Source organism: Chlorocebus sabaeus, chromosome 2 (genome assembly GCF_047675955.1).
Source record: "Chlorocebus sabaeus isolate Y175 chromosome 2, mChlSab1.0.hap1, whole genome shotgun sequence".
Taxonomy (NCBI): Eukaryota; Metazoa; Chordata; class Mammalia; order Primates; family Cercopithecidae; genus Chlorocebus; species Chlorocebus sabaeus.
Window position 1 is genome coordinate 61,541,161 of NC_132905.1, and position 121,896 is coordinate 61,663,056.

At 44.9% G+C, this 121,896-nt stretch overlaps 1 protein-coding gene, 1 non-coding gene and 1 pseudogene across 4 annotated transcripts; 1 reads left to right on the forward strand and 2 right to left on the reverse strand.

The window, feature by feature from the left end:
- Window positions 1-4,172: 4,172 nt before the first annotated feature.
- Window positions 4,173-47,756, reverse strand: LOC119621454 (putative ankyrin repeat domain-containing protein 20A2; annotated as a pseudogene).
- Window positions 35,893-35,999, reverse strand: LOC119622645 (U6 spliceosomal RNA). Its single transcript, XR_005239251.2, has one exon. It is a non-coding gene; the product is annotated as a U6 spliceosomal RNA (small nuclear RNA).
- Window positions 47,757-62,416: 14,660 nt separating the features above from the next.
- On the forward strand, window positions 62,417-115,833 carry LOC119622619 (acetyl-coenzyme A synthetase 2-like, mitochondrial). 3 transcript variants are annotated; one of them, XM_073008679.1, is made up of 14 exons: window positions 62,435-63,482; window positions 73,042-73,138; window positions 90,986-91,185; window positions 98,378-98,553; window positions 98,925-99,077; window positions 100,450-100,597; window positions 101,833-101,970; window positions 106,799-106,891; window positions 107,964-108,076; window positions 108,373-108,499; window positions 109,208-109,335; window positions 109,483-109,546; window positions 112,737-112,855; window positions 114,128-115,833. In XM_073008679.1, exons 1-14 carry the CDS (start codon window positions 63,152-63,154, stop codon window positions 114,305-114,307), a joined length of 2,067 nt encoding a protein of 688 aa, XP_072864780.1. In that variant the 5' UTR covers window positions 62,435-63,151; the 3' UTR covers window positions 114,308-115,833. The 3 variants fall into 3 exon arrangements, with proteins under 3 accessions (XP_072864782.1, XP_072864780.1, XP_072864783.1); XM_073008682.1 differs by lacking the exons at window positions 62,435-63,482; window positions 73,042-73,138 and adding an exon at window positions 89,523-89,608; XM_073008681.1 differs by lacking the exons at window positions 109,483-109,546; window positions 112,737-112,855 and having other exon boundaries at window positions 62,417-63,482; window positions 109,208-109,294; window positions 115,138-115,833.
- The last annotated feature ends 6,063 nt before the right edge of the window (window positions 115,834-121,896 follow it).

Sequence of the window (121,896 nt, forward strand, 5' to 3'; positions counted from 1 at the left end):
TCAGCAGCAACTGTGAGCAGTGACCAAACGCTCCCTGTGCTCCTCTGACCCCAATTCATTTCTAAATGCAGCAACCTGTGTTGTTCAGCTCTACTCCTTTCTGGTTTTTGTTTTGTTTAGTTTTTGTTTTTTGTTTTGAGATGGACTCTCCCACTGTCACCCAGGCTGGAGTGCAGTGGCATGATCTCGGTTCACTGCAGCCTCCACCTCCTGGGTTCAAGTGATTCTCCTGCCTCAGCCTCCCTAGTAGCTAGGATTACAGGCATGTGCTACCATACCTGGCTAATTTTTTGTATTTTTAGTAGAGACGAGATTTCACTATGTTGGCTAGACTGGTCTTGAACTCCCGACCTCATTATCTGCCTGCCTTGGCCTCCCAAAGTGCTGTGATTAAAGGCATGAGACACCACACCCGGAGGCTATTTCACTTTTTAAATTCTCTTGGGACTCTGAAAAACCTCAAAACTTTGACCTAGATTCCCTAATCTACATTTCCAGCTCTGACCTTTCTCTTGAGACTTCTTCCTTCTAGTACACATATTATAGACCATATTCTCAACCACACACTCATATGTTGCTTCTTGGTGCAGATGACTTTTGTAGGTAGTGAATCTTGTCTATTTTACATTGGTTCTTATTGATGCTACTTTGAGTATACTGTTATTTTCTAATCTGAAAGATGGACTATCTCACTGTTACGATACTGACCAGTATACTTTGTCCTTTTTTTCTTTCTTTCTTCTTTTTTGGACCACTATACACTGTTTTTCTTTGTTTTTCATTTTTTGTTGACATGAAGTCACACTGTGTCATCCAGGCTGGAGTGCAGTGGTGCCATCTTGGCTTTCTGCAACTTCCACCTCCTGAGTCCAAGTGATTCTCCTGCCTCAGCCTCCCAAGCAGCTGGGACTACAGGTGCACACCACCACACCTGGCTGATTTTTGTATTTTCAGTAGAGACAGGGTTTCACCATGTTGGCCAGGCTGTTTTTGAACTCTTGACCTCAGGTAACCCACCCACCTTAGCCTCCCAAAGTGTTGGGATTACAGACATGAACCATGGCACCCAGTCCTCGTTTTCTTTTATAACGAAAACTTTCCCATGAGAATCAGATTATCAATTGTTTGCCTTTGTTTTCTTTTAAAGAATTTCCTTTTCCATAGAGATGTGGCATGATGAAAGTCTTGTTCTAAAGTTTCTTTCAGGGGGACACTCAACTATATCATTGGCAGCTCCAGTCAAGTAGAGGTCTTCCTGCTTCCCAATTGAGATTCCTCATCTCAAAATGGTATCCACCAAATGTCTTAATCCAGGTAGCCTCTCGCTTAGAAATTCATGAAATAAGAACCTTCTTGAGAAGTTAGAGGCTATTGATGGAGATGGTTTAAAGCTGCCCCTTATTACATGTTTTACACTCAAGGCAGACATCAAGTGGCTAATAATTCTATGCCTGATGTCTAACTCAATTCTATGGGAATCTATACAGAACGTTTTACTTATGAGACAGAGTCTTGCTCTGTTACCCAGGCTGGAGTGCAGAGGCTTGATCACCACTCACTGCAGTCCCAATATTCCAAGTTCAAGTGACCCTCCTACCACAACCTCCCATTGTAGCTGGGACTACAGGCGTGCACCACCATGCCTCAGTAAGTGTTTAAATTTTTTTTTTTTTTTTTTTTTGAGTCAGGGTCTCACTATATTGCTCTGGCTGGTCTCAAACTCCTGGGCTCAAGCGATCCTCCTGCCTCAGCCTTCTAAAATGCTAGGATTATTGGCATGAGTCACCTCCCTCAACCAGGTGTTTAAGTGGGGACTAACATGAAGCCCTTAGAAGAGTACGTGGAACATAGTGAGCTACATAAAATATTTGCTATTAGTATAATAATTCTATCTGTATATCTTAACAAAATTGTGTATGTTAGGCAGGCGGCATGCCAATGGAAGTAGTCTCCAATAGCTGCACTCAATCATTCTTCTCACCACTGAGAGCTGTAGCAAATGGGGGGCATAAAATTTATAACTGACTTTTCTATCTGTATGACTCAGTAGGCAATGACTATGTATGTAGTACCATGTAAATAGCGCCTCCTGGAATGAATAGTATGTAACTGACATGACCAGCAGAGACAGGCTAAAGACACTGAGCTGGAAAACCCTAGGCTCTATTGCTAAATCGAGGTTCCTGAATCAGTTCCCTCTGAGCAACTGTTGCTGTGGTGCTGCCTTCACAAGCCGTCTGCTGAGCACTCAGATTGAGGGGCTGTGCTATCGTTCCTCAGACAAGCTGCAGCCAGAACTGGTCAGCTGACAAACTGGTAGCAGTCCAGAAATACAGTTCTGGCTGCGGAGTGAAAAAAGGCCAATTTAGATTCCCTTTCATAGTGAGAAAAACATAAACATGGATTTCAACGATTCTCCTCTATTAGACTCATTGGTTTAGATTTGATATTTAATGGCTAAAAATACATTTAGAATATAAACCTTACTGTGTCAAAGTCTCAAAGAAGAAATAATTGGTATGGTATAAAGTACTTCATTGTATGCTAAAATCTTCTAAGCTAAAATGTTTTCAATTTATGCAAGGATAGGTGGCATACATATTATATATTATTCCCCCATTAAGCACATTTATAATGAGACAAAATTATCTACCATAAAAAAGCCATGTAAAATTAAGGACTAAGTTTTTCTGCACAGACTAGACAACAATTGCTAACACATAAGGTCAATGAGAGTCAGAACAGTCATAGAAAGCTTCATGAAACAAAAAATCGTCTGCCAGGTCTGATGAATGAGGCTAGATGAACAGAAACTGAAAAGGCAGAAAGGATAGCATGAGCAAGACAAGTGCTGAAATCTGCCCAATTACCTCTGAGGATAAAGTTCAATGGCAGGAAAATAAAAACACATGTCCACATAATAACCTGTAAGTGAATGTTCGCAGCAGCATTTTTCATAATCGCTAAAAAGTGGAAACGAACCTAAAGATCCATCAACTGACGAATGAATGGAAAACCAGTATAGTCATGCAATAGAATATCATTTAACTATAAGAAGAAATAAACTACCAATGTGTGCCAAAACGTGCATGACTTCTGAAAATATTATGCTAAGTGAAAAAGCCAGTCACAAAGGACTACAGATTGTATAACTCTATATATATGAAATACACAGAACAGGCCAACCTGTGGAGACAAAAGTAGATGGTGGTTGCCTATAACAGGGGTAGGTGAAGAGACATGGAGGAAGGTTGCAGTCATGCTTGGGAGATGTGGGGTTGCTTTTCAGGGTGATGAAAATGTTGTGAATATACTAATATTACTGAGTTGCACATTTTAAATGGTTGAACCGTCTGATATGTGAATTATATCAGTGAAACTGTTTTTAAAATCCAATGGCAGGACCAAGATAATTTTATCTCAATTTTTGATGTACATACTATATCAAATCTAAATATTTCTACAGTTTTATAGTATATTTTAAATAAAAGATAAAGAAAATGCCTAACTTTTCAAATAGTTTGTAAATTAACCTAAAATAGTACATTTCAAAGAATAGTATAGTGGCCTTTCTGTACAAGTTAACCTAGAATCTGTGAAATAAATAGACACAGATTCTGTGTTCATTCACAAAAGTGAAGAAATAAGATAATTTTCTGGAACATTCCATTAAACATTCTCCTCTGATTTAATCTGGCGTGCCTCATCAGAGCAACACAAAAATTACTTAAAAATACTGTTTAACAGGAGAAAAGTCAATTTTCTGTGAGGAATGATGTATAATTCTCAACCTTTCCAAGGGCATGTGTTGCAAGAGAAAAGGTATATAATGGTTTTTCAAAATGCTAGAATGAAAGTCACAATATAAAAGAAAAGTACATTATAAACATAGTAAAATGGAAATAATTAATTATGATTAAAACACAAAAGCTTCTGCCAAAATTAGTATCCTAAAACATGTTATATAATTCAATCAGCTGCAGAAAAACTGTCGACATGTTAAATTTCATACATACTTGACTTTCCACTTGAAATAATTTCTTCTTTGAGGCCTGTGTCTCATCCAAATTAATGTGACAATGTGATGTACCTTCCAGTGGAGACTCTAACATAGTTAATTTTTTAAGGGAATCAGCTACTTCTCGTTGAAGTTGTCTCACAACCACCTGATAAAATATTTTTGTTACTGATTTTATTAATTGCCTTATTATTAAATTATGTTAATACTATTGAACTCTAACGTACCTACTTTGAAAATTATCACCACACACATTAATTCACCTTCTTTTCATCACATGTACACACTTTTATTTATTACTGAATTCAGTGAGGAATGCAGAATGTGTTATCTTCCTGCCTAATTCGTATTCTTACTTACGCAACAGACTCATCCCACCATTCAATCATCTTAGAAGCTCAAATCAACCTCAAAGTTCCTAACATATTCAATCACCTGTTCAAATCCTTCTAACAGATTCCTATCTCAGAATAAAAGTAAAATTCCAATGACCTTTGAGGCCCTACGTAAACAGGTCTCTACCTCCCTCTCTGACTTCAAGCTCCTACAACTCCCTCTGTAATTACTCCATTCCCACTGTATGTGAAGCCTGCCACCCCTCTTTCATTTGAAAATGGGGATCTAATGCCTAACTCATAAATCACAGGCAGCTATAGTATCTTTGTACTGGACAAAGTTATATTCAAATGATAGTCATTGAGCTTTGAAATAAAAATTATGAGATAATTATTAATAAAAATATTCAAAGTAAACTCTAAATACCAATGGGAAGACTAAACCAAATACGGTTTTGCTAAAATTTACCACATATCCTAAATTATGATTTTATAACAAGTAGGTGCCCTTAAAACATTATGTGGTCATAAAAATATGTAATTTGATGTATTTTCAGATTTGTTAATACGAATAATAACAAAGCTATACCAACTAAAATATATTAAAAGCTACTTAAAGCAAGGTATGACAAGACACAGCAATGTACTACAGTTCATCTGGGAAATCTAGAATTAAGTGTCAAAGAAAATCACTTAATTAAATTGTAATTTGAAAAAGACTCATTTCAGGTGTAAACATTTCCATTTATACCTTCATCATGGGCTTAACATGTGGCAACATAAAGACATTAAAATTATTATTTAACCAGTACAGGACTATCTACCTGAAAATATAACTCTGTGCCTAATACAATTTTGCAGGTGACACAATGTCTTTTCTCAAAGTAAATCATCTCTCACCTCTACCTTTTATTTCCTAGAAACAAGGTATATTTCTAAGCTGATGGAGTAAACACATTTTGCCTTTTTTGTTTTCTTATTAAAACAGCTTTGTTGAAATATCATTTACATACTATATCTGTTTTAACTTAAGTTAAACGAGTTTTAGTACATTTACTAAGTTGTGCAGCCATCTCTACAATCCAACTTTAGAGCATTTCCATCACTACAAGATCCCTCACGCCCTTTAGCGGTCATTACCAGCTTCCAGCCCCAGCCCTTCGCAAACATTAATCTACTTTATGTCCCTATACGTTTCTCTTTTTTGGATGCTTCACGTAAATGGAATTATACAATATGGTAAACACACTTTTCATCTATTGATTTTTATATTCAACTAGGTTCAACATGTATCCAGAACCAAATGTTTAAATTTTCTTTCTAGAAGTTTGAAAATATTTCTCTTCCTTGATACTTACTACTCTTTCTGCTTTCTCTCTCTCATATCGAAAGAGACTTTCTTTTAAATGATCACAGTCATTCATTAGCTTCTTATTTTTCTCTTCGAGCAGGAGGTCTTTCTTTCCACTCTCAATAGAACCTCTTTGGATATTAATTACTATCTCTTTATGATCCTCTTTCTGATGAACATCATCTAGTAGCTGTTCAAGCCACAGATTTTCACGCTGGAGTTGACATATCCTTTCTTCCACACAGTTCCACTCTCCAGTGGAATTACTCACTTTAGCTTCTGCATTTTGATACATCTCTTTACGGAACTTATCTTCTAAGGTATTGAATTTAATTCGCATTTGAGAAAGTTGTTCAGTGAGAAACTCATTCTTATCTTCAACTTCGGAGATATCAGAACTCATTTTTTCTTGCACAGAAATGTCTTGTGTGTTCTGTAAAGCAAGTTTTAGATTTCTTTCTGTTTTCACACTTTCACTATGCTTACTTATAACAGCAGCCAGTCCAGACTGATAAGATTCAATTTCAGCTTCCAGTCTTGCCTTGCTTTCTTTTTTCTTCAGCAGTTCGGAATTGAGCCTTTTATTCTTAGCTTTGAGATCATTCAGCTCTTGTGGATCCTGGAATGCTGTTTTTGCTCTTTCCTCAGTGAGTTTTATACTCTTTTCAAGGGCAGCATTTCTTTCTTTAACAATTTTAATGTCCTTAAGATATTCATTTTCTTTTTCCAAGTTGTCATTTTTCATTGTATTTCCTGCCTGAGTATAGCAATTTCTGTCTTCAAAATGCAATTTTCAGCCATCAGATCTTCCGTTTCTTCATGAGTATGAAAATCCTAAATAAAATAAAAGACAGTTTTAGCTAGTACTCCATAAAATAACATATCATGATTACCTCTGAAGCTAAACAATAACCTGCACAACCGTACATTAAAAAGTTTACTGTCAGTGGATATCCAACAGGAGAAAAAGTTGAAGCAAAACTTTGAACCTTGTAGAGCGTAAATTCCAAAAAGTTCAGAAATTTATTTAAAGTCAATGAATTTATAAAAGTAAACACACACACACGCACACATGCACACCAGAGAATTTGTAAGAATATCAGAATTGGAAAAGGCTTTGCCTGAATTACAACAAACCCAAAAGCATAAATTAAAGCATTAACAAATTTGACTAAATTAAAATATATCAAAAAATGCATTTACACTTTGATATCTAACCCTTACACGACCCTATAGTAAGAACCTTAGTTCACACGTATTTGGACAGATAAAATTTCCCAAAGTTATTACAGTTCTGCTTCCCAGATAATATTCTACTGCAATTTGACTCTTTTAACACTTCTATAGTCAGTTCTAAGAATTACATTTACTAAATCATAAATCTAGACATTATACTAGTCACTCCTATATACATTCATTGATGAACTCCTCTAGTTACTATAATTTTGAAAAAGAAAGGTTAAAAATATAAGCAAGCTACAGGATTTTCCCCAGGACTTCTGAGTCTATTTCTAGTTCTCCAACAGATCACAGTTACTTCTGTGGTATAATTATATCAATACAAAATAAAACTTTTATTTTAAAACACCAACGGTAAATAAGATAAAATTTATAGAGCTCTTCTTAGAATATCATGAGATTATTTGTGATTGCAATAATTTCTGTTTCTTCTTTATTTTATTTTAGGTACAGAAATCAATATGAAATAGGGAAGTACAAGGAACAATTTTACTGGGAACAACATTTTTATCAATAGGTTATCACTAAGTATACATTATGGCATGTTATTGTTTGCAAAAGCACTTGGTAATAAAATAATATCCTATGTGGATGCCAAGACTTATAATAAATATTAATAATTGTACCTGTAAGTGTCACCATTCATTTTTAAAAGTGAGATAACACTTCTGATTTGTTTTAGACCTATTATAGTATATATTAAATCAAGTGGACATTAAATCAAGTAAAATTGATAAATAATGTTTAAAATATAGAATTTTTACCAAAGATTGATTTACCTGATTTGGAGTATTTCTTGCAGTTTTTGGTTTCATCTCTAGTGACTGAACAGTCAGTTCAGGTTGTTTTGCTTCAACTTCTTTCTTATGTTTTTTCTCTTTCCTTTCTAATTCTTCTCTATTTTTTTTTGTACAGCATATTAACATTTATTTTTTCTTCATTTTCCTGTTTTAAGGTGCATCTGCAGATAAAGACATTTCTCTTAAAATGCATTTTGTTAAAAAATAAAGAGCTCATCTTGTTATCTACCTTTGCAGATGTTGTTTATCATCCTAATAAAACTTCCATGTTCTGGATTATTTTTCCTTTGCAGCTCTCAGATATTTAATTTCTCACTTCAACATCTTCAAAAGAATGCATATACTTGAAAAGTAGTAAGGAAAGGATATTCCACTAAAGTTTCTGTTACTAGTCACTCTAGTATATATTATAAAAAAGGATACTGGAGATTATTCAGTAAAGTTACAAGTTCAAAGTTACCTTTTTAAATCACACGATCATAATTACTCCCTTATCAGAAAAGATTGTTTACGATCAACTACATTTTTAAAGTTACTATTTATTGACAAGTGTATAAGTTCACTAGAAATAAATTTTCATCTTTATGAAATATTGCAGGTACCTCTCCAAATGATTGACAGAGTAAGATGGCACCTTCAGCTGTCCCTCATACAAACTATATCTGCAGATGACTGTCAGCCAAAACTAGGCTAAAGAGTCTAACATCTGTTACCCCATATTTTTTATATTACTTTCTAAATACTTTCAATTCACCTTGTTATTACATAGATTTTATATATTTATTAACCTATTGTTCATTATGTGTAATATATAATTAATGTCCTTAATAAGTGTGTGTATGTTTACACAAGTTATGTTTTCCTGTGAAATCTAGTCCCAGAAATGGAGTTGTTGAGTTAAAGGGATGTCAGGTTATTTGAATTTTTGATACAAAGCACTAAGTTGCCCTTCGGAAATAATTTACCAATTTCATATACCAACGGTGTATGAGAATGCATTTTTCCTCACATACGCCAACACTGGTAATTACTTTTTAAATATCAGCATGACTTTTAAAAATATATCTTATTTTATGTTAATTTGCATTTTTCTGATTACCAGGGAGGACTAAATATCCCTGGTAAAAATATAAAACTTGTTAATCATAAGGAATATTAGTCCAAGTTTGCATTAGTTTATAGCACAATGACAATTACCTCCTGTTAAATACTGCTATAGGCAGCCAGGCACGGTGGCTCACTCCTGTAAACCCAGCATTTTGGGAGGCCGAGGTGGGCAGAATATCTGAGGTCAGGAGTTCGAGACCAGCCTGGCTAACAGGGTGAAACCCCAGTTCTACTAAAAATATAAAAAATTAGCCAGGCATGGAGGCACATGCCTGTAATCCCAGCTACTAGGGAGGCTGAGGCAGCAGAATTGCTTGAACTTGGGAGGCAGAGGTTGCAGTGAGCCGAGATCACACCATTGTACTCCAGCTTGGGAAAGAAGAGAGAAACTCCATCAAAAAAAGAAAAAGAGAAAGAAAAAAACATCCGTGTCCTAGGCTTACCTATCACGCTCTTCTTTCAGCTTCTTGGGAAACTGCTGAGGATGCATTTCCCCAGTCTTTCTTTGTTGGGGTAATCTGTCAGCAGCAGCTGTGCAATCACATAGATTTTCTGATACTGGTATTTTTTCACTTTTGTTTGTATTATTTCCTTCTTTGACCTTTAATAAAAGTAATATGAATAATAATTGTTATTATTTTATTCAATAAAAATAACTTTTTTCCTGATTTTTTCACTTGATTCAGGTTAAATGTCACCATTTTTATCATAAAAGTATTTTGTGTTTACTTTAATCTTATCATTGTACATAATGATTATAGCTATAAGGTACTCATCATTTTATCATTGAAATTTTTGCCAAGTCTGCTTATTTCTGTTTGAGTGAACAGAAAAATTTTACAAAATTTCAAAAAAGGCTCTTCTCCATTTTGTGCTTTTATTCCCATCCACTCTTTGCTGCCTGATATAAATTTTTATACTATCTGACTGGCAGAAACAGAGAAATAAAAAGACACAGGCGTAACATATGTCTTCTGTCTTTACCACCTGGATTTTACATGAAATAGCCAGATGAAGAGGATGTGACCTTGTGGGGCTTCAGGAACAGTAAAGAAGTTTCCCTTTTCTGCACTAAGCTATTCTTTTCCCCACTGCCTTTTATCTCTCTTTTTTTTTTTTTTCATTTGAATCCTGGGATATCAAAAAAGTAAACGTGCTCCCTGAAGGATGGGAACCAAAGTTTGCCACAACACAAGAAGCAGAGTGAAACTGCTGAGTTTCTAGTGCAGAATTCTGGAAAATGCGATGCTTCCCAGATTTCACATTCGATTACCACAAAAGTTGATAGGTGGAAAGCATATGGTCCAGTTACCAACTTTAGCCCCATTATCTACTGATAATGGGAGTCAAACCAACCAAGACATATTAAATGTTTCATCCACATCTCCTAAGGTGGCATTCACTAGCATTTCATGGCACCAAATAACATGATACAATTCCATATTGCTGAATTACATAAAAAATCAATTTATCAAATTAGTCAGATATATTAAAAGTCTAACTTGAACAAAGCAATTTAATGCCTCACAGGGTGCAAAAAGCCTCATGGGCTTTTACTTTGAAAGAATAAAATCTCTATCTTTAGAACACAATGTACAGAACTCAACTTCCTACTTAAGAGTCAAAGGTTAAATTTTTGACTGATAAATTATGCTTCTTATATGATCAAAATCATACATGCCAAAACTTACTATACTTTATTAAACAACATAAGGTCTGATTCAGCAGAAAAATTGGAAAGTGGTGATTTTTAAAAATATGTGGAAGTATATATCTGTTTTCAAAAGTATTTGAAATAACCATGATGGGACTATAAGTTCAAACAGTTTGAGCTAAGCAGATAAACTTTCATGCATGAAAACACATTAAACAGACTCATTTGGCTGGGAATATTCATTGCAACTCTCAAGGTGAGATGTGTTTTTGTGGCTCATCTCAGTCATTGCTTCCCTCCCATTGTATTCCCATTCTATTAATAAATAAACGTAGTTCATCTCTAAATGAATACAGAAAAAAGAATCTAGAATCTAGAGCTTATTTCTTTACCAATTTCTTTATGTTTATCTGGTTCAGAAGGTCTCTTGGTATATGGATGAATTAGTTTCCCAGCCCATATGCCACTTGGAAGACTGAGAGTGAGACTTAGGTTGATTAATGAACAAACATTATGAGAACATTCTCCAGAACCATTATTTAGATAGCAGAACTAATCTACTTTGACACATAATTACATATTTAGATAACCCCACTGTAACTGTACGCATGAGATTTTCTTGAATAGAAAATTTGACTAAATCAAATAATTGATAAAGAGAAAAAAGAGAAGCAGCAAGTGAACCTCTGTCTTTTTGAAGTTGGACTTTCTCTTTCTCCAAAGCCCGGAACTCTACTTGTAACATGCCTATCTCATTCTTAAACCTTGGAATATCTTGCTGTAAGTCTCCTAGCTATATTTTTGGTGTTTTTTTCACTATGTGGCAGAGAATAACTCACATTTTATAATTCAAGATTCCTGCTTTTGTAGTTGTTAGCACTGGGATTGTCATATGGTGGCTTCTGGAACAAGCACTGTATTGGTTTTCTGTTTTTAGAAGTATCTGTAGCAGCAGAAATACTGTAGCTTTCTATCTGAATCATAAGCTTCATTTCTTTGGGGTGGGTAAACCACAAATCAAAAAGACTCTCAGGATCTCTAGATTGAGGCCAATACCTAATGTCTAATTTCCAAATAGTGGTATTCGGGTTTATATTTTTTGCTATTTGCATGTCAAACACTTAATCATCTTTCATTTCAATCATAATTACTAGGTTCCTTAATTTTTTGGTTTCTGTATCATTAAATATTTTTTCTTCATCTTTTTTAGAAGCAAGCTATGTGTCTGGTTTGTTATCATTTTTATAGTCTGATTTATTTTCATTTAAATGAAACTTAGAAGATGACTGGCAAGTATATTTCAGGGACCTGGAGTGGGAATGGAATGAAAGACATTTTTCATGGGCTTCCTCTGTTCAGGCGCCGCCTGGAGTGTCACAGAGTTAGACCCTCCAGATATATCTTCCTCCTCACAATCATGGACATGACTCATCAGATCAGAGGGCACTCCTTTTTTGTTCATCCCTCTTTAGAGTTACTATGTAGAAGCTCTGCCTCAGGGCAAGCAATACTTTTGGAGTTTTCAAAACTTTCACCAATATTCAGCTTGAACTTGTTTGCAATGAATATTAAAGAAAGTCCTGAATATACAGATAGATTCCCGTTATCACAATTCTCACCCAGTTCTGGTTCTTGAGATCTTTTTTTTTGGCAAGTGCAAAATGGAAAACAAATTTGCTTGTTTTGTTTCTCAGTTACTGTCTTTTCTGTTGGAGTGCATGTTTTAAAATTGGCTTTAATCAAGTACAAACAAAGAAATGTTCAAAAATAATTAAAATTTAACTGATACTTAATCTATGTGTCGCTACTTTTATATGATGGGATTGTAACTAAAATATGAAAAATAATGTGCCTTGGCTTAACATAGGAGAGAAACATGAACTGGCAAGCTGAACTCTCTGTGTTTGTTTGGACTCAACTTAATTCATTATGTGTTAAATCTACCAGAAATGAATTCAAAGATATGTAGTATTATAAAAGATTCCTCTCTTACAAAGATTTTACCTCAGCATACCAGAAAGAGTGAGCCCCTACAGTGCATGTATATTTCTGAAGATTAACTAGAGACTAGGCAAACACTCAATTATTAAGAGCCAAACTGAACACCACTAACAAAGAGAAGCAAAATTTTAAATTCCAATTCAAATGATATACTATGATAGTGTTATGTATCTAGATAGATTTTCTGCTTATATCCACTTCTAATATATCTTAAGTTCCACTAGTGATAGTGGATGGATTTTTTAAATTGTAGGAATATTTTCTATGTATTTATGTTGAAATAAAGTTATTGTTTGTACCCTGACACCAAAGGTCCCATTCTGCAAGGTAGGATTCTCTTAATAGGCAACTGGGTTGACTTTTATGACCCCATTCACTTCCTGAACACAGACACTGAAGTCAACTGGTGACCACAAAACAGAATAAATCTTTAAACTGGACACTGGTGACCAGCAATATAAAACTGCAACATTTGAACCACTGGCAATGATGACTCCTTTAGCGCTAGTTTAGCTCAGTGGCCATCATGGTTAAATTGTTCATAATTTCGATTTCTTAGTAATGAGACTCAATATTTCATGTTACCTTCTGTATTAAGAGTAAGGTTATAAAAATAAAAGAGCAAGAGAATTCTGAAGATTTCTTGCCTCAATTCCAAGAGCAAAGACAGCTATGAGTTACTAGAGATAGTAAGAATATCTTAAGTTTTGTAACAGGTTAAAATGTTTTAAAAATTGAATATAAAATTATGATCCATTGGATTCTAAAGGTATAGCCTAAAAGGTCATGTCATTTGGTCTATGCTTTGTTACTAAAGCAAAAAAAAAAAAAAAAGAAAACAATGTTAAACAAGAAACTTAAATTTTTATATACCTGTGGTTGCTTCTTTTCGCTTCTTTCACACCTTTCTTGCTCTTCCTCTGAAGCCACTAGTAAGGCTTGTTCTGTTGACAAATTCATTGGTTTAGTTCAAATGAACTAAGAACAGTTAGATAAAGACTATAATCTTTATAAAAATAGAGAATAAAATTTCTTTGTATTATATATTTTGAGAGTTTAAATGAAGCTTAATGTTGACTGAAATATTTACTTCTTTCTTTAAGAAATACTTCTCATTATCCAAAACTTCAACAAACCCCTTGGGGAGACACTAGGTATCACCAGGTTCAAGCCATACAAAATCTCAGGGTCACTTACAAATTGTTCCACCCAATATAAATAAACAAAGCTGTCGCAAACAAAACAAATTTTGAAATACAGTCAAAATATACAATGTAACACTTTACTATAATTCATAACAGTATCTTTTTAACAACACACTGAGTTGGCAGTTATTAATAATTTGCAAAATTATCATTGTTTACACCTTAATTAGTGTGCACCCCATTTTTTACATCACAAATGTTTTCTCCTGCTATTCTGAAAAATTTATTTTCATCTTTTAAGACTCTGAATGTAGGCTGGCCATAATAGCTCACATCTGTAATCCCAGCACTTTGGAAGGCCACAATGGGAGAACTGCTCAAGGCCAAGAGTTTTAAGGCCAGCCTGGGAACCATAGATAACCTTGACTCTACAAAAAATTAGACAGGTATGTTGATATGTGCCTGCAGTCCCAGCTACTCAAGAAGTTCAGGTGAGAAGATCCCTTGAGCCCGGGAGTTTGAGGTTGCAGTGAGTCTCGATCACGTCATTGCACTCCACCCTGGGGCATAGAGTAAGAACTTGTCTCCAACAACAGAAAAAGAAAAAGAAAAAAGGCTCAGAATCCTGTGTGAAGTCTTCCTTCATTCTAGCTGTCTTTCTCCACACACATGTGTCTGTTTCATGGGCCTCCCTTAGTACTTTGGCAATTTTTCCAGTGTCACTTTACCACCTAAACTGCACATCATGTCTTTACATATTGATCCCCTTTGCTGCTAGGTTGTAGAGGACAATCTTTTGAATCATCTTTGTATAAACAGTCTTAACTTTGCTAAATAATTATTGAGTTCCTGCTATGTGTTAAGCACTGGGGTATAAGGAAGGAAAATAAAAGCTGTCAGCGATGGCTTTCCTAAAGATCATGCATGAGCTGCGACTTAGAGAGTGAGGTTAGCCAGATTAAGTGAGGCAGAGGGCAGGAAAGGGTGAGCACATGCCAGGAAGCAACGAGAAAGGGAGAGAAGCCTCCAAGAGTGTATGTATTTCTCTGCAAAAGAGGAATGGTGAGGGACCATTGCCAGCAGCTCAGTAATTCCAGAGAAAAAGGCAGATGGGGAACGGGCTATGGATGAAGATTTGGGCATAAATCAGTTTTCTTTTCTTTCCTTTTTTTGAGACAAGGTCTTACTCTGTCTCCCAGACTGGAGTGCAGTGGAATGATCCTGGCTCACTGCAACCCGGCTTCCCAGGTTCAAGCAGTTCTCCTGCCTTAGGCTCCCAAGTAGCTGAGATTGCAGGTGCATGCCACTACCGCCTGCTAATTTTTGTATTTTTATTAGAGATGGGGTTTTACCTGTTTGACCAGGATCATCTTGAACTCCTGACCTCAAATGATCTACCTGCTTCAGCCTCCCAAAGTGCGGGGATTACAGACATGAGCCACCATGCCCAACCCAGAAGTCAGTTTCTGAAATCCTTATATATCTTTAAGATGCTTGGATATTAGGTATTCAGGAGTGGTTCATGGATCTATTTGCATTAGAGATAATTAACTCTAAATACTGTGAGGAGCATAAAATTCTGAGACACATAAACAAATGAACAAAAATAAAACATAAGGCAATGTTGCAAAGATGATGCAGGCCTGAGATGTTTTCAGAAATATTTAGGATATAAGTATCAGTGGTCATTATAAGAATGGATTTTTACTGCATGAATAAATGTATATATCTGGGTCCCTGGAGCAATACACTCTGCTCATTACTTTACAAACTTTATCAAATGAGAAGTAAATTAATCTACATAAACTGTTTCAGTTACTTCTATTTACTTTACACTTTTTCTGTTTCAGTTTTACCATGTGCAGGAAATGCATTTGGGTTTTGTGGTGGTTGTTGTTGTTGTGTGAAATGGAGTTTTGCTCTTGCTGTCCAGGCTGGAGTGCAGTGGTGCTATCTCAGCTCACTGCAACCTCTGCCTCCCAGGTTCAAGAGATTCTCCTGCCTCAGCCTCCCAAGTTGCTGGAATTACAGGCATGTGCCATCATGCCCAGCTAATTTTGTGTTTTTAGTAGAGATGGGTTTCTCTATGTTGGTCAGGCTGGTCTCAAACTCCCAACCTCAGGTTATCTGCCTGCCTCAGACTCTGAAAATGCTGGAATTACACCCACGAGCCACGGCGCCCAGCCACATTTGGGAATTTTCTTTTAAAAGTTCTGCTTCCTGGATTTACCAAGCTCATGAGAAAATAGAAGCAAATAAGCCATTTGCATAGTTCAGAAACTTTGGATTTATAACTTGTCATCACTACTCTAGAAGACTATCATCATGTTTTGTAAAACAAAATGTTAATTCTAGACATAAGGGGAAAAAGAAATTAAAACTATAAGGGTGAAAATATATTGCATAATTTATTACTCTTGACATGACCATATGACTGATTAAGAGCACTGAATTTCACTTGTATGTAAAGTAGACCCCATATTAGCCGCAGTTAGTCAATAGACTTGGTGTTCTAGCAGAATTAAATTGGATGCTCCTGTGTTATCTTTAAACGATACAGCTCTTCTGAACACCCATACTCCTAGTGCATGACTATCCATTAAGACAAGGTGAAGGAATGTGTAAGTACAGCTGAGGAGACACCATAAGGCAAATGCTCAATGGTTCCCATTAATATTGGGAAAATCAACACTATAATACAGAAAGCTATAGGCATTATTTAATATTTGGCTTGGGAAGGTATTTTTAGTGACATTGCATACAGTTGTAACTAATAATTGCACAATTAGAGATGTAAAAATAAATCAAAGCCACATTGTCTTTGAGTAGGAAATCTGTAGACGTCTGCAGCAGCCCCCAATTTTTCCAATCCAGCCCCAAAATTCTAAATATAATCATGGTACCACTCTCAAATGTATGTTAAATACTAAACTCAATGAAATTACTCTTTCTCCTTATTCTCTTTGTTATTTGTATGTTGCTTTCCTTAAAGGAAGAATACAAATGCCTTGCTAAGAAGCATTCTGTTTGGGTGTAGCCTGCACAAGGGGAGGAAACACAAAGGACTTTTGGCCACAAAATGACTTCTGAAAAGTCAGAACTGTGGGAGCATGAAGCCAGCCAAAGGAATCGAGAATAACATGTTCTATGCTTCCTTCCCTTCTTTGTTCTCTTCCTACTCTAATAGCTGCGACTCACACAGGTAATGAAGAATATAATTCCCTGATAGTAACACAGCTCCAAGATTAATCCTTTCTTTAACTATGAAGTTTGTGTGTCCAAAGTCTGTAGTTGCTGTCTGATTTTTCATCACTGATGGTGATAGACATTTATCATCAACTCACAACTTCCCAAATCTTTGAAAAGTCTTACTATTGATGATTCAACTAGTAGAAACATAATCTAAAATATCTGAAAATTATGTTTTTATTTATTAGAATGTAAATAGTAATACAAATTGTAATAAAGTGTAAAGATTCTTTCTTCCCTGAAGCAGTACCATGTTGTCATTTACCCCACAAACACACTACTCCCTCGTGGTCTAATGTATTTTACAAGTCCTGTAATTGCTATTAACTCAAACAAGTTTATTTAACTTGTTTTAAGCTTCTGTGATTTACTACAATTTACTTTGAATCACTCAACGATCTCTATTATATATGTTGTTTTCCATGAGGAATTTGTTTATTAATAATTAAGATTCTTCAGTGATAAGAAAATATTTGAATAAATAAGTTTGAGAATAAACACATGATATTATTGTGTGTTTTTGTGTTCTAGAGACAAAAACTTCAAAAAAATTATAATGAATATACATTAAATTAAAAACTGCCTTCATTTAACCAAGATGATCTTCCCTCAATGCATGAATACCTTCAGAATTCACATGTGAAGCCTTAAATATAGACCAAAGATTTATATAAAATACAATAGCCTTAACAATCTTATCTGTAGCCAACACAGTGGATCCCGCCTATAATCCCAGCACATTGGAAAGCTGAGGTGGGCAGATCACCTGAGGTCAGGAGTTCGAGAGCAGCCTGGCCAACATGGAGAAACACCATCTCTGCTAAAATAGAAAAATTAGCAGGATGTGGTAGCACGTGGATGTAATATCAGCTAATTGAGGGGCTGAGGCAGGAGAATTGCTTGAACCCAAGAGGCAGAGGTTGTAATGAGCCAACACTTAGCCACTGCACTCCAGCCTTGGCGATAGAGCAAGACTTTGTCTCAAAAACACCAACAGGACCGAATATTTCCATTATAAAAATAAGTCTATGTTCACACGAGATCTGAAGAGTACACAACGCTGTGAGATAGGACAGAAATATATTTTAAAAGTTATATTCCCGGTTTCTGTATCAACAAAACTGTTGAATTTTAGCTTTTAAGACAAGTCAAGGAAAAGAGCAAAAAATGCAGAAGTGAAACTTGAAAGGTCACTTGGCCATCAAGGGTTCATGATCACTGAACTTACACAAACTACATATATTTTTCAAAACATTATTTCTGAATTTTGATCTGAGCATCCCTGGAGTTTCAGATTCATTCAAGGATGTCCACGAGGTCAAATAAGACAATGTCACTTGCTATTTTCAATTTTCTTTTCTGAGAACAGTGCAGCATTCTTCCTCAGAGAAATGAATTGTCCTAACTTCATAGGCTAAAGGCTCACGAGTCATAGTTCTAAGAGTATGTATAAAATATGGTGGTGCATGCTTGTATTCTGAACCTTTCAGCTTTAAACTTTCATATAGTAAATATTAATAGACACAAACTGATTTTAAAAAGCCCTTTTAATCTGACATTATTTCTATTTTTCTTTCTTTCTTCATTTATCAGCAACAGGAGAGTCTAACTGAAACTGGTAAAGTGGTAAAAGGGAATACAATGAAAAGTGTAAAATGAGTTAAACCAGAGATAATCATATCAATGTGGATGCATCTGGAAAATACGATACACCAAAGAAAGTGGCAGAAAAGTATGTAAAGTGTAGAACCACTCATATACCATTTTAGGACACAAATAAAACATTCTGCATATTACTTCGGAGCATCACTATATAGTCAAAGATTTCAAAAGGGCATTGAAATGAAAACTAATTTACGATGTCGGTAGCCTCTATGCAATCATGTTTTAAAAACCTTAACACCAAAAAGTCTCAAAATAACCCTTTTAAAAGACTGTCTACCAGTTATAAATGAATCGTTACTTTCCTCATTTTTAATAATCAAAGACACCAAAACTCACACATACACACACCTGTGCATACACCTACACGCACAGTCTGCTCATTGGAACATCTGATTGGTTTCAGATCATCAGTGTAATAACACTAGCAACAAGTATCTAGAGTTAACACAGAAACTGACACGTTAATAAGTAAAGCCTTCCTCTAGGTAAAGATCAGAACTCCAACTAGCACATAACTCACTGGAAATATCTTAGAGTCTCAAAATTCACTGCTTTGAATCCCTGACAAGAACAAAAATGTTATATTGAAAACTTTATGCTATTCAAAATATTAAAAGAGAAACATCTGAGTCAAACTTTACATTTTAAAAATATTTTTATGGCTTCTAAATTTGTTTTTATTCAAATATGAATACCAACAATGACATTTATGTCAATGCCTTCCATTCAATTATGAACAAATAGGATTAGCAGTAAGAATAATGTGAGCACTTCCATCATTTAATGTACTTATTTCCAGCATTCCATTTGTATTGATAACATACCTGCTCTCAAGGTCTGTACTTTCTTTCTTTGTGCTGCCCCTTTCACAGCAGGATCTTCCATTTTAGTGCTAGGCTGAATGGGTTTTAAAAGAAAATGATTCACAAATCATATATATTTTATACAATATGGAATTAGTGCTTCAAAAATATGCATAATTAATTACCTTCAAGGAAGGATGTTGTGCAGGAGGCCCTACAAAGCAAAGGGGATATGTCATCAATTATATGTAAGTATGACAGGGCCAACCAAATATTCAGGCAGTGTTACTATCAAGCTGAGTTCTCAGGTCTGACTATAAAAATAATTACTTAAGGTTTTGAGGGTAATTCTTGGCTGCTTCTTTTCCTTGTGTAGGACAGCAACATGACAGAAATATAGTGAGGAAAATAGGAATATAGGATTCCTAAAACTCAGTTTACATTTCAATAGTGAGATTATGTTTCAAATGCCTATACCTAAAACAGAAAAGCAAGGATATCACTGTAAACACGTGGGCTGATGAGGAGAAAAGAGACCATTAAACAGATGAGGAAATCAAACCTGAGGGTATCAATGTCAAGGCTGAGGGTGAAGGTACAGAGTATTTTCACTCAACACATCAGAGGCATTGCTGCCAGCACACCACAGATAAATTCCCCATGTCCTGTCGCTGAGGAAATACACAGTTGAGATGACAGTTCAGGTGAACGTGCAATTCACCTCTCATCAAAGACAGTGTTTTAAATTGATCAGCTGGGATACACACTTATGAAATCACAGCTAAATAAAATATTCATTTTTCCCATGACCACATGGGCTATTGCAGCACCTACATTTCTCCTATCCCCTCGTTTGGCCTTGAATTAGAGCTCCTTGATCCACTCATACAAGGCGGTCCATAAAATACATCAAATAAACTATGTAGAATCAGTTTCCAATATCAAAATATTTATCAAAAAAGAAAACACTGAAATACCACAGACTTGCTGGATATGAATACATTTTATATTGCAAAATCAGTGCAGTATTTATTGAAAATGAGAAATTTGATATTCACAGAATGAATTTTAAAATATAATTGCATCTAAAATTAACTAAATTTGGTATATTACCTTACACTGTAAAGGACATTTATAAAACAGCTATCATATCAAATAACTGGCTGTCTCAAAAAAAATTAGCCAAAGTATCTATATGCAATTTAATCACATCTTATTCACTCATGTCAGTGAAACTTCTCTCTCTGAGGCCTGACAGTTATGAAATGAAATGAGCTGCTGCAGTTTACCCCAAGTCTAGCACTCCCTCCTGCCTCCAGTACTCTCCACAGCAATAACCTCTCTTGTGAGACTGGCCATAGGCCAAAGCAACCGGAAGTGACTCATCTCAAGTTTACTTGGCTTTAACTCCCAAGAACACAGCAAATATCTTTCTTTCCTCCCTCCTTGTCGTTTCACAATCCCTCTTCCTTTGAAAAAGTGATTTTTAGATCTGTCATCCTGATGCTTCCCTTCCTAGCTGCTTTTTATGGATCATTGCGATCACGGTTGTCATCTGTGTTCAGGAGTAGTATACACCTGTAATCTCTCTTTTCATCTCATTCTCCTTCCCCTGTGGCTAGAATCATGCTCAGAAATAAAAGGAAATTAATGCTCTCCCTGGATTCTGTTATTTTTTAAATTGCTCTTCAATGGTTCTTTTTCCAGATTTCTCTAAAGGAAGGCTATTGCCTTGTTATTCAGGGCTGTGTCCACGGACCAGCACCAACATCACCTGAGTACTCATGAGAAATACAGAATCCCATACCTGCTGAACCACAATGTGCACTTTCCAGAAGCTCCTCAACTAATTCATGACAATTTGAATGCCCTTTTCTACACTGATGTGCTTGCATATCGGTTTACCCTAATTGCCCTGTTTGGCCTAGTGTCAATTTCTTCCCTACTATGTCCCTGAATTTAATACTACATTGTAAGTCATAATGTTTCTAGAGAACTTTTAATCAGGCAACACCTTCTTTACTTAATTTCTTCTCCATAAATCACCCAACACTGTTCTTTTCAACTATGTTAATTTGGCCTATATGATACTATCCCATGAATTTACACCATTTTCTATAAAACTAAATTATAGCCATACATGGCTGACCATTTACGGTGATATTCATCTATGGTAGATAAAACACAGGTCTGTGTGGTAAGTACTTCAATCCTTAATGCCTCCCCAGTAGTGAGGATAACAGCAAGAGTAGGAAAATGTTACTCTAATTTGCTGACACATTTTCGTACTGCCCGCATATGTTTTTTTTATGTATTATATGTACACTCTGCCCTCTTCATTCTTTCTTTCTCTTTATTCATTTCCTCTTCCCTCTCTCCTGAGTTGCCTCAGGTCTTAGAGAATCTTAAAATGGAGCTCACATTCAGCTCCTTTAGTAGTGTTCCCAATAGAATCAACTACTGACCCTTGGTTAGAGACACAACTTATCAGCATTTGACTTCTTCTTTACTTATTATAGTTAATAGCACATTTTCTTTAGCTAGGAGACTATATTAGTGCTCATGTTTTAAAAGAAACATTCCATCAAATGACTTTTTAAATAAAATACACTTCTCACCTTCTCCTTTTCCATTGACTATTCTGTTGCCTCCTTCATGGGAAGGTCCAGGTAAAGGCTGTGACAATGTCTCGGGGACACACTGCTAAGGAAATATCAAGAATTAGTTTCCATTTAAAAAATTATAATGAGTTACATCAAGAGTTTCTTATCATTCTCTTTTTATGAAACCGGATCTCATTCTGTCAACCCAGGGCTAGAATGCAGTGGCATCATTATGGCTCACTGTGGTCTCAACCTCCCGACCTCAGGCAATCTTCCCACCTCAACTTCCTGAATAGCTGGAACTACAGGTGCATACCATCATGACAGGCTAATGTATTTATTGGTAGTTTTGTAGAGACAAGGCCTCATTATACTGCCCAGGCTGGTCTCAACCTCCTAGGCTCAAGTAAACCTTCCACTTCTGCCTCCCAAACTGTTGAGATAACCAGTGTGCACCAGCACACACAGCCCTAACCAGTTCCTTTAAATAAACCTCAATGTTGCCCAGATATGGTGGCTCACACCTATAATCCCAGCCCTTTGCAAGGCCAAGGTGGGTGGATTGCTTGAGTTCAAGAGTTTGAGACCAGCCTGGGCAACATAATGAGAACACATCTCTACACAAAAGTACAAAAAGGAGTCAGGCATGATGGTGTGTGCCTGTATCCCAGCTGCTCGGGAGGCTGATGTGGGAGGATCACTTGAGCCTGAGAGGTGGAGACTGTAGTGAACCAAGATCATGCCACTACACTCCAGCCTGGGAAACAGAGCAAGACCCTGACTCCCCCAAAATTTCTATTTAAAATGTGAGAGTAAAGAGATATACAAGTGAAAAACAAGCCTAATTGGTCAATGAAATATGAGCTTAAGTCAAGAAAGAAAAGAAACAACATGAAGTGCAATAAAGTATATGGAGAAATAAATCTGTAACAGAGCCTTTTGTTCTTTCATATCCCTAATAATACTAATTAATATTTATGCAGCAATTAGTTTTTAGTAAGTACTTCTGTGATAAAGTTCATTACTCTAAAACTTTCAATTAGCTAAATATGGTCATCTACCACTACCTGAAAGAACATATTATAAAAGAGAGAAACCTGGAACTTTCCATCAACTTTCCACCCAGAAAAAGAATTTGTCACCAGAACTCTAAAGGGTAATGTATAGCTTGAAATGGTATATTTAATAGAACATGAGTTGGGGCTAATAAAACATTTAAGAAATGTTAATCTAAAATCACAATGTTAAGATTCCAGTTGAATGATACTAGAAAATATATTGTAACCCTCTTTGCTACTGATTACCTATTTCTAATTTATTTCCTTGTTATTTATGGCATAATTCCTCAACATAACACATCAAAAGTTATATAACTTTAAATATTAACAAGAACACAAATGTAAGCAATATTTTAAATACAATATTCAATTATTAGATACATTAGGTATATTACTTATAACATTCTATTATTTAAAAATTCACTTGTCTCTTTATTCAGACTAAACAAATATTGAGGCTGAACGTCTCATATCCGTAACATCAGCACTATGAGAGGCTGAGGTGGGCAGAACACTTGAGCCCAATGGTTAAAGACCAGCCTGGGTAACAAGGCAAAACCCTGTCTTTTGAAAACTCAGCCAAGCATGGTGACACAGATCTATAATTTCAACTGCTTGGATGTCTGAGGTGTGAGGATCACCTGAGCCCAGGAAAGAGAGATCGAAGTGAGACAAGATCTCAAAAGTGCCCTCCAGCCTGGGGGACAGAGTGAAACCCCATCTCAAAAAACAAGAGTTAAAATGCTTCTTACATAGAAGACTGTATTTTAGGCCCTCCAGGATACACACAAGTATGTTTATTGATCTCCAGGAGTTCATGGTATGCAGAAGCTTCCAATGATTATTTATAAGGACTTTGAGTGGTTATTTTATTTTATTTTATCTTATTTTATTTTATTTTTTTAAGATGTAGTCAAGCTCTGTCAGCCAGGCTGGAGTGCAATGGTGTGATCTTGTTTCACTGCAACATCCGCCTCCTGGGTTCAAGTGATCCTCCTGCCTCTGCCTCCTTAGCAGCTGGAAACACAGGCATGTGCCATCATGCCCGGCTAATTTTTCTGTGTGTTTTTATTTAGAGACAAGGTTTCACCACGTTGGCCAGGCTGATCTTGAACTTCTGACCTCAGGTGATCTATCCACCTCAGCCTCCCAAAGTGCTGAGCTTGCAGGCATGAGCCACTGAATCCGGACAAGTAAATATTTTAAATAAACTACGATGATAAAATTATGATGTTAAAGTCTTACTATAGTGGTATTAAGAGTCTCTGCTTCTAGAACTGGTTATTTGCAGCAAAATACATGTTATTCAATTAGATGAAATTAGACGAAATGTTTTATATAAACTCTTCATGGATATCTCATAAAACACACAAAAAAAATCCCTTTGCGATACAAATCTTGAGAATATAAATTTAAATTTCTACATTACACAATTTATATTTTTAAATCAGATACATTCTTGTTATGTTGCCCAGGCCGTTCTCAAACTCCTGGGCTCAAGCAATCTTCGTGCTTCAAACTCCCTAGCAGCAGGGACCACAGGTACTCACCACCACACTCAGCCATTTTTCTACAATTTTTAATATTATTTTAGTCTCACTACAGAATAATATAGGTAGAGAAACAATCTCCCCTAGAAACTATATGATATCAAAATAATAAGTTTCCAAGAAAAAGCTCTATGCTATGTCCTGGACATTTTCACCACCAAAAAGTACCAGAGGGGGTCCATGATTACTGCAAATTATTTGAACACTGAAGATTTATAGAGGTATAAATAGTATGAAAGTCACACTTGTATGATTAAAAAGTCAAAGTGTTACTATTTATCCAAATAAACCTTAACCAAATTTCATATTTCCGTTATTGGGGAAAGCATTTACTAATGCAACTTTCCTGTCACTACTTATTTTCCAGTTCACAGCTCCCACCCTGTCACAGTACTTGTCAATTTTTGTTAGTTACCAAAGATAAACAAATTTTTTGAATCAACTAGCCATATGTATGTTTTTCTCTGACCAACTTTCCATTATCATCATAAAACAATGACAGGCAAACCACTGCTGAATCTGAAAAGTAAATACTGTGCAAAACTAGATTCAGAGTGAGAAAATTAATTTTACAAGAGGCCACTTTACCTTAGTAGCAACACTCACGTCTTTGTCATCCGATGTAGGCAACGAATCCACATCCAGTTCATGGAAAACGCTTGAGACCAAAAACACACAATGAAAATGGGCAAGTTGATTTCTTTACAATTTTTATAATTGCCAGTTTATAGCCAGCTTCCCCCTCAAACAAAAGACATAATCTGGGGAAAGGTCGGTGATCCATATATTAAATAATGATTCTTGATACAATTAAAATATGGCCTCTGTTCTAAAAATAGATTTTAGTTACCTATTTCTGCCTCCATCTGTCTAAATCTATAAAATATTCAATGAAAACTGACCTTGAGCTTTATATAACAAATAGTGACAGTCAATATATTGGCAGAGTCTGACAGTAATTTACACACACAAATTATCTTTCCTGAAGCTGAGCTTAAAATTCAATTAATGGATGACATAAATGTTGTTACCTAAACTGGAAGAAAGCTTATGACTTCAAACAAGGTAGAAAGATCCACTGTACCTTTTCCTTGATCTATCTCTCCTTAAAAGACTAATCTGCTTCACTTCAAAATGGCAGTCTTGATTCCTCAGCATGGAACCCACTGAGGAAGGTCCTATTGCTGTCCTTTGCCCTAAATCAGTATAGGGAATCCCCTGCAATATTTGAAATGTATGAAAGCTAAATATACAAAAGTCAAATAACAAAGCTGTATGTTCTTATTGAGAATACTTTTCCCAGAAAGATTAAAACACTAATAATTATAAAATCCCATTATTTTCACTCTATAGGTACTATCTTATTCAGGTCCACATAAGCTAATAAGCCATTAAAAATTTTCATAGGCACTCAGACATCCAAGGAGAGAGATTGCAGGAAATACAGAGTCCTGGTAGTTGTACCTCTATTTCTCTAACTACTATCTAAATATCTTTCTTCCTATGGGCATCCACTTTCAGATTCCACTACTGCAGGGCTCCATAGAAGTCTTCAATCTTCAACTCTTTAGTCTATGAAAGCACAGATTCCGGAAAGGATGGCCTCAAATGACCAGGAGTAACAGATCTCTATATCCCTCATCCTAAAAAGCAAGCCAACTGGAGTCTCCGTCACCTTCCCCCAGCACAGACACATTGCCAACTACCCAACCGAACTCCATGACTGATTTACCAGACAATCATGCCCCTGACCCAGCCTACTTGGACGTGGGAAGGACATCAGTGAATTGGGAACAGAGGCAGAGATAAGGAGGCACCTGCCCTGTACCACGATCTATGTAGTTCAGCAGTCTCCAGCCTCTTAGTACTCCAGGGTCTCTAAGCCACCCCTCTGTAAGTCAGGATGGAAGTAGATAATACCACATTTCTGTCTGCTGCAGACACTCCTGCCAGTGTCTCAAAATGTTTTAGCATATTTCAGTAAAAATCGTCGTTTGTCAATCCTTGATAAAAAGAAAGCAAACTTTTTATAGCTCTCTTGAACCTTCTATTGTAATGTGCCTTTGTACATAATTCCCAAATTTCTTGTGTCTTTCATCTTTATAATGTATCTTTATCAAACTTGTCATAAACCCCAATATTTTCATCTCTTAGTGAAGACTTCATACTCTTACACAATCCAGTGTTGTTTGTCTTCAAACGTGGCTTTCCCCTGCTCATTCCATTATTACCTACTTCCATTGGGTTCACCAGCTAATTCCATTCTCATTCTATCCACTGTGTGCACCAGACTCACTCCTGTTTGTACTGGGCTTTAAAATGAGTTCAAATCTCATTTCTGCCAATTGCTATGTCTAAAAAAGCATACTAATCTCTTTGAGCCTCACATTCTCTATCTACAGAATCACTTGACCGGAATATTCAACACAGGTAAAAATACTGGGAGGTATTTTAATTCATTCTAAGATTCCTTAACATTCTGTAATTCTATGTCCTCTTGATTCCGTCTATAGGAAAACTGGGAGTACATAGCCAACAGAATTTGAAAAAATAATAGAACAAAAGAAACACAAAAAAAGCAGAGGGGAAAGCATTAAAAATCAAGACAAGATATAGAAAAGTCATGGAAAAAGAAACAAGACTTAAAAAAGTATTATGGAAGTCAACAGAACTCCAGACCTAAATGGAAAACCAAACTTGGAAGTCAAATCATTTCTCTCTAAGACTTGCCTAAACTTATTTTTGTAAAACTTCCAGTCCTATGGCCAAAGCTAAGTAAGTTCTGCCCTAAAGTCTTTGATGGTAAAAATAAGATACCGGTTACCACTGAAATTGTCAAATTTATTAGGAAAAACTCTTGGACTAACCACATGCTAACAATAACTTTCAATGAGAGTTTAAAGTATTTAAACTGAATTAATGAATCTGATTAAACTGATTCAGACCTATACCTTGATCCAATGGCTGCACAGATGTCTATCAATCTATGCTGAGGAGCAAGAGAAGGGATTTGGAAGGCAGGCAGGCTGACGGTCAAGTTGTGGGCCAGCTACTTTGTTAACTATGGGATCATGAGGCAATGAATCGACTGCACTAAACCATAGTTGTTAATTGAATAAATAGTAGGTTATAGGAACACAGATGTTGTGATGGCTTTATGAGATGGTAAATGCATAGAACATAGCAGGATGTCTAGCCCAGAATACAACACTCAACAGATATTAGTTTCTTCCATCTCTATTTCCTTAGTTAACATAAATGTTTACATCTATAAAATCCTACCTGACTGTAGATTCATCAGAACTTCCAGCATCTATTAAAGAAAAAGGAAAAATGCATTTTAAATCAATAATAAATATACAGAATATTAAAAGCATAAGAATGCACAGGCCTGCAGGCCTGTACTCTAAAGTATTTGGGAGGATGAGGCAGGAGGATCACTTGAGGAACCCAGAAGTTTGAGACCAACTCAGGAAACATAGTAAGACTCTACCATCATAAAAAAATTGGGCACAATTTTGTGTATGCTTTAGATGCTGTTTTTGTTGTTGTTGTATTTGTTTTGGTTTGGTTTGGTTTTTTTAAAGCATAAGACTGATGCTTTCTTACAAAGCATTCCTTTGGGAGCATGCCTGGGACCTTACTAGAATTAACATTAATTATACCTATTGGTAAGTAATTAATGCAGTAAGAACTCTTCCCTTTGTATTTATTAGATGCAAAGAAGAATAAATTTATAAAAACGTAGTATCTACAAGTGAATTGTAGTATACAAGTCATTTTAGCCAAACCCTATGAGATTGAGCAAAAATGGTATTGTTAGCAGAACAGATGTGATGAGTCAACAGTGTCAAAGGGCGTGATTTCTGGACCAAAATATGAGAGGCCATTAAAACAGAATATATAGTATTACCTTTTATCCACTATATGTGCAAAAAGACATACTCGACAGGGTTTTCTCTGCACTCACACCACAGCAACAATCATCAACAAAGAAGGCTTCCATGACCAAATGTGTGGAGAGATTTCCCCCCAATGAGCAAGAATCATTCCTGCTGATGACACCATTCAATTCTCACACCCTATCTGCTGACACAATCAGATTTAATTTAATTTATAAATTAAACTTTATCATAGATAGGTATGCATAGGAAAAAACAGTTGTGATTCAGTACTATTCGCGGTTCCATGCATCCACTGGGAGTCTTGGAATGTATTTCCCACAGTTAAGGGGGAACTACTGCACTTATTTTGTTATAGCACAACACAGCCTCTCTAGCTCTTCAGCTCAAACTGTTCAGTTTAAAATAAAACACCCTATATCACCAGAAGCCAGCAAAACATAGGAATCAGACCAGAAACAGGAATCCTTGCAAAGACCTTCCAGCCGCCAGTGGAGAAGAGCTGAAGAGAGATCGATGTGTTACTCTGGCTAATACTCTTCTGGGGAAGGTGCTGGATGGTTTCCTTAGTTGTAGCTATTTGTTCTGCCCTATGTATAACAAGGCCCAAATTCACCTGCCATTTTACCTCCCACAGAAAGAACCACTGGAAACATCACTCCTTTAAGAGCTTATCCATACTCAGAGAGAAGCTTAAGAAACACTGGGGAGGTGTGGCAGGCTGCCCGTCAGTATTATCTGATGTGAAAAATATATAGAAAGAAAACTGTCAATACCCTTTTACTACTAGAATGTTCCAAAGCTTGCTCTTCTCCCAAGTAGGAGAAAAAAATTCTTTTTCACCTCACATCAAGCAAAACTCCCTTACCATCCCTCATGACAGAATCTAGTTGTAGATGAGTCATGTCATCATACTACAGGCTGTTGTCAACCTCATCCCTCAAAGGAAGAGGATCAGTGAGGAACACATGTATTTACCTATAGCATTCACTGCCTGGTCTTAATTCCAACCGAATGTAAGTATGACAGACTTAGTGATTCCACTTTTATAAAGTCCAACCCCTTGCGCTTGTCCCCGTCCATTGCTAGAGAGTCTATCTGGACCCACATCATAGAGCAAGATACTCCGGTTTGTGCCGTGTGGCACGGCATGGTGTCCTTTCCCTCAACCCTTTCTATTGTGTCCCAAATAACTAAACAAATCATGTTTTCTGAGTATGTAAAGCACATCTCATCAGCATATATCATTCTTTACAGTGATAAAGAAGCAAAAGAAAAACAAAAAGGACAAGGAACATCTTAAATGACTACATTCAATTACCATGGAGCTTTAATTTTTTAACTATTCTAAAAGATATCCACTGTACTCTTCTGAAAATAATAAAACTATGAAGATAAAGATCAATGGTTGCCAGGAGTTGCTAGGGAGAAAATGAGAGAACAGGCATAGTATAGAGAATTTTTAGGGTAGTGAAACTGTTCTGTTGATAATATTACAGTAATAGATACATGTCATATCATTATACAGTTGTCCAGGTTCACAGAATGTACAGCATCAAGAGTGAAGCCTGATGTAAATATGAACTTTGAGTGATTATAATGTGTCAATGTAAGTTCATCAGTTGTAACAAATGTACCACTCTGGTGGAAAATGCTAATCATGGGGGAGGCTATGCATGTGGCAGGCAAGGAATATATGAGAAATCTCTGTACCTTCCTCTCAATTTTGCTGTGAACCTAAAACTGCTCTAAGAAATAAAGCTGTTGATTTAAAAAAGATATTCACAACTGGGCTCAGTGGCTCATGCCTGTAATCTCAGCACTTTGGGTGGCAAAGGTGGGGGGGATCACCTGAGGTCATGAGTTCAAGATCAGCCTGAGGTAATGAGTTCAAGACCAGTCTGACCAACACGGCAAAACCTCGTCTCTACTAAAAATATAAAAATTAGCTGGGCATGATGGCAAGCACCTGTAATTTCAGCTACTCAGGAGGCTGAGGCAGGAGAATCGCTTGAGCCTGGAAGGCGGTGGTTTCAGTTAACTGAGATCACACCACTGCACTCCAGCCTGGAAGACAGAGTGATACTCCATCTCAAAAAAAATTAAAAATAAAATAAAAAAGATATTCACTGTCTATGCATCCCAGGATCTCCAGAACAAAAATTAAAATAAATAAATAAATAAAAAGATGGCCAGGGTCAGTGGCTCATGCCTGCAATCCCAGCACTTTGGGAGGCCGAGGTGGGTGGATCACTTGAGGTCAGGAGTTCAAGACCACCCTGACCAACATGGTGAAATCCCATTTCTACTAAACACAAAAAATTAGCTAGGCATGGTGGTGCATGCCTGTAGTCCCAGGTAATTAGGATCCTGAGGCAGGAGAATTGCTTGAACTTGGGAGGTCGAGGTTGCAGTGAGCTGAGATTGTGTCATTGCACGGCAGCCTGGGTAGCAAGAGCAAACCTGTGTCTCAAAAAAAAAATAAATCAATAATAAAAAATGAAAAATATTCACTGAACCTGTTATTATGATATATTTAAGCAAGACTTAGTGACCCTAAAAATTAGAGATCATTGAAGATCAAAATAACAACACGTGGTCATTATTTCTCAAAGTGAAGTATATAAAGTATATAAAATAAGTTAATTGCATGCTTAGACAAGACGATATTGATTAAAATGATTGACTATTTTATCTCCTTTCGTACTTCTAAACAGGGATTTAGCACAATATGAAAACTAGATTATCCATGTCATCCAGAAAGAAGACAATTTTATTCTAATTTTAACTCAGAAATTATTATGCTTATTTAATTTCACAATTTTACTGAAAGGCTAATAAGATAAAAAGGACAGATTATCATTACCTAACACTGCTATGGTAACTTATATACAAATACTTGTTTGTCACCAAAAGTCAAAAAAGTAACCAGCATTGCAACTTAAGATGGATCATACAAAAGAAATTACTACCAATTTACCTTATCTTATAATATTATGTGTTATTAAAATGAAAATGTAAAACAACACCAAAAGTTAAGTTGGGGCTATAAGTGTTGTGCAGAAAAGATTTCATATAGCAGGCAAGAGACTGCCATCTTTAGAAAGGCCTGCATGCAAGGCTGGCCCCTGACTGGTGTTTAGGAAATTGGAATTGGGAGAGTTTCCACCATTCCCTAAGGAGAGTGGCTCACTGTGTCTAAAGTATTTATAGAAACAGTGTGGTTACTCTGAACAGCTGCTTTCCTTCTAGGAGTCTGGAATTTAGGTACATGTCACAGAGAGTAACCTCCATAGAAACACTCGGGTACTTAGTCTCTAATGAGACTCTGGTACTGGTAGATATCACTGCACATACGTTGTCAAAATGTGAGCCTGGGAGAATTAAGCAGATCCTGGGAACTCCACAGGAGAGAACTCCTGGAAGCTTGTGCCTGGTTTCCTCCAGACTTGACACATGCAACTTTTTCCTCTACTAATTCTGCTTGTCCCCTTTCTTGTAATCAAGTAAAGATCTGAGTATGACTATTTGCTGAGTCCTGTGAGTCTTTCTAGTGAACCACTAAACCTGGGGGCAGTCTTGGGAAACCTTGATACAAATGCATTGTGTAAGACTTTTATGAAGTTGATATGATATATGTAACTATAATCAGGTGGTTATTTCACAGAATAGCTTTCCCTAATCTGTTTTCCTTTTCTTTTTTTCCCTTGATATTTGATATTTGGAAAGTCTTATATTTCTATATCTATACAATTCAATAAAGCCATAAAAGGAATAAATGAAACGATAATGTCAGAAAATAATGTGAAATAAGCAGCAATCCTATTTTAACTGAATAAAAAATAGAGAATCTAGGTGACTGACAATATGTTCTACAATATGAATGTTTCTAGAAAAAAATGAAAAGGTGGTCAATTTTCTGCAACTCAACTGGGCTTAATTCCTTTTTATAATAATTGTGCAGGCCAGGTGCAGTGGCTCACACTTGTAAATCCCAGCATTTTGGGAGGCTGAGGCAGGAGGATCACTTGAGTCCAGAAGTTCCAGACCAGCCTGGGCAATAGAGTGAGACCTCATCTATTAAACAAATAAACAAACAACAACAACAAAGAACCTTAAAAAGAAATTTAGCCAAGTGTGGTGGTACATGCCTGTAGTCCCAGCTACTTGGGAGGCTAAGGTAAAAGGTGAAAGGATCACTAAAGGCCATGAAGCAGAAGTTGCAGTGAGCCAAGATGGCACCACTGCACTCCAGTACTGGCAACAGAGGGAGACCATGTATCATAAATAAATAAATAAATAAATAATTGTGTATCAGGCCAGATGTAACCACAAAAATCTGTAGTCCCAGCTACTCAGGAGGATGACGTAGGAGGACTTGTTGAGCCCAGGAGTTCAAGGCTACAGTGAGCTATGAATGCACCAATGAATAGACACGGTATTCTAGCCAAGGTAACATAGAGAGACCCCATCTCCTATAATAATAATAATAATTGATTAATTGTGCATCATTCAAGTAAATTCTATAACTGGAGAAAAACATAGTACTATTGAGAATGTACTATAATAGTCTACTACTGATCATACAGTTCCTGTTTACTTGCTTCTCATCTTTTTCTGTGTTTCTCCTAAAACCGAAAACATGAATCATCTATTAAAAGCAGTTCATCACAAAACAAGTCAAAAAGTCAAAAGAATTGCATCCAAACTGTAGGATGTGTTATCCACTGCTCCCTGTGAACAGTTGGATTTGGTCATTAAGAATTAGCAGGACTAACTTTGTGTTTGTGTGCACACGTGTGAACGTGTGTGTGTATGTGCTTATAAACTGTGTGTGTGTAAACTATGACAGATAAAACCATTTTGCTTGTGTAAGAATATGTAATATAATTTGTACTTCTCATGAAGGAATTGCTTTTCTGTCTTCTGTGCACAGTAGCTGTCTTCAAAAAATAGTCTCCTATTTGTATGGGTGCGCACGCTGGTTCAGTTCTATAGTTCTTTTTTTTTTTTTTTTTTTTTTTTTTTTTTTGAGAGGGAGTCTCGCTCTGTCACCCAGGCTGGAGTGCAGTGGCGCGATCTTGGCTCACTGCAAGCTCCGCCTCCAGGGTTCATGCCATTCTCCTGCCTCAGCCTCCTGAGTAGCTGGGACTACAGGCGCTCGCCTGTTTTATCATTAGCCCGGCTAATTTTTTGTATTTTTAGTAGAGATGGGGTTTCACCGTGGTCTCGATCTCCTGACCTTGTGATCCGCCCACATCGGCCTCCCAAAGTGCTGGGATTACAGGCCTGAGCCACCGTGCCTGGCAGTTCTACAGTTCTTATTGCCATTTATTTATGGTACCAGAAAGAGATTGCTGAGTTCCTGGTTCTAAAGATAGTTACTTTCTTAGTGACACACATCAATATGTAATACAGTTTGCCCTTGAACAGCGGGGATTCACTTATATGCAGATTTTCTTCTGCCTCTGCAACCCAGAGACAGCAAGATCCACCTCTCCTCTTCCACCTCAGGCTAATCAACCTGAAGATCATGAAGACCGTTGTCAGCATCTACTTATGCTTTATGAAAAGTCAATATATCTTTCCTGATGATTTTCTTTCTAACAGCTTCAATTATCTGGCTTACTTTATTGTCTGAACACAGAATATAATAATGTGGCAAAAACAAAATAGGTGTTCATCAACTGTTTTATGTTATCAGGAAGGCTTCCAGCCACTAGTGGGCTATTAGTAGCTAAGTTGAAGTAATCAAAAGTTATACTCAGATTTTCAACTGCAGAGGGATCAGAGTCCCTCACCCCTACATTATTCATGGGTCAACTGTAATTCTTTACTAAATATAAACAATTTCTTATAAAACTGAAATAGAAGATCCATTTGTATAACAAGTCCAATTGGTTATAATGTGACTACAGAGGAAACATACAACATACTACATTAAAAATCTTTTTTCTTATTCATGCAAAAACATTATATAGGATTTTAGGGATCATAAATGACTTTTTTCAGACTATAATGTTTGACATTATAAATGAGCTACAAATACCTTCTTAAATAAAACTGAATTTCAAACTAGTTAAATTTTAAAAATTAGTTTACATATGTATATACATATATACACATTCAATTGACACATATTTTTAAACTGGTCTTTTTTGATTAACACTACCTTAATCTTACATCTTACTTTTCATTTTCTTATTAAGAGCAGGACCACCAAGAAAAATAAGAAATTCACTATCAGAAGTCTTACCTGGTTTGTCATTTTTAAGTATCTTCTTTTTACGTTCCAAAACTTGTTGTTTAATTCTATGTATACAAAAGTAATAAATAAAGTTGTTATTTTAACACTGAAATAAAAAATATTTACCAAACATATTAAATTCTAAAACCATTTAAGGCAATATCAGACCTAATATCAGAATTTTAATATCCCATACACTTCAAATTTTTAAACCTTACAAGCTTATTAAGCTTATAATTAAAGAATAAAAGAAAGGGAAGTACTCATAAATGGAGGGAGAACAGCTCAGTAAATTAACTCTAGTTAGCTGGACATCATGCAAAGTGTCCTGCACTCAGAATACGTCCTTGCTCTGTAACCAAAAGGTATTTTCTTTTCAGACAAGTTGCTTCTTGTAGGCTCCATGGTTTCTTCTAAAAAATAAGGACTCTGCTACCTTAGGAAGATGTAATGAGATTACATGTTTAAATGTTCAGAAAAATAGTAAAGCAATGGAATAATTTCTTCTTGAACTTGATTCCTGAAACCATTTTGGAATCCCAAATAAAGCTTGGTGTATGTTTTTCTCTAAGTTCTAATATTCAAATGTTGCAGTTTTCAGAAGATGTTATTAAGTGCTAATTTTGGTTATTAGCTGTATTCATTGTGGCTTGTAATTCAGGGAATCTTACCTAATTCATAACTTACTGCAAAAATTATATATATATATATTTTCTCATTAAAATGGATTACCTAATTGTCTCCCATCACTGAGTTCATCAATCACACCAAGGGAAGAAAACTAATAGGTGTCAAAACCCGGCTTGGACAACTACCACTCCTTCTCTACCTCCTCAAACTCTGAGCCAGCAGATCCATGCCAGGATGCTGAATCTCCATGGTCCTCTCCAACTAACAGACAAGACAGAACCCTGCTGTGATTGTTTTTCGGTTCCATGAAGGAAAGACAAGTGGACATTTTTTCATTTCCAAGACATGTACTAACAACATGTAACATCCCCTAATTATTACTCAGCTCTGTTCTCCTTTCAGAGATCACTGGACATCAATATTTTCATAGTGATAATCACAATTTCAATATTGGTGGGTATCCTGTTTTGGTTTCACTCACAGTGCTTCCTAGGAGCTACTCAACAAACAGTCAAATGACCTTCCTGGGACTATACAAAATATGGAATGCTTTCTGAATCTGTGTGCCATCCCCAGGCAGCAGCCATGCTTATCTGCTCTGTATTGATCCAATTTTAAAATATGTGCTATGGAAACAAGCACAAAGCTCTGTTTGATACACAAATACTCATGAGTCATGGATGAGGCTTAGCTCGGGTAAATCCAACTCACTTACTTTAGATTCTGAGAATTTTATTGAATGACTTCTTGTGAGGTGGAATTTTAAAATATATTGAAAACTTGAGGAAGAGCTGCGAGTAGCCCAAGAGATTTTCATGACCATAGAGACACATTGCTAGAGGGGTCAACCGCAAGTTTGATCCCACTACTTGCTGGAAAGATAACATGGAACCTTCTGCTATCTAACCAAAGCTTCTGCACAGGATATAAAAAGCCTCAAGGTACAGATCTGATAGCAAAAGGGAAAGGGAACTCTGATCTCCCTGCAACATTATTTGAACATCCCTGACTGTGGAGAACAATCCCAACTAATAGTGGTTAAAGAAAAGACAAACATGGCTTTCAAAGGATAACATACCATGAAGGCCTAGGCTAAGTCTAGCTAAGAGGTGGGCTCCAAAGAAGATTTTTAGTGTAGGCAAGCATCAACTTTCTCAGTATTTGTGTGGGTAAAGCCAGGAGGCCTAGCTGGCAGAGCAGGGTGCTGGGAACAATGACTGACCATAAGTACATAAACTAATAAACACCATAGCTTTGAACTCTATATATGAATCACCATGAAAACTAGGGGGTCTGCATCAGTGAAGGCATCCTGGTGGCAAAGGTCAGTCATTATCAGATTGCAGGATGGGTTACAATGGCAGCAAAACAGCAAGCGAGTCCATGGAAATAACAGAATGATCAGAATGGCCTTTTTTCCCGTTCTTCTGACTTGTAAAGAAAGATTGTCTTCCTTGAACTTAAGGAACCCCTTAGCTTCTTGGGAAATTCAAAGAAGGAAGACACAGGAGACAGCCCGAGGGGACAATACAAGATTTTCTGCTAAATTGGACATTTCAAGACCCAATAACTAATTAGAAAAGTCAGGCCAGGCATGGTGGCTAGCATTTTGAAAGGCCGAGGCAGGAGGATTACTTGAGCTCAGGAGTTCGAGACCAGCCAGGGCAACAAAGTGAGACCTTGTCTCTACAAAATGAAGAAGAAGAAGAAAAGAAGAAAAGAAGAAAAGAAGAAAGAAGAAAGAAGGAAGAAGTAGCGTAATCTTCTGCATCGCGTCCACCCATGTTTTGAGTGGAGACATTAATATTTTTCTTAAGAAGGATGTTGGCAATACCTGGTGAGTCATGGTACACAGCAAGCATGAGGGCTGTTCTAAAATAACAAAGAAATAACTCCACTCAAGAACTTTAATAAAGACTTTTTTAAACAATTAGTTTGATACACTTTACCAATTTCACATCCATCTGTCAGTGTAGATGTAATAATGATTTGCATGTACTAGCTTGGGTCTATAAGCATCTAGGGTGCTCAAGTGTTCATCTTTGTAAATTATCACCAAGGCTAAAAGAAACGGACAACAGGGAAGCCTCTTGTCCCACTGGCGTGTGACATAATACAAGTTGCTAATTTATAGTTCTTTGATGGCCAAGAAACTGTGCTGAGGTCAGTCATCTAAAGTAGGCAAAAATTTACATGAAGATTTCCCTATTGCTTTCCTACTCTGATATATTATAATTGTAATCAGCTAGGGGTCAGATAAGAGTTATCTGCGGGCTGAAAACAACAACAACAACAATAATAATAATGACAATAGCAGTAGTCATAAACTAAAAGTCCACATTTTAAAAATTAAAAAAAACTGCCAGGTGCAGTGACTCTTGTCCATAATTCCAGCACTCTGGGAAGTCAAGGAGAACAGATCATGAGGTCAAGAGATCGAGACCATCCTGGCCAAAATGGTGAAATCCCATCCTTACTAAAAATACAAAAATTAGCTGGGCATGGTGGCACACACCTGAAGTTCCAGCTACTTGGGAGGCTGAGGCAGGAGAATCGCTTGAACCTGGGAGGTGGAGGTTGCAATGAGCCAAGATCACACCACTGCACTCCAGCCTGGCAACAGAGCTAGACTCCATCTCAAAAAAAAAATTAATAAAACTAATACAAAACCCTTTAGCTAATAAAAGATTACAGTAACAAAAACATCCGATTATAAATAAAAAATCTCATAAGAGAAGATTAATCCTACTATACACTGTTCTTTATGTGACTCAGTCTAAATATTTGTGGTCTACCTGATTATTTGTGGTGACATTTTTCACTGTATGTCAATAATTACACTAATCTTATTAATATTTCTGACTTGAGAGACTATTACCACTCTAGAATACGCAGGCTTTTATTTTTAAAAAAAGAGCTACTGTACCATCTCAGCCTATCAACGGCATGTATATTTGCTTTTTTTCTCAATAGAAATTCCACCATGTTCTCTTTCTTGCACATAACGGCGAATAAAAGTGGGGTATTATTGTCCTATAAGACAGCAGAAAAAATTAATAATTCACAAAATTACATATTTATGAACTGAACTGAAAATCTTCTCTAGGATTCTTTGAACTTCAACATACAATATAGAAAGGAAGTAAATGAAAAGCAGTCCCCTCCTTCTCACTCCTCTGCGCTTTCTGATGTGCTGCTCTTTGCCTTGCAAACAACCCTCCTCTGTCTCCCGGGATTAACTGTGGTCATTGCCAAAATTCACTGTCAACATTTACCAGTCCCAAGAATCCTTGCTTTGATCACAGCACTTAGCATGCTACATTCTAATCATTTCATTTTTTCCCTCTGAAATCAAGAGCTTCTTGAGGGCAAGGGCTGTATCTTTTGTCTCTATAGTCCCAAAACCCTAAGACATAGTAGCAAATATTTTAAGTTTTCTACATAAATTAATGAACTAAATTATTCTCTCTAAAGCAGTGTTTCTTAAACTATATTCCAAAGAATATTTGCTTTAGCAGAAGTATAATACCCCAAGAGAAAGATTCCATGACCTTCTGCATTTGTGAAGTATTACAAAATTGTATCTTACATCCAATAAACAAGAACTCTCTTGAATTTTACCTAATCCCCATTTCACAATACTATTTGTGGCAAATATTAACATTTAAGGAATTAAGAGTTTCAGAGAAACAGTTGCCAGAGCTTCCCAATACAGATGGAGGATTCCTCTGGGTGGTACAAACTTGCTTGATTCACTTCTATCAGTGGTGTCAGGATGCCAGACGCCAATGTCAGGCACTCCTGCTCCAAAGGGGTCACTATGGAAATGAACTCTGAATTAAGAGAGATTGGCTTCAAATGCACTTATTTGCCTTATAAATAGTTCATGGTTTTTTCCTAATACAAGAGAATAGATTTTTATCTTTACTGTTAGAAAGCTCAGTATGTTCTGTGTAAGAGAGACAGGTTTAAAAAACTTAAGAACAAATATTTGAAAAACCAAAGTTCAGTAAGAAATATTATTCTCAATTATAATGGTAATCCCAGGACACTAATGCAGCTCTACTTTTCAAATCCATTTTTATTGGCTTCCACTTAAATGGCTATTTAAAATTATTTTTCATTTTAGGCAAAATATAAATCCGAAATAACAGCATAATGGCTTATCAATAAAAGTTCTCATACTGATCCATATGAATTATTTCTGGCATAATAAAACCAGTAAGTCACTTGCATTTTTAAAGGAGGGTGCTGAGGACAAAGATATAATATCTGCAATATTCATAAATTATCCAACTATAACCAGCAATAACCTAAAAAGGCTTCTAGGCATTCTTATGGGCAGATAATTATTTCTGGTATATATAAAGAAAAGGAGTTTTAAAAACTTCTAAATTCTAAAATTCAACTCCATAACAGAGGGATTTACATACTCCATAGACTATATATTACAAACAAATCTACACACTGACTTCAAAATCTTGAAATCTTTATCAAAATATACTATAACATAGGAGTTGTAAACTCAAATACTTACAAGGACAAAGGAAGGTTACCACAGTAAGGGAAGTACTGAGGTGGGCACAATAGCAAACTGGGGAATACATGCCTTCTATAAAGGGGCAATCTCTGCACAGCAGACCAAACAGTGATAGAAACTCAGGAGACACCAGATTTGCCTTTTTAGGATAAGCCTGAAGTCCAGATTTCTACACAAGTCTTCTAAATTTTACATGTTGATTCAACTTATAGAGGCAAATAAACAAATCTGTGTGCCACTTTAGAATATAGCCCTTGTGTTTTTATATTTACTATAAATGCGTTATGAAATGGTTGTGTATAATCCAAGTATTTGCATGTAAAGTATTTTCTTTCTCTAGTATCATATGTTTTACCAAAATATGAGGCACTCGTATATAATAAAAATTGCTAAAAAGACTCATAATACCTGCTTCAAGAATTTTTCCAACATTTATTCATTTAAAATATGTTTGTATATAATTTTCCCAGATTGTTAACCAAATAGATCATTGGTTCATAGGACTGCTAAAACTTAATTATTAAAAGAATTCCTATTTGTATTCTTATTAACTTCATGGATTTCAGTGTTTAAAACTGCCATTTTGGTTATGATAAAGCTCTATACAACTAACAAACATACGGAGATAGTTCATAATACAACTTCAACTAAAAAAAAGAGTTTAGGATTTGCTACTATTCTAATTGAGAAAGCCCAACTTGTAATGAAAATTTGTTGACACATAATCACCTGCATGGTGACTAAGGGACAACAAATCCTGACATGGTCAGCCCTTACTTATTGAAAGATTACCCATAAGCAAATTTCTAAAGACTCTCTGAATGGTAGTGAATGATTCGTGGATGGAAGGAATGGTGTTATTCTGTCAGCTGAGAGATGTTGCCAATAATATTTCCTTTCACTTCCCAGTCACAGATGTAGAGAAAGACAGATAAGTCAGGGTAATATCATCAAACAGAAGAACTTTGAAGGATGTGGCACCTATCAAATGCCAAGTCTTCTAGAGATTTCTTACATTTTTGAGATACAGAAATTTATATATTGCACTTATCTATTCTGGGATTCTTAATCAGGAGTGTATCCGAACCTTGAAGGTTTTTTTTATTGGGTTTTTTTTTTTTTTTTTTCCTTTTTCTACAATTGTTGTTAGAGACAAGAGTCTCACTATGTTGCTCAAGCTGGATTCAAACTCTTAGACTCAAGCTGGAACTACAGGAACATGCCACTGTGCCCAGCTTCAAGTAAACATTTTTAAACATGTTCAGGCCTTATTAGGTCTATTACATCAAAATCTTCAGGGGAAAGACTGTGGTTGTAGATTTTTAACAAAATGTCCTCAGGTCACTGTAATGCCCAAATCTGAGAATTAGTGCAGCAGACAATCACTTCAGTCACATCTCTCACCCACATGGCTAATGCCATTTATCAGTCAGAGATGTGACCAAAAAGATAAAAGGGTAAGAGATACAGTCATTTATTAAAACTCCAGTTAATTTTCCTGGGTATGGCTAGAACAGGGACAAGTAAACTCAAAATCCCACTTGATTTTGCTATTTATAAGCTCCTTATCTCCCACTTTTCCACCACGACATTCTAGATTTGAGAGGAGTCTTTAGACTCCTATCTAAGTGGCAGTTTCTGCCAGGATGGGCAATAAGTCAGTTAATAATTTGTTCCAGCTTCTGCTGAAGTTTTTCTCACTTCCTCACCACATATTCACTGCCAATCTGGTTTCCTCAGAGCCCTCCTAAAATTAATCTCTAGGCAAGTTTCAACTCACTCACTCTCTTTTTCAAACCGAAAATTATTAGACCCAAAGCTAAAGAGCACCTTGTCTCAACACATAAACTAGAAGAACAACAAACTAAAAACAACAACAATAACAACAACTCTTCCTCACATTTTCCTTCATTACCTGATTTCCAAGTGACCTGCATATTTCTGATTGCTCTCCTTTTCCCTTCCCATTTTTCCCTGAGAAATGATACGTCAGTTTTTCAGAAAATTAGCAGCAGCAGCAACATGTCCATTTATTGTAAGTTACTTTAGTTTTGTTTGAGTTTTAAAATAAAGCCTATTTCCAGGGCATATTTTCTTTCCTGTGTTGTTTTACACTAATTAAGGAAAAAAAAAAAAAAAAAAAAAACCCTGCATAGAAAAAAAGTTGAAAAGGTTTTCCCTTTAACAAATTTGCAAATATTTTCCAAGGTGCATTTTATAAAGCTGTGCCCTTGAATCTTCTTTAAAAGTAACAATATTTAAAACAAAATCTTATGCAATTAAGTTATTTCAAAATAACTTAATTTACATTTGCATTCAGGGAATGGTTGAGCTTCCAAATATAAAAAAATTGACCGTTACCTATGTCAATGTTAAAACAAATATTTTTGAAAGAAAGTTGATTGATCTATACCTTGTCCAGCGCTTCAATATTTGCACCATGGGAAAGTAGTTTTTCTGCCAGTGAGGTGCTCCCACTGTACACAGCATAATGGAGAGCAGTGTTGCCGTAGATATCCTTAAGGTTTGGATCGGCACCATGGTTCAGCAAAATAATGGCACAAGCCTCTTCCTGGCAACGGATAGCCTGTCCGTATTAGACCAAGAAACAGATTGTAAATTCTAAGAATTCAAAATACACATTCCACAGGTTTCACCAACTAGTTATATTTAAATGAGATCAATTCATTTTAATTCTATATATGTAAATCAAATCCATGTCAGGCTAAAAAAGTTGGCTCTAATATACCTGTATCAAGGGCGTTCTGTTTTCTTTGTCACAGATATCAATCTGGCACTTTCTGTCGATCAGGAGAGTTACCACTTTTGCATGGCCACAGGCACAGGCCAAATGTAGAACAGTTCTACAAGAGCAAGAGGACTTTTTAGGAAACGGTAGTGCAACATCTCAAAACATATCATCATTCATGTCATTGTAAAAATTGAATAGCATGTTTTTCCTCTGTCTTCAAAACAAATACTTAATTTTTTTGAAGAAAGTGCAATACTTACTAGCTCTTATTGCTCACTGCCTTAATGACAACAGCAGCCTATTTGAATAGAAAGAGCTCAGTCTGTAGATTCCGTTCAACTAGGGCTTGAGTCCTACTTTAAACGTTGTCACTTACCAATTATTGCTTAGCCTTTCTGTGCCTCAACTTCTTCATCAATAAAGATAACAATAGTAGCTATCTCATAGGACACCATCATGATGCTTAAATGAGAAGCTATGTAAAGTATTTAGAATAGTTCCTACAACAGCTCAATAATTGTAAGATTTTTGTTTTTTGAGACAAAGTCTCACTCTTTTGCCCAGGCTGGAGTGCAATGATGTAACTATACCTGGAACTCCTGGGCTCAAGTGATCCTCCATCCCCAGTCTCCTGAGTAGCTGGGACAACAGATGTGCACCAGCATGCCCAGCTATTTATTTAAAAATGTAGAGTAAGAACCTCACTTTGTTGCCCAGGCTGGTCTCAAACTCCTGGCATCAAACAATCTTCTCACCTCAGCCTCCCAAAGTTCTGGGATTACAGGTGTGAGTCACTGCACCCAGCCAGATATTATAATTGTTAGTATTACTACTACTTAACAAAAGCATTTTAATTAGGTAGAACGACACAATTATACCTACTTTGCAGTATGGCTTAATGAGTAGGTCACATTTTAACAGCTCTGACATTGGAATGCCACTTATAATTCATGATTTATTATAACTCTAACTGGTAGCATTTTATAAATTATCTTATTGATATATAAAATAGTGGAGCATCACACAATCCATGAGACCTTACATTAAGTAGAATATGGTAACTCAGCACTAGGGCAGTTCCAGGCACGTAACTGAAACTGAAATACATTTCAGTTCTTAAAGGGACTATGGGGAAAGAGCACCGAAATAACAATCATGCATTTTTTTAAACAAATTAATTCCTTGATTTTCAAACAACTTGAAGTCAAAGGAAACTCATGAGTCAAATGAATTTGTATGGCTCATTTTATTGAATTCTTACACTTACAGAATATATGTAAATAAGACTTTCCAATGATTAATATTAGGATTTAAAACTGATAAACTTTTGAAAGGGCAGTTCAAGGTTATCTTCTACCATTTTCTAACTTCAGAAATGCTTTTGTTTGAAAGGTGGGAGATAAAGTTTCAAGGAGATGAAGTCCCAATATTCCTATTGTAAATCTCTCAGCTTGTGCAGGCAGGGCAGGTAAACATGAAGTTTTTAAGGATGGAAGGGTCCTGAGAGATAGTAGAGTATGTCTGCTACATAACAGGTACTCAGGTTATGCTTGATGCATAAATGGAATGAAATAATGGATAAATATAGCTGGGGAGTTCACTATTTTTAAATAAACTCCTATAAAGCAATATTTTTGCAATAGTAATTATTTGTATGTGTTATTTTTTATTTTTAAAGAATACAATTTAAATGAAATTATTAATCTATCATTGTTTGAATAAATGGAATGAGTATATAAGAAAAACATGTGCATAATAAAATGTATAGATAATAAAATCTGAAAACACAGATAAAACCATTCCCTTCTTACTTCTGAAGACTCTAAACATTCAAAGAAGATAACAATACACACAATAAAGATAAAAAGTGGAAAGCGAGAAATTATTTTTATCAGTGCAAGATTCATATTTCTCTCTTCCCAAGGATGATTCCATTAATAGTAAACTTTTATAGAAGTTTTGTACATGCTCACTGCAGCAATCACAGATAAGAAAAAGGAAAAATAAACTTTACTTAAAATGCAAATACTCGCAGGGTGCGGTGGCTCACGCCTGTAATTCCAGCACTTTGGGAGGCCGAGAAGGGTGGATCACGAGGTCAGGAGATCAAGACCATCCTGGCTAACACGGTGAAACCCAGTCTCTACTAAAAATATAAAAAATTAGTCGGGTGTGGTGGCAGGTGCCAGTACTCCCAGCTACTTGGGAGGCTGAGGCAGGAGAATGGCGTGAACCTGGGAGGGGGAGCTTGCAGTGAGCCGAGATTGGGCCATTGCACTCCAGCCTGGGTGACACAGCAAGACTCCATCTCAAAAAAAAAGAAAAAAAAAAAAAAAAAAAAGCAAATGCTCAGAAATTACAAATTTTATCATATTTGGTACATTTTTTTCTTTTGCTAAAACAAGACCATAGTATGTTTGCGTATGTATAATTTAACTATTTTTTTTTCCTCACTGGCTATAGCAAAATACAACATCTTGACACATCAACTTACTTCTATACCTATTCCCACCTTCAATGGTCACATATTATTCCATCCTATGGATGCAACTGAAATTTATTTATAGGATCCATTCTCTGGGTTCTTTTTAAAATAAGTTCCGTGAAAACTAAAGTGCATGTATCTTTATTTCCTAAGGGCATTTTAGTATAATGGAATTGATGAGTAAAGGGCACATTTTTTAAACGCAGTACTTACCACCAAATTATCTATTTGAAAAGTAATCAGCAACTTAAACTTTTAAGTAGCAGTATAAAACATCCTCACAAATATTGTGGATAGAAAACTGTTTGATTCCTCTTTTAAATTCTTATACCAGAAATGAGAAGGATTTTTTCCTATATACATAAGTAACTTGTAGATCTGGGGAAAGGTACTTTGCCCACTTTTAGAGTATTTGATGATTTGATTTGAAAGAATTCCCTGTAAAACGAAGATGTACTTTTCATCGCATGTGTATTATAACTTTTCATCTAATGTATATATATAACTGATATATATAACATATTATATCTGGAATATATATGGTATACGTATCAGTAACATCTAAATCTTATCATATATAATGAACAATATAGGCTGGGTGCAGGGGCTCACACCTGTAATCCCAGCATTTTGGGAGGCCGAGGCAGGCAGATCACTTGAGGTAAGGAGTTCGAGACCAGCCTGGCCAACATGGTGAAAGCCCCTCTCTACTAAAAATACAAAAATTAGCCAGGCGTGCTGGCACCTGCCTGTAATCCTAGCTACTTGGGAGGGTGAGGGAGGAGAATTGCTTGAATCCAGGAGGTGGAGGTTGCAGTGAGCCAGGATTGTGCCATTGGACACCAGCCTGGGCAAAGAAGCGAGACTCTGACTCAAAAAAAAAATAAAAGAATATAATGAATTCCTTATAAAATGAAAACATACTTTTCATCTGAAAAATATATATATATAATATATTAAATATTTTTCAAGTAAGCTCTCTTTTATTTTGTTAACTTTTTTTCTGAAACACAGTTTTAATTTTTAGTTTGCTAAATCAACCTTCACAATGTCTGCTTACCAGGTCATTCTTAGGAAGGCGTTTGTCAACATAAAATGTACCCGTAAAATTAGCATTTGTATTTTCTTCTGGTACTTTACTCATTTGCACATGGAAAAGTTTCAGTCTATATTCCATCAGGAACTCATGTTTGTGACATAAAATTTCATTAGTTTTCTTCCAACAACAGGCACTTTTTCATTAATAATTCATCCTTTCCTGCTCATCAATCCTTACGTATATCTTACATAATTTCAGTGATTCTGGGTTTCCTATTCTGTTCCATGCATCTGTCTTTTCAGCTGTTCGCAAACAATTGATTGTAGAAATTAATAGCACATTTTGCTATCTAGAGGAGCAAGTGTTTTTTTACTGCATTATGAAATTTTAAAAAATGTCATCACAATAGTGAAAGACAGCAGGTGTCATATAAAAATGTTAAAACCTTGGTATTTTCATTCGGTCTATGTAAAACTGACAAACAGAGAAAGAGCTCACATTTTGAGAAAAATGTCCCTTTCCATTCAAGAACACAGAACCCACCTCCCACTTCCAAGTTGCTCTCTAAGAACCTTCAGTAAGGAACCTGGCTACACAGGTGGATAGGGATGTAAAACGGACAGTTTTATCTGAGAACTTTTCGCCTACTGAAAATCACTCACGGTATTTTTGATAGGGGAATTAGTTCTCTCATTAGGCACCTCCTATAATGTATACAAACCATGTTTTAAAGGTGTTCCTTAAAAATAACAACACCGTATATGCTTAACTTCGTGAGTTAAATCACTCAAATTCTCCACCAATTGCTCCAGCCAGGGAATTATGTCGGATGGAAAACAGCTGAGGGTCCGCTTGACTTCGCCGCTAGGAGGGTGCCCGGCGCCCTCCAAGGCCCAGTCCCAGGGGCTGCGGGGAAGCCGGGCCTGGGGACCCCCTCCCACCCTGGACTGAGGCCCCCCCCCCTCACCTGTGCTGCTTGTCCAGGGCATCCAGGTCTCCGCTCCTGCGTGCCAGGCAGCGCTCCACTTTTGCGGTGTGGCCCTTGACAGCCGCCTTGTGGATCTTCTGCAGTTCGGAGTCCCGGATTCGGTACCCGGAACCCCGGTAGACCTGGTCTATGTAGCCCAGGTCCGTCTGGCCCCTGCCGCTCCGGAAGCCGAACAGCTTCATGGTATGACGTCTCAGACCCCCAACCACCGACCGCTTCTTGAGTGGGGGCAGCTCCCTGTCACCTTTTCACCACCCCCCACCCGCCCCGACGACCCAGCCCCAAATCCAACCCCAAGTCCCGATCCAACCCCAAATCCACGATCCAACCCCCAGTCTGCGATCCCAAATCTCTGATGTATTCCAAAATCCGAGATCCAGCGGGGTCCACCACAGGCTTCAGCAGCGACACTCGCAGCCTCCGACCTCTCAGACCCAGTGAGCCTCGCAAAGCCGTTGGGCGCGCGCCCGCACCGCGGTGGCCACCGGGCTACCGGAAGCCGCTCCCTGGCTGCGCGCGCCGGCAGGTGGGGCTGCAGCTCCAGGCGGGTGCCACTGGGCTCGCGGGTTCTCCTGGGCATTCCCGGGCGGCCCCAGGATCCTAGGCCGGCAGCCAGCCAGGCCTGAGGAGGAGGATTTGTATGGCCTTTCGGCCCGCCCCGCTCCTCCTCCGGAGGGAGATCGGGTGCTGGCAAGGGCACTCAGAGGCCACCGGAGTGGCTTCGCAGATAGCCTGGCTTCAGGCTGAGGCTCTGATCTTGGAGTCTGTGTGGCTAGTGTCCAGTAGTGGAAAAGTCAGGGGCTGCTCCTTCCTCCACCCGCCCTCACCGCTGCCAGTGCCCGACTGCGCGGTTTGCAGCTGCAGATCCGGCACTGGCGCGGGATGGCGGAGCTTCCCTTGGATGGCCTCACTGTCCCCGAGTGCACAGCCTACCTGGCCTCAGGGTCCGCTGCTCTTGGACATCTCTCCGGATCCTGGGCCCTGGCAGTAAGCAATCTGTATCCACAGGCATGAGACTGAGCGGCTGCTGGCTGGGCCAATCGCCTGACTTAGCTGCCTGGGCGGCTGGCCTCAGGATCCCCGCTGTGACCCTTTTTTGCATATGTAGTTTTTCTAATTTGTAGTTTTCTAATTATTTTTGTTGTATATTGGTTATTGTGAAAGATACGTTTATCTAGCCGTCAGTTTACTGGATGAAAACCTTGAACTTCTGGAGGCTTGGTATTATATTTTGCTATGGTGCTTCTCTTTGGAATTCAACAACCTGGGAGTTGAAAGCGTTGTTCTTCCAAGTTCAGTGTGTGCTTTCCTCTATCTGTTACCAGCTGATGAGAATAAACCTGCAGTCATGACAGTTAGGTCCAAGTGACAGGTGCAGAAAACTGCTCCTACAGAAACGCCCCTCCTTATTTAAGAGGCTTTGTCTATCACTCGGAACTGATTCTACGCAAGATTATCTGTTGAAAGGGAAATGTCATACCAGGGCATTGTTCTGGCTTTTCTGGACTTCCTCAACCCAAAATGCCTTGAAGGAAAAAAAAAAAAAAAAAGACACTGAGGGTTAGGGGAGGGTCTTACTCTGTCTCCAGGCTGGAGTGCAGTGGCACGATCATAGCTCACTGCAACCTCTACCTCCTGGGCTCAAGTGATCCTCCCACCTCAGCCTCCCGTGTTGCTAGGGTTACAGCGTGAACCACTGCCCCAGCTACTTCCAACTCTTAAAGAGTTCACCCCAGGCTGGCTGCCCTTTTCCCCTCTTTCCATCATGAGTGACACACGGGCATCCCCTTCGGCCAGCGTGGCTGACCCGTGCCTGCCTGGGCGCTCAGCTCGGCACCCAGGTGAGTTCACAGCCTGAAATTTTAAGTGGAGGAGTTTCTGTGCTTTTCTGCCTTGGTCCCTCTTACTGACCCTCTAAGTCACCAGCCGTGGTCGTCTTCTCTTTGACCCCTGATCTCAACCCAGGTTTTGAAATGTGTTTGTTCACGTAATTGTCTGTTACCCACCCTTCCTGTCATTGCAGAATCTGTTGTCTCATACTGACATTTTAGGACTGTTTTTCACTTTCTTCTGTTGAAGATCGCCTACTAAAAAGGAGTACTTCCTCCTTTTCATTCTTTCTTTATAAGAATTAAATTTTAATAGATAAATTAAAATTGTATATATTTATGGTGTAAGACATAATGTTTTGGAATGTGTATACATTGTGGAAGGACTAAATCCAGGTAATTAACATAGCATTACCTCACATAATTTTTTTGTGTGTGTGGTGTGAACACTTAAAATCTACCCCTTTAGTGATTTCGAGTATGTAGTAACTATAGTCACCGTGTATACAGAACTTAAACTCATTCCTCCTGTAGAAGTGAAATTTTTTGTCCTTCGACCAGCCAGGTTGCCTCTTTTCTATTTCCCTCTTTAACACAGTCAATTTTGTGCAGTAACTAAACTGGGAAGTGGAGGAGATTCTGGGATCTCCTTTACTGTCCCATTAGGGAGCCCTTGGAGGGCCAGGGATTCCATAACAATGACCAAGGTGAAGCCAAATATTGCACAGGAGTGTGTGTGTGCAGGGGGTTGGGGGCGGCATTCCTTTTCCCAAGTAATGCAATGAATCTTGCAAGAAATTCCTGCATGGTACACTTCTCTGCCCCGGATCACATCTCCTCAAATATCTCTTACTCCGGCCATTGCCACAGCAACTGGTCTTGCTTCCTGCTGTTAAATTCAGTTTAGTCTAAAGCTGCCTCCTTACATATTGAAGTCTGGCCAACAGGTTTCTTTGTACATAGTAAACTATAACCTAACTGGATGTGTAAACAGGCTGTAACCTACTCTCGTGCCAATCACTGAGATTTTGGCCAATCACAGTGGGCCAACTGTTCAAACCATGTTCAAATAAGACATCAAGCTGTAACCAGTCCAACTGTTTCTGTACCTCACTTCCATTTTCTGTGTGTGACTTTCCTTTTTCTGTTCGTGAATCTTCTTTGGCCATGTGGCAGCACTGGTGTCTCTCTGAACCTATTCTGGTTCAGGGCTGCCCAATTCACAAATCATCCTTTACTTAATTAAACTCTGTTACACTTAGTTTGCCTAAGATTTTTCTTTTAACACTGCCCTGGGGCTTCTCTGACTTTGAGATGTGGACGTCTTAGGTACCCCTGCTTGGTACTTCCAACTATGGACCCTGAAGGCCTTCCTAGAAGAAGTCCATAGCACACACACGGCAGCCCCTGACCAGTCAGGGGAGTTCTTGTGATAAATTCTCCTCTTTTGCCTCTGTGATGGAGACCTCTGAAGTCATTCTACGCAGCAACATGAAGATCCTGGTGGCACCCAGCCCTGGTTGTCCTTGGCGGGACAGACTGGAGAAGGAACATTTGCTGGGCGTTCTGCCCATCCCCTCTCCCACTCCTCAGTCCTGCATCCTCTCCCAAGTCAAGGCACCTGCCCACAAGCGCACAAGACTGGGAGCAGGAGCGGGACAGGATGCCAGGGACAACAACCCCAGCCATGACTGAATGCATCACAGAATCTGAAAGAACTATTATGACCTAAAGTTCCATCTGTACACACAAACTGGTTTTACTGAGTTCAGTTTTGTAAACAAAGTTTGCATCCAGTGAAGTAGCCACTTTTGTGGATTTAGATGATATACAGTCACTGCCCCAATTAAAAAAATGATTTTGGGATTTCTTATACATGGCCTGAAATTACTATGAGGGTCAATTTTTCAGTGTCCCCTTGTATTTCCATCAATTTTTACTCATATTTTTGGAGTTGTATTATTAGGTGTCTGTAAGTTAAAAACTTCTAGATCTTCCTGGTGAACATTTATCATACAAAGTTTCCCCTTTTAACTTTCTTGCATTTTGTCTTACTTTGCATTTTGTCTGACATTTAATTCATATTTATTTGGTAAATATTTTCTATACTTTTACTATCAACATTTCTAAATATGTTTTAGGTTTAGGTTTGTCTCTTGAGGAGTATGTAGTTGAGATTTTGAAAATCCGTTCAAAAAATATTTTCTTTAACTAGAGAATTTACTCCATTTATATCAATTATAATTGTTGACATTTAAATTTCATTTTAACAAATTTATTTTTTGTATTTGCAAATGTTTTTTACCCTTTCTTTTAAGTCTATTTCTCGTTTTTTTATTTTTTAAACTGCTCAGTTTTCTTACCCCTTGTCTCCCTCTACTAGATTACAAGGTATATATTCTGCTTCTATTTGTGGTTAATCTAGAAAATTTGACATGCATATTGATGTAAATGTAAAACTGTCCTGAACATTTGAGGAATTATAGGATGCCACTTTTGATTTCTTAATTACTTTCTACACTCTTGTTCAGGACTTTTCTTTTACCTTGTTTTTTTCTTAACCCCATGATGCAGGCGTTATTGCTATAATTTCATATCACTAATGTTTCTTTAGATTTACCTTCCTTGCTCACTGTCCTTCCATTGCAGGCACACCACCCTTATTATCCTCATTTGGGGGATAATTTTTCTTCTTCTGGAAGTAATCCTGAAGTAATAGGGTGAAAAACTTATTAGTTTTTGTTTGTCTGAAAACGTATTTTGTGCTTGTTCTTGAAAGATGATTTCGCTATTCAAAGTTGACAATTATTTTCCTAAAATATCTTAAAGATTTTACTCAGCTGTCAGCTGTCAGTCTAAACACCATTCCTGTGTAGGTAATCTGCCTTCACTCTCTGACTTTTTAAAGACTTGCTGCTTATCTTTGGTTTGTGACAGTTTCGCAATCATGTGTTGAGGTGCTGCTTTCATTTTTATTTAGGTCAATTGGAATTTGTGTATTTTGGTTTGTGACAGTTTCGCAATCATGTGTTGAGGTGCTGCTTTCATTTTTATTTAGGTCAATTGGAATTTGTGCACTTCCTGAGTCTGAGTATTGTCTTTCATTAATTCTAGAAGTGTTGCAGCTTTTAATTCATTGAATATTTCCTCTCCCCATTCTCTCCTTCTAAAACTCCAAATGTTTTTATCTTTGTGTGTGCGCGCATGTGCATGTGTGTGTGGTGTGTGTGCGTGTGCTGTGTGCGTGCACGTGTGGTATATGCATGTGTTTGATGTGTGTATGGTGTGGTGTGTGTGCACACTTGTGTGTGGTGTGCACGTAATGTGTAATGTGTGTGACTGCGTGCGTGTGTGTGCACATGTTTGCTCACAAGTGTGTGTGTGGTGTATGTGAGCACGTGTGTGTGAGCATGCCCATGTGTGGTGTGTGTTTGGAGTGTGCGTGCGTGTTGTGTGTGCACGTGCATATGTGTGGTGGTGTGTGCGCGTGTGTGGGTGTGTGCCTGTGTGTGGTTTGTGTGCATATGGTGTAGTGTGGGAGTGTGTGGTGTGTGCATGTGTGTGTGTTGTATGTGTGAGTGCATGTGTGGTGTGTGTGAAGTGTGTGTGTGGTATGTGTAATCTGTGTGTGGTGTTTGTGCATGTGTGTGTTAGTGGTGTGTGCAGGTGCGTGTGTGTGGTATTTGTGACCACGTGTGTGTGTTGTGTTGTGTGTGTGTGCTGCATGTATGTAGTATGTGGGGTGTGTGTGTGTTGTGTGTCTGTGTGTGCGTGTGTGGTGTGTGTGTCTCAGTGATGTGTGCGTGTGTGTGGTGTGTGCATGTGTGTAGTGTGTGTGGTGTGTGTGTGCGAGTGTATGCGGTGTGGTTGTGTAGGTTTGTGTGTGGTGTGTGTGTATGCTGTGTGATTGTGTGTGGTGTGTGCGTGTGTGTGGTGTGTGCGTGATGTGTGCATGTGTGTGGTGTGTGTGTATGACGTGGGTAGTGTGTGTGTGGTGTGTGCGTGTGTATGACGTGTGTAGTGTGTGTGGTGTGTGCGTGTGTATGACGTGTGTAGTGTGTGTGGGGTGTGTGTGTGTATGACGTGTGTAGTGTGTATGTGTGGTGTGGGAGAGTGTGAGGGTGTTTCTGGTGTGTATGGTGTGGTGTGTGGTGTGTACGTGTGTTGTCTATGCATGTAGTGTGTGTGGTGTGTTCATGTGTGTGGTTGTGTGGTGTGTGTGCGTGCATGTATGTGTGTTTGTGTGGTGTGTGCATGTGTGGTGTGTGCGTGTGTGTTGTGCATGGTGTCTTTGTATGTGCGCACGTGTGTGTGTTGTGTGTGGTGTGTGCGTGTGTCTGGTATATGTATGGTGTGTCTGTGTGTGTGGTGTGTGTGTTTGGTGTGTGCGTGGTGTGTGTGTGGTGTGTCCATGTGTGTGTGGTGTGTGTATGTGTGTCTATCCCATGCCCCATGTCTTGCATCCTCTTTTCTAAATTTTCTTTCTTTTTTACTCTATGCTACAATTTCTATTTAATGGGAAAATTTAATTAATTCAGTTATTATTGATATGATGTATGGACATATCTCTTGATCTTATTTTATATTTCCCAACTTGCCATCCTTGCTTGTTCCTTCCCCACTCCACCCTTTCCTATTTTGTTTCTTTAAAATTGACCAATTTTTGTTCCATTTCTTTCACCAATGGTTTGCAAATCACATACTCCTTTTAGTTGTCTAAGAATTATACGTAAAATTTAAACATACCAAATAAACATATGTTTCTACCACTATGTAGAGTTAGCCTGCATTTATACCATTCCTCCACCCTGACAAAAACTTTTGCATGGCTTTACTTTACTTCTACTTCCCCCTGGTCCCCAGCCAAAAACTCCTGACGGTTTCCCCAGAGCACCTTCCCAGTGCTCCCAGCTGCCCTCTCAAGCCACTTCCCAGGTCTGGCTGCCATTGTCAGAAGCTACTGGACGGGAAATCTACCAAAACGTCAATGCCTGCTTGCACAGTAAGTCCAGGATAAAGTTAATCCTAGTTAAACTAATGTGAAAAGAAAACCTCAAAGGGTGTTCCTGACTATATCCGTCAGTTACAGTTTCTGCCTTGAATTCCAACCTGTTTGCCTGCTACCTGCCAGGGGTTCCTCCTCAGAATTTCTCTTCCACCAAGGGATTTGCGTTTCCCCAATTTATTAGACCTTTAAAGGAATCTATCTGTCTATCTATCTATCTATCTATCTATCTATCTATCAATCAATCAATGCACTTCCCGTACCCCGTCCTCCATCTTGATGGAGTATGTATCTTTGCCAGGGCGAAGAGATTTCTCATGTCCTCATCCGGAATTCCCCTAGTTCAGGACTATCACACTGCCCTGACCATAGTCAATCTGTGTTGATTTAATTTACTAAGGAGACAAAGGCTATTCTGAGAGGGCTCATTATTAGGGAAATGCTCCTGGGCTTCCTTTGATGGCGATGTGATCTTAAGGAGTGCTTGAGTTCTTCTGGTTGGCTTGTCCTGTGGAAGACTTGACAGATTGCTTCCACAGGCTGGAAAGCAGCATCAGTTACAGCGCCAGGGGGCAGTGTTGGCCAGTTTTACAATTTCTCAACATTCAACCCGGTGAGAAATTTAACTAATGCTATTAGTTCCTCATCAATAGATACACATCCTCTTGGGTCCCCGCTGGTGTTTTCAGGGCTGGGGCCATGTTTAATCTCTCTTTGGGACCCACAGAAACTGGTCCCTGAGAAAGCCATTTCCAGCCCTAGCGATCAGCACCTTTGCAGACAAATTCCTCCCCTGCCTGTGACCTCTGCTCAAAGCTGTGACCGCATCATAAACCTTCACCCTTGAGTTTGAGCTGAGAGCCTGGGAAGTCCAAGAAGTTCCTGAGGGCGTAGACAGAGATGCGATGGCAGTTTTAGTGGCCTTTGTCTTCTCAAGACAGAGCAAAGGGGCCGACAGCTCAGATCTAGCCAAAGGCTATTCCCTGGTTTCCCTCTCCCCCTTGTAGCCTCTAATCATGGAGGGGTCAAGAAACCAGGTGATTGCTGCAAAACAAGCACCCGGGCAATATCTGCGCGACTGCTCAAGTAGTGCATCTGGCTCCAAGATCACTCAGGGAACAGGATGGGCCACCAGCAGACAGCAGGACCCCTGGCCCTGCGTGTGTGTGTGGGGACGGGTTCAGGCTTCTGCTGGACAATGAAACCACAGGACAAAGCCATGAGGGCAGGGAGCCCCTGGTCTTTCGGGTGCAGTGGAAACCCGGGTGCAGTGGAAACCCTACTGCTGCTGTGCCTCTGCCTGGGTGTGGGAGTCTGTTTCTCCAAGTACAGTGTTGAACTTGGGACTATCCCTTTTGTCCTCTGGACTATAAGCCTCCTCCTCTAAGCTCCACACTCTAGTTGTCACTCAAATTCAAACTAAAGCAAACGCCGAGTTCTAGCTAAGGATACATTTCCTAGCTTCACCTCTCAATTTTTAGTTTTATGCAAGTCAGAATCTAAACCTTCCCAGGCAGAGCTGGCTGCCATTGTCAGAAGCTAGCTTACTGGAAATCTACCAAAATGTCAATGCCTGCTTACACTTATGTCCAAGATAAAGTTAATTCTAGTTGAACCAACATGAAAAGAAAACCACAAAGGGTGTTCCTGTCTATATCCCTCAGACATGGGCTTGGGTGGCTATGTCTCTGCTCCAGCCCTAAAGTAGTGTAAGAAACAGCAGTTGTCCCTGGCCCAGAGTGACAGCTCCCCCTCGATGAGGGTGGGACAGTTGTGAGCCAAAGAAGACATTGAACAGAAGGAAGGAGGGCAGGAGTTCTCCAGAGCCAGAGTCTGGTGGTCCTTAGGTAAATCTGTGGAGGGCCCCACACTGACAGAGGCTGTGATTTTAGGAAAGGAGAAGAAACTCTGGCTATGAAGTCTGGCATGTCCTTAATGGGACTCATACACCTCTTGGAATTTTAGAGCTCAAGGATTCAGAATTTGGATATCATTGGTTCATTTTGCAGATGAGAAAACTGAGGCCTAGAGATGTCAGGGGCCTTGCCACGTGGCAGGTTGGAGGCAGAACAGAGGGTAGAAGCCAGGAGGGGATCTAGGCCTTTCTCTTGGCTCCCTGTCTAGTGCTATCTGTACACTCAGGGGGTCCATGAAGGAGGAAGCCATTTTTGATCCACAAAGGAGGCAGGATGGTGGCCACAGCTCAAAGTTCTCAGAGCTTTGCCCTTGGAGTGACCCCAAGATGTCCCTGTGATCTCAGAGACTTACGGCTCTCAAGTAGCACTAAAAGTGACACCTGGTCTTGAGCAAGAGCAGGCAGTAAAGCTATGGCAGTGGGGGACCCCCAGGAGAGGCAGCTTGGGAACAGGGAAGGGGACATTGGCATGTAGGGGGTCTTGCTGTGCCCCTCTTGGCCCTGCAGGCCTGGTAGTTAGGGGACTGGTTCTCCCAGGTGTAAGATTCTCATGGTATCTTCCTTGACCACTGAGGGCTGCAAGGGGTCTTGTGGGGAAGTCCTTTCTATGGGTGGATGGATGATGTCCCCAGCCTTGCATGCTCATGGATGGCTGGGGTGAGTGATTAAGAGTTACCAGGATTTGTTGCTGCTGGAACTGAGTTACCATGTTGCTCGTGCTGACCAGGAGCTGGCCTCACCACAGAGCCCAACTGTTCTGCCTCCTGCACCACCCTCAGAGTGTCACAGAGCATAGCTGCCTGGTCGGGCATCCCGCAGCCCCACGAAGGATGCTAGACAGTTGCTGGATTGTGCTCTCACTTCCCAGCTCTTTTTGTGCTTGTGGCCACACTCTCTTGTCCCGTACTTCACTGTGTGTTGTTCAGTTGACCCCGCAGGGTCGGGGCGCACTGCACATCTGCAGGGCTTGGTGCACAGTGCCACAGTGCATGAGGTTATGGTGTGTTGCAGCCATATGGGATCCTCTAGCCCCTGCTGAAGCAAATGTATGCGCAGACTCCACATACCTCATCATCACCCGGAATTCGTGGGCACATTGAGAAACATGAGCCCGAAGGGAAGGGAGCCCTGTCACCTTGTGAAGCTGCTACCAGGGCAGCCCTGGAGATACAGCTGAGAAAGCTCCTTATTTTTTCTTATGCAATTTTTTTTCTAATCCCCTTATGTATAGGTAAGCTTGCTTAAAAGAACTTTGGGTGGCCTGGGGACTTCAGGACGCTTCACCAATTACCAGAGGAAGATAAGGCCTGCACAAAACCAGAGCAAACCAGAACCGGTGGCCCCTGCCACCTTTAGATCATTGGCATGTCATTATAATGCTAAAGTCCCCACTCACAGAAGAGAATCGCTGCCACTTTCTGCACACGTGTCGTATGAAGAGCATATTCATGATCCGCACCTGTGTGTCTGAAGTTCCTCCCCACACAAGCTTACATAGCCCCTGCCCCACATCTAACCCTGTAACATTCCCCAGCTTCCCACTGCTCTGGAAGAAGCTGTCTCTAGAGCAAGCGCTCTCTCCTTCTCCATGCCTGGCTGGGAATAAAACCTGCTCGCCCTTTTCCACAATCTGGTGATCTTTCTTCGTAGCTGATGCAGAGTTGAGAAAGAACTCAGTGTACTGGTGACAAAGCCAATGCCAGACTCCCAGCATGTGGGTCCTGTACTTGCTCTGAGCTCTGTCACGCTCTTCTAAATTCTGTGTTTTGGTTTTACTCTGCATTTCAGCTATTTGAACAGTGTCTGTCCCTCCCCCATTTGAATTGTGACCTGCTTGCTTGCAGGGACCATAACCGGACCATCCTTGTGCAGCTGACAGCCCTCAGCTCTTGGTGGTGCACGTGGGAGAAGTTCACAGTTTCTTCTGAGTGTCATTGGAAAGAGGTGTGTGTGTGGGGTCACAGAGACAAATGAAGAGAACAGGAAGAGGGAGAGATGGAGGAAAGAAGAGGAAGGGAGGGCTTTACCAGCTCTTTGGAGACCACAGAGTGCACAGGGAGTGTGTGGGGATCTGTTATCAGCCAAGACTGTTTCTCGAGCACCCGAGCACTGCAACTCTGGAGTAATAGGCATGGCAGGAGCTATGAAGGTAAATGGCGAAGGTGGTGTTGGTGGGCTCTACCCCTAAAGCTGTTAAGTTAAGATGCTCTGGAGGCTATGGCTCTGCTACCTGCTAGCTGGTGGTCTCAGGTGAGCTTCTGTCCTCCTGCTCATTTTCACACATGTACAGTGAGGGCAAGAGCATTCACTGCTGCGGGTCGTAGGGTCAGTAGTCACAGCTGTGCTGGCATTTCTGGCCTAAACATCAGTTCCGAGACAGAAGCGAAGCCCGGATTCCCAAGACCCTACCTCCCAAGCCCTTTGTGTGTCTGCAGCCCCTGCCTGACAGCATCTGGTGTTCCAAGGTGAGCTCTCCTGAAGTTGAGGCCACGGGCTTCTTGGGGAGAATATGTGACCGGCACTGCCCTTATAGCCTGCTGCCCTCTCAACACCTCTGAGGGCCCTCCGGGATGCAGGGCCAGGAGCGGGTGCAGTGGGGTGGAGTTCAACCTTGTGCTTGTTCTGCGAGAGTTGATGACTGGCTGCCAGGAGGGAAGCAATGGGGACGACCTTGGCCTGGGCTGTGACACTCAGAAGGAAGGTCTCAAGGTCACCTCTAGGTAACTCAGGCAGCAAGAAGTGCAGTTCTGCACCACCTGGTTGGTTCTGACATGTTTGGTTCTGAAATGATCACTTCTTCTTATCCAACCAGAAAGAATGAGGTAGTATTTATTTTAAAACAGAGTTAGTTCTATGTACTTTTTTTCATTGCAGTTGTAGAAGACCTTAGAAATGAAGGTAGTGGGAAGAAGGAGCCATCGCCGTGCACTCTCCACGGGGTGGCTGTCGGTGTTGGGCCCAGTCACAAGCAGCGTAGCTGGTGTCTGTTCTCTCACAGAGCTCCCTCCTGGTAGGAGGACTGGGAAGATAAACACAGAGCTAATAAGTAAGAGCCATGGAGAAAAACCAAGTCAGGGGTTGAGACTAGGGAATGAGGGCAGAGGTATAACTTTATGTAGGTGACAGGGAAGGAAGGGCTCTTGGATGGAATGGATGTTTGAAGACACCTGAAGGAGGTGAGGGGGAGTCTCTGTGGACATCTAGGTGGAGCATTCCAGGCAGAAGGGACAGCGTGTGGCGGTCATGAGGAGGAAGCCTGCCTGGTGATGGGAAGGACAGGAGGAGGCCAATGTGCTGGAGCCCCAGTGAGCGAGGGAGAGCAGAGGAAGAGGGGACGCTGGCTCAGGGAGGGCAGCGCTTCTCTAACTTGAATGCACATGCAGCTCCCCTGGGGGCTTAAGATGCAGATTCTGAGGCAGCAGGTCTGAGATGGAGCCTGGCGTTCTGCATTTCTGCAAAGTGTCCAAGTGATGCTGCTGGCCCATGGACCACACATTGAGTAGTAAGGCTATGGCCGGTGGGCCAGGGAATGATGTGGCCTTTGTTTTATTTATTTATTTATTTATTTATTTATTTATTATTATAATACTTTAAGTTCTAGGGTACATGTGCATAACGTGCAGGTTTGTTACATATGTATACTTGTGCCATGTTGGTGTGCTGCACCCATCAACTCGTCAGCACCCATCAACTCGTCATTTACATCAGGTATAACTCCCAATGCAATCCCTCCCCCCTCCCCGCTCCCCATGATAGGCCCCAGTGTGTGATGTTCCCCTTCCTAAGTCCAAGTGATCTCATTGTTCAGTTCCCACCTATGAGTGAGAACATGCGGCGTTTGGTTTTCTGTTCTTGTGATAGTTTGCTAAGAATGATGGTTTCCAGCTGCATCCATGTCCCTACAAAGGACACAAACTCATCCTTTTTTATGGCTGCATAGAATTCCATGGTGTATATGTGCCACATTTTCTTAATCCAGTCTGTCACTGATGGACATTTGGGTTGATTCCAAGTCTTTGCTATTGTGAATAGTGCCGCAATAAACATACGTGTGCATGTGTCTTTATAGCAGCATGATTTATAATCCTTTGGGTATATACCCAGTAATGGGATGGCTGGGTCATATGGTACATCTAGCTTCACATCCTTGAGGAATCGCCATACTGTTTTCCATAATGGTTGAACTAGTTTACAATCCCACCAACAGTATAAAAGTTTTCCTATTTCTCCACATCCTCTCCAGCACCTGTTGTTTCCTGACTTTTTAATGATTGCCATTCTAACTGGTGTGAGATGGTATCTCATTGTGGTTTTGATTTGCATTTCTCTAATGGTGGCCTTTGTTTTAAGGATACTGGGGAGCCCTTGGATTGCTCTAAGCTCCGGAGCAAGTTCCTCTGACTTTTGTTTAAAAGGAATTGCACTGCTGCTGGTTAGGCTGTCAGGGGCAAGGGTGAAAGCAATTTGAAGCCTACTGAATAATCCTAAAAAGAGATGGGTGTGGTTGGGATGGTGGCAGGAGAGGATGGTGAAGGGGGAAGAGGTTAGTGCTGCAGGTGTTCTGAAGGTGAGCCACAGGATTTGCTGACAGTCTGCACGTGGAGTGTGAGGGGGAGGAATCTAGGATGAAAAGGGTATCAGCCCAATGAGCAGGAAAATGCCATTTCCATTCACTGACACAGAAGATCCGTGTTGCGGGGAAGAATCCCAGGACTTGGTATGTTTCAGATGTGAATGAGACATTTGAATACAGGACTGAGATATGGAGGAAAGGTCCAGGCGGGAGGTGTCAATATGGAAGTCAGAGATTAGAGAGGGGGCAGGGGAGAAAGGGGGATTTGAGGGCTGAGCGCCTGGGCACTTCAACACTTGGAGGGCAGAGAGAGGAAAGGTACCCAGTACAGGGCACTGAGAGGCAGAAGTCAGTGAGTGAAAGAACCATGCATTTTTCAGCTTCAATTATTGTATCAGTTACCTACTACTGAGTTACAAACCACCCCAAAGTTTAGTGGCTTAAAACAACAATGTATTCCTTCTACAATTCTGTAAGTGGACTGGGAGGTTCCTTTGTATCCCGGTCGTTATCTGGGGTGACTCGTGAGGCTGCCTTGGCTGAGGCGGGAGCCTCCACATTGGCCTTGTTCCTGTCTGGGATTTGGTCCTGGCTGTGAATGCGGCAGCTTCATCCTCTCCCTCGGTCCCTTCCTCTAGAAGGCCAGCCCTGCTTCCTCACAGTTCGCAGCTGGGTTCCATGGGAGGACAAGCGGGGGCTGCAGGGTCTCTCAGGACCTCCACGTGGAACTGTCAGAGCATCCCTCCCACCAGGTTGTACTGGCCAAAGCAATACAACCAGCCAGGGTCCTCCTCTGGACAGAGCAGCGTGCCATCACGTGCGGGTATGGGAAGGAAGAGTTGGTAGCCATCTATGTGACCACTTGCTACAGTTAAGAGCTTTCTCAATTTACAATTTTACTACTCACCGACCTCTGCCTCTCAGTGCCCTGTACTGGGTGTCTTTAATATTCTATTCAAATGGGAACTTAGGCCAAAGAGCTCCCCACTGGGGGCACTGGGTATTAGTCTTGCTCTTCCCTTAGCCAGTCGAATGCTCTTTAGTAAGCCATTTTATTTGTTTGGGTTCAGTTTCCTCATTTGTTCCACCTGGAGTTTGACAGTCGGTGGGGGTGGACAGCACTAGATAAGTTTTAAATTAAGTAGACTAGCCGGGTGTCGTGGCACACGTTTGTAGTTCCAGAAACTCAGGAGGCTGAGTCAGGAGGATCGCTTGAGCTCAGGAGTTCCAGGCTGTAGTGAGCTATGATGGGAACCACTGCACTCCAGCCTGGGCTACAGACCCTATCTCTAAAAAAGTATCATAAATAAATAAAGGAGAAAATGCAGGTCAAGTGCGAGCACTGTGCAGGGCATGTGTTATGCTAGTAGATGTCCCTGATTCTCCAGCCCTTAGGTACACTCCTGTCTTCTCTGGCAGACAGCAGCATTCCCCAGCAGGGGCTGGTGGCTGGCCCACGCAGAGGCTCCTCTAATGGCAGGCTCCTCCCCTCTGCAAGCCCTACAGCTCAAGGGAAAGAAACTTTAACATCAGAAAGAACTCAAGAAACCAGTTTTCCAAAACCTCTCTTCCCCTGTGTTTACCCCTTTGTTATGAATTTACTTCTTGGATGTCGAAATATTTAAGAACTTGGTGGAGACCAGTTTTATAAGTTTCCTTCTGTCCTTCCTGGCTCCACAGCTGCAAAAACATCACCCCCACTACTGAGCTTACTATGGGGCCACGCAAGGGTAGACGTTTGACAGACATTGTCTGATGTATTCCTTACTGCAGCTCCCCACCCCCGCCGTCCCCGCCCCCCAGGGAGGCATTACTTCCGTTTTCCCCAAAAGGAAAACGAGGCACCGACAAGTTAAGGAACTTGCTCAAGGTCACAGAATTTGAACTCAGGCCACAGACGCTGGAGCAACTGGATAAAGTCCTCATCGCCCCATATCACCCACCACCCACCCCCAGCAGAACGTGACCCCCGCCAGGACGGAGGCCGGCAGCTGGGGGGCTGGAGCATGGGACCCCAGACCACGGACTCAGGCCTGCGCAGCCTCCCGGCTTCTGGGCTACCCGCCAACCTCCTTCGCATTCCGCTGAGAAGCCAGGGGAGGGGTTCACTCTCAGGGGCGCACAAAAGCATGAAAACCTTACTTCAGCCTCTGAGATGCGGAACTGACCGACCTATCGTCTTGGGACCCAACAGTGCGCTTGGGTGCACCAGCCCTCTTAATGTTGGTGCTGGCTCCCTCCCGCCTCCTTCCCATCCCAGAGGGCCCCCTCGCCCTGGGCCGCACGTGCCTCTGGCAGCTCGAAGAAGCGGTCGGGGCTTGCAGGAGAGCGCGCAAACTGAAACCAAAACAGGCCGACGCGAGGAACGTCCGGGGGGAACTGCAGACCCGCGGGAGCACAGCGCCTGGGCCAGGGCCTGGGAGCCTGGGCTCCGCCCCGCGCCCCTCTGCACCCCTTCCCCACGCTGCTCCCCTCTTCCTAAGTGTCCCCCCCTCTCCCGGGCAGCAGAAGAAGGGGTGGGACTCGGGCGGGCTCCGGGAAGGGGCCCTGGAGGAATGGATGGTGGCCGAAGGGCGGAGCAGGGGCGGGGCCCGCGGAGACTCCAAGGGGCGCCCCGGGCGTGAGGCACCCACTCTGGGAGCACAGAGAACTCAGGTAGTCGGGCTAGATGGCGGCGCGCAGCCTGGGCCGCGGCGTCGGGAGGCTGCTGGGCAGCCTGCTAGGGCTCTCGGGGCAGCCCGCGCGGCCGCTGTGTCGGGTGAGCGCGCCGCTCAGGGCGGCCTCGGGACCCTCGGGCAGCGCCCCCGCAGTTGCCGCAGCCTCACAGCCCAGCTCGTACCCCGCGCTGAGTGCACAGGCAGCCCGGGAGCCGGCCGCCTTCTGGGGGCCTCTGGCGCGGGACACTCTAGTGTGGGACACCCCCTACCACACCGTCTGGGACTGCGACTTCAGCACTGGCAAGATCGGCTGGTTCCTGGGAGGCCAGTTAAACGTCTCTGGTGAGTGGGCTTCGGGAGACCCAGGACGCCCCCAACTCTTGCGTCCAGAGGGAACTCGGAGCCTCTCGCCTGCGGCAGCTGTCCCCGGGCTGCGCGGATCGCACCCCTGCAGGGGCCCCTCCTCCAGTATTCCGTCCGCCCCGCCAGCTCTAAGCAGTGGCTCCACGTCACCCCGTCCCTCATCCCATCCGGCCCCAGATCCAGGTGCCCAGCTCGGGCCAGTGCCCGCGGGGACCCGGTGGCCGCTTGGGACGCCCCGCTGCTGGCCTTGCTCGGCGCGGCTCCTCGCTCTGCTGACTCCAGAGTTGCGTTACCGGGTGCATAGCGCCGCGGAGCCAGAGCCGGCGGGGAGCCGCGGGCTACACCCGAGCGCCCTGGTGTTGGGACTTTCCCGTTGCTATACCGGGGTGGACGGAAAAACAAAGCAGTGGCGGTTGTCACTGGGGGCTGCGGTGCCCGGGGATCAGCCTGAGGACAAGCCCTGCCCACATAAACAAACAGAGCTGTGGCGGGCGACCTGGGGAGGAGGAAACCCGGCGTGGCAGCTGGAACCAGTTATTTCCTCGCTGTGGGCCTGGGGCCTGTGGGCGGGAAGGAAGTAACAGCGGCCTCCGCGTTCTTGTTCTCGGCCTCAGAGAACTGCACCCCAGCGACCCAAGGCCTGCTTTGGACGCGCGGGGTCTGAGGTTCCCGGTGGTCAGTGGTCTGAAACTTGCTGAGCAGAGGCCTCTGCTGCTCTGCTAAGATTTGGGGCTGGGGGTCGTACACCGCACCCTCGCCCCCACCTAAGGCGCTGACTGGGCAGCGAGGGGGAAGCCCTGAACTGCAGGCAGGGCTGGCCACGCAGGGTGGGTGCCAAGTGCAGGGTGGGCCCTGGATGCAGGGTGGGCCTGGGTGTGGGGCCTGCGGGGAGGGCCTGGCAGACACGGTGTTGATCAGAGGGATGCAGGCCAGAAGGGTGGCCATAATCAGCTTGCTGGATTTGGGAGTGTTTGAGAAAGGACTTGAGGGTCTTTATGGCAGGGTCACCAGGGCCCCATTTTCTCCAGCTCCTCCCTCAGTTATCCCTGTTGTTCTGCCCCGCTAGTCCTCAGTGTCCTCATTGTGAGGATGGGGGCAGTCATGCTCAGAGGTTAGGCTGAGTGCTGCAAGGTATGCAGCAGACCCAGCTCTTACTGGTGACCCATAGGCAGTAGCGATTTTAGTTTAACTTCAGATATAGCCATACAGTTGTAGGTAGTGTCTTGTAGTTAGTTTTCAAAGAAATTGAAAGGAACTTTGGACCTCCCCCAGATATTGTATATTACTTTGCTGGTTTAATTAAAATGAGTCACTTACTAGATAAGTGTTTTCTTTAACCTTGAGTCAGCAGCAAGTGCCCTTTAACTACTGGGAAAAAAACCAAACCCTTTGGTTTGCAGAGTTGGTGCCATGTGCCCTTGAAGGGGACTAGAGCAGCTTGCCCAAGGACAGAAATGGAAAGTGACCTGCTCTGGACTTGTGAGGCCAAGGTCATGGGGAACATTCACAGTTGGCCTGTGCACAGTTGCAGCCCCACTCAGATAAGACAGTGGGGCGGACCTCCTGGGGCCAACAGCAAGGACCTTCTGAACCTCGCTGGGTCAGGATCAGGGTGTGGTCAGCAAGCATTCTTCTGTCTCCTTTTCCTTCACTTATTTCTCCTGATAATATGGCCTTTACGGCTACCTTAGCCAGAAATTGAGCTTCAGAAAACTAACTTGCATAACAGCTTTTCAGCAACTTTCTCCCCGGGATGTGTGTGCCCACCTGTTCATGGGTCAGCAATATCTCTTTCCTTTGCCGGTGTCTGCAAACCATAGTGGGGACAGTATGAAAAAGGGCCAGGCCAGGCCATGACTCCTCTGGGAGCCCCTAGAAAGTCATGGGATAGGTGAGAACACTTTGGCCTGATCTGTCAGCTGTGTGTGATAAAGTCAGGTGGCTTGTTCCAAAGGAATGTCACTCTTGAAGAAAACTTCACCTCACTCCTTCAAGAATACCAGTGGTTCTCAACGCATGGTCCTCAGACCAGCAGCATCAACATTACCTGAGAACTTTTGAGAAACAGAAATTCTGGAGCCCATCCTGGATATCTGGAATCAGAAACCCTGGGTGAGACCTGACACCTGTGTTTATAACGAGCCCTTCAGGTGCTCTAGAGGACACTCAGGCTTGAGAACCACTGGTCTGTAGGCCTCAAAACAGGGCAGATGAAGGCACTTCTGAAACAAAATTGGGATTAGTGCCCGGCCATGGCCCTGTTAAACAAACAGCAAACAAACAATGGGCTGTGGATGGTGCAACACCATTTCGTGGCTCCAGGTGTCTTTAGAATCAGGACTCGGGTTGATTTCTTGCTTTCCCTGTACCGCACTTTGCATGTTTCCTCATCTGTAAAACAAGGGCAGTATGTAACTGAATTATGTCCTAGTTACTATCGATGCACATCAAACCACCCCTAAGCTTAGTGGTACAAGATAACAACAGTTTTATATTCCTCGCAGAGTCTGTGGGTCAGGACTTTGGACAGGGCCAGATGGGGATGACTTGTGTCAAAGGGCGAAATTCCGACAAATTTAGTTTAAAGATCTTAATTCACTGTTTTCATGATTATAGTATTGGGAAACACCTAATTCCATAAAACAGAATGAATGTTTGATAAGTTGAGCAGAGGAGGATGGTTTTATAGACAGAAGGGTCTGAAGAATGCGGACACGGAGAACAAAAAGTGGACTGGTTATTTCAAAGCTACTTTTGCTGTAAAGGTGAAAGTGGAAGGAGCTCCCTTACTACGCCAGCTTGTTTGGAGATTTAGCTATCTCTCACACTCCTTGTTTCTTAGAAGGCTGGATAAACAACTTAGTTTCCATTTGGTGACACGGCACTTTAGCAAGAGTGACTCCATTTTTGTGTGATCTATTGGGCCTGATGCGGCTCAGTCCAGACCAGTGGCCTCCTATACATTTTATTTAACACTTGCTTCTGCTCCTCAATATCTGAGGTTGGAGTCATCTGCCTGTTCTCAGTCCCAAGTCTGGGGCCTGGTTTGGGACAACTTGCAGGCTGACTTCAGCCAGACCTGTGACCCAAAGCACCTCCTGGGGCTTGTCACAGTGTGGTGGCTGGGCACAGGCAATGTCCGGCAACCAGAGGTCCAAGAGACCAGCACAGACACTATTAGGCATCTTCTGACCTGGGAAAGGGGACCTGACTGTTTGCACCTGTTTTGTTATCCATCGGAGTATCTGTCAGCACACATATCCCAGGGCTGTTAGAATGAAATAAGAAAACGCTTGTAAGGCACTCAGCACTTTCTTAACACATTATACATCCCTAATCACTGGCCATTTGTTATTTATTAATGAAGCATGTGGGGAGGCTATGACCTTGTGCTTGGCCTTCAGCAGTGCTGCTGAGAGAGCTGAGCTTCATTTGAACTGGACCACGTGAGCTTGCATCTGATCAGCCTGGGATAGGTGGGGAATAGGCTTCGGAGAGCATGCAGGTGGCTGAGGTGGCTTTCAAAACACCACAGTATCCTGCCCATCCCGCAACTCCAATAGCCAGACGAGGTTATGGTGTCTGAGGCCCACCGGGCAGGGTAGACAGAATGTCTGTGCCCTTCTGTGACTTGCTTCTGTCACAGAAAAACTGCCTTGCAGAAGGTTCTTTGGAAAGCCAGGTTCTAAAAGGGATTCTTTCCCACCTGTGAAATTTGGCTCTGTCCTTTGTAGGGCTCTGCAGCTGTTTTTGCCCTGTGGCATATCAACTCAAGATATCAGGAAGTTGTAAATGCAGAACCAGAGGGTAATGACATGTGTTACTTTCAAAACACACAGCTAAGCTCTATTTTTTAAACCCCCAATTTTAAGTGATGTTTTCCAGTGTGTGTACTCTTAAGCAAGAGTGTAAAAATCCTCTTTGTAACCAAGCATTGAGCACTGGGAAATTTCTTGGATGCTTTTTGGAGATTAATTGCAGTAATAGAGGCCCTTTTGCTGTAGTTTCTCTCTGTTGGCTGTAGTTTCCTCTCTGTGGCATGCCTCCAATAGTTCAGAAGGCAGGACACTGATGGCGGCAAGACGCTGTGTGCCTGTGCTTCATTTTCCTCCTAGTCACTCCAGTGATTCAAGTAACTTTTTAAAAGGTTTTTCAGGTAACTCTACATGAAAAAGGAACCCTAATCTTAGGAGGAGGGTCCTCCCGAGGAATCCAAGTCCTCTCCAGCTGTCAGGGGCACAACTTATTTTAAATAACAGATGCTTTGGGAAAATTTTCCAAAACAATTTTTGTGACTGACGTAATATCTCAAAGCGTGCCAGGGAAGACTGCTATTAAAAGAAAGTCCATTGTGGGCCAGGGGCCGGGGCTCATGCCTGGAATCCTAGTACTTTGGGAGGCTGAGGTGGGCAGATCGCTTGAGCTCAGGAGTTTGTGACCAGCCTTGCAAAACAGTGAGACCCCCACCTCTTAAAAAAAAAATTAGCCAAGCATGGTGGTGCACACCTGTAGTCCCAGTTACTTGGAAGGCTGAGGTGAGAGGATCCCTTGAGCCCAGGAGGTGGAAGTTGCAGTGAGCTGAGATCACGCCACTGCACTCCAGCCTGGGCAACGGAGTGAGACCCTGTCTCCAAAAAAAAAAAAAAGCCCATTGTGAATAGTAACTCCCTATTCAAATTGAATTTCCATATGTTGGGTTCCACTTTCAGTTAGGGTGTGTGAGTGTGAGGGATGTATTTCAATAACCAACAAGAGTACTTGAAGATTCCTATGTGTGTGTCAGGTTTATAATGGAAATGCCAATACTCTTATAATGCTTTTTAAACAAAATACCAAACCCCTGCTCCAGCCACGGGCATTAGCTGACTGCCTCCAGCTGTGTGAGGCCCTGGACGGGGCCCTGGGCATCTGTGAGCACGATGGAGCGCCCTGGCGGGACGGCCCTCTGCTCTGCATGGCTTGTTGCATCCTCATGACACCAACGTGAAGCGGTTGGTGGTCCCATTGCACAGATGTGGAAATAAAGGCTCCAGTTCATGTACAGCAATGAATAATCCAGAAAATGCTCAATACCATAAAGCCCACATTCTAATGAGGAGATGAACCATAAGTCAGTAAATGAGTAAGTCCACACTGGGCTGGGCAGGGGATTGTGATGTAATTCCCAACCCTGGTCCCCATGTTAAAGGAATCTTAGGGACACGGTCCCTGCCCTTGGGGAGTGGCATTGTGTCCCATAGTGGGGACACTGGGCAGCATGGGGCAGTGTGAAATGGTGTGGGCCACTGACAGGGGAAGTACAGGTCATCATGTGCTGGGAAACTTAGGAAAGGCTGGAAATAGGAAGTGGAGTTTCAGCTACACCTTAAATTGCCATAGGTCCTTGCCCATCTCTTTTTGGAAATGCTGAGAAATGGAATTTTCTTGTCCCACTGCCTAGTTCTTTGGGCAGATTTTTTTTTTAATTTTCTTTTCCTCCTTCCTCTCTTCCCCTCTTCCCTCCTCCTTTCCGTCCTTCCTCACCTTCTTACCTCCTTCCTCCCCCTCCCTGCAGCCTTTTCATCCTGAAATTGAAGCATCAGCAGGAACCATAACTATGTGCGAAGAGCCATGTGCACATGGGTGTTAGGGCCACCATCCCCCCAAACCCCACACGGAGCTTTCTCCAGGTGCTTGTGTGGTCTGAGCATCAGCCGTGGTGGCTAGAACAAAGACAGGGGGAGGGTTGTTCTGTTTGTCTTCCCCGGGACACCTTGACTCCATCAGACCCACAGTCAGCAATAATCCAATGGCACCTAATCCTTCCAGTCCCACCCAGACCAAGGATCATTATACCCACTCCAAGGATTAGGAAATGGGCTTGGATTAAATGATATGTGCATTGTCTGTGGTTAGTGAGTGGCTGGACAGGGGCTGGACTTTGGACCCTGAGTTTTTAGTGATGACTCCAGGCTGCCAGCCAGTGGCTCACGAGGCTGGCAAGTATGTGTAATCACCCCTGTCCCAGAGGAAAAGGAAAACCACTGGAAATCTGGCATCTGCGTAGAAAGTGGACGTGCATGCAGGTCCATGTGCACGCATCGTCAGTCGGGTCCCAGGACCAGCAGCGGTTGCATCACTAGGATCTTGTCAGAAATGCAGATGCCCAGAGCGGGGGCAGGGCACACCAGCTCCAGCTAACACACCCTCTGGGGATTTCTGATGCCACTCAAGGTTGAGAAGTGCTGATTTGGGCCAAAAAAGAGAGCGTCTTCTACTTGAGGGATGAAGCTACAAAGACAAGAAGAGGTCTGCTCCCTCCCTTGGGTGTGAGGAGACCACCTGTCGCCAGTTACTCCCCAGTAGGACCCTTTGGCTCGAGAACGCAAGTGGTCTGTTTCTCGGCTCTGTGCTCTGGACTAGGCTACCTGAACCCAGACCCCAGCAGGACACTCGACCGGTGCCCTCGGGAGTGCAGCAGGCAGCGAGCATCTGGAAGAGTTGGGGGATGCACAGGGTCCTGGACAGTGAGGTGCTCGGGAGAGTGAGCGCGTCGGGCTAAGACCTGCAGTGTGGGTGTGAGGAGGGCACAGCGCCCCAGGCAGGGAGAAGCCACAGCAAAGTCCCCAGGGCAGGGAAGCTCACCAGACGTGGCCTGGCCAGCAGGGAGAGGCAGGTCACTGGGGCCTTGGTGGCCACTTTTTGAGCACCTTCTGCATGTGGTGAGGCACCTGGGGACACTGTGTTTGGGGCTTCGTTCTGATCTGTTGGACTCAGGCCACCTGTCAGTCCTGGAAAGACAGGGACACGTGGCTTATCTCACGGGCCACCCAGCCGCACCTGGGTGCTGTCCATCCTGGGGCTGGCCTGCCCCTCTCCACCTTCCTCAGCTCTGCCTTCCTGCTTGGTATAAAATGGTACAGGATGTCATGCTTGGCTAGGTGGTTGTGAGGGCCTGTTTGAAGTCGGGCAGTCACTCTCTCTGAGAGAAGTGTCCTGGTGCCCTGGCTGCTGTGGGAGCAGGTGAAGCAATGAGATGAATGCCAAGGCAAAGTGTCCAGCGTGGTTCCAGCCCTTCCTGCTTCGTCCTGGCTGGGGCCTTGGGCAGGTCACTGTGCCATTCAGAGGCATTTTCTCATCTACGCCTGGGCAGGCCGCTCTTCTGGGGGGCTCCGGGGTCAAATTTGGAGTGGAGCAAGTGTGTCAGGCAGAGCTTTTCAGATGTGAGAGTGGGTTCACATCTCCTGGGGCTTCTTATGAGGCTGGTTGGGACTCAGCAGGTCTGGGTGGGACTGACGGTTTGCATTTGTGACCAGCTCCTGGGGGGGATGGCGGGTGCAGACAATGTCGATCCTCAGCTGGGCATTCCCAGGCTTGTCATAGCTGCCCAGAGTCACTGGAGGTGACAGGCAGGCAGCGGTGTATGGGACTCTCTATGGAGGGATGATCTCCTGCTGATTATTCAGAAGCCAGAAGTCCATCACTTTCATGTGAAATCTCTTGATTTGTAAATATTGGACTGGATTCACACACACACGCCCACACACCCTGGTCAGGGTGCTTAGCACATCTGTATACTGGACTCAGCCTAGGGACCACGTTGGCAAATATCGGTTGTACCTGTGTTTTAATTTTCTCCCTGGCAGTTGTGTTGTTTTTCCATCTCCTTCAGGGTTTACATGTTCCTCTCGCCTGCCTGAATTGGCCTCACTATTCTTATCAACTGTTCTGTCTCCCCTGTCTGTAAGACCAAGCCTGATTCTTCCCTCCTCCCCTCTTCCCCCACTACTGGCAAAGCTTGCTTCCCTCCCACTTGTTGCATAGAGCAGTTCTCCACTGCCTGGTGAAGAATTGGACTGTTATCAGGTGACTTTGGAGGGTAGGATGGTGGGAGAGACTGTGGAGCCAATCTGCCTGTGTTGAATCCAGCTCCGCCTCTGTGTGACCTTGGGCAGGCAGGTTAACTTCTCAGGACCTCTGTTTTCCCATCCTTAATGGGAGATGCTGGTGGTGTGGGTGCTGTCTCTGTGGAGGCTCTTGCAGTAATTATTGTTTCAGCCCCAGGCTGCTCTTAACTTCCTAGGGTTTGCCTCCCCAGGGTAAATTCAGCTCCATTTCCCCGTTTGGACAAGTGTTATGAGCCTGCCACCACCGACCTTGTGTGTTTGGTCACTTTGCATGTTTCTTACGTTTGCATCTGTCTCCTGCACGCACGACAGGGGTTTCGAATCTGCCCTGGCATTTCCCTCAGTGCTCAGCATGGTGCTTGATCAGGATTGGCACCCAGGACTGGTTGGGTTAAACCATCTCAGGGTTGTATGCTCCTTCTCTTTGCTCCTAAGAGACTACCCAACACCCAGCAAAACATTGTGGAGTTAATGCTGCACTTGGCATGGCCACAGTGAACAGAGGTTAATGTGCCCACTCCCCCAACACACACAGAGATGTCAGGTTCCTTGTGTAAATTCAGGTCTGCCACTGAGCCCCTTCTTAGTTTGTCTTCTTGTTTTTATTTTCTTCCATTTTGGGGCCATTTCTTCTCTTTTATTTTTCTGTTAATAGTAGTTCAAAGAACTTTCCTGTGTCTGTTGCTAGTATTAATAATTTTTTCCTGGCATCTGTCTTCATTTATTACATTTTTTGAGGTGTAATTTGCAAACAGGATACAGGGGTGACCCTGAGAGACTAGGTGGGCAGGTGCTGCTGCCCCCAAAGTCAAATCACGGGGCTCATGTCCCTGCATACGCGGGGACCCACCGATGGGCCAGTGAGTGAAGAGAGCTGGCTTAAGGGTTGTCAGAAGGGGCTCAGCTTTGGAATCTAATGAGTAGTGACCAGCCTGCTGGCAGAGGAGCCCGTGCTGCTAATCCTCAGTCTCACAGTGTGCCGGTATGCCGCAGAGCTGACTGTTTCTGCCAAAGGGTCATGTGTGGAAGCTTGGGTAATGGAGAGGGAGGGAGCTGAGCCTTCTGCAAAACTAGGAGGACATTTCCCCATCATGAGCCACTCTTGGAACAAGGCTGGTTTACTGGGTACTGGTGGAACATGTGGGGGAGTTGGGTCCTCATCCCTTCTTGCACCTTTAACCTTGGGGGCAAGACATCACTGGGCAGATGGGAACTGCAGGAGCCAAGCCCTGAAACAGGAACAACCTGTCTGTGCTGAGTGTTCTTTCCAACAGCTCAGGCTGCACTGCCCAGCCCTGGCTGCACATCAGAACCAACCATGGTGTCTTTGAGGCTTTGAAGGCCCAGGGCCCATTGGGTAGGGTCTCTAGGGGTGGCCCAGGAGATGCCAATATGCAGCCAGGGTTGGGTCCATTGTGAAGCAACCACTTCAGAATATTTGCAGGACATCACCTTATACCTCTGAGATCATGTTTGTTCACCGTTCTCCTTGCAAGGGGGTAGAAACATCATCACTGATGAGAACAGGGTCCCTGTCAGTGGGAGAAGAGAGAGCCACAGCAAACTAGACCCCCACTCCAATCCCTCACCCTGGCCGAATTCTCACTCCAAAAGCACCAAGTGTAACATCTGTAAACTCTCTTTTTGTACAGTCAACTGCTTGGACCAGCATGTTCGGAAGTCCCCCGAGAGCGTTGCGTTGATCTGGGAGCGCGATGAGCCTGGAACGGAAGTGAGGATCACCTACAGGTACTGTGTGCCCTCGAATGTTCAAGGTGCAAGGGAGGCACCCAGCCCGGTCCTGTGTACTGAGTCTGGCTGTCAGGGAGGGGCTGTGTGAGTCTCAAGGAGTGCATTTTGGCTTTGCAAATGCTCTCTTATCCAGGAAAAGTAAACGTGAACGCAAGCAGAATGAAACACAGTAAAAGCTGATCTAGCCTGCCTGGCCACACTCTCAGTGCCTTGTGAGGGTGGGACAATAAATAAAATCATCTTTAGAAGAGTTATTTTGTTTTTAAGCTGATCTTTTTAGTCTCTGATTCCTTAAGCAGATTCTATGTGCCCAGCATGTTTCAGATGCTGTGTGCGTTGGGGGGTTTGCACTGGTCTTCCCCAAGCTGCTTCCTGTAGGAGCTGCTGTGTCGGTGCAGCACCTTTGTTCTCCATGCAAACCCCCTTTGCCTGAGGCTTACTTTACCCTTACAGAGATGCCTCAGGCCCACTGTGCCCCTAAACTGTGAGTTCCTAAGTCCCCATCACACACAATCATCCAGCGTGATTACTCTCCTGGGGGCAGCTCCAGGGTCGTCTTGTCCAATTACTTAGCAGGTCTTCACTGGGTGCCTTCGTGTTGATATGGGCTGGGGTATGTTGCAGTAACAAACAATCCCCAAGCACATGGCAGAGCTTGGCTGGGTGGCCACTGTGAGCTGAATAGTCTGGAAGGCCTCTTGGAGGAGGCAATGTTTCAGCTGAGGTCTTATGGGCCAAGAGGAGCAGTCCTGAGGAGACAGGGGCAGACCTGGTCCAGGGGTCCCAGAAGTAGAGGGAAGGTGCACGTGGCTGGGACACGGGAGCGAGGGAACGTGGAGGAGGAGCATTCCGACAGGCAGGTCCACACTGGGCAGCCTGAGAGCAGTAGTCACTGCCCTGCCACTCGGGTGACCTGGGGGCGAAGGGGCACTTGTAGTTTCCTGTTTGTTTCTTGAACTCCAATTTTATCACAGACCAAATTCACCAAACCTGCTAAAACTGCACTCACGCCCTTTGCTGACCCGTCTCCCCAGCGGTCAGACTTACAGCCTATATAGCATGCATTTCTTATCTCTAGTCCCTGGTTGCAGATGCCATGTGGCCCACAGGCCAGCAGCATTCTGCTGCCCGGGAGCTTTGGGCCCCAGTGGACAACTGAGCGGCCCCCTAGGTGGCCCCTGCACACTGGAGTGCAGGGGCTCTGAAGACCCAAGCTGCTGCAGACGCCCCTCACCATGGTGGGCCCAGCTCCATTTGCCTGCGAATAAACCCCCTTCTGAGAAGGAACTTGAGGCTGCTGCCCCAGCAGTTGTTCTTCAGTAAAAGATGAAATTCTTCTGTTGGGGATCAGGGGCTAAGGAGCTGCACCTGGAGGTCCGGCAGGGCGGGCCCAGCCATGGCACTCCCCGAAAGGCCAGTTTCCCTCCATCAGTCTCTCAGGTGTGCCTGAACCCTGGGGCCAGCTGGCCGTGTGTGATGCCCCCTCGGCTGGACGCTACCCGTGGGTGCACTGAGTGCATGCTAAGCAGCGGTTCGGTCTGTGAGTGGGGCTGGAGCCCTGTGGAGATGTGTGGTTAAACATAAACCACATGAGAATTCTCAGGACTGCAGCCAGCCTATGAAAACTAAGGACAGCTTCAGGCCCATGGCACTGAAATGGCCCTGGCAAAGTACTTATTACTCTGTCTCCAAAAATAAACAGGGGCCGGTCACAGTGGCTCACGCCTGTAAACCCAGCACTTTGGGACGGTGAGGTGGGCGGATCACTTGAGGTCAGGAGTTTGAGACCAACTTGGCCAACATGGTGAAACCCTGTCTGTACTAAAAATACCAAAATTAGTTGGGTGTGGTGATGTGCGCCTATAGTCCCAGCTACTTGGGAGGCTGAAGCAGGAGAAACGTTTGAACCCAGGAGGTGGATGTTGCAGTGAGCCAAGATTGTGCCACTGCACTCCATCCTGGGTGACAGAGCCAGACTACATCTCAAAAAATAAATAAATAAATAAAAATAAAAAAATAAAAATAAACGGACTTCTTCCAAAATGGTTTTGCAGACTTTAGCCAGGCTTAATACGAGGTGACCATTTCTGTTTACTGTTTGAGTGAAAAGTGTTACCTGTAATTGCAGCTAGTATTTGAGGGATGTGAGTTCCTTACTGTCCTGGTCATGCTAAGTTTCTGATGTGAGGTGTTCTTCTTCCTTTCTCTGAGGGAAGCCCCCAGACATTGGTGCTAGTTGTCCTCCCAGCAGACATATCACTGCCACTGAACACAGTGCTTTCCTGCCCACGGGCCTCGTGCCACAGCACTTAAGGTGCCTAGGAGGGTTGCAGGCCTCCTCGGCTGGAAGATCAATGTACAGACTAGCAGCCTGGGCCTGTTAAAGAAACCCCTTGGGGCTGGTAGAGATTGGGATGCTGGTGGCAATGCAGGAAGCTTGCAGGCAGTGAGGAAGTCTGTGTGTTACAATCCCAGGTGACCTGGCAAAGGAAACCTCCCGACTCTGACCCCCACTGTGACCTTAGGCACAGGTGACGCTGGGTCAACACAGGCAGATGCAGCCCTGGGACGGGTGCCCATGGCCTTTACCCTGCAAGTGCAGGATTTGCAGTCCCTGCTTCCCCAGGTCCTCAGGGGTACAGGGTCTGCAGAAAGAGGCACGTTCTAGCTCTAGTTCAGTACCATCTTGCTGCTGGCCTGTGCCCTTGTGTGGCTCCCTAATCTCCCCGGGTGTGACTTTCCCATCTGTACACCCAGGGTAATTGTCACAATGGAGATGACTGTAAAGTAGGCACAGGGAGATGACAGCTTGAACGCACTAGCAAGTAAGAATAGCCGTGATGATGATGTAGCTGCTATTTATTGAGTACTCACTGGATTCCAGAGCTGTTTTCAGCATTGTAACTGGGCAGCGACGTTGGGCCTCATGCTGGCTGGCTGCAGGGCTCGGGAAGGAGGAGCCCCTTCCCTGCTGCGGTTTTACCCTGCTTCCTCCTTCATAATTGCAGCACTCACTTCCCACTGGGAGGTGAAGGGCTCAGCCTGGGACATCTGCACCCATCTCCCAGGGCAGTCTGCCACACAATTCCAGGTCCCAGCTCCACTTCCAGCCTTCCTCTGCCCAGAGCTAGCTGAGGCAGCCCTTCTCCCCTGGTGAAGCAGCAGGCTGAAAGCCCAGAGCAGAACAGTGCCTGCCAGAGGCTGTGGGCCTGGTGGCCCTGAGGCTGTGGGGCCAGGCAGCACTCTGGGAGGGCAGCAGCTCTTTTTGGCTGTTTACCTGCACTTCTCCAGCAGGTGCCCATTTTATTTTATTTTTATTTATTTCTTTTTGAGACAGGGGCTCAAAAATGTCACCCAGGCTGGAGTGTAGTGGTGCTGTCACAACTCACTGTAGCCTCGAGCTCCTGGGCTCAAGTGATTCTCCTGCCTCAGCCTCCCAGTAGCTGGGACTACAGGTGTGTGCCACCAAGCCTGGCTAAGCTTTTTATGTTTTGTAGAGATGGGATCTCGCTATGCTGCCCAGGTGGGTCTGGAACTCCTAGGTTGGAGTGATCTGCCCACCATGGCCTCCCAAGTACTGGGATTCCAGGCGTGAGCCAACGCACCCGGCCGGTGCCTGTTTTAGAAGACTGTCCTTCACACTGTAGTTCGCATGGACAGGTTCTAGTGACCCTGAGGGGTGGCCATGTGGAGAAATGCAAATTCCTCTCTTTCGGGAAAGCGGTGGCCCAGGTAGATGAATGAGGCTTTGAGATGGCTGCTGCCTAGCTGGTGTGTTTCTCCCTAACTGGAGCCTGGAGTCTGGGGTCTAGGGTCTGGGCCAGGAATTTCCAGGCTAGGGCTGGATTCCAGGTGCAGGAAGCAGCCTGAGGCCCTGTGCAGGTTCAGATCTTCTCAGCCAGCAGGGTGTGCCCCCACACAGAGGAGAGACTGGACTGTGGGTGCCAGGCTGGGGGTGCCTGCAGAGGCTCCAAATCAGTGAACCTCTTCTCTGAGGGTCTCTGTAGGGGGGTGTGAACTTGAACTTGAACTTAAATGAGAGCATCTTAAGCCAGAGGACCAGGTTTTAGCTCTGGCTTGTCCTATGGCCTCAGACCCATCCCTCTGGGTTTTAGTGTCCTCATCTGTAAAAGGAGGGATTTGATGGCCCCAGTGTTCCAGCCCTGGCAGGCGTGCATGAAACACGGAGGGGCAGAACTGGGCCCCGAGTCTGCAAGGAAGCACAGTCACTGTGTGCCACTCCGGGAGCTGTTGCCCCGTGGAAACTCCCACTGGTAGGGGTAATTTCTGTGACTGTTATTTCCCGGCCTTTTCATTGGGCAGGGTCCTGCACAGTGAGAAACCCCTCACCAGAGGAGCAGAGGGAATGTCAGGCCTCCCCCAACCCCAGCTGCCTCAGAGTCCCAGGGGATTGAGGGAAGGCTTTCTCCGTGGGCGTGCTGGGCTGGGCATGGGGCTTTACTGCGAATCTGTGCAGCCTGGTACCTGACACGGAGGCCCGCAGGGCTGTGCAAGACAGGGCCTGTCCGTTCACCCTAGGGAGAGGGAGCTGCCACACACTACAGCTGAGGTGGGGCGGGGACTGAGCCTGGGGCCACCTCTCTGAGAGGCTTGTTTCTGTTGTCCGCCCTGGATATCTTCAAACACAGCTATTTAGGGGGGTCACAGAAGTGGCTGGTCCCTTGAGGGTAGCAGGAAGCAGGAAGTCCTGTCACAGACACTTAGTTGGAGAAGGCTTTGTGGAGGGTTGAGTTTTGAGAGGCAGAGGAAGGGGAAGTGTGATGAGGGCAGGAGTGGGGGACTGGTGAGGACATGGCAGGGGGAGGGGCCAAGGTCTGGGAGCTGGTGGAGGCGGGAGGCTGTGCCCTGCCTGCCTTGACCCTGGCAGGGGGAGGGGCCGGAGCCCTGGACCTGGTGGAGGCAGGAGGCTGTGCTCTATCCACCTTGACCCTGGCTGTGGACCCAGAGCCTGTAGCTCCACCTCTCCCACCCTTGGTTTGCGCATTTGCAAAATACAGTCACACTTCTCCTCCACCGGGCTGCTGGGGGTGGAGAGGGACACGTGGGATGAAAACCAGAGGGGTGTCTGGAAGATGAGGGCCCGTTGCAGCCGCAGGTTGGGGCCAGGTGAAGGAAGGCCAGCAGAGGGTTTCAGATTTGAAGAAGGGCAAGACATGGGTGGCCCCGTGGCTGCTGGGGCTGAGAGTGGGTGGGTGGTGATTTCAGGGGTGATGGTACTCAGTGGGACTTTGCCTGGGAGGACACGTGCATCAGCTAAAATGTGCCCCTTCCCTATGTCCCTAGTGGGTGACCCTTGCCCTTTGCTCTTCTGCTGACCCCCCAAGTTAATTACCCTAATGAGCACACTCCCTTATGAAAACATCAGGGCAGCTGGGGGAGGATCCTAACTCATGGGAAGTTGTGGGGGAACAGCCTCGCTGACCCGTGTGTGACACAGCTGCTGTCATGGAAGGCAAACTCGGTGTGGTCTGTGGGGCTCCCAGGACAGGTGAGATGTGGAGTCCCGGCCTAGCTGCCCCACCTGAGAGGAGGGTGCCCAGGCAGCCTCTGAGACTCGGGCTGGGACGCTTGGTCTGGAATCTGCATGCTAGAGCCAGAATCCAGACAGGAACCCATGTTACTTGGGATGGGCTGTTTTTAAAGCAGCATCCACCTTTCCTCCAGCCCCGGGCTGCAGCTGCTGCCACTGGAATATTTGGAGTCTTCCTATGCACGCTGTCTGTGCTCCCTTACGTTCTCCTGGGTGCTGAGGTCTTGGCACTTCGTAGTTTAGAAAGGCCCCATCTTCAGACTGCAGTGCAGTAACCCACACTGAGGGAGTTTATCTTTATGTCCACACGCGAGCAAATGCCTGTGGTGGAACTGAATCCTGGCTTTTGTGACCCCCTGCTACCACACAGGCTGGATCCCGGCTTCTGTGACCCCCTGCTACCACGCAGGCTGGATCCCGGCTTCTGTGACCCCCCTGCTACCACGCAGGCTGGATCCCAGCTTCTGTGACCCCCCTGCTACCATGCAGGCTGGATCCCGGCTTCTGTGACCCCCCTGCTACCACGCAGGCTGGATCCTGGCTTTTGTGACCCCTCTGCTACCACGCAGGCTGGATCCCGGCTTCTGTGACCCCCCCTGCTACCACGCAGGCTGGATCCTGGCTTTTGTGACCCCCCGCTACCACGCAGGCTGGATCCCGGCTTCTGTGACCCCCCTGCTACCATGCAGGGCCTGTTGGGATTGGCCCAGTTCTGGGAAGGGGCGGAACAGCTGGCAGAGGGGAAGGGTGGGAGCTAGTGGGTAATGGTGAGGAGGTGGGGAGGGACGTGGGCTGGTGGGAGCACAGCCTCCCTAGGGGGAGGGTCACGCCTGGAGATGAGTCTGTGAGGACCAGGACACAGCTTTGTGGCTCCTGTTTTGCGTTTTCCCTCCTATTTCTGCAGGCACTAGGCAGGGGGTAAGTGACTCGCAGCTTTGCTATGGGCTGCACTGTGGGGTCCCTCAGTCCTGCCCATGCCCAGTCCCCACCAGCACAGTGTGGGCAGCACAGGGGCCAGTGGATGAAACTTTCTCACCTGTCCAGAACTGCAGCTCAGCTCAGTTCACCCCCATCCCTTCCCCATGGAGGGGCTACACCTTCATTCCCAAGTTCCTGCCTTTGACACTGCCTCCTTCCCTGCTAGGCAGACACAGAGTGAAGGTGTCACCGTGGGTTAGATGTGGGGTCCAGTGCACGGAATGGAAACCAAAGCCCATTCAGTAGTGAGCGTGCCCCTGTGGCAGGGTGCCCAGTGCAGCCCCGGGTGGGGTACGACAGTGGGGTGAGGATGGACTAGACCTCCCAGCTGGCCCAGGAACCCCTAACTCCTGGCAACAGGCCTGCACACAAGGCCTTGGATGGATGGGGCACCAGCCCTCCATCCTCCTCAAGTCACCTGGTATCTCCTCAGTGTCCAATCTGGCCTTGCCACCCTTACACTGCCTCTGTGGGTCTGACCTTGGGCAGGAGCTAACACCAAGGATCTCAGTTCATATTGATGTTTGCCTGGGACCCTGATTTTTAAAGCTGGGGACTCTGGTATCCACAGAGCTTTAGGAACTTGGGAGTTCATGCAGCTGAAAAGGTCCCCCAGCTCTGACTGTGGTGGATGTACTGAGGAGTCTATAGTCCCATCAGAAGTGGAGTTCAGGTCTGAATGGGACCCCTGGGCTCTGCAGCTGAGGCTTCTGGCCCTCCACACACCTCTAAATAAACATCGTCCTGGTGTGCGCAGGCTGAACTCTGCTGCATACAGACAGGATGCCCTGTTGCTGGCCAGGGCCACGTCTTCCAGGTTTCTGGGGCCTCAGAGGACCAGTAGACACTCATCAGGCACTGACACCAGCTGGGGTTTAGGGGGCTCATGCCAGAGGACTCCAGGACCCCTTGTGTAGGGTTCAGAGACTGAGGGTCGGCTGCTAGAGGAGGTAGGATCAAAGGCTGTGGAGTTACTGGTGCCAGGACAGGAGGTGGTGGCACGGTGCTGCTGGCCTCTTGCAACAGGGGCCTCCCCTGTCATTCTTTCTCCTGACCCTCCCTGTGGCTGTCTTGACCTCATCTGAACATTGTGACAGTAGGGGGTCAGGATGGGTGGGGACTTGACAATTTCCCATCAACAAATCCAGTCTAGTTCCCCTGAGAAGCCTGGAGAGAGGTTTCAGGGCCGCTTGCAGATATGGTGAATGTGTCTGCCCCCTGTTCGGGCTAGCACAGTCCCACTCTCCCTGCTGCTTCTGCGTGGATGAAGCCTTTAGGGGAACGGACTCGACCAAGGGAGACAGGCCATGTGGACAGGGACTTCAGAAGTGGTCACGTGGGATCTTCTCAGACATGAATGTCTTCAGGAATTCCTCATGGTCTCCAAACATGCCAGGGAAATTGCCAGGCAGCTTTAACAACTGTGTCACTCTGGCTGGAATTTACAGCAGTGATTTCCAGCTGCAGGCCATGCCTCAGAGTCCCCTAGGGAGGGTTTCTAGTGAGACAGTACCCAGGCTTTGCTTGGGCCATTCTGAGTTTCTGGGAAGGTCATGGGAATCTGTATTTGAAAATGCATCCCTGGGAATGCCGCAGCAATGGCTTGTCAGAAATCTGTCAGGATTCAGTTGTAGAAAAGGGAAGTCACGGCTGTTCTTTTAAGTGGAAAGGGGGTTTAGGCAGGGTGCTTCCAAATCCTGGGGAGGTAGGAAGAGCAGCCTCTGGGGGGACCTTCAGCCTCGACCTCTGGCACAATCAGAAGGGCCTCCAGAGACCTCACTGGCACTGCTGAGTTTCCAAACATACTCCTGCAGCTTGGGTCCAGGACTCAGGAAACCACCATTGCTGCCGGTTCACCTGTGTCTCGGCACCCTCACAATGAGCGGGACTGCCCCAGGAAACCCAGCATCCTCTAGCTGCTCTGCGCAGCAGCAAAGCAGCAGCACGCCTTGCAGGCACTCCCATGCACAGCTATCTGATGCTGATTCACAGGCAGAACCTCGGGAGCAAGGGGGACTCTGGTGGACGATGCCAGGCTGGCGTGGATGTGGAGGGAGAAGACGCTGTGGTGACCACAGGCAATTCTAGGCCAGCGGGTGGGTTGTGGAACCTGACTGGGCTGATACCTGGACTCCACAGCCCACTGTTAGGACAGAAGGATCCCACCTGTACCTTCTCAGATCCCAGGCCACTCAAATGGAGCCTGGCAGTCCTTCCTCCTCATGCAGGTGACCAAACCCTCAAAGTCACTCCAGTGTGCAAAGGCCTTTGGCCACACAGCTGTTCAAAATCTGCTGTAACTAACAGGCTCTGGTCTTTACCCTGATGTATTCATTCTACCCATGGTGGCCCATCTCATGTGGATTCCCTGCAGGCCAGCCCGTTTTCAACAAGAACAGTCTTCTATCTTCACATTAGAAACCCATTAGTTTTTTTGACTTCACAACTAAATTGTGGGACAGTTTTCCAGGCTAACATTTAGTATGGTTTCTGGCATGTTTTCCCGGTGCAAATGGGGCCACTTTTGTGGAAGGGCTCCCTTCCCAATAGGGTATTCAGCCTGGTGCAGATTCCAGCATCCCTGGGGTAGTGCCTTTGAACAGGGATGAGCTGCAAGGCCATGTGAGGTGGCCTGGGGACAAGGGCTGCCATGGAGAGAGTGTGGGTGTGCTCTCAGCCCTTGGCCTTATGCCCGGGAGTACGGTGCCCTCTGTGGAAGCCCAGCCCCAAGCTTATGCAGACCCTCCATGTCATCTTAAACCCAGGATCAGAGGGACTGTGGTCTTAAGGTCGCAAGGGGTGGACTAAAAAAAGCTGCATGCTTTTGCTCCTCCCCTTCCTTCCAAATTAAGTTTATTTTTATTTTTATTTTTACTTTTTTTGAGACAGAGTCTTGCTCTGTTGCCCAGGCTGGAGTACAGTGGCGCAATCTCGGCTCACTGCAAGCTCCGCCTCCCAGGTTCACGCCATTCTCCTGCCTCAGCCTCCCAAGTAGCTGGGACTACAGGCACCTGCCACCATGCCCAGCTAATTTTTTGTACTTTTAACAGAGACGGGCTTTCACTGTGTTAGCCAGGATGGTCTTGATCTCCTGACCTCGTGATCCGCCCGCCTTGGCCTCCCAAAGTGCTGGGATTACAGGCGTGAGCCACCGCGCCTGGCCAAATTACTTATCATTAAATGAATAATCATTAAATAGAAGGGTTTATCAGCAATTACTTATCATTAAATGAATAATCATTAAATAAAAGGAATGAAATCATAAATTATTAACAATTATTGTTTTATAAAGGGGAAAATTAGTTCCAGTGAACTTTAAGGGTGGCCTGGGGTGGGGCATCTGGGCAGCTTCTGAGGTGTTGCTGCAAAGAAAGAGGAGGAGGCTGCCCCTGGGGCTGGGTGGTTTGGGCACTCGGGCTGCAGGCTCCCAGGCTGGGGCTTGTGTCGAACGGGCTCCGCAGAGTAGTTGTGTGTGCATATCTTCCCAACGCCTTGTCCAATCAGTCCTATCAGGAGATGAAAATCAGTGGTGGAAATATTTGGCACAGTGATCACTGGCAAATGTTGTAAGTCAGGGCTTCTTTTGCTGAGAAACTGGTTGTTATCAAGCACAGCACTGGGGAGCAGGAGCCTCCTGTTCTTTGTAGGAGTTTGATGCGTCTCTAGGCTGCTGCTAAGAAGCAGGGAAAGTCGCTGGGCCCGAGGCAGGTATGCCAAGCGGCTGTGCTCTCTGGATTTCCACTTGTGTGGCTGTGTCTGCGAACTTCCCCTCCAGGGCTTATTCTCCTCTAGGTGTTAATCTGGAATGTTCTGTGGACTCCCAGGAAGGCCTGATAAATAGAAGGACCCCCAACCTGCGTCCAGGCTCTGCAGCATTCTGTGTGAAGTTGGCTGCCCTGTGTTGTGCTGTGTCTGTGGCAGCTGAATGGGCTCTGGTAGAGCCATTCAGAGAGACGGAACAGAGGGCATGTGGGGCGTGCAAACCTGGAGTGGGACCTGCAAAATCTCCTGTGGTTTTTTTTTCAACCACAGGGGAAAGTGAATGTTTACAGAATGTTAAAACCTACATCCCTTTCCAAATTCCACTAGGGAAAGGACTCACTTCTGTGGCTTTCTCCCAGGAGGTAAACAAGTCTGTCCAGCCAGGGGTGAATGTTCTGCCAGGGAACCAGCTATTCTCAGGGCTGGCTTCCAGGACCCGAGTCCCCTAGTGTGCTCTTGTCCTGGGCTGCCAGCCTGCAGGAGCCTCCCAAGTTCTTCAGGCATTGACACCTGATTCCTGCAGTCATGTGAGCTGGGCTTTGTATCTGGAAAGAGAACTTCCTTTCCAGAAAGACTTGGGCCAAAAGCCAAGTGCTGAGGTTGAAGGGAAAACCAGGCGTTAACAGGAATGAGGACAGAGCTTCTCTGGAGTCTGGCCTGGTACTTCCATCCTACAGGGTTTCTTAGAAGCTGACTGCATGCTGGGCTGTGGTCAGAGGAGAAAAGAAAAACTAAGGATGTGGGATTTGACCTGACTGTGCCTGGGGGGGTGTGCCCTGGGCAGATGACCCTGAGCGAGGAGCCAGATACTGAATGATGAAGGAAAACACCGTTCCACACCCACCCTCAGCCCTGTCCTCCATTCTGGTGATGAGAAGAAAGGCTCGGTTGAACCCCCATGAGTGTGAGGGCTTTGGGCACTTTTCTTGCTAACTTTCCCTTTTGAACAGAGGATCAGCCTCAGGTTCAGAGCCTTTGGTTCATTCTTAGAATAAATTTGTATTAAAAAAGTAAATTAACTCAAGAAAAATGTTAGATGAATAATTATAGCATTCTCAGATGGCAAATCTTTTGAAGTTTGGGAGCCTTTGCAATAGGAGTGGTTCTAATACTGAGGAGCTAGCTGACAGCAAGGCCCCTGGAGCTGGGCCTGGGTTTGAATCCAGCCCTGACTCCTTCAGCTGAATAGCCTTGAGAAAGCGGCTCAACTTCTCTGTGCCTCAATTTCCTCATCAGGAAAGTGAAGAAGGGAATGGGAGCTCAGAGCCCATGGGCTTTTGTGAGAGTTAAGTGAGTTCTCCATGGGAACCTGCTCCATGGGAGCAGCCCCGGGTACAGGATACTTGCTTGAGAGCTGTTCTGTCCTCATTCCATAGGATGGGGCTGTGAACTGGGGGTGGGGTGAGGGCAGGTGGGAGGAGAGGCAGGGGAGGGAACACCCCCCGAATGGTGAAGAGGTAGGAGACCATGGGCCTGGAGAGGAGGTTTCCTGTGCTCATAGCGGCAGGCAAACATGGCTGGAGAAGCTTGGGTAGCCAGCAGGGGAGCAGTGACAGGATGACATATTCGCTCAACAAATGTTTATTGAGTACCTTATATGAGCTAGGTGGATGCTGGGAAGAAGGCAATAAGCAAAACCCAAATCTCTACCCAAGCAGACCTTGTACTTGATGGACAACAAAGAAGTCTGTTAGCTAGTGTTTATTTCATGAATACTGAGTGCCAGAATAATTGTAAGCAGTAAGCAATCATGCATTCTCAATTTTTCTTTCTCTTTCTCTTTCCCTCTCTCTCTCTCCCTCCCTCTCTCTCTCTCTCTCTTTTTTCTTTTCTTTTTTTTTTTTTTTTTTGACAGAGTCTAGCTCTGTCACCCAGGCTGCAGTGCAGTGGTGGGATCTCAGCTCACTGCAACCTTCACCTCCCGGGTTCAAGCGATTTTCCTGCCTCAGCCTCCCAAGTAGCTGGGATTCAGACGTGCAGTACCACGCCCAGCTAATTTCTGTATTTTTAGTAGATACAGGGTTTTGCTATGGTTGGCCAGACTGGTCTTGAACTCCTGACCTCAAGTGATCTGCCTGCCTCAGCCTCCCAAAGTGCTGGGATTACAGGTATGAGCCACTATGCCCAGCCTCAATTTGTTTATTTCTTAAACACGACAGCACACACAGGACTTACTTACCCTGGGCCCTCATCAGAAAATGTCTAGGAGAAAAAGATACTTTCAATATTAACCGTGACGAAGCTAGCTCTGATTGAAAGATAGATGAAAAAATAAATACCAGTGCATTTCTTCTTCTCTTTTCTCTGAACTCTGTTTCCAGCTGTTTCCTGTTTTGGACTAATTTTAAATTCTGAGGGGGGGGGGTGGGGGGTAGTGGTGCATTTGTATCGTCTGAGTTCAGGCAGTTATCATGTTGGTCACAATTACTTGCCGTCAGATTATATCTTTAGCATTGATAAAAGTTATTCCCAGTTGATGTTAAGAGTTGAAAATAAGTCTTCTACCTTCCCCAAGGCCAGTCAGCATTTTCCTAGCGTTAAGTACCAGGAACACAAGACCAAATTTGTGTTTTTCTGCACATCATTTGCATACATCCACACCAAAAGCTTGACCCGGCAGAGTCTACATTGCAGACAAACTTAAATATTCTGCTCAGTACCTGAACAACAAGTGTTATATTTCTTCTTGGACTTAAAAGTAAAACTCTAACTCATTTTAGTGACTTAGAAAGCTGCACATCCCTGTGCTTTGGAGACCTGCTAGGGTGCTACAAAAGAGGATCCTGCAGGTAGTGAGGAAGCCACTGTTTCCTGCAACTGTAGCCCAAGGCATCAGTCACTGAGTGGCTGCCTTATCTTTCTGATACAGAAACAGTAACATTTCGGTTTGTGGAAGTCTGAGAAATTATGAATATCCAAAAACGTGCTTTCAAATAGTTGCTGAGTACTTGGAATGGTAGGATCACTTACTTGAACAACATTTATTTTTCGATGATTTGAAGACCTAGGTTTGCTGACCATATTTTCCAGTAATATGTGTCTGGAGGATATTGCTAATGAAAAATGAGAGTTTAAACTTAAAAATCCAGGCTTCAAAAATTGACTGGGTGTGGTGGCTCATGCCTGTAATTCCAGCATTTTGGGAGGCCAAGGCTGGTGGATCACTTGAGGTCAGGAGTTCCGGACCAGCCTGGCCAACATGGTGAAACCCGTCTCTACTAAAAATACAAAAATTAGCTGGGTGTGGTGGTGCACGCCTGTAGTCCCAGCTACTCAGGAGGCTGAGGCAGGAGAATCCCTTGAACCTGGGAGGTGGAGGTTGCAGTGAGCGGAGATGGCACCACTGCACTCCAGCCTGGGTGATAGAGCGAGACTCCATCTCAAAAAAAAAAAAAAAAAAAAAAAAAAAAAAAAAAAAAAAAAAGTCATCTGGAGAGATGGGGAGAAATTGAGATAGAATTAGATTGGGATAAATGGAAAGCCTACTTTAAAAAAACACAAAACATTTCCATGGCCATAATATGAGAAAGCCCTAGTTAAAGGGCATCTGTTACATGTATTAGGAGTTGGGAGGGTGCAGGTTAGTGATCTCATGTTGAATTTGAGCCACCTGTCAGGTATTTTAAAAATCCATATGGTCGGCCTGGCGCAGTGGCTTGTGCCTGTAATCCCAGCACTTTGGGAGGCCGAGGTGGGTGGATCACCTGAGGTGGGGAGTTCGAGACCAGACCAGCCTGATCAACATGGAGAAACCACATCTGTATTAAAAATACAAAATTAGCCGGGTGTGGTGGTGCGTTCCTGTAATCCCAACTACTCGGGAGGCTGAGGTGGGAGAATCGTTTGAACCTGGGAGGTGGAGGTTGCGGTGAGCTGAGATCGAGCCATTGCACTCCAGCCTGGGCAAAAAGAGCGAAACTCCACCTCAGAAAAATAAAAAAAAATAAAAAATAAAAACATGGTTAAATATAGAATTGAAGTCAAGGGTCTGGGTACCCACATTCAGCTCTGGGCAGGCAGCATGAGAATGTGGGGGTTCACTTGGAAGTCTGGGGGTATCTACCGAGACTGAGTGCCGTCATGGAGGGCTGGACCAGAGAACCTGGGGGAGGAAAAGCTTCCAAGAGGATGAGGGGTGGGGAATATTCAGGAATTTGAAAGGCTGTCATTGAGAAATTAGATTTATTCTGGGAAGCTTTAAAGGTCTGAGGTAGGACTAAGGGGTAGAGTTTGAAGAGTTGCAAATTTTGGTCCAATTTTTGGTAGACTGTTTCCCTACCAAAGTGACAGAGAAGTGGCCCCATGAGGTGAGCTCTGGCAGTGTGATGTTTAAGCAGAGGCTGGGCTGTTGTGGGCCAAAATGTGGCTACCAGATTTCAGAACCCCAAGGAGGCTGCACCGCCTGACGTCCAAGGATCCTTTCCACTTCAAGGATCCTTTCCACTTCTCTGCCAAGGTATTTCTCTTAGCAGAGAAAATAGGAAGGGAGAGAGCTCTGAGATTTACCTGGATCAAATCCTTTATCAGAAGCCTCTCCTCTGGACTCAGCAGCAAGAGTGTGGGACTCACCAGACCCTGCTTCAGCTCTTGGACCCATGTTGAGACCTCAGTCTTCCAGGGAAACCTTGTCTCTAGACCCTCCCTGGAGGCTGTCGTTTAGCTCCAATGACTGGGTGATGTCTGCCCCTATAGGGAAAATCCACTCTTCTTTCTGCCCCAGTCCTCCTCTCAACAGCTAATCTACCCAGAAAGCGCTCCCTGCTGCCCTTCCCTGCCACCCCCAGTGGCTATACCACCAAGCTGAGCTGCTCAGTGCCCTGCACACCTTCACACGTGCCGTCATTTCCCCATCAGAGCTGTGCTCCTGGAGGACACTTTCCCTGTCAATTTCTTTCTCCGATGCAAACACCCCACTCACTCCCAAGGTACCTAGAATGGGATTTTTAACATCTTAGGAATTCACTGAAGTGAGTTAGCTGATTTTTGTCATTTTAGAAAACGATTTCACACAAAGATTTCTGAGAGTTTCCATCTGACGGGAAAGACGATTCCTACTGAATGTCTGACAGACTTCCAAGTCGGTCTTGCTTCTTATTAATACTTGTGACAGCTGCACAAGGTGGAGGGTGCTTGCTGTTTCTCAGATGGTCACATGGCAGCTCAGAAAGATAAGCTCCCATGCTTAGGCAGCTACTACAGAAAGCTACCCCAGGCCTTTCTGTTGGGACAGTCTGGTGTCCTTTCTTGGCTTCAGATTGCTGCCCTCCGTCTGCAGAACAGGGACTGAATTTCATCACCATTTACTGTTGAGCATACATTCAAGCCTTCATCTCTCGTAGCAGTGAGGCTTAAGCTCTCAGAGCTATGAAAACGGAATCTGGCCGAGGATGCTGAATGACTCTTCCCTGCTGTTGACCATGGCTCCCTCTTCAGCCGGTCACAGGCCACCCCAGCCTCCTCCCCGGAGTAGCAGGAGTGTTGCTGAGCCCTAAATACTGTAGAGCTTGGTGCTGGGGGTTTTCCTGGGGAGTGTTCTGTCTTTTATCACAAACCTTGGCAAGGGTGGGTGGGGCGCCACTGAATGGCGCCTTTGTCCTCCTTCTGAAAGCCCGAAGGAAAAACGATGAAATCCCACAGAAGAGGCTGCTGGAGCCAGGCTGGGCAGGCGTGCTGGCTGCGGGGAGAACTGCGGACTGGTTCTCATGTGGTCCCCTCCGCAGATGGCCTTGGGAAGAAACAAAGGCCTCCTTGAGGCCCCTGCCTGTGATGCGGAGAGCTCATTTTCATTCTGCTGTGGTTTCCCGGGTGGCCTCGTCGAGCTTCACTGTTCTCGGGAGCCCTTTCCTTGACTACCCTTTGAACAGAGGAGAGCTATGCAAACACTTTGCGAGGGGCCTTGCAAGCCCGAGGAGGGTCTGCTTTCTGGGCCTCTGCAGAGGGCGGGGGGTGCGGGCTGGTGGCCTGCCCCGCCCAGAGAGAAGGGGCCTTAGCTTCCCCTCATTCTTCCTTATGTGTTAGCTCTTTTTATTGCAAATAATTAATTAACGTCCGTACAGCAAGAGTGGGAAAGTGGTTAATGCAATTGGCAGGTCCAGACTCAGAGGGATGAGGAGGCCCGGAAAGGAAAGACAACCTTGGGATCGCTTCCACTTCCTCCACTTCCCGCTGCATGGTGGGCAAGTGGGCAGCTCTCCCGTGCTCCAGGTTTTCCCGGAGTTGAGTATGGTTGACTCTGACTGGACCAGGTTGGGTCACGTGTCAGCCCTGAACCAATCAGCTTGCCCAGAGAGATGCTGCACCCTGATTGGCGGGTAAACCTGGTGCTAGGCCCCAGAGTGGCCAGAGAGGAAGGGCCCGCACACCGCGTAGAGGTAGGCGACGTGGGGGACGACGTGGGGGCCGGGCAGGTGCCCAGTGCTTTCCCTTCCCCTCGTCCATGGTCCCCTAGCTTGAGGAGAAAGCAGGGTGCTTGCTCTACCTGCCGGTGCTGTCTTGGGGCAGCAGGGAGATGTGGCTGCCCTGCCTGCGGCCCTCACTCCTGACTCACTGTGGCTTTGCAGAGCTGAGGTCCACCCTCTGGGCCTGGGGTCCTGTCCGCTGAGGGCATTGTTTGGTGCCCCTCGACTGTGTTAATTCAAAAATCTGGGACCTGTCGCTTCTCGACTAAATGTCTTATGAGATCAGTCTTTCTTTTGGAGGCAAACATTTTCAGAAGTTTTGGAACCATGATGATCTATGCCTCAGACACTTGTGGTCCCTGAGAAGCTGCTGCTGGAAAAAGGGGTCCCCATCCAGATCCCAGGAGAAGGTTCTTGGATCTTGCCAGGAAGAAAATCCAAGGCGAGTGGCTGAGCTCAGTGAAAAGAAATAGTTTATTGAAAGCTTCTCAGTTACAAAGTAGGGCCTCCTCAGCAAGAGGAGGAATGCCTCTGTTTTGTTTATTTCTTATATAGGGGTCTTATCTATGTAAAAGCAAAGCTATGTCTCCCTCCGGGTAGGCTGACAAAGTGACATTTATTACTTTGTTGATTGAAAGAAAGCTATCCTTGGCATTTTAGTGCATAAGTACATCAAAGCATGCCTATAATCATCTTAAAAGCGTATGTTATGCAATATTGGGGCATCTGGACATTCTGTTGTTGCAAGAGTTTGCCTTTGCAGGTATTAAGCTGCTTCCTCAGCTGTAAACATCTTAGGACTGTGGGTCGTGACTGGCAAAGAATGTGCCTTGCTAGTTTTAAGGTGGAATTGATTCTAAAATGCTCCCCTACGCTCCTGTTCCCCTAACAAAACCCTGCCATAAGTGGACTTAAGGATAGCCTTGTCACCCTAGCAATGCGGCAGTGAATCTCTGCCAATAGCAATCTACAAATGTTAAAAACTTTTCTTTTTCTGGAAAAGTACTTTCCATGCATTAAGTATTCAAGTGCCTGTTATCCTGGCACTGGGCTGGGTGTATATGACATAACATTTGCAGTATTGCTCCACCCCCGAACTGCTCTGTGTTTTGGCCCTCCTCAATCTCTGATGGCTTTCTCTTCCTTGTGCTGCAGGGAACTGCTGGAGACAACGTGCCGTCTGGCCAACACGCTGAAGAGGCATGGAGTCCGCCGTGGGGACTGTGTTGCCATCTACATGCCCGTGTCCCCACTGGCTGTGGCAGCAATGCTGGCCTGTGCCAGGATCGGAGCTGTCCACACAGTCATCTTTGCTGGCTTCAGTGCGGCGTCCTTGGCTGGGAGGATCAATGATGGTGAGGAGGTGGGCGTGGGGACGGAGGAATCCTGGAGTTCCCTGATCCTTGTTCCTGGGGGCCTGGCCATCAGTGTAGAGACCATCAGAGTGCAGACATTAATAAAATGTCACACAGACAAATGACAGATCCTACTAGGGACAGACACATGGCCGAATGAGAATTTGTTCTGTGGGCTGAGATCTGAGTGTATTGAATTTAGCCAGATGAAAAAGGGAGAGTTCCAGGTGGAGGGAACAGCAGAGGCACAGGCTGAGTGGAGGAGGAGCGCAGCATGAGGGCCTAGTGGAGGTGGTTGTAGTGCAGCAGGAAGGAAGTGTGGAGGTGGGATGAGGCTGGAGACAAACAGAGAAGGTCCCGCAGGTCAACAACTGGAAGCCTTCTATCCTGAGGAGCGAAGGGGTGGACCATCTTTGGGGATCTGGAGTCAGGTGAAGGGGGTCTTTCTGTCTGCATGTGGGTCAGTGTGTTTTGGACACTGTGCAGAACAATAACTTCCTTGTTTTGCTGTTGTCAAAGGACTGAGTGTCTGAATGGTAGTCCATGCAGTCTGATCTCTGCTCCCTGCTGTCTCCTGGAGGGAGTCCCCTGAGCTGGTTTTGCAAGGCAGGTGCCAGGTTCTAGGGGCCATTGAGAACTCTTGCGTCTCATAGAAAATAGAACTAGTGGGTAGGGTTCTCAGACCCCTGTTGACCTCCCTCTGTGTCAAAGTCTGGGAAGCCCTTCCACTTCCTTTCAGGGTTTCCTCCCCCACGTTCAAGGGTGATGCTGCCACTTGTTTCTCTTTTTCTTCCTCTCTCTAGAACTCTGTAATACAAACTGTGTACCAGGCACTGTTCTAAGCACTCTACAAAGGTTATGTCTTTAATTTACCTTAGTCTTCATAGGTATTTTATGCAATAACACTATTATTATTCCCCTCCCCTAAAATTACTGTTGTAACCATCTTAAAGTGTACAAGTCAGTCACATTAAGTGCATTCACAGTGTTATGCAGTCATCATCACTAATACCTGAAGTTTTTCATCACTCAAAATGTACACTTTACACCCATTAAGCAGACATTCTTTATTCATCCATGTTGTGGCATGTGTATTTCATTTTTTAAATAGGTGAGTAATATCCATTCATTAATTGATGGCCATTTGGGTTGTTTCTATTTTTTGGCTATTGTGAATAGAGCTATTATGGATGTTCATGTATAGGAACACCTGCTTTTAATTTTGGGGTTATGTACCTATGAGTGGGCTTGCTGACTCATGTGGTAATTCCATGTTTAACTTATCAAAGAACTGCAAAACTGTTGTGCTAAGGAGATGCACCATTTTACATTTCCACCAATAGTATATGTGGGCTCCAGTTTCTCTGCATCTTGTTTTTCACTTAAAAAAATTATAGCTGTCGTGGTGAGAATGAAGTAATATCTCATTGTGGTTTTGATTTGCATTTCCCTAATGACTAATAATATTGAACATCTTTTACGCACCTGTTGTCCATTTGTATGTTTTCATTGGAAAAAGTCTACTTAAGCTGTTTGCCCATATTTTAATTGCTTGTTTGTCTTTTTGTTGTTGAGTATGTAAGTTACTTATATATTATGAATATTAGACCTCTATCAGACATATGATTTGCAAATATTCTCCCATTCTGTGGGTTGTCTTTTCACTTTCTCAGTAGTAAACTTTGGTGCATAAAAGTTCTAAATTTTAATGAAGTCTAATTTATCGATTTTTTATTTTGCTGCCTGTGTCTTTGCTGTATTATTTGAGAAAACATAGCTAAATCCAATGCTGTGAAGATTTTTTCCTATGTTTTCTTTTTCTTTCTTTTTTTTTTTTTTTTTTTTTTTTTGAGATGGAGTCTTGCTCTGTCGCCAGGCTGGAGTGCAGTGGCATGATCTCAGCTCACTGCAACCTCCACCTCCTGGGTTCAAGTGATTCTTCTGCCTCAGCCTCCCGAGTAGCTGGGATTACAGGTGCGTGCCACTGCACCCAGCTAACTTTTGTAGTTTTAGTAGAGACGGGGTTTCATCATGTTGGCCAGGATGGTCTCGATCTCTTAACCTCGTGATCCACCCGCCTCGGCCTCCCTGTTCATATGTTTTCTTCAAAGAGTTTAAGTTTTACCTTTTTACATTTAGGTCTTTACTTTTGAGCTGATTTTTGCACAGGATGTGAGGTAAGCGTCCAGTTTCATTCTTTGTCCTGTGGCTATCCATTGGTCCCAGTGCTGTTTGTTGAAGAGGCTATTCTTTTCCCTGTTAAGTGGACTTGGTACTCTTGTTGAAAATAATTTGACCATATATGGAAGGGATTATTTCTGGGCTCTTTATTCTATTCCATTTATCCATATGATTATCTATCTATTGTTATCTCAGTACCAAACTGTTTTGGTATTGTAGCTTTGTAAGTTTTGAAACCAGGAAGTGTGAGTCTCCCAACTTTGTTCTTTTTTTTTTTTTCAAGATCATTTTGGCTCTTCTGGGTTTCTTGTATTTTCATAAGAATTTTAGGATTAGCTTTTCCATTTCTACAAAAAAGATGTTGGGATTTTAACTGCATTCAATCTGTAGAAAAATTGGAGGGTATTGCCATGTCAACAATATTAATCCACAAACATGGAGTATCTTTCCATTTACTTAGGTATTTTAAAATTTCTTTCAGCAGTATTTTGTAGTATTCAGTGTCCAAGTCTTGCATATCCTAGGCTAAATTTATTCCTAAGTATTTTATTCTTTTATGAATTTTTATAAATGGAATTGTTTTCCTAATTTCCTTTATGTATTGTTCATTGCTAATATATAGAGATACAGCTAATTTTTGCATAGTGATCTTGTATCTTGCAAATTTACTGATTTATTAGCTCTAATAAAGAGTTTTTTGTGGATTCATTAGGATTTATACATATTAGATCATGTCATCTGTGACTAGAGATAGTTTTACTTTTTCCTTTCCAATTTGGATGTCTTTTATTTCTTTTTTTTTTTTTTTTTTTTTTTTTTTTTGGCCTAATCACTCTGGCAACAGCTTCTTTTATAATGTTGAATTGCAGTGGTAAAAAGTGGGCATCCTTGTTTTGTTCCTGATCTTAGGGGGAAGGCTTCAGCCTTTTACCATTAATATGATGTTAACTGTGGGTTTTCAGATGCCCTTTATCAATTAAGTTCCCTTCTATTCCTGGTTTTAAGTTTTTGATCATCTAAGGGTATTGGATTTTGTCAAAAGCTTGTTCTGTGTCAATTGAGATGTGTTTTTTCCTTCATTGGAGTAGTGTGATGTGTTACAGTGATTGATTGCTGCATGTTGAACCACTTTTCTTAGGGTAAGTCCTGATTGGTCATGGTGTATTCTGTTAATATGCTGCTGGGTACAGTTTGCTAGCATTTGGTGGAAGAGTTTTGCATCATTGTTTATGTGAGATATTTGTCTATAGTTTTCTTTTTTTGTAGTAATCTTTGTCTGGCTTTAGTATCAGGGCAATACTGGCCTCATAAAATGAATTTGAAAGCATCTCCTTCTCTTCAGTTTTTTGGAAGAGTTTGAGAAGGATTGGTTGCTAATTCTTTAAATATTTGATAGACTTCACCAGTGAAGTCATTTGGTTCTGGTCTTTTCTTTGTTGGGAGGTTACTATTCTCTTTCTAAAGATGAGTAAACTGAGACGCAGAGAGTTTAAGTGACTTATCTAAGGTCACATACCTAGTAATTGACAGAGCCAGGAGTTGAACACAGACATTCTGCCGCCATAGTTCATGCTTTCAGCATTATGCTAAGCTGCCCCTTTCCTCTCTTGCTGGTGTGGCCATGGTCACCCAGTGCTTCTGTTAAGATTGTTTGAAACAAGCAATAGCAGTTGACTCTTGGTGACTTCAGCATATGGGGATTTAGTAGCTGGATGCTGGGGTGCTCCCAGAACCTCAGAATTGCTAAACAACCAAGCATGAGAGGGCAGGGGCCAGGAGTCTGTTCTGAAGAGGACTCTGATATCCTTCAGCCTCCTTGTGCAGCTCTGCAGGTGCCGGGTTCCTGGGGACAAGATTCTATTAAGATGGGTATCTGTGTCCTCTTGAGTCAATGAGGGGCTGTTTTGATTTTCTATTGCTGTGTCACAAACTACTCCAAAACTTAGTGCTTAAAACAACTGAAAACTATAAATTTTATTATTCTATTTCATGGATCTGTGGAACAGGAATCAGATGGGGACGGGGAATGGCTGTTCTCTGCTCCATGACATCTGGGACATTAGTCAGGTTGACTTGAAGGGTTGGGGACTGTTGGGCCTCTCTTTCTCTCCATGTGGCCTCTACACGTGGCTGACTTGGGCTTCCTCATAGCCTTGCAGCCTCAGCAGTCAGGCTTGTCACATGGCAGCACATGGCTCCAAGAGGAAGGAAATAGCAACTGCCAGTGTCCTACAGGCCAGGCTGGCACAGGCCTGGCATCACTCTTGCCTTACTAGATTGGCCAAACCAGTCTGTGGCCATTCCAGATTCAAGGGGAGGAGACCTGGATCCAGCTTCTCTATAAGAGCAGGTGAAAGAATGTGCAGCCATCTTCAGTTGGTCGCTGGGAGGTGGGTGCATATTGTGAGTCTGACCGCCAGGGTATCACATGTCTGGGCAGCCACCTCAGTCAGCAGGTGCAGTTCCAGAGTTCCTTCCCCTGGCCTGACTTCCAGGCTTGGACCATCCCTCTTCATTTGTCTTCCCTCTTGCTTTAGGCTGCTTGAGGAGTAGAGGGTGTTGGAGGGGAGGATAGAGGTCAGGGGAATGGCTTTGAGAGAGGCTGTGGGGGCAGAATAATGACCCACTCAGATGGCCACACTGTAATCCCCCGGAATCTGTGCCATGTCACTTGCATGGTGAAAGGACTTTGCAGATGTAAGGCAATGGGATATCCAGGTGGGCTCCATCTAATCCCGTAGCCCTTAAATGCACAGAACTTGCTCCCAGTAGAGGCAGAGGAAGTGAAGCAGAAGGGGAGGTCAGAGAGATTCAAAGCAACTGTACCCGCCATTGTTGGCTTTGAAGATAAACAGGGCCATGAACCAGGGCAGGTGGTGGCTGTAGTCGCTGAGAATGACCCCTGGCTGACAGTAAGCAAGGAAAGGGCGACCTTAATCCCACAGTCGCATGGAACTGAGTTCTGCCAACCACTGAATGAGCCTGGAGGTGGATGTTTCCCCAGAGCCACCACATAGGAGCCAGCTCTGTCCTTGACTTTGGCCTTGCGAGACTCTAAGCAGAGAACCCCGCCAAGCCTGTCCAGACAACAGAACTGTGAGCTAAAAATGAATGTTCCGAGCCACTGAGTTTGTGTTATTTGTTATGGAAGCAGCAGAGAATGAACGCAGATGCTGGTGCCTGCTCAAATCCAGGGAGGGACAGTCAAATCCTCCCAGAGTGACACGTGGTTCCTGCCAGCACCCATGCTGTGGCCCAGCCTTGGAGGGCACCAGTGGGCCAGACATGCTTATGGTGCTCAGAAGCTCCTGCGTACCTCCTAGAGGACTCTCATGGAGAGCCTGTTGGGCAGGGAGGCCCTGGACAGGTGCGAGTCAGGAGCGAGGTGTGTGCCTTGGGAGGCAGGGAAGGAACTGCCTGCTGTGTAGTGTGATTTCAGCATGTTGCACGGGCTGTGGTCACTGTTTCATGAAAGATCCTCATCCCCATGAGCTTTCTTTGTCTCCCATCCCCTTGAGAAAGGTTCATTCCTTCCTGCTGGACCATCTCCCTTCCTCGCTTACAGGGGGCTTGCCTGGACCAACCCCTACTCGGGGATGTAGGTCTGGAAAGTCTCTGATAGGCTCCACCCAACTGACTTGGTTTCCCTAGGTGAGCTATCGCTGAAGCTTGCAGGGCAAAGAGTGTGTGTAGCCATGGCTCTTGGTGCCAGGCAGGGGTGGCTGCACAAGGGCAGCCTAGAGTATCTCTCTGACCCCTGGATGGTCCTGTGTGTGCTGCAGAATTCTCAGGGAACTTTCATGCCGTGACATCTCCAGGGCTCTCAGGAGGAGAAAGGGTGGGCATGTTGCGCAAAAGTGCTTTCAGATTTATTTAGGTAGGACTCTCCCAAAGGGAACATTGAGACCAGAGTCTGTCTTGGAAGTGTGGTAGGGCAGTGTTGAGTGAGGCCACAGAGGGTGACCGGAGATTCATCTGCAGAGAGGCTCTGGACAGGAATGTGGCACACATGCCTCAAATGGCTCCATGCAAAGGGTGGGGAGTTGCAGGATTTGTACCCCAACTATTGAGAGTCATTGGTCGAGGGTTCCCAAGCACTTCTGTCCATAGCTCTGCAAGAGGCCTTTGGTGCAAAATGACTGAAAGGCCTGAGGGATGTGGGTGAGGCCCTGCCAGTCAGGGTCACAGCTGGACATTTGTCCCAGGCTCTTCCTGAGGGGCTGTGTAGTAACCCCCTGCAGCTGTGATCCCTCTGGGTCATCCCGCACTGGGGAACAGCATGGCGGACACCTCCTTTTCCTGGGGTCTCGAGGCCCATTGTGTGTGCACCCCTCTTCCCTGCTCTGGGCCTCCCCCTAGGTTAACCATGGAAGCTAGGGTCCTCCTGGCTTCCCCCTGGGCCTGGCTGAGCACCATTGGTCATTGAAGAGCAGGTGTGGGATCAGGAGGGCCTTCTCCTGAAGGTGAGGAGGGCAAGCAGCTCCCAATCATCCACTGGGGTGTAGTTTCTGATCTCTGGACAGTGAAGGCTCTTGACCCACAACGTCACTCTAGACAGGGCCTGGCCACATGGGACACCTTTGGGTTTGGCCTCTGTTTGTCCAACTTTCTTGGTCTCTGCTTCTTGGTGTTTCTCTGTCACCTTGATTGCTGCAGGTGGCAGGATGGCCCCTTTCCTGGGGTTTGCTCCTGGGCAGACAGGAGAGAAAGGTGGAAGTCTGGTTGGCAAATTGTCTTTATGCTGCTGACTCAAGGAGGAAGAGTTGAGCTTCAAAGTGATTTATCTCTGGTTCCTTCCCCTTAGCCTCAGAACTGGACAAAGGCCTGGTGCTTCTTCATGGCACACAAAGGCTGGAGAGCAGACAGCCCCTCACTTTTTCCATCGAGTCTTTTACTCAAAATGATACTGAGTTTCTCACAGTCCTAGGCCTGGATGTTCTATGTGAGTCAGAGCTATGAGGGCCAAAGTCGGGAGGAGACTGATCAGAAATGTCTGTGTTGTCTCTGTTAGCCAAGTGCAGGGTGGTTATCACCTTCAACCAAGGACTCCGGGGTGGGCGCGTGATGGAGCTGAAGAAAATAGTGGACGAGGCTGTGAAGCACTGCCCCACCGTGCAGCGTGTCCTGGTGGCTCACAGGACAGACAACAAGGTCCACATGGGGGATCTGGATGTCCCGCTGGAGCAGGTAGGTTACCTCACTTTGCATAGTTTGAGGAGAGGTCATATCAAGTTAGTTGGCTCTGAGACTTCTTGGGTTGTAGTTCTCAATTTGGGTTCCCTAGAGGTGCCCAGGTTTCCTTTGTGGTATTTGGTGAGCTTGAGTACTGTCTGGGAAGATAAAACTCCAATATGACAGGGAGGTTGGAACACTTACTGTAACACAAATGATTGCACCCACCCTTTTGTTTTGTGTCCTTTCCACATTTGGAGTTGAACTTGGACAGGTCAGAGCAGGTGAATTCTGAATCCCGTGTGCGGAGTCCTGCTGCGGAGGGGGAGTGGTGCTCTCAGAGGCTGAGTGCCCTCGGTGGGCTCTTTGTTTCTTGTCCCTTCCAGGAAATGGCCAAGGAAGACCCTGTATGCGTCCCAGAGAGCATGGGCAGCGAGGACGTGCTCTTCATGCTGTACACCTCAGGGAGCACTGGAATGCCCAAGGGCATCGTCCATACCCAGGCAGGCTACCTGCTCTATGCCGCCCTGACCCACAAGGTACAGGCCTGTGCGGGGCGGTGCTGGGCCCTCGGCAGGGCTCCACGCAGGGGCAGGGCCAGAAGTCCTCCTGCTGCAGAGCGAGGCCTGTAGGTGTGAGAGGTCAGTGTTTCTTCCTGGCCTATTTGGGGCAGGGCCCCTCGAGTCTCCCCACCCCACAGCTCCTCAGGGCCCTGGCTGCCTCGAGCCCCCCCTGCACTGTCTAGAAACTCCCAGAGAATCTGACCATGTAACGTGGCAGCAGGACACTAAGGGCCACTCACCCAAAGATTTTTTAAAACTCTTTTTAGGACAGATACAGAAAACCACCCAAATTAAATGTGTGGCTTAATGAATTATTATAAGGCAAATGCCACTTTGATCAAGAGGTGAAAAGGCCACCTGTTTCTCAGAAGCCCCTTCCAGGCCCATGTGGCTGCAGCCCCGTCCAACGTGTCCTGATGCGTCTTGCGCCCCTGCCCTGTGTTTTTCTTTTGATAGTTTTGTGGCTCGTATGTGTGTCCATGGGCACTGTAGCTTACCGTTGCCCATTAAAATATGTATTTTTTCTTCATGGAGTCTCACTCTGTTGTGCAGGTTGGAGTGCAGTGGTGTGATCTCAGCTCACTGCAACCTTCATTTCCTGGGTTCAAGTGACTCTCCTATCTCAGCTTTCTGAGTAGCTGAAATTACAGGCACCTGCCACCACACCCTGCTAAATTTTTTTTGTAGTTTTAGTAGAGACAGTGTTTTGCCATGTTGGCCAGGCTGGTCTCGAACTCCTGACCTCAAGTGATCCGCCCGCCTTGGCCTCTCCAAATGTTGAAATTATAGGTGTGAGCCACTGAGCCCGGCCTAAAATATTGTTGATATGTCTTTTAAGTCCTTTTAAGCCTATGCTCCCCCATTTCCTTACACTTGGCCATTATCGTGTCCAGCCATTTTTCTCTGGTGTCCTTTAGTCTGGGTTGTGCCTGTTGTCCCTCTGCCCTCTGTGTTTCCTGCATATGGGCAGTTGGATCCTGAGATGGGATCAGGCTCCAGTGAGCTGCTGTGGAAGAATAAAGGGGATTCGGATGTCTGTCCTCTCATGCTTCTTGAAGCTGATGATGCTTGATGCCATTTTTGGCCCTTTTGACTTTTATTTTTTGTATTTCTTAAGGGGTTTAAAAAATCGTGGCATAAGGCAATGCAAAAAGGTGTCCACATGTTAAACATACAACTAGACGGACTCTGCAGTGTTCCCACCTGTCCTGCTGCTGGAGGCCGTTTGATGAGCCAGCTGCCTCTCACAGCTGTGGCCTGCAGCATATGCATGCTGATTTCCTAGTGACCTGGTGAACATGGTGGAGTGGGGGGACAAGCTCCTGATGCTCCCTTCCTGTCTCTGCAGCTTGTGTTCGACCACCGGCCAGGTGACATCTTCGGCTGTGTGGCTGACATTGGCTGGATTACAGGACACAGCTACGTGGTGTATGGGCCTCTCTGCAATGGAGCCACCAGTGTCCTTTTTGAGAGCACCCCAGTTTACCCCAATGCTGGTAAGGATGGTGAACCCTGTTTGGGACCCCATGCTGGTGTCAGGAGAGAGAGCCTGAGGCTTGAGGCTTGTGGAGAGGTTCATGGAAGGGGGACACCTGGGCTCTGGTGAGGGTGTGGCTCTCCAGGTCCTGCTGTCGAGATGCCCAGTGGGGCCAGGCACCGGGTCTTCAGAAAGATCCGACGGGCAGCAGCAGGGAGTCTGACTTGGCGCTGGAGGACATCTCAAGGCCCCTGCTCCTGTAGTCCTGCCCTCTGACTTAAACTGCCGGCCTCGGGCCATCATTTGGTATCCTTCTCACCTCTAGGTCGCCTGCCCAGATCCAGCCCTTTCTCGAGGCTAGGACCAGCTGCCTGCCTCTTCTGTTTCCCAAGCCCTGCCCCTTGAACTTTCAGGGCCATCCCTCAGACCATGTTATGCATGGCCTAGAACCATCTCCATTACATTGAGATCACTTTGAAAACAAGGTGAAGTCTGGCTCCCTTGGGCATCGTCCTCCCACACAGCAGTGTCTTCAAATACCTGCTTTAATGTAAGAAGACCATGGTGGCTCTGCCCAAAGGCTGCTGCCACAGCGTTCCATGGCGCTGACAACTGTGCATGAACTGTGTTATCACCTCCCAGTGCTCCATCCCTGCCTTTGGGGTCTGGGTGTGCTCAAGGAAGAAGTTGTAGGGGCAAGAGCAGGGATTAAGGGTCATGGCCCAGGTGCTGTCTCAGGCCACCACTTCAGCCCCTGGAAGCTCAGTGTCCCATGTGGAGGGGATGGTGTGGGTGGTGGGTTTACAGGAATCAGGGGTGTGCATGCTGGGCATATGGCCCTGCTCCCTGGGACACACACAGTGGCAGCTCTGCTGTCATGAGGGGAAGCCCCAGTCACCACTTTAGAGCCCATGTAAGTGTGACCGAGTGAAAGCTCTGTGTTAATGCTCCACGGGTTATTAAATCCACATAGTATCGCCTTGAACTAGGCCATCACCCTAAGCCAGGTGAAGACTGTTCCTGAATATGCCACCCATGGATCTGGGGAGTGCTGGGAGGAAACCAGCCATTGGAGACTTGTCCTATGGGGCTTCTTTCCGTCTTTCACTGGTGGGGGGGTTGGGAGGGATCCTTTTTATATGGACATATGCACGTCTGCACATGCCCAGCACTCAGGAAGTCTTGGCTGATCTCTAAGTTTAAAGTAGATCATGTCAGCTCTCCTGCTGACAGTGAATTTCGGCCTTTCTGTAGGTCGGTACTGGGAGACAGTAGAGAGGTTGAAGATCAATCAGTTCTATGGCGCTCCAACGGCTGTCCGGCTGTTGCTGAAATACGGTGATGCTTGGGTGAAGAAGTACGATCGCTCCTCCCTGCGGACCCTGGGGTCAGGTGAGTGGCCTGCCCTGCAGCAGGAGAGGGTGCACTTGCCTTAGACCCTCAGAGCCAATACACGCTTCAGCAGGACTTCAGTCATGAAGCTGCCCGGCTTTGTATGTGTGAATTCATGCAACGCCAGACTGGATCTGGTAGAAAGCACCTCTTCCCACCTATAAGCCCCTCCCCAGAGCTGGCAGCAGTTACCAGTCTGGGGAAAAACATTCTAGACATTTTCTGTGCCATCGTTTCTGTGCCCAATTTCTGTAGCTTAATCTTCATTAGGAATACTTACCCACTCAATAAGTTAAGGGCCAAGTCATTTCTTTAGTGGCTGCATGGGATTTAATTTTGTAACTTAGCTGGGTGTGGTGGCAAAGGCTGAGGTGGGAGGATTGCTTAAGCCCAGGAGTTTCAGGCTGCAGTGAACTAGGATTGCACCACTGCACTCCAGCCTGGTGACAGAGTGAGACTCAGTCTTCTAAATAGTAATAATAATAATAATAGTATAACTACAGTTTGCTAAACACTGCCCCGTTGTTAGACCTTTTGATTGTCTCCAAGTCCGTGGAGTGGATACCATCCTGCGCTTTTGCCCTGCTGCTACTGTAGATGTTTCCAGGCAGAGAGTTCAAAGCTTAGGCCTATTGGTAATGTTGATAGATATTGCCAGGTCACGTGGAAACATTTTGGAAAGGTGACGGTGGCATGGTTTCGACAGTATCGGCGGTGTCTGTCTTTCGGGCTGGTGCTGGGAGGGACTGGGTGCTGGTGACTGCTGTTCCCTCTCCTGTCCCTGCCACATTTCATGTCTGCCTTTACATGTGTGGTCATGTGTGGTCAGCCACCTGCTTGGTGGCTTTTCACTGGGGAAGCATGCAGGGCAGTGACTACGGAAGAGTGTCCCATTCTACCACATGCATCCTTGGGAAGGGAGTGCGGTGAACATGTGATTCTGCTACTGCTGGGTGACCATGAGGCCACGTGGGCATCTGGGCCACAGGTTGAGAGGCACTGCAGCTGGGGCTGTGCCCTGCAGAGTTCACCACTTGTTCTCAAATGTGAGATGGGGATGAGACCTACCTGCAGGGTGGTGAGGATGCCACAGAGGGTCAGATGTGAGCCTTAGTGTAATGTTTAGCATGGAGATGATTAACGGGGAGAGCTCCTGAGGAATAGCAGGCATCCAATGACTCCTCCTCCTCTTTTCCCTTATTTTCCCCTTAACAGTAAAAACCTTCTTTCCTCAAAGAGCTTTCTAGATTAAAAAGCAGGAGGGGTTTGAATACTATTAATAAGAGCAAATATGTATTAAATGCCTTTATCTTCACATCCTTTGAGCAAAGAGCAGATGTTGCTTCGCATTACAGAGGAGGAAGAGGAGGCACAGAGGTCAGTGAACCTGCCCAAGGTCACTCAGCAAGTAGGGCACCCTGTGCTGAACCCAGTACCTGGTTCTAGAGTCAGTAAAACTCACTCTGCCCCCCACCTGATTGATGGGCTCTAGGCACCCACCCTGTACCCTCAGCAGGTCCTAGGGTCCTGGCTCACTCTGCTTCCCTTGCCATACTGTCCCTCCACCTCTCAGAAAGAGCATGGAGCTCCTTTCCAGATGGTGTGTCTTGGTTTGCTTTGTGCTGCTGTAATAGAATACCCTGAAACTGGATGATTTATAATGAACAGAGATTTATTGGTTCACGTTTCTGGAGGCTGGGAAGTCCACATCAAGGTGCTGGCATCTGGTGAGGGCCTTCATGCTGCATTGTCCTATGGTGGAAGGGCAAAGAGAGGGTGAGAGAGAGCAAGAGGAAGTTGAACTCACCCTTTTATAATGGCACCAATCCCACTCATGAGGGTAGAAGCCTCTTGGCATAATCACCTCATAAAGGTTCCACCTCTTAATACTGTTACAATGGCAATTACATTTCAACATGAGATTTGGAAGGGACAAACATTGAAACCACAGCAAGTGGTGAGTTTGGGTGGTCTCTCTTGGCATGCTGGAGCTGGGCTTGAGAGGCCTGTGTGATTCTGACTGCCCGGACCATACAGTACTTGGGAACTGGGAACAAACAGTGGGGTGGTCAGGGCCATAAACACTCTCCCAGATTCTCTAGGTGTTGTCAGCAGGGCCACATGAGTGGGCCCTAGGCATTAGGTGGGGACAGGGCTGAAGGCCAAGATTTGGTTTTCCAGATACACTCATGGGATTTGTCTGCTGAAGGAAGATTCACGGGGTCCAGTGACAAGGGGTACCACACTAAGTGCATTTCAGGAAGGGGTGTGCTCTGGCAGCTGCATTAGAGTGTGATGTGTATCCCAGCAGCCTCTGTCCCCACAGACCTGGAACACCTCTGAGCCAGGGGGCCAGCCCCCAGCATAGGCTCAGCTGGGTTTTGTGTATTTAGCTGGTCAATAGGCACATTCCTGTTCCTGTTGCATAACCGGTTCTAGCCGCAGAACCCCGCAGGAGGCCAGGTGCTAATCACACACCTCGTTGTGCTGCTCTTGGTATACAATGCTGGCAGGCAGCACGGCGTCCTGTGATGTCTTGCACCTGAGGCTCCCAGCACCTTGGAGCAGTGCTGGGGGTCAGTGTGTTCCACACCTTGGCCAGGGCCAGCACTGTGCTGGCACACTTGTCAGTGCAATTCCAGAGCCCAGACCCATTCCAGGCAGCTAGGATCAGCCCTCACAACACTGAGTCATCAGAATCCCACTTACTCAAGACCCTCCCCATAGAAGTGTATTTCTCAAAGCTTTTTTAAACTTTCAATTTCATAAGTAATACATGGATAAGCTCTTGTGAAAAGAAGAAATTGGAGCATTGAACTTAAAGCTGATGTCCTTAGGAGCTGGGCGTGGGGGTACATGCCTGTAGTCCTGGCTACTTGGGAGACTGAGATGGGAGGAGCCTTGAGCCCCGGAGGTCAAGATTGCAGTGAGCCATGATTGTGCCACTGCACTCCAGTCCAGGCAACAGAGCGAGATCCTTGTCTCTCTCTAAAAAAAAAAAAAAAAAAAAAAAAGCTAAGATTTTCCCTGACGTCTGCTCCAGGTGTTGTTGCTCCTGCGCCTTCGGTCCCATCTCCGCAATTCGGTTCCTGTAGTGGATTGCGGCTCTGTTAAATGATGTTTTCTTTAACACCAAAGTCACCACACTGTGCTATTATGCTGTAATGTTTGTTTTAAGATCGTAGAATCTGCATTTCTCCACATGGATCTGCCCTGCTGTGGGGATTGCCCTGGCTCGTGTGATCACATCCCCGTGGCTGGGTGCAGGCTGTCGCAGTCTCCCAGCATGTCCACCAGTGCTGCAGGGCATCTCCCTGCCCCTTGTGGATGTTCTGAGTGCAGGTGTGACACATAAGACATCGAGCCGCCCATGTGGCCAGCACTGATCATGCAGCACTGACGCGGGGGCCGCTGCCGGGACAGGCTGTGGGCTGTCAGTGGTCCTGAGCAAGGGGCAAACACCAGCACGAGAATATTTCAGTGTTTTAGTGACAGCACGTCTAGCCTGGAGAGTTCTGGCTGAGTGCTGGCCTGGTGTGGAAATGTCATAAGGTAGACACTGAGAATGCTAGGGTGTATGTGTATCTTTTTCCTTTCTATTGAGATATAATGTATACTAAAGGATACAGATGTTATGTGTTCAACTTGAGAGATGTTTACATGTATAAGTGCTACAGAAATTCCCAGTCCCCAGAGGCCCCCTTATGGCTCCTGCCAGTCACGGGAGTTACCTGAGCCGTGACCACAGTGTGGCCTGCATCACCATGGACAGATGTGGCTGCACTTGAACCTCAGTTAGGTGGGATCACACAGCACACCCCTCCCTTTCTCAGCATCGTGCCTCAGACTCACCCATGCCGCCGTGGGTCGTGGAGGTTCGCCATCTTCTTTGCAGTGTGGCGTTCCTCTGCAGGAGCGTGCCATGTTGTATTTAGCCACCTACTCCTGAGGGATGTGTGTGGTTTCTGGCATGAGCAGAGCTGCTGAGGACACCCTTTACATGGCCACTTCTGGTGGCATCTGCAGTCATTTCTGTGGGGTGTACGTCAGGGGTCATGTTTTGAGGTGTTCCGCCGTAGTAGATTCTGCCCCAAGCAGTTGCTCAAAGTAGTTGTATTGGATGTATGGAGTTTTAAATGTTAAGAGAAACATCCAGATTGCTCCCCAAAATTGCTGAACCACACTACCCTCCTATTGGTGTCTGTGAAATCCTGTTTTCCCCACATTCTTGCTGGCTTTTTGATTTTCAACCATCTAATGATAAAAATACGTCACAGTCATGTGCATTTCTTTGATGACCATAAATATGATATGTCTCTCACTGCATTTTCAGGTCTCCTTGTATGTTCTTCAAAAAAAAAAAAAATTACAGAGCTGTTTTCTCCTTAAAAATCTTTTCATTTGGCTGGGCACGGCGGCTCACACCTGTAACCCCAGCACTTTGGGGAGGCCAAGGCCGGCAGATCACCTGAGGTCAAGAGTTCGAGAACAGCCTGGCCAACATGGTGAAACCCTATCTCTGCTAAAAATACAAAAAATTAGCCGGCTGTGGTGGCAGGCACCTGTAATCCCAGCTACTCAGGAAGCTGAGGCAGGAGAATCGCTTGAACCTGGGAGGTGGAGGTTGCAGTGAGCCAAGATCACGCCACTCTACTCCATCCTGGGTGACAGAACGAGACTCAGTCTCAAAAAACAAAACAAAAACCAAACCAAACAAAACAAAACAAAACGAAACAAAAAAAGAAAAACAAAAAAAAACAAAACTTACTTTTGGTTTCAGGTTTATTTGCAGCCTGTTAACATCTTTTTCTTTCCTGTGTGGTTTCAGTGGGAGAGCCCATCAACTGTGAGGCCTGGGAGTGGCTTCACAGGGTGGTGGGGGACAGCAGGTGCACGCTGGTGGACACCTGGTGGCAGACAGGTGAGGAGGCCTGGGGAACAGGTTCCAGTCTAAGTGCTGGGTCTGCAGGGACGGGTGTGAGGCTGGGACTGGGGTCCGAGCTCTCAACAGCAGGTGCAACAGAAGACACGTCAACGCCCGAGACTGCGGAAACCCTGGGGCCTAGAGTGAGGGAACTCAGAGGTCGCCTGGCTGCTGTTTCCCAGCTATGGGACCTCATGTCACGACTTCCCTGAGCCTCGGTTTCCTCCTTTGTGAGGTGGGGGTGCCCCCCACAGGCCTGGGTGAGGGTGAACTGAGGCGACACAACCCAGCTTGCTGCCCAAGGCCTGGTGTGCAGCAGGAGCTCAAGGGCCATGTCCCTTCCAAGTGCCCCTTTCTGAACAGGGGAACATCTGATGAGACAGGCCCTATCTTCTAAGGAAGCGTGAGTCTAAATTTAAATTTTAGTGAGAAAAGGAATTTTTCCTGTGACATTTTGTTTGGATTTGTCCCCCCTTCTCTTGGGTATCTGACTTATTAGGATGCTTGGGGAGAGAGACCACCACAGATGTAATGAATGTAACTATCTGAGGGCTCATCCTCAAGCCAGAAAATGAGATGTTCCCATGGGACAGTCCCATCCATTTGGGAAAACCTGGGGCAGAGATTCTCTAGCTGAGTCCCTGGGGCATTTCCCTGGTGGAGGCGAGTGCCAGAGAAATAATGTGATGGCAGGATTTGAGGGCATCTTTTTTCGTTGCTGGGTTCGTGTCGAACAGGCGCTGGCCCAGAAGCAATTCTTTTTCCCCCGTCTTCATGTGCAAGTGGGTGGGCTCTGCCCTTTCCTACTTCAAGCAAGGCCCTGACATGACGAGGGGGCCTGTACCTGGCTGTGGGACGCCAGAGCTCCTGGGGCTGAGGCCAGCTTGGGGCTCCTTCTCGTATCCGCAGTGGAGGGCACCAGACTCACATCTGGTTTGCCTCAAAGATTGTTGTGCCCCTGAGGCATTTCCTTGCCCACAATAGGGACAGTCCCACCCACCCCCCACTCTGGATACGCATATCCCTGGGTCCGGGCCGATCTTGCATTTCTTCCTTGTCGTACCTGCAGAAACGGGTGGCATCTGCATCGCACCACGGCCCTCGGAAGAAGGGGCGGAAATCCTCCCTGGCATGGCGATGAGGCCCTTCTTTGGCATCGTCCCCGTCCTCATGGATGAGAAGGTGTGTATGGGCCTTCCCCGCATGGGGGCCATGTGCTTGCCCTCCCTCATCCCAGCCTGCCCAGCCCAGCTCCCTCCTGTGTGCCCAGGTCTGTACCTGGCAGGAGGCTGCTGACCTCACAGCGTTCACTGCACTGGTATCATGCACTGGCTAGCGGCCACACAGGTGGCTTGGGGCCCTCCTCGGGGCAAAGGGGAGAGCTATGGACAGCTCCCTTGAGGGCAGGGCTTGTCATTTTTTGGCACACTTGTCACCCAGAGCCTGCCCTCTCTCACGTGCATGTCTGGGGTCTACAGGGCAGCGTCGTGGAGGGCAGCAACGTCTCCGGGGCCCTGTGCATCTCTCAGGCCTGGCCGGGCATGGCCAGGACCATCTATGGCGACCACCAGCGATTTGTGGACGCCTACTTCAAGGCCTACCCAGGTGAGCAGGCTGTCAGGGACCCTCTCATTCCTTTTCAGCTGACTGCTGGAATCTTATTCTCAGAAACCATTTTTAATGGGATTTGAGTGCAGCATAGCACAGTGGCCAGGAATAGGCGCTCCCGAGGCCAGAGTTTGACTCCGACCCCCTCTCCCTTTGCTGTACCTCCCTGGCTTTCCTTATCTTGACAGTGGGCGTGATTCCCTGCTCGGGGACTTTCTTGGGGCTACTTAGGTGTGGGTGTGAAGTCCTGCCCTGCAGCCAGGCCCGTGGTAGGATCCTGTTAGCTACTGGGGAGGGAGGGTGGAGAAGTACCTTAGAAGACTGTCACCAAGGCTGGGAGTTTTCTTCCAGTTTACTTTTATTTTTTCCTAGTTTTCCTTTTTGTCCTTGGGTTGGAAATTTATATGAATGCTATCTCCTCTGTCTTGTTGGAACCAGTCATTTTCAGTCTCAAGCTTGTAAACAAGACTCAGTGTTTTGGAGAAGCGTCTTGGAAGTGCTGCCTGTATACCTTCTGCTCCCCGAAGTCTCGATGTCTTGGAGCCACTGCCCATGCTCTAGAACATAGGGAAGCATCAGAGTTGCAAGGAGGGCTGATGGGCGAGACTGCAGCCATGTGCTGGGCTGCAGAGCTTCATGCTTAGTGAGGTGGGGACATGGGTCCTGGCTCAGGGTTCCTGGTGCTGAATTTCTCTGCTGGTGCAGGCTATTACTTCACTGGAGACGGGGCTCACCGAACTGAGGGCGGCTATTACCAGATCACAGGGCGGATGGATGATGTCATCAACATCAGTGGCCACCGGCTGGGGACCGCAGAGATTGAAGACGCCATCGTGAGCACAGGCTGGGCCTCCCCCTTCACTCCTGCACCTCCATGATGCCCCTATGGGCCTGCAAGTCGGGGTGGGAGTCCCTGGTCCGAGTCACTTCTAGCACCAGGGGCTGCCACATTTTGTCATTTTGTTCTCTGTTGTACACAGGCCGACCACCCTGCAGTGCCAGAAAGTGCTGTCATTGGCTACCCCCACGACATCAAAGGAGAAGGTGAATGTCCTAGAGAAGAGCTCCTCCCTGATTGCTGACCCCACGACCATTATGGGCATCTCTGTACGAGGAGCAGACTCTGGAGAGTGGTGTGATAGGGGATACTATGGGCCAAGCTCTCGGTGTTCTTCTCTCTCAAGTGGAAACTGCAGGGGCGAGGCTGAACAGCACTTGTGTTCGGTCAGGTTTCTGAAATGCCCTGGTTCTGCTGTCCTTCCAGGACACGCATCCACAGTGGCCGTGACCCACTTGGGCTTGGCTAAGCTTGGCGGGTTTCCCCGTCTGTCTATGGTTTATCTGGTGGAGACATCACCCAGCCCTGTTACAGGGAGTTTATGAGAAAATGTCCAGCCTCATGTGTCCTCATGGGCTTGGTCATCGCACTCAAGCCAGCTCTGCAGCCACCACGTGTGTGTGCTGGAGTGTGCTGCTCTGGAGCGTGCAGGCTGTGTGCTGCCCTGGGACTTTTTGGACAAATCTGACCTGTGGTTCCCACTGCACAGCGCCATGCCAGGGGAATGCAGAATGAGGGACTAGAATGGTCTTCTTTACCAAGGCCACGCTTTGTTTCGAGTCTGCCAGCTTCTCGGTGTCTGGGTCTGGGAAGGGGCGGGAGCACCCAGGTGTTGCAATGCCAGGTCCATCCAGGCACACTGTCTGGCCTGGCGTGACCTGGACACACACAGATCCAATGCCAGGGCACTGCTGGGCAGACTGGCTTCTCCCACCCTGCCCAGTGGCCTGGGGTCTGGCTTGCCCTCCCGCTGGGAGGCCACCCTGTGTAAGAGTATGTCCCAGATGTCACCTGCCTCCCTGTACTTCTATGTGCCGTTGTTCCATTATTTACTTAAATGCTTTCTTTAGATTGACCCATTGCAAGATTGAGAATTTGTTTCAGTGCTTTACAAACAGCATTTTCAGTTGCCATGAAAAGACTGTGCTGGTAAGGCTGGGATGTGGGAGAGAGCTGGTGGGGACCCCTGCCCGGTGACGTCCACATGTGATCAGGAGGGTCAGAGAGGACGGAGATGAGGACAGTTTCTCAGGTGTGTCTAGGATAACTTAGTGCTCAAACCTCGCTCTGACAGGAGCCTGGGCCCCTCCTCTGGGTACTCCTGCATTTCACGTCTCTGGGCTGGGGATCCACAGGGCACTGGGGTGTCCTGGGATTGGAAAGCCGCATCTATGTCTGAGTCCAGTGGCTGAGCCAGTACTCCCTGGGGACACTGAGAGGGGTCCGTGCATGGTCCACTGTGTCTGGGGGCTCAGAAGCCCCTGTATTGAACTCCATAAAGTAAGTGCAAGATCAAGGAAAGGACAGTGGAAGTGGCCTTTAGACAAACGTTTGGGCATCGCAATCACTGTCTTTCATAGGGCAGCTTAGCCTTAGGTCTGTTGGGGTGGTGTTGGGGCATAGTCTGCTGTGGACGCTGCTGCCCAGGGCACGTTCTGCATGTGTGGAGCTATTGCAAGTCTGGTGTTGCCAGGCTTCTTAATGTCTGCCAGATGTGTGGGGAGAATTTGTGTATCATGGGTATGATGATTTTCCTGATTTCTAATGAATTTGAGTGTCGATTCTATAATTATGAAGAGCTGACAAACAGCTCTTGATTGGCTGTAAAGCCACCTGTGAGTATCGTGTATTTGTCCCCACTCTCTCTGTTTTGCACCAGCTCTGAAAAAGGGCAGCCCCTGGTAGACCCAGCAAGCCTCTGGTGCTGCTGGCCAAGCTCTTGTCTCTCTTGTCTCCAGTGTCCTGAGCCTTGCCTGCCTCCTCCTGGCTCTTAACTGGCTCCTCCACCCATGTGGAGGGTTTCCTCCCTCCAGCACCATCCTCAGAACTCAATAGCCCAGGCCCACTTCTGATCCCATATCAACGACCAAGATGAGAAAAACAGTGTTCTTTCCCTCAAAGACCTAACAACCTAGTGGGGTGGCAGCAGGGGGACTGACAGCTGTTCCCGCACAGCATGTGCCATAAACTAGATTCATGGGTAAAGGCTTCACAGAGCAGGAGGTGGCTGAATTGCATCTTGAGGGATGAATGGGAGTTTGCCACATGGATATGGGAAGGCCTTTCAGGCAAAGGCTGTAGATCTTTACAGATCATAGCTTGTTCGGAAAACCAATCATCCATTCATGCACTAAACAACCATGTGTTGAGCACCTCCTGTGTTCCAGGCATGGTTCTAGATGCTGCGGACACAGCAGTGAGTGAGAAGGTCTCTGCCCCCATAGAGCTAGCATGCTGGAGGGGTCGAGAGTAGAGGAGAGAGACAGACAAAGAGCAAGAAAGATGATCACTGAGGAAACGACACAGTTAATTAGGTGCTACATGCCAGGGGAAGAATGGGTGAAAGTGGCATGGCGCTGGGGCAGATGAGCAGTAGGAGAGCCACACATATATAGAAACTTCGTGGGAGAGACAGAGCACCTTACAGGCCAGTGGGGACGGGCAGGCTGTCAGGGATGGCGCTGGGACAAGCGACTCTTTATATGAAAAGCAATCAAATTAGATCCCTCTTCACATCCTGGAACATCCTTCCTGGAACATGCCAGGTACTGAAAAATGAAACCTAGTATTTGTGCTAAAATGTGGGCTGGCCAATGCTGCCCAGCAGAACTCTCAGCTGCCCCACGTCTGTGTTGTCCAGGGTGGCAGCCTCTGGCTGTGCATGGTGCTGAATGGCATTTGAAGTGTGACTCATGCAGCGGGGGAGCTGATGATTTAATTGAACTGAAATAGCCACCCTGGCCCATGGTACCATGTTGCACACACGCCCCCAAAGGCTGTTGGTGCCCACTTGCTGTGCATCTGTGCACCTTCTCATGGAAGTCTCATTCTATCAAACCACATTATGGGTTATTTCACAGATGAGGACACAGAGAGGGGAGGTCCCATGTCCCAGGTCACACACAGTTAGTCAGCATTAGAGTTGAGATGCCAAACTCTTAGCCACACATGTGCACTCACCTGGAACATCTGTGGAGCTGTTAGAATCGCTGCCACTTTTCGTGAAACTGAAGTGCATCTTTGGGTTTGCAACTAAAGAAACCAGCTGCTACAATGTCCCTAACATAGAATTCAAAAGCCCTTTGGATTTCTGGCAGTCTGTGCATAGCACCCTGCTTCGAGAGTTGGCTCATTGTCTAGTATTTAATACATCCCCAAACTTGACTTTATTTTCAGCTGCCTTTGCCTTCATTGTGGTGAAAGATAGTGCAGGTGACTCAGATGTGGTGGTGCAGGAGCTCAAGTCCATGGTGGCCACCAAGATTGCCAAATATGCTGTGCCTGATGAGATCCTGGTGAGTGGGCCTCCCACAAAGGTGGGGCTGTGCTGCTGTGCTTCCCACAATTGTTAAGTGACAATGATCTTTTAGGAGCATATTACTCTTTTCGAATTACCATCAAAACTGACACTAGCTGTTTGGTTTTCCTGGCTGGTGGTGAGGCTGGTGGGTCGCTGTGTTATCATAGAGGGAGAGGAGAGGGCAGGAGATGTAGCTCCAAGAGCTTAGCAGCTCCAAAAGCTCAGCCAGCTTACTTGTCCAGGAGGTCGCCTAGGCAGGTTTCCACTCTCAGTGGGCTCATCTGTCCAGGAGGTCACCTAGGCTTCCACGCCCAGCCAGCTCACCTGTTCAGGAGGTCACCTAGGCAGGCTTCTGCTCTAGTATGTTGGCATGTGCAGGCTAGTCACAGAAATGGGGCTGCTGGTGAAGAATCTTAGGGATTTTCATTAGAAACATGGGGACAATACCAGGGTTCTCCAGCCCCTGTGTGGTTCCTGAGCACTTTTCCTGGTGGCAGTGAGGGAGATCGCAGATCCCCACCCCAGGGGGTCAGAATCGGGGGAGGATTGGGCTGCCTCTTCAGCTCTCGGTTTTTCATTCCCTCCTTTATGAACATTGTGCGCAGTGACTCTGGGTTTGGTGGCCCTCGGAGGCAGCAGGGCCAGGCTCCACTTGGTATTACGAGAGTTGACACATTTGGCCAAGTGACCAGAGTTTCAGGAGACCTGGACTCACCCTAGGTGAACTGAACTATTTCAAAAGACAGAGTGACTGTCAAAGATCCCAAACAACAGCTCTTAATGTATTGCCATTTGCAGTGAATGGGCTGTAGTTGTTTGAGCATGCTCCATGTTAGCTTTTCAAACACTAAGACAAAACTTTTCTCTTAAGTAGTTCTCACCTCTTACATAAGACAAAACCCGCTAAGTCCCAGGCCGGGGAATGGAGATGAGGCACCCAGTGGGTGCTTGGACCTGCTGCCACCTGGGTGTCTGCACGTGGCACAGTGGCAGGACAGACAGGCGGCAGTATGGGGTGAACCCAGCCTGGGTGGACCCTGCCTGGCAGAGGGCATCGGGGTGGGTTTCAGCTTAGGTCCAGATAATGGAAGGATAAAGCCAAGACCTCAGGCCTCACCATTCTCTGGGGGTGGAGGCTTAGACATCCACTGTGGATCCCCGGGAGGGCATCCCCCCTGAGCAGAGCCCTTCTCATCTCAATGCAGTCCATACTACCACGGAGGCTGGGCATCATCCACACTCTAATACCGTGCCTCTTCCTTGCCAGGTGGTAAAACGTCTTCCAAAAACCAGGTCTGGGAAGGTCATGCGGCGGCTCCTGAGGAAGATCATCACTAGTGAGGCCCAGGAGCTGGGGGACACTACCACCCTGGAGGACCCCAGCATCATCACGGAGATCCTGAGTGCCTACCAGAAGTGCAAGGACAAGCAGCCTGCCGCTAAGTGAGCTGGCGCTTTGAGGGGCTGTTAGGATGGGCGGGCACCCAGGCCCTGGCTTGTCCTTCCCAGAGGGTACCCCTGAGGTTGGCATCTTCCTAAGTCCCAGAAGCAGCCCCCGCCCCACACATGACCCACACCACCCTCACGTGAAGCTGGGCTGAGAGCCCTTTCTCCCATCCATTGGAGGTCCCAGGAGTATCACCCGTGGAGAGGCTATGCAACATGCTAGGGCTGGCTCTGTCCTCCTGAGTTTGGTCTCCTGGAATGAAGAGGCATTGCCATCTCCATTTCTCTGCCCTCTTGAGCCAGCACAGGAAGGTGAGGCCCTGGGATAGTGCACCTGCTCAGATAACACAGAGCTAGTTAGCTAGTAGCAACAGTGTTTTCTCCAGATGTGTCTAGATACAAAGGGCAGAAATCGTATTTTTATACTTTTATATTGTGGAAGAACAGCATACAACACTCACATGTAGTGTGTGGATTTACTTGAACATGTTCTTTTTAACATATAGTTATGAAAATCTCCTTTTTTGCCTCTACTGGTGGGAAACATGAGGATCAGAGGCCACATTTTTAATTATTGTTAGTGTATTTGGAAGTCTGAATTGGAGATGTTTGCACCTCTGTCTAAACAGCTCCCTTGAGAACTTCCAAGCCTCCAACATCCTTTCCTGGTGACTGTTTCTCCTGTGCTTGGTTGTGTATAGTGGAGCTAACTCCTAAGTGATGGGGTAAATGTGGCCACCTTAGTTCTGAAGCTACTCCAATCATGTTCTGTTTCTTCAAGCTGTGATCCAGAAAGATTTTTGTGCCCCCAGATGCCTCTTGATAGGAGAGGCAACACTCTCCAAATAGGTGGGCTCTTCAGGGAAGCTATTAGAAACTCAGGTCACTTGTTAGAGCACTAACTTGGTCAGAGCCAAGTCCTGGTAAATGCTGCCTGACTTTCGCTCTGTGGTTGGGGCGGTGAGAACCACTGAGGTCCACTGATGAGACTTGGAGATCTGAATCCAGTCTCTCTCTGTTTTAATGTGACTTAGGTGCTGTCAACATTAGCAAGATAATGGAAATCATGCCACCAGTGGGTGCTTACCTCCCAGCTAGGCATGCAGGAGCTGGTGGTTGGCAGGGGAAGGAGGCCCAGTGAGCCGGGTCCCTTAGGTCAGGGAGAGTGTGTCCTCTTTGCCGCACAGTCTACCCCTCAGGGCCTTGTGGCAGTGCCGGTGTTGGGGGGGTGTCTGGGCTACTGAGTACCCACTCGGCCATGGCGGTGCTGGCCTCTTGGGTGAGTGAGCCTGTGATGCCCAGGAGGTGGTGGTGGCTGCAGTGCACACAAATACTGAGTGGTGCTCTTTTGTTACAGACTTAGCAACAAAGGTCTGTGCCCTGGGCATGGGGGGCTGTAGGGTAGCTATGGCTGTGCATTTGTGAAATGGCTTAACTTTCCATGTTGCTGAGAGGAATCTGGACATGGTCCCGGGCATCTGAATGATCTGTAGGGGAGGGAGTTCAAATAAAGCTTTATTTTGTTCATTTTCTGTTTGTGGTGATTTTTTTGGTCCAATAATGAAACTCTTTTTTTTTTCCCTGAATATAATCCTACAGACAAAATTGGAAGGGGCCTTTTCTCCTGGAGGGTTCACACTCACAGCGCTGACTGCTCCTTGGTGAGCTCACGTGCCTTACCAAGCATGGCTGACTGCACCGATGCATCAGCCACACGTGGCCATTTAGCTGTAACTTAAACAGAATAGAAATTTGGTTCCCAGTCTGCAGTAGCTGCATTGCAAGTGCCCAGAGGCCATGCAGAGCAAGTCAGATAGGCGCACTGCCACCATCACTTGGAGGCCGCGGGCGGCACTGGACTAGAGCACAGGCAAGAGCGAGGGAGCAAACCTGGCTCTGAGTAGCGTGCATGAGGAGCATGGTCCGGTCCCTGGGTCATCCCTCTGCTAGGGTGGGCTGGTCCTTCATCAGGACACACTGAATCAGTGCCACAGAAGTGGAATCTCAGTGGTCTGGGTCTGCTCCTGACACCCATCTGGCAGCCCCTTGATCTTATACTTCCCGGCCTCCATAGAAACAGATCTCTGTGGTTTAAGCCACTCAGCCTATGATACTTAGTTACAGCAGCAAATGAATACAAACGAATACAACTTTCCTACTTCATATTGTACAGAGAGTGTGACAAAAACGAAATGGATTCTGGACTGTGCTGTATGATGCCCTATCAGCAGAGTTCCCAGGGCAAGCTGCCTCTCTCAAACTGCAGATTCGGGAAGAAAAGCAAAGATGCTGTGAAATACTGCTGGCCAGCTACTTGCCTACTTTGATGCTGACCTGTGGTTACTCTGTGGGGAGCTCACCAATGTTCCCTTGGTTACTACAGAAATAATTAACAAACAGAGCTCCTCCAGGGCTTCTAGGCAAGGATTCCTCCTTCAGCTTCTAGGATCCTGTTCTGTGTTTATTTGGCATCATTGCAATACCCCTTTGCTATTCCACAAAGAAATTTCTGCAGAGTAAACAGACTGGCTGTCCAACCTGCTCCCAGATATTCTGTGCCAGGGCCAGGTCTGCAGAGGTACCTGCCCTTTGGGGGTATAGTTCTGGCTTTTCTACTTGACATTATGACTTCTTTGCATCATGGATTGTTTGGAAAAATATTTCTAATTTTTTTTTTTTTTTTTTTTTTTTTTTTTTTTTTTTTTTTTTTTTTTAAGATGGAGTCTTGCTCTGTTACCCAGTTTGGAGTGTAGTGGCACGATCTCGGCACACTGCAACCTCCATCTCCCTGGGTCAAGCTATTCTCCTGCCTCAGCCTCCCAAGTAGCTGGGACTACAGGTGCACACCATCATGCCTGGCTAATTTTAGTATTTTTAGTAGAGATGAGGTTTTACCATGTTGGCCAGGCTGGTCTCAAACTCCTGATCTCAGGTGATCCACCCGCCTCGGCCTCCCAAAGTGCTGGGATTACAGGTGTGAGCCGCCATGCCCAGCCTATTTCTAAAATTTCTAAACATTTAGTTTTTGTTATTTTATGGTTTTTGTTATTTTATGGTTTTTGTTATTGGTGTTTAGCTTATTTGCACTGTGCTCAGAGAGTATGCTGTCCTATGACTTCAGTGCTCTGAAGTTTGTTGAGGCCTGCTGCATGACTCAGCCTATTTTCAGAAAGGTCCCATTCGAGATGGAAAAGAAGTATTCCGTAATTACTGGGTAGAAGACTATTTACGTATCCACTGGGTCAAGTTTGCTGATCATGTTGTTCAAATCCATGTCCCATCTCACTTTTACTCACGTGTTTCATCCCTTACTGAGACAGACTTGTTAAAAGTCTCCACTTCCACTGTGAATTTCTCTTTTTCTCTAGTTCTGTCAGTTTTTGCTTTGGACATTTTGAAACTTTATCTATTTATATATTTATCTAGCACAATTATTTATGTATGTATCTATTTGTTGTGTATTAGGTGCTGTTGAAAATTGTTGTAACTTCCTGATGAATTGACTCTAAAAGAGGCGTCCCCCTTTATCTCTAAATATGTTTTCTTTTGGCTGTAAATTATATTTCATCTGATATTAGTATAGTCACATCAGCTTTCTTTTTGTTGATATTTGCATGGAATATTTTTTCCATCCCTTTATTTTTCTTTTCTTTCTTTTTCTTTTCTTTTTTTTTTTTTTTTTTTTTTTGAGACAGGGTCTTGTTGTGTTGCCCAGCTGGTCTTGAACTCCTGGGCTCAAGCAATCCTCCCACCCCAGCCTCCCAAGTAGCTGGCACACAGGGGGAAACCACTGTGTCCAGTGGATTATTCCTTTAATGTTAATCTTATTGTAGCCTTATGTTTTTGATGTGTCTCTTTTAAACAGCATATAGCTTCACCTTGGTTTTTTAAACCACTCTGGCAATCTTTGCCATTTAAATCATACATTTAGTCTACTTACATTTAATGTAACTATTTATATATTTGGGTTTAAATCCACCATCTAACTCAGTACTTTTTATTTGCCCTGTTTGTTCTATGTTCTGTTTTTTTGCTTTCCTTTAGAGTGACTATTTTTTATTATTCTAATTTTTGCCTTCTCCCCATTAGCTTGAAGTTATAAACTCTTACTATTTTAATTGTTACCCTATATTATAAGTTGCAGCCTTCAATATTAATTGGTACCTTACCCTATTTCCAGTGAATACAAAGACTTTAAGAACTCACTTTAACAACATATAAACCTCTCTTCCAACTTATAAATCATGCATTTTAGTTTTCTCTCTCTTTTAATTCTACAAGGCAGTATTATTATAGTTGTATGCATCTTATTATTGTTCTATATAGACAATATTAACTTAGATCTACCCATATATTTATCATTTTTTGATATCTCTTCTATACCTCCAAACTTCCATTTGGAATAATTAACCTTCTGCCTGAAAGGACTTTTGTCATTTCTTTTAATAAAGGTCTGCTGATAAGAAATTCATTCAATTTTTGTCTGCTTGGAAGTATTTTATTTCATGACCACTCTTAAAGGATATTTTGACTGGGTATATAACTCTAGCCTGGTAATTATTTTTTTCAGCACCTCAATGATCTCATTTCCATTGGTATCTGTTTTCCCATGCTTCTGTTGAGAAGTTGGCTGTCAAACTAACGAATGGTCATTTAAAGGTAATCTACCACTTTTCCTTTGGCTGCTCTTAATATTTCTCCTTGTCTTTGGTTTTTGCAGTTTTATTTTTTGACTTTTTTTTTAATCTTGCTTGGGTTCTGCAAGACTTCTTAGATCTGTATTGATGTTTGTATCAGTTTTGGACTTCTTAGATCTGTATTGATGTCTGCATCATTTTGGAAATATCTCAACCATTATCTCTTTAAATATCATTTTTGTTATTCTCTCTTCTTTTGTTGAGGACCCCAAATTCCCATACAATGAAATTTCTTGCATTCTATTTTCTGTATCTCTTGCCTTAGCCTGGGTTGCCTGGAAAGCAGAGCCTGATATAAAGGCTTACATGCAGGTATGTTACTTAGGGATGTGATTCTAGGAACAAATGTGAGGAATGAGCGGTGTAGAACAGGGAAGGAGCAAGAACCAATACAAGTATTTGACTGAGTCAGCTGGTGTGACAGACAACTTGGACTACATCTCAGGACTCAGGAGGAATCTTACAAAATGTGTCCCTGAACTCACTCACTCACAATGAGCTGTTAGAAATATAGCTTGGCACAAAACTGGAAAAGCACTGGGTCCTAGAGCAAGGACGCGGTGGACAGAGGAGATCATGTGACTAGCCACTGAGCTGCCCAGTCCAGCTAGAGATGCCTGCACTGCAGCTGGCTCTGTCCCCCAACCTTCTCAATATTCCTGCCTGCAGCTTTTCATCTAGATGCGGAGGGTGGAGCACAGCCCAGAGCTGATGTGCAGCCCCAGAAGCTGACTCCAGATGGGAGTCACTGGGGCAGGGGCTTTCCAGGAGGGAGGAGGAAGACAGGGAGGGAGACAGAAGGAGTGGGAGAGCAGGGAGAAGAAAGGGAAGGGGAGTGCAGGGGAGGAGGAGAGTATGAAAGAGGAGAGAGAGAGAAGGGGCAAGGCTGGGGCTCTCCCCACGCCCGATGAGCACTGGCAGTAGGACACAGCAAGCTGTATGCTAGGAAAAGAGAGTGGGTATCTGGGGACTTGGAAACTCTGCAGTAGAAGGGTGCACCAAGAGCACCCCATCCTCTCGAGATCTTGCTTCCCTTGCCTCCAAAAGAACCTGCAGTTTGGAGTGAGAATCCAGATTGACTTTCACTGCTACTTGACTCTGGCAAGTCACTTTCCCTCTTTGGCCTGTTTCCTCACCTGTACACTGGGGAAACAGGAGGGGCATTGGGGGCACAGGCTGAGGAGATGTTGGCCTCTGGGATTCGCGACAGGGAGGATCTCCCCTGTGTCTGTCTAGATGAATAGAATCTTGCTGAGAGCTTGTTCATCCCTTATGGCAATGGTGATGATGGTGATGATGATGATGATGGTGCCATTAGATGAAAGTATTTCAAAACTCTTTTTTAACTTTTCTGGGATGTTAGAGAAAAAGCCAAAAAAAAAAAAAAAAAAAAAAAAAAGGGAACTTTGAGTTTCAGAAGATCTGACATATGCCTGGACCAAAAGAAGAACCAGAGGAAGGTCACAGCCACAGCTACAGAAGGTAGCAAGCACCCCCCACTGGGGCCCAGGAGTGTCAAGAGGGGAGAGAGAGAAATTATTGTTTACATGAACCAAAGGTCACATGTCTCAACTGGAGTGAAGAAGGACCTAAGAATTGCAGGACCCATGTCTCCACTTTCAGGGACACCCCCCGATGGAAATAGCCAACATGTGTTGAGTGTTTACTATACACTTGACACCAGGCCAAGGACTTCCTGGCATCATCTTGTTAAATCCTCAGAGGTAGGTAGTATTTTCACCTTGTTTTGTAGGTGAGGAAACCAAGACTCAGAGAGATGAAGCAACTCCAGGTCACACAGCAAGGGGCAGAAATGAGACTGGAATCCCAGCAGCTGGGCTCCAGAGTCAGGGCTCTCACCGTTCGGGCCCTGCTGCTGCCCAAGGAGGGAATAGACCCAGGGAATGTGGTGATCCGGTGTATCTAGGCTGATGGGTCTGATCTTGTGGCAGGCTCCACAGGCACTGGGCGACCCGGCAGTGACTTGATTGCCAAGGGGATGAAGGAGTGCTCAACCCAAGGGGCTCCTGCCCCAGGAGATGACACCACAAACACCAGAGACGGTGCAGGACTGAGGAGTCCTTGAGAACACCAGCATGGACAGTTGACATTCCCAGATCCAAGGACACGTGCAACCCTTGTACTGACTTGACCAAGATCGAGCTTCTCCCACTCATTGGTGCAGGGGCTTAAAATAGGGATTATGCTGAATTGAAGAAAAGCCCATCACACTGCTCAGGTGAACTCCCCTGTGTCTTTGTGAAGCACAAAACCAGGCAGCAGGCTGGGAGTGCTTTGTGGGCAGTCTAACTTACTTTCCCAGCTATCCCTGACATACTGTCACTTTCACCTGTATGTCAAATGACATACTGACATTTTCACCATTTTGCAGACAGGGAGACTGAAACCTGCTCATCCATAGCCATGTGGTAGGGAAGTACCTGCAGCCAGGTCAGCTGAACTCCCATATCAGTGATCTTAGGCCACACGGCACTCTATGGTGACCTGACTGACCCCAGCTCAGGATTTTCAGCCTAGGTGAATGGATGCCTGGAGAGGACATTCCATCTCAGGCTGAGGCATTGGACCAGGTGACCTTCTGACCCTGCAAGCCATCAGTTCAAGCCATTAGCTCTCAGCCAATGTTTCCCAAGCATCTGACACCCGGGGGATTCAAAGATGGATGAGAGTGAGAGGTGAGACTTGGGGTAGGAGGCCCAGTGGGAGGTGATGACATTGTCCATGGGAAAGGTGACAAGGCCTGAGCCAGAAGGATGGATCATGAGAGAAGCCTAGGCTGTAGGATGGGCTGGGCCAGCTGCCTGGGGAATAGGTGGGAGCCACAGGATGCCCCCAGGGCACAGACAGCCTGTGGCTGGGTGGTGTCATACCC

Bases quoted from the DNA above. Each gene is read 5' to 3' on its own strand.
- LOC119622619 (XM_073008679.1), top strand. From the start codon at position 63,152: ATGGCGGCGCGCAGCCTGGGCCGCGGCGTCGGGAGGCTGCTGGGCAGC. The intron at 63,483-73,041 runs GTGAGTGGGCTT...CTTTTTGTACAG, and splicing joins AGGCCAGTTAAACGTCTCTG to TCAACTGCTTGGACCAGCAT. The intron at 99,078-100,449 runs GTACAGGCCTGT...CTGTCTCTGCAG, and splicing joins ATGCCGCCCTGACCCACAAG to CTTGTGTTCGACCACCGGCC.